General features: G+C 49.8%; 1 protein-coding gene across 2 annotated transcripts; it reads left to right on the top strand.

Annotated features, from left to right (window-relative positions):
* The first annotated feature begins 23,284 nt into the window (after positions 1 to 23,284).
* On the top strand, positions 23,285 to 127,842 carry NECTIN1 (nectin cell adhesion molecule 1). Of its 2 annotated transcripts, XM_050910968.1 has the most exons (10): positions 23,285 to 23,407; positions 70,908 to 71,258; positions 71,961 to 72,263; positions 72,699 to 72,816; positions 77,018 to 77,169; positions 110,568 to 110,715; positions 112,772 to 112,859; positions 113,364 to 113,474; positions 121,141 to 121,185; positions 126,828 to 127,842. In XM_050910968.1, the coding sequence occupies exons 1-10, from the start codon at positions 23,326 to 23,328 to the stop codon at positions 127,044 to 127,046; spliced, it is 1,617 nt and encodes a 538-aa protein (XP_050766925.1). In that variant the 5' UTR covers positions 23,285 to 23,325; the 3' UTR covers positions 127,047 to 127,842. The 2 variants fall into 2 exon arrangements, with proteins under 2 accessions (XP_050766925.1, XP_050766924.1); XM_050910967.1 differs by lacking the exons at positions 110,568 to 110,715; positions 112,772 to 112,859; positions 113,364 to 113,474; positions 121,141 to 121,185; positions 126,828 to 127,842 and adding an exon at positions 87,276 to 89,071.
* Positions 127,843 to 142,245: the final 14,403 nt, after the last annotated feature.

Here is a 142,245-nt window from a genome sequence, read left to right as displayed (position 1 = left end):
GCATGTGGTTTGTGATCATTCAGTTGGGGGTCACAGTACAACTAACTAATCTTCAGGCTTACAGAGCATTTTGCCATCAGCAATTCAGCACAGGGGAGGGGAACAAAATTGTTTCTTTTCTTCATCACTGGTTCTCACACTAATATCACAGTACTAAATGGGATCAATGAGAATGTGCTGCTACACTTCCTTAATGCTTTATTACAGGCACCAGGGTCCTGCTAAACAGCATAATAAAATATCAATAAATAGACTGTTTGCTGTAAAGACTCCTTCTGCTTCTGCAGTTTCTCCACCCCAAGCACAATTTCTGCAGCTCGGTATGTTTCAGCACAGCCAGAGGGTACGCTGGTATGTGGGGAGAGATGGGAACGGATAGATGGATGAATGGATGGATGGACTGGTAGCAGGCACAGGGGTGTCGGTTTTCAGAGGCTGGAAAGAAACAAGCACATCACCAGAGAAACACTGATGCCCACTAAAATTGTTCTGCTTTCAGCTTCCTACAACCAACAAAACCCAAAATTGTTCATGAAAAAGCAACACTGATTCCCCTCACTTAAGAACCATCCCAGAGAAAAAGAAACATAGCGATGTTTTTCTTCCAGTTTTTAAACCAAGATTTTGGGGACTGTTGGTATGAAGGGACATTTCATTGGAAAGGTAGTTAATACACGTACAGAAGTAGGGCAAAAAAAAATATAAAAAGGCCTACATGAATCATTGTGATTAAGCCCAGACAAAAATGGGTTTCAATGATTGATGAAAACCACCAGGATTTTAATCTTGGAAAAAAAGGCTTTGACCTTCCCCCAGAGCAGGAAATCCTCTATCCGTCCTGCTCTTCTAACCTACTTCATTTTCGATATAGTCTTTTCTTTAGTGCTTCTGCCTAGAATATCTCAGCAAAGCTCCTCTGCTGAGAGGCAGCTGGGTGTGTGATGCAGCGTGGTATAACACAGACCTCCTTTTTTATTAACAGCTAGTGGTCTACCCAAGCCTTTGGGTTAGCAAGGGCTCCATGCAGCCTGACTCTGAATCTCAGCCAGTCTGTGCCTGAAAAATCTCTGCTGACCAAGGTCTGTCCTACAGCTTCCCCCTGGGGGCTTTGGCAAAGTACCTGATAAAGATGTCTTCACTGTGTCTGACATCAAGCTATCATGCTGTTTACAAGAGATCTGTCACAGACAAGTGCCTTCTGTACAGAAGCCGTTTCCTCCTCAGGCAGAGAGCAGAGGACGTCCTAAATTAGCTCCCGAGGATGGAGTTATTCCAACGCACCCAGACACAAACTAAGCCATGCTTCAAGCTGCATGGAGCTGCGTCCTTTTATGAGTTTGGCTTATGACCTGTAAACTCTCTCTCATTTCTGATCCCCTTCCTTCTTTTTTTGGCTTACTGATCTTGCAGTTTATCCAGAAGTTCAGCTGGAGAGAGGGCAAAATTTGGAGGGGAGGGACAGGAGATGGCGAGGCTGAGAAATGCCTGCTGGGAATGCTTTGGAAATCACCCAAAAGTAGGAACACATCATTGTTAAGAGGACTGTTAATATGAAACAAAGCAGTCAGGAGCCCTGCCTCATGGGCTTCAACCCACTCCTCCTCTCAGACATGCATGCAAAACCCAGGAGCTCAGCTTACAAGACTGGCTGTAGTGCCAGCTTGCAGATCTATGGGCAGAGCCCAGGAACTTTGGGTGTCCAGGCCCCTGTTGAACCCTTTCCCTGATGCCTTCATTTCTGTCTGCAGCCAGAGGAGCAGATATCCTCCATGAACTAGGGTCTTCCATGGCCTCTCTTCCCCCTCTGTCACTGTACTGCAGAGCGGTGGAGCAGAGCAAGGCGCATGCGCGTGCGTGCATGTGTGTACAGAAGGGGGGGCAGCATGAAGTGGTGAAGGGTTCATTTCTCTAATCATAAAGTCAGCCTCCCGTAAATTCAATTCCATGATGCTGCGCCTGTGACGTCAGTAAATCACAGCCATAAAGAAGTGAAGGCAACAGCAGCATGCAAAGGGAATGTAAATGCATCCGGGAAGCCGGGGCCATCACTCACACCGGGTTGCTGCTGAGCTCAGCCAGGAGAGGCAGGGCTGGAAGCTGCACAGGCGGAGATGCCCATGCTGGCTCCTACCCTGCGAGAGTGGCAGCACCCTGCATTCCCATCAGCCGCTGGCTTCACCCAGCAAAGGCAGCATCTTGCAGACGGAGATGGAAAGCATCTTCCTGGAAGCTGACTCAGCTGAATGGACATTTGGGTTCAGCAGAGGATACCTTGCATCTCCAGCAGGCTTTTAGCAGCTGGGTCTCATCAGCTCTGTCTCTCTCTATAAAAGCTGATATTCCTCTTGTTTTACTGACCAAATTTTCCTCAGAGGAACCGCATTTACTGCACGTTTGACACCTGCTGTACAGAGCTGGGTGCGTAGCTGTACAAAAGATGGTGGATTGTTCGTGTTCATAACAGGTGAGTTTCTGCCTCTGGCAGCATCCTGACACTCCCACTGAAGGTGTTCCTGCCCCATATATTGCAACACACAAAATCCCTTCAGATCCTACTAAGTGGGATGGGACTGCAGATATTCTTGGGGGTGAAGAAGGAGGCATTTGTGGCCTGATATCTATGCAAGATCCCCAAAGACTCTGGAAGACACTGAGAGCTCTGCCTCCCCCTGTGCACTGAAAACATCCTGATCTGTTATCATGGCTGAATTCACCCTGCACGGCTCTGCCCAAACCACTTGCTTCTTCAAAAGAAGATCCCAACTGGCTTTCACATCCAGGTGACCTTCTTCAGGGATGCTTCCCCCTCACCACCCCGCTGCCTGGCCATCACATGTGTGGCTCTTGGCAGCCCAACGTGACACTGACCTGAGCTTCCCTCCCGCACAGGCTGCTGCTCCGCCAAGCAGAGGCCAATCCAACAGCAGCTTGCTGACGGCCCCCGCGGGTAATCATGATGAGCCAGGAGAGCCTGCCATGCCCTCTGTGCGTACAGCACTCCAACCTCCTCCACCCCCTTCCCAGTACCCCCTCTTTGAGTCCCCTGCTACACCAGCGCAACCTATTTGGGATTTGGCCCCCTCTGCTTTATCATGCTGCTCCCTTGCCTCCCCCCCCCAGGGTGGCTTTGTGAGCCCCTGAGCTGCCACAGCACGACTGCCGGCCGCCTCCCCCCACCGAAAGTGAAGCTAATGCTGTGTGACATCTTACTCCCAGCACATCACACACTGAAGACAAGACCAGCTAAGGCTGCTCCCTGCTTCCTGTCCTGGAAACTTCCAGCACCAGACACCTAAGTCTCCCTGCAAAGAGCTTTTCCAGGGTGATGGAGGAGTTTTTTAATGCATCTGAAATCAGCCTGTCACAGACTTTGCCGCCTCCTTTCTCCCCAGAGCAGGGTGACTAACTCAGCAGCAGCAGATTGGGTCACAGGCTGATTCCTACTCTGATCCAACCAAACCAGGAGAGGCAACATTAGAGGAGATTCAGAACTGCCAGGAGCAGGCAGTCTCAACAAGTTCTCCATGCTATAGGCTGGCTGTATCGCCCTTGGCTGTGCGTGGCAAAAGCCATCAATAAGGTCTGCTAGCAAGGAAGCTGGGTAAAAGTTTCTGTCCTCCCCTCCTGCTTCTGTAGAAAAAAATCATCTCAGCCCTGCAGGCTTCTTTTAGCTGCCTCCATCCCTCCTCTGTGGAGAGACTTTGCACAGGAGTCACAGACAGGCAGGGGCCATTTCTATTTGCAGCCATCCCAGTGCCTGCGCTTCATCCACTTGCTGATAAAATGCCCCTCACTACAGACACAAAGAGCAACTTCTAAAAAAATCTACTCACCCTCTACCTCCAAACCACGCTTCACTTCTGACTGACAGCTTGGGAAAGTTCCTAATTATGTCCTCTGGACACTTTGGAGGCGACCCACCCCAGAGCGTGATTTGATGGCTCAGCGAGTGGATAGCCTCATTTGTACTGATTTATATTACAGAGCCAGATCTAGCTTCATCAGCCTGGCTTGACCTAGTTTTTCTCTTGCATAGGTCAATAAAACCACAGCAAATAGAGCTAATCAGACACTGAGGATGCACAGTTAATTTGGGCTGGTCCAAACTTACAGAAACACTGCAAACTCTGCTGTCATGAGGAAGGAGAGAATAAATCTTTCCCTAAAAAGTCAAAGGGAATTGTGCAAAGCGCATGCCATTTCCAGGACAGATAATGCATGAGGCTGTTTGGTTTTTTTTTTCCTTGCTTCCCTTTTGGTCTGTCTGCATCTGGTGGATGCTGCATGATTCTCCTTCCCCTGAAAGCAGAGAGGATTGGTCCCTTCTCTGCACAGGGGTTATAAGCAATCACCAAAAGGGCATGAAGTCAGACAAAAAACAAACAAAAAAAAATGTGTGCAGCTGGCTCTAGAGTGTCCAAATAAATCCTGGGTAAATGCCAGGCTGCCTTAGTCACCAGCTCTAGTGGGAGAAGGACGACCTCCTTTAAACTGTCTGTGTAGTGAGAGGAACAGTAGCCACATTAGAGGGCTGGCTGCGTCGTGGCATTGTGCCATTGCTGTGGGCACACAGCCGGCGGGACCTCAGGCAGCGCTCGGCCGACAGCGAACGGACACACGGGAACACACATGCCGCAGAACGTGCCTTACAACACAAACCCGTGTTAGGCACATACAGCAGGGTAACCCACACACATAGTCAGGGACATCCTAACCAAATGCTTCGTTTTCGTGCAAACACTGGCTCACACGTGACATGTTAGAGATCTGCAGACAAACACGTCTGCCGACCAGGATGCAGAGAGATGTAATGCCTTACAGCCACACACATGCCATCCCTCCTCAGCCCATCACACCACGTGGACGTGACGTATGCATTCAGACATCGGCATAAATATGTCCAAGGCAGAATGCTTACATGTATCACCCACGCATGGAGGTGGTGTGCAGGGACCCAGCCATTTTCTGTGCTCGTACAGCCGTTGTGTCCCTCTCTGATCCCACGGCAAACGTAGCACAGAAAAGGTGTACTCTGTGCAAATGTATTTCCCGGTATAGTCACACTCGAGCATCAGTCACAGTACGTGCGCTGGCCTGTGTCACAGTAAGCATGCAACACAGCTGCATGAAAGAAAATAACAGGTGCGTGTTATACAGACCATATAGATGCATATAGTACAATACATGTGCACCCATCACACCGCTATCCCACAAAGACACAGTCTACAGCCCTCCTTAATGGCTCTCACTTAGCAACCTGCATGCTTCCAGCACCTCCACTAGCCCTTTTCCTCCCCAAAGCAGCCAAGATCTGCCAGCAGCCCTGACAGCAGCGCTAATGAAGGACCATACCTGTTAAGGTGCTCCAGCCCTTTGCCCTCCTGGAGTTGCATGCCAGCCTGTGCTTTCTTGCCCCTCCTTTCTCCTGGCTCTTTCCTCATGTGGAGATTTTCTTGCCTCAAGTGAACAAGCCCAGGCCTGAGCGATAGCCTAACAAGGGCATCTCACATCCCCCTGCTGATTATTGCCACACACAGTGGCTGGCAAGCGGAGCCCGCCAGAGTTCAGGGCTGGCTTGGTCTAGGGCTGAGGTCAAGAGTGTTCATTTCCCTAGGAAAATTAATAGTTGCTTTCTCCCATAGCAGACACGTGCAAGCCTGCTTTGCAAACGGGGCAGGAGCCGGTGCCTTTCCCAGGGAACACTCCCCCACAGGCAGTTGCGGGAGAGCCTGCCTCCCTGTCTGCAGCCGCTGCTGCCATTTCCACTCAGGGACTGCGGCTTTAGCGCTGCAGGCACTTGGAAGCAGCCTCATAAGGGCAGGCAAAGGGGCCAAGGTCACCCATACCGACGCTTGCACTCAAGTGAGAGCAGTCAGCGCGGCACTCCCATGAGAATAAAAGCTGGCACTGACATGCCAGGAGTGATGAGGTCTCCACTTCTGGACGGAGCTGCGATGCTCGAACTGGCCTCAAACCACCCTGGGAAAGAGCATCAATCCCTGCAGGCACTGAGCAGCTGAATCCCCAAAAAGGAAATGGCAGGGCTGTGTGCATGGGGGGAGAAGCGGGGAGAAAAGCAGGGCTAGTGTGGACAGAGGCTGAACTGGCCCACGAAGGACCGCAGGGCAGCGTGGCTGACTCCTCTGTTGAGCAAGTCGCAGAGGACTACAGGGCAGAGCAGAGAGGGAAGGAAGGCCTCCCAGCCCACTGCAGGGTATGCAAAGCCCACCTGCATGTTCCCCTGAGCCTGGACATGTGGGGACCAGGCTCCATTCACCGCCATGGGGAGAGGGTTTACCTGCCACCAGAACTGCACCAAATACCTTCACTGGAGAGAGGGGGAGAAGCAGCAGGCTCCAGTTCTGTCTGCCTGTGTGCCGGCTGCTCTCTCAAGAGATGCTCGCATGCTTGCAGTGAGGGAGAAACGGCAGCTGACAAAAGCTATTCCCAGGCAATTAGCCCCAAGAGGACGGTGAAGGCTGCAAGTTCTGTGCTACATTGCATCCATGTTTTACTGTACTGTTGTCAGGGCAGGGGGAAGGAGCAGAAGCTGAATGCACAAAAATATGCTTGTGTATGTGTGGGAGCTCCCACTGCTCTTGTTACAACGTGTGAGGATATTTCCGCATGGGGATCCAGGCCTCCTCCTGCTGCACAGGGAAACTGCAGCTCTGAGACCTGGCCCTTGGCTTCAGCTTTCTACGTCTTGGCCCACTCATTGCAGCAACTCAAAAGAGCTTGGTACTTTCAGAGACTCATTCTTTAGGGAGGGAGTTGTGCAATCCCAGATGCTTGCAGTGACACAGCCTAGCTTTCTCTAAAGAACTGTTTATTCAAAAGATTACAGCATTTAATGTTATCTTGGTAAGGGAAGGTCTATCAGCAACGTTAAGCTCCTAGGCCAACGTCCTCGCACTGACGCAAAAGCAAGTGGGATATGTCCATCCAGAAAAGAAAAAATAGACCAATGTTTAAGGACATCGGAGATATCTGGATTTTATTTCCCTCATTTTACCACAATACACCCTAGCTCTACTGTCCCTTGGAAAGCAGAGCAGGGCCAGGCACAGGAATGCAAGAGCCAAGTGGCACCACCAGCTGATGCTAGCACCCATGAGAGGCTTGCACTCCCCCCCTGCCTCCAGGAAAACCCTGCTTCAGTGTGCCATGCTGCCAGGACTCCAGCAAAGCGTCAGTATTTGTGGAGTAAACTCATCTTACTGCCTGCTGGCCCTCACCACATCCCACTCTGCAGCATTGTCCCTGTGTCTCTGGCACCGGAGCATCAGCGTAATGTGATGTGACACCTTCCCCCACACTTTGTTATAAATATCATGTTTCACTGTAACTGTGTCTGACACCCCCTTGGAGGCATTTTCTCACGCTCCCAGCCAAGATGTGGGCACGTGCAGATCCCCCCAGCGTGCACTGTCTCTGATGGCAGGGGGCTGCCCTCCATACCCTCTCCTTCCCCACCAACAGCAGCAGAGATAGTAGTGGCAGTGGGACGAGGTTGTGTAGGGTGAGCCATCTGCAGTGATTCCTTTGTGTTCAGTCTGACTCTCCAAGGAATAACACTGCTAGATCACAGATCTCTCCCTTTCTTCTTCCATAAGATGGATGCCAGTGCAAAGGATGGGGGCTTATATTTCCCTGCGACCGCAGTCTGTTATTTATTTGGAGAGCAGAACCGTCTCCTTACCACCATGCCCCACCACTGCCCCGGGCACCCCCTTCTTAGCCATATGTGCTTGTAGTTACAGTGAAATGCCACTAGATGTCTGTCAGGGTCCTACACATTGCCTGCTAGGGATAGCCCTGGTAAACAAGGGAGACAAGGCTGGGGTGCAAGCTGTGCAGGAAGCTGTGTCTGTTTCTCACTTCATTATCCCAGTCAGATTTTCTGATATTTTTGGACCTGTGGAAAAATCTCGATTTTCCATTTATTTCCTTCTAAGAAATGTAGGGAAGCTGAGTGTCATCTCTGTGTACCATAAGCTCTTCTGCGGTTTCATTGCAGCTGTTTTTAGACAAGTTTTGAAAAGTTTCCCTTCAGGACATGACCTCTAGGTAGGTACCTCCATTAGGGCTACTTAGAAAGGCCTTCACCTGTACCCTACCATGAGGACATGGACAACAAAAAGATGCTGTTCCAGTACCAGCCAAGAGCAAAATCAGCTGTGTAGTCATTGAATAAGCCCTTCCTTGTAGCAGGACTGGTCACCCAAAATTGATCCTACAAGGACAAAACATTTATGCAGCTTGAGTTCTTTTAAGAGCTGAGGATGCCTTGCAAAGGCTACATCACTTTTTTGTCATCCCACTCTCAAATGAATGTGTCCTGTCCTGAACTCATCAGGGCTTAGCTGACCTCCTGAAGACATCCCCGAGCTCATCTCTCTCTCGCCCCTCCAGTCTCCTTTTAACTCTGCACTTCTCGCTTTCCTCTTGCCCTGGCCTGTCCAGGCCTGGGGGACCTGTTCTGGTCCTGCTGGGAGCTGCGTCTCTCCATATAAATGGGAGAGATGAATCTGGCCTCACTCTGTTAATGCTGCTCCAGAACATGAACCACAGTGACAGGAGCCCTCAGTGGTTCCTTTGCCATTTGCCATACACCTAACCCTTGTTGCTCTGAGGCCTGGACACCCCTGGGAGGGATGGCAGGCTCAGGAAGGTGGCAGCCTTTCTGGAAAGAGGGGACAGCCACCTTCATGCAAACACGCATGCCTATTTATTCCCCAGTCTGATTCTCTTTCCTGCCTGTGGAAGGGTGGGAGCCTGGCAGCAGGCGAGCAGACCCTCCGCGCGTGGCAGGGAGGAGGGGGACTGCCGAGGCTGTGTCAGCCTAGGAGCGGGAGCTGCAAGGTGCCGCAGTCCCGGCCAGGATGGGGCAGTGACTGCAGCTGCATCTGCTCGTGGAGTCACCCTTGGTGCTGGGAGCAGAGGTTGAGTCATGGAGCTGCTGCCCAAGAACCATCGCTGAGGCTTCTTCCAGCAAAAGGGCAGCTGCAGCTTTATGATTTCACCTCTTGGGTAACTCTCTGTAGCAGATGCAATGCAATTACCGTCACTGATGTAAGCGCAATTACTGCTCGAGCTGCTTGAGAAATGCCGGTTATTTTTCAGAGGAAATTTGGGAAGGAAATCATCTCTTTTTGTGTTTTGGTGAATTTTAAATTTCCACTAGCTTCTTTTTCTCTCAAAAGAAAAGTACGAGAAACATGCTTTTCTTAATACTGTTGATGTAAAAACATATTAAGTAAACACAAGGAAAAAAAGAGAAATTTGTAAGAGGGAAGCTATTTTTGAGTGGAAAAGAGAGCATTTTACATATTTTGCTTTCTTTTTTGAAATCGGTAACCAAAAATTTTTATTTTTCTATTCCAAGGGTATTTATCTTTCTATGTAATAAAGTTAGTTTGAAAAAAATACTAACCAGCTTTACTTTCAGGTCTGTCCTGCAGAGGTCAGGATAGCATAGGAGCCTCAGGATAGCATTCAGAGCTGTCCCTCCCCATGGCTGCACGGCCCAACTCCAGGCCAAGGAGATTGTGACAGTCATGGAGAAGAAAGGCAAATTTCCTTCCCTTTTGCTTCGCAACTAACAGCCCAGGATGGGACCAAAGGGGACACCCTGTTAAAATCTCCCAGAAAGGCAGCTGGCTGAGTGCTGGCTGGGAGAAAAAGGCAAAAGGCAGTTAAAAAATGAAGGAGAAGACAGAAGAGAGAGACAGAGCTAGGTACTTGGCTCCCAAGATCTGGGGATGTAACGAGCACAAAGCATTTGGAAATGCTCAGAAGTTGTGTCTGAAAAGCTCCCCTGGCTGATGTGCCAAGGAGCTTCCAATCGCCTTTTCAAAGCTTCCCTTCTCTCTGCTGCCGCTTGCTCCCTTTGTAATGGGTGGCTGTTTCTAATTATCTGTAAATGTTAAGTGTTCCCTAATTCAATCAGAACAACTTGTTCACAGATGGCAAACCCTTCATCTGCTCAGCTTTCAGCAGAGTCTCTGACTCAAGAGCCATTGATCCCTTCCTTCCCAGAGAGGCTGGCTTGAGACATGCAAGGGGTGCGGAGAGGAAAGGAGTGTGTAGTGTACAGGAACAATTCCAGGTCTTTCCCTTTTCCCTTGACAGCTCTCACGCCATCCTCTGCTCCCATGTAACCCAGTACTCTCTCCTGGGCAGGACACTGCAGTCATGACACTGGCAGATGCATGGCTTGGGTTCAGTCTCTCCTCCTCTCGCCGCTGCCATATTAGTGCTCGTAGTCTCGTCTGAGCAAGCAGTCCTGTTCAGTGCCACCTCATCCCACCTTGCAATAGGTACACAGTGTGGTATCTTGGATCCTGATGCAGTTGTGTCACGGGCCTGTGGTTTATCTCACCCTGCATCCCAGCTCCTGTCACCACTACACTAGCTCATGTCAAGCCCATGCCCAGCTGATGCTGATCCCGTTGGACTCTGCATTTCTCATCTCATAGCCTGCTGGTGAATGGCACATGCCGACACTCCATGTCCTTTCTCATTCCCTGCTCCTAGCACATGCGCTCACTCACATCTATCCCCCTCAGCTGTAGCACTTTTTCCCTTGCTGCTGTCCAGACTTGTTGGTTAGGGCAGAAAACTACTGCCCAATGCCCAGGAATAGCTGTAACAGGGATCCTAAATCAGGTATCCCCATTCATGTCACTAAAATTTGCAGTTTACACTACACAAGCCAGGGGACATGGGGGACAAAGGAGGGGGGTGGTGAGGTTTTCTCGTTAAACCCAAGGGAAACTCTCTTTACTGCCAATTCCTAATGATTTATTGAAGCATCTAGTCTTCCGCTCAGACCTAGAAAAGGGTCTTGCCTTTGATCAACCAGTGACTCACCATCTGCAGGCGAGGTGATTTACAACAAATGCAAGCTATTTCTGCACATGGAACGGGAGAAAAATAGGCCTCATAATCACTGAGAGGGTGGGAAGGATGAAAAACAAGCCGCCCACAGGATAATGCTGGCTGGGCTGCTCCTCACAGCTTCGCTGCTCCCCCAGCACCTCAGCAGAGTGCCTGGCTCCCCATGGCAAAAAAGCTGCTGCAAAGGGTTGTGTGGGGGAGACTCTTACGTCTCAAACAAATGGCTCCACGCCAGGATAGGAATACAACATCTTAAATTATACTCTTCACATTGCGTCGTGGGGCTGGGTGCGGGTCTCCATCAGCCATACCGACAGAGCAGGGCTACAAGCACAGCCCACGGGGCAGAAAGCATCGACAGCCGCTGCTGAGCACATATCCTGATCATGCTTCCAGGTCTGAACCTGCTCTTTTCAATACCCATCTTTCCCTTTCTCATGGCGTAGCCAAAATCTAATCACTTCCAGATCAGGAAACTGTATTTCCTGGAAGCTTTTTTTTGCAAAAATCTCCAGCTAAATCCTGGCATAAAAATGAAATCCTTAAAGACCCCTAAACTCTTTCCATGACATGCCTAAAACCTGAAGTGTCACCTCCACTATCCCCCTACCCTTCACTTTCTGACTCTGCAAAAATTCCTTTAGCTAAAAGACTGTCCCCTGTTTAGAGAAGGAAAATGTTTCATCGTTCAGGACGTGAGCGGATTCACAGCTAACATCCAGCCACCCATGAGAGACTCCCGGCACAGCAAGCTTTGCAGAATCACTGCTCCATATCCTCCAACAACTGGCTAAGCAGAAGCAAAGTCATTAAAGTGTACATTATACTTGCTGGAACAATCCTTGGGCAGAAGCTTCATGCAGAGCCCCACTGGGCAAAGTGCTCCGCTGCTCAGGAGCAGTGATTAGGGAGAGTTTGTTAATGAAGCGGATTTTAGTGACTAAAGGCAAGTGGAGAGAGAAGAGAAGAGCAGACTCTTCACCAAATGGTATAATGTGGGCTTGCTGCAGCTGATCTTCAGTGGACACAAATCAGTTCAGTTATCCCAGCTTTTATCAGCTGAGGATCTGACCCATGGGATGTGCGAATCATTGAAGGACATAGCACCAATCACATCATAATAAAACTGCTCATCTTCGGCAACTGGCTGCTGCAGATCTCAAAGCATTTTGCAGATGTCCAAAGCTGCTTCAGAGCCATAAAGGTTTTGCTCACGTTTTCAAACTTGCCTTTTTCACACACTCCCTGAAGGTTCAGCTGCTTTAAATCAGGGCAATCCCCCCAAACCAGAGGAGGGGGTGTAAAGGGACCCTGAGTAAAAGCATAGTCAGCCCTGCTGTTCTGCTCTTGCTGGGCCATCCGCCTCTGTAATGAAAATCAGCATCTCCCTGTGGCTACCAGCAGAACATGACCAATTTACTCTGTCTGAGGCTCTGTTCCCAGCTCTATGGTACGTGTTTTGCCCTGCGTGAGAGATGAAAGGGCGGATCGGTGCTCTTAAAAGACCCAACACGGTTTTCCCAGTGCATAGATGGTATGTACAGGAGGATTGCACACACAACATCCCCAAATGCAGAAAAATATGCTTCCTGTTCCCTTCTTTCCTCTTCTAATTTGTCATCTTCCTCCCCACCTTCATACCTTCCCTCTCAAGCAGGAGCAGTGGGTCTCCACAGCCACACAGATAATTCCCATTTCCTGCAGCAGATTGCCAAAGAGCCAGGTATGATCTTCTGCCCTTTACATCCTTCCCTCAATGATGTAACTCTACCACTCCAAGTACCCTTGGAGTTGTGAGTCCCTGCTCATATACAAGTTCAGCACAAGGTGGGAAAACCTGTGTCCCTGTTGCAGTGCAGAAAGGCCATAGAGGAAAGGAATGAGCTGGAGGTGAAGGGGCTTAGCAAAGGGCAGAGAGGCAAGTGTCCCAAAGTCACTGGAAATGGAGTTCATGGGAATTTGCTAGCCCAAGTGAAGGCAAGATCAGGACAAGCCCTTCCCCAAAATAACTCCTGTTAGATGCAGAACAGATGTTCCAAACTGCTCCAGAGCACTTTCCAGAGGACCCAGGCACCTGGCGCATGGCTTTCCAATGGCTTTCTGGTAGTGCCAGCCTTTATCCTCTGTTATTATCCGTAGTGTGAGTGCTTCCAGGAGCTCTAGTCTCCCTCCCCGTGCTGAATTATTTGTGACAGGAGGAAATTAGGTTTGATGGGAGCAGGGATGGGTGGTTTTGGAGAGGCATCTCTCCTTCCCAGAGGGAAACTGGGAAGGAAGGGAAAGAAGACCCCCTGTGGTGCTAGGTGGTGTACAAGCATGGAAAAGAGAAGTAGAGAGATTGCAATCAGATCTTACACAGGCTTTCCACGTGTCCTTCAGGCACAAGTACCTCAGTTTGGCAAGCCCTTCTAAATCTCTGCAGTTAGCAGTAAAAATGAGGCATTTTCCCAGCCACCATCTGATCCTCTTCATCAGTCACTGCTCTGCACTGCCCACCCACTCACCCATCCCTACTCATCCTGAGGATAAAACACACTTAGCCAAGCCCCTTCCCATACAGCCCTTCATCACTATGGATCGATTTCCTATATTGACTGAGCAGGCCCCAGCCACTAATGAGTTCATTTTCCGTCACTTAGATGCAGATGGATTCCCTCAGAAGCCCCAGAGTCACCGAGTTTCATTAACAGACACTATAAAAGTATTTAAATACATTAAAAAAATCACTTGACAAATGGAGTGAGCCCATAGTCCTACTCCTCTCAGGTTATCTTAAAAGATAAAAGAAACCTTTGCTGCCTGCAGAAGGACAGAAAGCCCTTAACAGCTTCTCCCTGCTATTATCCATCTCACAACGTCACCTCTAAAGAGGTCTGATTTTCCATAATGCTTCAGATGGAAACTATCCATTTATCCAAGCTCTGGCTGAGCGTGTTCCAGCCACGAAGCACTTTTGGCCTCCAAACTTTCCTGTTAGCTATGACATGTTGTCTGGTGGTAAACTGAGGCATGAAATGGTGAAGACTCAGACCCAGACCTGGATGCTCAGATACACTAGCAGAATAGGTATCATAGACAGGCATTAGTAGCTCTGCTGCTGCAGCATTGCTGCAAAGTGAATTCTCATCCCAATTGTTTATATCAGGGCAAAAAAAAATAACTGAGCCCTATCTGGCCTTGAACAACACACAGATTACATGGGAAAATATGTGTCAGAAATACAGGCTGAACTCAGGAGTCTACTCCTGCTGCTAAAAGATTTCTGTGTTCTTGCCACAGATCTCTAGAAGACACGCTGAATTTTACTACCATGGAACTCCATGAAGATGCTGGCTTAGCTGTTGCTCCATGAAAGGGGAGTTTGGAACCCAGAAACATCACCAAATCTCCACCAAAAACATGGCCATGGAAAATTCAGCCCTGCATACACTTTCCACTGTGAGCTCATTTATGTTGAGAACTCAAGCTACACATTTGAAAAATTTGCAAACAAATATTTAATGTGACATTTTTCTCCCCGCTTGGCAAGAGATGACATTAAGTCAGTCTACAACTCTTACTGGGTGCCCAGGATAGCAGGGTCGCACAGCACTTTGAAGTATAGTCACATTATCCCCAAACACTAGGAGGTTGGGCAAATAAACCTGGCTCCCCCAAGTCCCAGGCCTGCGTGAATCCTTTCCCCTCATGGGAAGGCTGTAAAGTACCATAGATCTACCAAATTTTTCCTAGTATCTTTCTCCATCACAAAAAAAACCCAGCCAAACAGCTAGTAGGAATTAGCAGGCACAGCCTGGATCTTTGGCTGGTTGAGTGAAAGTTTGGGTAGTCTTGCCATGGGGACAAATGCTCGTCCTCAGTGCCAGGCCAGCAGCTCTCCCAGGAAGATGGGCAAAGCCTCCCTATCCAATGTCTTTGGAAAGGTCTCATGATCTCCTAGGAGCTCAGCATAAGGAAGGTGACCTCCTCCCTCCAGCATCTGCAGAAGAAAGCAGAAGCTTATGGATGGAGGAGAATGATTGCTCTCACAATTAGACAGGAGGAGGGAACTGGCCCATGAGGAGAGGTTTGTCCTCTGAGAGAGAACAGTAACGTCATTTCACTGGCCCCTCTGCAGCTACTCCAGGCTGACAGAAACATTTCCCTTGGAGTCCCTCCAAATTCACATCGCTAACTCCTCAGACTGCAGCAAAATTCCTCTGAATAGACACCAGCCAGGCCCAGTTGGCATTTACAAAACAGGCTGCAAGGGGGATTACTCTAGGTTCACAAACGCACTGTTTGGAGTAAAACCCCTTGCCTTCCCTGGTGGAGGAGCGTGCACGAGAGACCTCCACCGCATGCACAGCCCGGCAATAGCCTCCCCCTGCTCACCAACAGGAGATTCATTAATGCCGACAAGGTAAACTCAGCCTGTATTATTCATATCTGTATTTATCAAGTATTTATGCTGACAACCTAGAGGGCGATAAATCAGCATCACCGGGATGTGTTGATTCCTATGGCCGATTCTGATGCTGACGAGGCTGGTGCCTGCCTTGCCTGGCGGAGGGGGGCAGAGAGCCCTGCTCGCAGAGAAACAGCTCGTTTGTGACAGCCAGAAATTAACGGCCTGGCTGGAAGCAGGGGAGAGAGAGAGGACAGTCTTTGCTGGATGTATCCCAGAAGCAAATGGCAAGGATTGAATGGGGAAGCTGCTTGTGCAGCAGAAATGTTTCCCCACCTGGATGTGGATTTTAACAAAGGTCGCACTTGCGTAGCTGCGTGGGAACGGGTCTTGGGCTGCCTTCTGTGTCCAGGCACGCCAGCACGGACAGGGAGTGGGCTGCTGTGCTGCCCCACGTGTGGGGCTGCTCCATGTTCACAGCAGCAATTGTGCTCAACTCATTCCGGATTTACACCACAAATACCCATGTCTGGGCTGGGTTTGCTGCAGATTTGCTGAAGTTAATGCATTGAGTTGCTCCAGAGGTACACCTTGACAGGGAGGAGTTGATCTGGTCCAACTCCAGGGATTCCAGCAGGGTGACAGTGGAGTTAGTTACCCTGCTGATGGCAATGTGCCCCTCCAGACTCATTGTGGTGGCTGCAGGGGCATTGCTTCCCCTTCACAGCAGCAGCTCTGCTGCCATAGCATCAAATTTACACTCTCGTACTATTGACTTGACAGCCTGCAAATGAGACAGGCCTGCAAACCTCTTGACTTCTCGCCTTGTGATCCAGAGATCAGGTCTCAGAAGAGCTTATGCAAGAAAAGAAGCCTATTTGTCCAACTACTAAAAGCAAAGGGCTTATTTCCACTTGTAAATTTACAGCAAGTTCTGATCCTGATTCAAATCCAAAGCAGAGCGTGTCAGTGAATTTCCAGTTCAGAAGAAATCCTCTCTGTGGCTTTTCCCTCATGGATGACTGCACAGCAGCTTCTAAAACCCTCAGTCAGAAAGCTATTCTGGGTATTGGTTTGGGACTCTGTGTCCTGCCTTCCCTGCCATGCACGGGCACTGCCAAGGCGCTCAGGAAGGCAGGGCTACAGTGCTGTTCAATAATGCATGCTATTTTCTAATACAATAACCGCTGAGGCTTGTGCACGCTCTGAATGAGCTGTGCCAGTGCCCGAGAGCGTATCGGTTCAGATGTTGGAGCTGAGAGACAAGTCTTGAAGACAAGAGAGAGAATTCCCCTTGCCGGACCTCATTAGCAATGCCGGGAACACATGCCCTTTGAAATATTTCTGCTGATTTCATTTTATATTTCTCCTCTATATTTTCTTTCTCTATGCCATCGTATCTCTGTGAATGCTGTGACTAATCTTCTGCCTAGCACTGGCCCTCTATGCATGCATACGCACACACGCAATCCCAAGTGCAAGCCTGCGTGTTTGTGTGCATGTAAGACAGACCTTTTAATTCCTTCTTAGACGTCAGCTCTGTCACGAAAGACGATAGCTCCTTCTGTCAAGCATTTAAGCAGCTTTGCCGAAGCAATTGTTCTTTGCTGATGCGGAACACGCTCACATACACACAGCCCCACGGCGCAGCAGATAGCCGGGGTCCGGGAGCCAGCGCTCCCCGGCGCTCCCCCAGCCTGCCTGGGCCGGGGAAAGGCTGCGGCGCTGGGGCGGGGATGGCTCCATCAGGGCCCGGATCCGGAGCGGGCGTAAGGCAGCACCGGCCGCGGCCTGTCTGTCGCCGTGCCTTCATCTCCGCGGGACTGACGGCTGGGCCCGCTGGGCCCCTGCCTCCTGCCCGGGCTGCGGCTGCTCTTCGGGGCAGAGGCGGCGGAGCCGGCCCTGCCGACACTAGATGGTGCTCGGCAGTTGTGCTCGGTGCAGCGACGCCGGGGGCCGGCTCTCGGGCTCCCGTGGGGAATTGCACAGAGGCACCAGCCGGTTTCGCCTGCCTTTTTCCTTGCAAGGTGTTCGGCCCGTCTGCTCCACCAGAAATGCTCCTCCTGCCGTGCGACGGGCTTGCATCTGCCCCAATGGTCCCCGTCCCGGGAAGGGTGGGACCAGCCGCACCCCCTCCTGCCCCGGCTCTGCCTGCACGGGAGACGTGACCCCTGTTCCTGCGACTGTAAGCCAGCAGGCATCTCAAGAGCACTCAAAAAGTTTGGCGCCCTTTTCCTAACCTATCAACAGATCGAGCCTCCATCCCTTCCTCTGCCTAGCTCAGTAACTTTACTCTTGATGGCTGGAGTGGAAGGTGTGGGTTGGCACAGAAAGCCAAGAAGAAAAGAGTGGATGAAGAAGAAAAGTGCAGTGGCTTGAGCTAGACATGGATGCTGCTTGCAGCAGTCTTACCCATGCGAGAGCACTCCAGCCCAAATTCACCCCCAATTTGTGGCTGGTTGGATTGAAAGGCACTCAGATCAGCTGTTGCTGGGCATTTCCAAAACGGGGGTCCTCCCAAGCCCACCAGCCATGCACTTCCACCAGCCCTGCACTTCCACCAGCCCCTTTCGACTGAAAGCCCGTAGCAGAACTCATACTGCTTTCTGCAAGGCTGGGATTCCTAATCTCCCTGGGCTTCTTTTCTCGATGTATAATGAGGATTATGGTTTAATTCCTGCCTCACAAGGGGGTGCTGTGGGGATTGAGAAGGTTAAGGCACTCAGATAGCATTGCAGCAAGGCTATTACAAACCCTTCAACAGAGGGGGACAGAAAAACCCCACTGCTGTTTGCAGACTGCTTACAACTTGCATCAGCTTCCATTAACTGGGAGGCAATTTTCTCACCAGTTCAGATTTAATTTCTTCTCCAACTGCTGGCGCTATTCAGAGAACAGCAGGACAGGAGTGACTACCAGCACTGAATTGCCTTTTAAAAGGATGGTGCTTTCAGATCTGTAGGAGTGTCTGCTGTCTGTACAGTGTATATGTGTGCGTATGTATGTATGTTCATGTAAGCATGTAGGAGGCTGTATCAGGAGAGCTCAGAAGTGAAGCCAAGCAGAGAATCAGCTCAGGAAGCCCTTTGCACCTCTGATCCCTCATTGTTGACTGCACTGCAGACACATTATGTGTGTTTACAGATGAAAAAGCAAAAAACCCCTGATGCTGGCTTTAAAATTCTGTTCAGCACAGCCTTCTGCACTGATTCAAAATGTTTATAAACACAGAAGTTAATGTAATCAGCACTGCAGCAAATACACACCAGGTACACGGTGGAGACAGGAGTGTCAAATGTGCTCCCAGCTCAGAATGACAGGCCTCTGCTGTGGGCTCTTCAACAAACAAAAGCAGCTGAAAAAACCCACTGAGGAATGTTTTAAAGAGCAATTCCTGCCCCCTGCTTCCCTCCTTCCAATCCCCTCTGGTAATCGTAATTGTAAAAAATAAGATGTCCATTCCCACTGAGCCTTTCAAGTCGCAGGGCCTTGCCAGACCGTGTGTGTGCAGGCAGCCACTGGAAAGCGGCCACTGCTTGGGACGGGGAGCGGAGGCACAGCCCCAGACATCAGTGGAGGAACTGGAGTTCACCAGCGTGGGGGAATTCCTGGGAGACATTTCCTCCTCCGTGGCAGGGAGCAGCCCCGAGGATGGAAACGCAGTGGTCCCCTGAGGGCTATCCATCAGCCCAGCCCCATTGGTCCTGGGCATGTGCTGCCCTCATCCCAGAGCAGTTAGGAGCTGCATTACGAAGATTTGGACGAGCCATTTTGCCCTGACTCCAGCCCAGCAACTGTTCAGCCCCAGGGAAGGATGTGTATCAGCTTGCCAGGGAAGACCCCATCCAAAGGAGCTGTGTCATTGCAGAATCCTTACCAAACCCATCCCGTGTCCTCCTGCACATTGCCAAAAGACTGTGCTCAACCATGTTAGCCAGTGGGAAGGATTTTGGGAGGTGCGCGTGAAACATCCTATTACAGCAGGTTGCTGCAGAGACGTTACCTCACATGACAGCATCAGCAGAAAACTCTTGTGCTGGCTGAACAGCCAAAATGCTGGGCGGACAAAACAGTGCTCGACTACAAGCAAGCCTTTTTTTTTTTCTGGCCAAATGTTGTTTCATGCTTTAATTGCAATTTTCAAGAACTATATTAGCATGACAACTTATGTAAGTGTCGGCCAAGTTACTACACCGTTTCTAGTGTCTGTGCCTAAAACAGATTTCACAGGGGTGTAGAGGAAGGGGCTTGTGTATCTTTTGAATCTCTGTTCTGATGGCTAGCTGCCATCTAAAATGAGACTTCTACCATCCCTAAAAATCAAGAGGGGGTAAATATCACTTCTGTACAGTATAAGGAGTGATTTTCCTTGGGGAAGGGAGGATTCCTCACAGCCCAGTCCTTCAGACTATCTGAAACACCAAGTGGTTGGTTTTTTCGCTCTTTGTTTCTAGTGGAATATGTTTATAGATTTATGAAAGGGATTTCTGAGCCTCAGAGTGGTTCATGTGTTCCTACACTAGGAGTGGAAAGGATTGGCAACCTTTGAAGCCCCTGCCCTATTATTGCAGGCACCATGGTATATAAAGTAGTTAGGGCTCCTCCTCCACTTCTCTGGCTGGGATGTGCTTTAGAAACCTACTGCTGCAAGGGTTAGAAACAAGGAAAGAAACAGTCGGCTAAACCAGCTGATATAGCAAAGCAGAAGGCAGCCCCATCAGCCCCTCAGAGGATATGCACACAGAGACCTCCCCAAATCAAAAAAATAAGTATGATGCAATTAAATATGTTACATATTATGGTCTTCCTCCCCTAGAAATAACAAAAAGTGCCAAACCAAAGTATTCTACTCCTGCCTTTCCTGCTCATGCAGAAGGCCCCTTGGGCTTCACGGAAATTTTGGACTCACAAAAAGCTGCAGAACAGGGGCCCCATGGCACTGTGTAATAAATCTTAGAATTTAACAGCCAGAACTGTGCCAAATGTGATGGGTTTTGCTTTGCGCAGGATCATGAAAATAATACATTCTGGCTCAATAAGTTAGGCCTGATGCACCAGGGCTAATGGTCTACTGCTGCTGCTGCTGCTAATGGATTTACATTTTTGTCTCAGATGTTTGAGGTCTGTGATTTGGGAGGCCAAGGCACAAGGCTCTATCAAATCTCCCCATATTCTTGAAGGAAAATCTTAATCGTACCCCAGACATAGCACTGAAATGTCACCTTGCTTAGATCAAGCTATGATCAATCCCGAGTTTTTCTTTTTGCGATTGATTTCAGATTTGAGTTTGCAGCAAACCGGGGGGGAATTTCGTGTGTTTGCCATGTCTGTTCTGTGTCACCCGCAAGCCCTCAGGAACAGTGTTCCCCTTCCTAGCCCTCATAGTGAACAACTCAGGCAACTTCAGTGTTTGCCAAACTATCACTGCTCCCCGTGGCCAAGCAGTGCACCAAAGGGTTGCCCAGGGTGAGAACAGACCTGCCTGGTGTACTGCATAATCACAGCTTTGGCTATTCTCTTTCCTTTCACAGGGGAAAACCTCTAGCTGCTGGGCCTGTGAAGGAAACCCTGAACGTGTGAAGCAAGGGTAACCAACCCAAGATGTTTTTGCCTGGATTTGCAGAAAGCTTAAAACAATAATGCTGAGGTCTGGCCTGCCCCACACATCTCAGCAGAGGCTAGCTCAGGTGCCAGTGGCAATACATTAAAAGGGAGACGGGAGACTGTAACACTGGGAAAAATCTAAGTCAGAACATTGTGTAATGTGGGGGACTCGATCGCAACTTGGAGGGACCTGCCCAGGGGAGTAATGTCTCATCAGAGGTATCTCTTTAATGGAGTCAGGAAAAGAAATAATGAGATTTTATGGATTAAAGGTGAAACTAGCCAGATAAACACTCCAAGGACAGGAAAACCAACCACTGAAACAACTGTTGCAAGGATGCCGGGAGCTCTCCATAGCTTGCCTGTCCACAGGGAGAGGGGGTTGCGCTCCTAAGCTCTGGCCTGCAGCTTTACAGAAGAGGCAGGAGGCAGAAATCATCAGGGCAAGTTCAGCAGCCTCTGCTCCACAAGCAGAATGTCCAGAGGAATCCCAGTGGCCTTAAAGTCTGTGAATCTATTAACTAAACCTCATTACTATGTAATAACTTTTGTTATTTTGGAACAAACCTTGTATCTGGCTAATCCGCTTTGTTACAGAGCTGCCCATCCTTCCCTCGAACAGGAATTAACTTCTAAAGGAATTAAAAGGAGGAGGAGACTGCTGAAAGGGTCCTTAAAGGTATCTTTTTATAGCTGCTGGCTGCCCCCCCCCTTTCCTTTTCCACTCTGTGTGGTATCCTTCCCCACTGATTCTGTCCTTTTCTGCTTGCCAGGCATTGATTTGTTCCTGTGTTATTCTAATGGAGCTTGAAATCAACATGGCTTTGTTGTTGGTTGTTGTCATTGTTGTTCACATCTTTGTTTGGGGTTCAGCATCCTTGTGGAGGCCAGGGCAGCTCAGGAGCTGGCATTAGCAGGCTAAATACCTCCTTAGCAAAAGATCCACAAAGGCTGTGTCTGTGTCCATAGTAAGGGCTGTTATAAAGCACAGCAAACCAGTGCCTCCCTCCTCCACTGCATCAGCCCTTGTGCTGATTCTGAATCCCCTCGCTTATCAGCGCACACAGAGTGTGTCCAGAACAAGCTCCTTCTTTCAGCAGGCCCCGCGAAAACGCTGTATATTACTTAGGATCTACACCCAAAGCATTTATGAGTGTAAATCTAGATTCCATATGATAGCTATGTCTATTTCACGCGCAGCTTATGTAAGGTATTTCTGTACGTCGTACCAACGGCCAGATAGGATGCTGGCAGTGACAGCAGCCATGGCCTAGGCGTTCCACCATCCGTAAGGGAATTCAGAAAACAAGCCTCAAGTCCACAAAACCTGGGTGCTGAGGCAGAGCCGAAAAGCACCTTAGGAAGCCTACAGAGAGGCGGGCGCCCTGGGCTCCGAGATTATCCCCTGCAAGTACGCCGGACACTCGCGGAACAAAAGACAGCCGCCAACAGCAGCCAGCTGGAGGGGAGAAGAGGCGAGGGGCGAGGCCGGGGCGCCCCGACCACCCCCACCCCCTCCCGCAAGCCGAGGCGGGCAGACGCCGGAGCCAGGCGCAGCCCCGGGGAGCGGCGATCCCGCCGGCGGCGGGGCGGCTGCCGGAGAGCGGCCGGCGGCGGCGGTGCCGGGCTGCGGGGCAGGCAAAGAGTTAACGCTGCGCCCTCCTTCCGCTGTGCACTGACATCACGCAGGAGAGGGCGAGCGCCGCCGCCGCCCCGCCCGGGAGTGTGTGCGTGTGCGTGTGCGTGTGCGAGCGGGCGGCCGTGCCTTGCAGCCCGGGCAGCCCGCGCCCCCCGCCCCGCGGCCGGCCCGGCCCCGCGCCCCCCGCCCGGCCATGGAGCGCCGCAGCCGGCCCGCCGCCGCCGCCGCCGCCGCCGCCGCCTGAGCGCCGCCGGGCTCCCGGCGCCCCGCGCCCCGGGAAGCGGAGGGCGGGCAGCGGGCGGGGGCTGCCGAGCCCCGCCGCCGGAGCCACGGGACCGCCGCGCTGCGAGCGGCGGCAGCAGCCCGCGGAGGGCTCTCCCTCGCTTGTCTTTATTTCTTCCCCCCCCCCCCCCTTTTTTGGTTTTTTTTTTTTCCTTTTTCTTTTTATTTTTTTATTGCATTTTCCCCCTCCCCTTCGCACTCGCCCAGCTCTGCGGACGTGCTCGCTCCCGGAGGAAGGCACCCGCGCTGCCCCGGCACCCGCGGAGAGGGGCCCCGCGCCCCGCCGAGCCCCAGGGCCCCTGCGGATGTGCGAAGCTCTCGTCCGGCCGCCCGTCCTCCCGCCGGCTTGCCTGCTGGGCGCACCACCTCTTTGTCCTCCTGCGCCTACATTTTTTTAGTTTTTTGTTTTTTTTTTTTTTAAGCAGACCTGAACATCACCGTGGGTGGGGAGGGTGGGGGGCCCAGCGACGCTGCCAGACCGACCCCTGCCCATTTCTCCTACGGAACTCTCATGGCTTCACAGCTGCAGACAAGTTGCCGTGCATCTTGGTGGACTATCGGAGTTTGCATCCTGGCGGCCGCGCTCCTACCAGGTGAGCCGCTGCCGGCCGGTCCCCCACGGAGGCCGTGGGCTCTGCCGCGGCGCTGCGGGGCTCGGGGCAGCCCCGGAGGAGGGCTGCGGGGTGCCGGTGGGGGAGGGGGGTGCGGGAAGTGCTGCGGCGCGGCGGGGAAGGATGGGATCGGCTTTTTGGGGTGCGCGCCCGGGTCTGGAGCAGGTGTGGAAGCATCTGCGTGAGGGTGGGAGAGAGTCGGGGCCGATTTCGTCTCTGGCTTGGAGGTCGTGGAACAACACGATCGTTTGTTTTGGAAGCAGCTGCAGGCAGTGGGCTCTGGAGTCCTGGGAGCTGAGGCCGTTTGTTTGCTTTTTGGATCGAGCAACGTCTAGCGAGGCATAGATAGCAGACAGGCTTCCCGGGAAAGGGAGCCACAAGGCTGGGTAATGAGCACAGATGTTTCGGAAGGAGAGATGGAAGGTTTCAGCTGTCCAGCATCCCCGAAATCCCCGCTCCCCTCAACACACACACTTCCCACGGGCTCTTTTGCGGGGAGGCTGGACTGCTCCCAGGTTTCAGACCTTCCTTTCACTGCTTTTGCACTTGGGTGCCTGATGGCATCTGATCCATCCCTTTGGTTCTGAACCATCCCTGGAAATGAGGAGATGGGCAAAGATTTGGATCGACTTCTCCTCAGCTCATTCGACCTACCCTGGCGGTTGCAGAACAGCCCGTGTGTCCCCACCCCAGGGCTTGGTCCTGCCCTGGGCTCTAGCACAGCTCTTCGAAGCAGGAGAGTGACCCACTTTGCGAAGTGCCCTGGGGGGGACTCTTTTATTCTGCTCCAGTGCAGAATGGGTTAATGCCACCCTGGAGGGCTTTCCGGCTGTCGGAGACATGGAAGGGGGACCAGCAGTCTGGGTTTACAGTGCTTGTGAATGAACTAGGAAATGCAAATAGAACCGATGTTTGCCTTTTTGAGGCTAGGCTCCTGGTGGCTGGGTCTGGAGTGCATGGCAGCGGGCACATGTGCCACCCCCGGGTCGGTATCCAGCCTTCTGCAGGGGTAAGAGGCAGCCTGTGCCTGCAGAAGGAGTGAGATCTGCAGCTGGAGAGAAGTTACAGTGAAGGCAGGGTGGAATTGCCTCCGCTCCTCCTCTCATTGGGCTGGGGCAGTGTCCTAGAAGAGCAGCCAGGCAGGCTGGACTGTGGCTCTGAGATGTGGCTGCAGTTAGCAAGGTCTGGGCCAAAGGACTGGCCATCAGAGCAAATGCCAGGGCCCAGGGTTCCCTGGTGCTAGCAAAGACAGAGATGATAACATCCAAGGCATGGGAGATTAACAGAGCACAGTGACTGGATGGTCCAGCTAAAATGGATGAGGACAGAGGTGAAATGGGAGGGGGAGGTGGTCAAGAAACCAGGGAGACTGTGAGAGGGAAAAGTTGACAGAGTGATGAGAAACCAGGTCTGGGTATACCTCTGTATTCCTAGGACAAAGGGATCTACTGTGCATTGCAAAAAGAGGTGATGGAAGGGACAGCCTCGGGCTCCCTGCACTCCTCTGTGCTTCCAGGCAGGTGCCTGACTGAGCTCTGGCTCCTCACAAGGAGTCTCAGAACTTTCCATGCCATTCTTCACCTAGTCTTCCCTCCTTCTCATCCCTCCGCTGGGCAGCCCCGTGCAGGAAACCCTCCCCGCAACCCTTGGGAAAGGCACTGGAGGTGGAGTAATGCTGTGGTGACTGTGCTGGGTAAACCAAAAGGGGTTTATGCTCCCCCAGTCGCTCTAGGAATTGGTTTCACCAAGGAGGCACACAGACAGTGACTGTGGGGTAGCCTGGCATCTTACCTTGTCCTGCCGAGACTTTTTTCCCCCACTTATCCTATTTCTGGCTGTTCTCAAGGCTTTTCTGCCAGCAGTCAGGCAATCTCTTCTCCTGCCACTCTGCAGTAGCCTGGTAGTTTGTCTTGCACTGTCCCGCTGACAGCTCCGTCAGGATAAGCCAGTGGTGCATCTAGTGGTGCCTTGCCAAGCAAAGGGTACGGCCAGCTCTGCAATGCTCTGGGAAGATAATCCTTCCCGACCTCTGTCCGTGATCACCGAGTACCCTGCAGCCTGTGTGGGCGAGACTCTCAGCTGGACCAGTTTAGTGGTGGATGCACCACATTTGCAGGAATGACCGATCCTATATTACGTATTTATTCATTCATTTGTTTCATTCATTTGTGCGCTTATTTGTACTATGGATGCATCCCAGAGCTGCAGGGAAGGACCAGCACAATACTGTGCTAGGTGCTGCACAAAGCCACGGCAGACTGACAGTCCTTACTAAACCACAGGTCTGAATGCCATACTGAGGCAGGTAGTTCCCCAAATTGGCAATGCATTGTGCCAAAATCAGCTGAGAGTATATATATATAACAAGCCGTATGTAAGCTTTGAATGCAGACCAGGTTGCTTATCAAGGAGAACGGGAGAGGGGAACTTAGGATCCTCTATTATAAGTGAATTAGTAGCTGTGGACTTTGTTGGAAAATGTGGTTCGGTACCTAGCACCCAAGAAGGATGACAGGAAGGCAGGAGACACTACCTGCTTTCTGGAAAACCTTTCATGCTCATCTGATCAATGCCATTTCATTTTGTTCCCATCCACGTATACTACCTCCCCCTTCTGACAATGTTAGCTTTTTTTGTGATAAGGAAATAAAAGTTCCCTGCTGTAAAAGCTGTAAGGAGTCTCTTATAAAAATCTGCTTTACAAATTGTCTTTAATGTGATCGGCTCAATCGTCCAGAACGGATTCAATTCAGAGTTCCTGCAGCCTTCCATGCAAATCTGCCTGCCCGTCCATTTGGAACCATTAACCAGGTATCAACTCAGGCTACGGCATTAGGGTTTCAAGATATTGATATGAATAGGGCTTATTGAAAAGCCATGGGGTACTGGGGAGGAGAGATCCTGGGCGGCTGATCTTTAGAGGTTAGGAACACTTGTGGTTAAATTTATGCTTTACAAGTCTTAACAATCTGTCTGTTTATCCCCGCCATGAAACTCGGTACAGCTTGAGATGCAGCCACGCAGAGCAGAGGCATTCATCTTGTGCTTGGTCCTGCATCTGCAGATCTGGGCCTCTATTACCAAACGCTCCCCTCTGTCTGAGGACAAATTCCTGTCTGCTATCACTGGGCTACCTCTTGGGCTCCGAGAGGGGCCTGTGAGTCTTTCTTTGCAAAGTGCTTTGAGATCCTCAGCAGGGGATAGCTGGAGAGGTGTCTGAAGCTTTTACACAGGGTTTTTCCATCACGGCGCTTGAAAGCGGCATTGACTGAGCTGTGGTGACCTGGAGGCCTTAGGTCAAACTTGGCTGCAGCTGGAGGCAGGGTTCCTTTCTGGGGAGGTACGACAGCTCTCTGGAGTCCTGGGAATAGTCAAAGTGTGTTACTGCAGGATCTGGTCCACCTTGTAGTCTATAGAGCTGCTTTAATATCCCAAAGCAGCTTCCAAAAGGCAAAAAGTTGCCAGAGTTTTGTTCAGCCTTTGGTTTGAGTTCTTAGTTGTTATTTTTTCTTTCCCCCACCTATCTCCTCCCAAAACTCAGAAACAACAACATCAGGCTATTTCAGGAAGCAAAAGTGTGTCTTTTGCTGATATTTTCTCATTAAACCTCGCTTGTTGCGGTGGAACCGACCCATCGAGTTTTAACCTGGCATGAATTGATGAGCTCATGAATGTGTCAGTGTGGGTGAGGCGACAGGCTGTACTGAGAGCCAGCTCAGCCCACAAGCAGGAGGGTGTCTGCCCCATGGCCAGAGCCAAGGGACGACCGCGGTTAATGCTATTTGCTCTCTGAACCGGCATCGTTAATCAAGCAAGAGCTCCCGGCCCAGTGCACATGGATCCATTTGCAAAGAGACATACAGAAGCAGGCACATTACCACATCCAGCAACACATCTAGCGCGAGGCAAATGCTCGCAATTAACTGGTGGCTGACAAGATGCCGATGCTGGTGGAGCCTGGCACATCTCTCCTCGCATCGCCCCTCCTCTGGGCTGCAGCTGCACCAGCCACAAAGCCAAGTTTACAGGGAGGCACCAGAAGGATCCTTTGGGCACCGCTCATACCTCACCTGAATCACGAAGGGAACCAGAAGAGCCGGTTGTCGTGACCTGCTTCCCAGGCCTGCGTTTCCACTGGCACCCCTTGCCCTCTGCTAGCACCGCTAAGGCTGGGGACAGCAGGGACACCCCATCATAAGGCGGGAGGAGGGCAGCGAGTGGCCACCACTAGCCAGGGGAAGGCTCTTTCCCACCTCCAGCGCCCTGGGGAGTTACACAGCACCGCCGGTAGACAGGCATGTGGGTGAGATGGTGGGGCAGCGCCAGGGGAAAAAGATTTTTGGAAGAGCAGAAGTCAGGCTGCCTGTGAATGCTGCAGGGATGAGTTGGTAAGTCCTCAGATGGATGGCCACAATCCTCAGGGCCTCTGAGAAAAGGTTTGCATCTTGCAACATCATTGCTCGAGGCCGTGATGGCTCTTGCTCAGTCCTTTTCACAGGCCAGCAAGGCATATCGGTGCAAAAAGCAGAAACAAATGAGAGAGGGACAAAGGTACTCCAATCTGAGCAACCCCTAGAGATCTTCTTGCTTTTTCAAATACGTCAGATTAAATCAGGGCAGCTCTGATGCAGGGTGAGTTGGTGCCGCCAGCCACTGGAGCTGGGACCCAGTTTCCATTTGAGACACCTATTGTGTTAATTACCAGAGCACAGCCATCCCAGCACAGAGAATTCAGAGCTCTGCAGTGAGGGTTCCCTAACCCAGATCATTGTTTCAGGTGAAAATTTGTTTAACTAAGGAATGAAACCTCTCATGATACATCCCCTTGCTTTCCTCCTGGCTGCTGTTGAGCCACAGATATTCTCCTGGCGTTACAGTTTTCTTCGCTTCTGCCAGTGAAGGTTTAGTCCAGGCTAGACTGATAGATGTACCCTCCCAGCACACATGCACGTACCCTCCCAGCCTGGTTTTCAAGGGGAACCCCTCAGCTCCATAGCAGAAGAGAAACTCCTGCCCAAGCTGCTCAAATGCAGAAGTATCATCCACAGAAGGAAGGACAGTGTCCCCTCAGTCTGCAAGTGAGAGCCTGTGGCAGCCAGACATGCATCTCCCTGTCCTTCCACTGTGTCACCATGCTAGGTTTAAAGTCGTGCATTTACAATCTTGTCTGTGTCACACACAGAAGTGGGAAGCAAAATTTGCAGGTGCGAGGGCTACCCTTCCCAGCACTGTGTTATTTTATATGCCCCGTGCTGTCATTTCTGTGTGTCCCTGCCTCCATGGGCACCCGAGAAAGCGTGGGGAGTTTAACGCCTTGCTGTCCATGCACGTTTCTCCCCGTCTCTGGGGCTGATGCAGCCGTTCACGCAGGCTGGCATCATAAAAGCTGCGGCAGCTCTCGGTTCTGCAGCAATCCCAAGGCAGATGAACAGCAGCTACTGGGCATGAGATGGGGAGAGAGAGCTTCAGTCCCTTGCTGTTTGCCCAGCCCAGGAGGACAGGGGGTCCCAGGCTAGGGAGGCTGCTTGTGCCCTGCATGGCACAGGTCTGCAGTGGCTGGGGCCAAGGGGAATCTGGCCAGCGGTCTCTTGTCCCTTTGGCATCTCTGTGGGGTGCTGGGGATGGATAGGAGGAACTGACCCAACTTGATGAACCATCTCTTCTCCATTGCCCCACAATAAAGCTGTCCCTGCAGGAGGTTTATAATCCTCCTTTGACATTATTTGGTGTGATGCAGGAGGAAGCCTTTCTAAGCACTATCCACCCAACTCTGCCTCTCTCCCTCACTCTGCTCCAGGCCTGCCCACCCTGGCTCTGAGCCAGTCCAGTTGGAGACTGGTATACAGCACTGCTTTCCCTCTTCATTTGACCTACAGGTGGGCAGGGGAGGAGAGCTTAAGGAGAGGCAGAATCCGTGTGACTCTCCTCCCTGAAGGAGAAAACACAGGGATGGGGTTTTCTGTTCCCCATCCCAGCCTATTTGCCTTTCTAACTGCAGGAAATAGCAAAGTGCCTCCATCTGCTCCCGACCATGCAGGGATGCTACAGAAGGACCTGCAAATCACATCACTGCCTTGAAGCAGCGGCAGGTACCAGATGGACCACCTGGCTATGAGACAGCAGGTGCTCCCAAGCCTGGTTAGTCAAGAGGACTCTGCCTCCATCTCTCTTCTCAGCAGTTCTCTCTCTACCTGGGAAAACCCCATAATTAGACTGATTTTGAGTCTATTTTTCCTTTCCCATGGAGGATCCATTCCTCCCCCCGTGCTAGAGTGAGGCATCCGGAGGCATGGCCAGGAGTGACAGAGGGTCCATGCAGCTCGCAGCCAGTGGCTAACATCCAGCGTTTCTGCTCTGGTGACAGGCGAGAGCGGTTCCCAGCACAAAGGCCCATCTGTACGGGAGATGAGGGGGCTGGAGCAGAGTGCCGTGTGGCCACCTGAAAGCAAAACCAGCCTTGTTCTCTGTGTGAGGCTAAAGACATGGTATCAGAACAGGCTGCTGCAGAGGAGGGTCTGTAGCCACATCATGCGGATCCAGGGGGGGCACTGGATGTCAGCTGGCCTTATAGGTATCTACTTTTTGCACTGAGGATCCCACACTTGCCAAAATCAGGTTTCATTTCTTATCCCCTGTCAAGATACCCTCTGGACCGAGGAGGATAGTGCTTGAGAAGCTTTGCATTGACCATTTTCACTGTCCCTAGGAAAGACAGCCCAAGGGGGCAGTCTGGGGGCATAGTTCTGGCTATGGACTCAGGGTCTAATGCTAATGTGTAGAAGAGGCTGGTGGGACACAAGAGCTGAAGTAGAGGCCTATAATTAGAGACTGTTGTGCTGAGTGTTCTCGCAAAGCCAGGGGTTACAACTGGTCCATGACAGGCAGAAGTCATAGACGTAGGGGAGAGTTTAATATGATGAACAGGGTGTACTCAGAGGCACATACAGAAGTTCAGGAGAAAGGTCAGGGTTTCCATCACGGTCTTCTCCAGGTTTCTGTGTAGAGCAGCTTGATACACGATGGTTATGCTGGCCTGTGCAAGGCACTGTGGCACTCAGGGCAGGGGAAAGCAGCAAGGGAGGAATGAACCCTGCCCCGTCCTTGAACAGCCCAAACAAATGAGCTAGCTAGGCTCAGAGTCTGGGGCTGGGTGAGTTATTAGCTAACTCACCCCTCACCCAAACCCATGGCTGTGACGGAGGTTCCCCCTGCCTTGAAATATCTTCTCACCCTCCCACTGGGCCAGGACTAGAAACGAAGAGACTGTGCCGGTGTCTCAGTGTGCTACAGCCCAAGCTTTCCTAACTAACTGCTGGAGCTACAGCCGCTGTGCCAGAGACTGATGAGTGCTATATGCCCAGCAAAGTGAATGCTGGGGTGGGCAGGAGAAGGGTGCGCATTGCTGCCAGCACGTTAAACATCCATACAAAGCCTGCAGTCAGGAGTACACTGGTTTCACTGGAGAATTCAGCTGCACCAAGCTATGGCTACTTTTTTCTTAGGGAGAGGCATCTAATGGGCTTTACTCTTTGACTTTTCCTGGGCTGGATAATCAGCACTGAGACCCCTTGTAGGGAAGCCCAGAGTTACATTCCCACCAGAGTAGTTGTGGTGATGGCCTTCCTAGCCTGGGGGTGCCAAAACTAGAGGAAATGTTAAGGATGGATAATCAAAGTCGGTTTAGGGGCTGTAAGTATACACAAGAAAAAGATCACCCCTGTTCCGAAGAGATTGCAGCACACAGTATTTCCTTGCTGCTCTTGCCTATGTCACCTTACTCACTTAGCCAAGGCTTGTGCCATTTGAGAAGCAATGTTGTTTTAAGGGCTGAAACAGAAGGCAGCAGCTAGTGATTTGGTGGTGTACAGTGGAGACAACTGCACAAGCTGTTCATTACTGGGACTGTTCATGCTCTTCCCCTTGTCAGCTGCACCGGCACGGTGGCTAGGGACAGAGCTGCAGGAAGGGGTATCTTCTGGGTGCGGGGGAGAACCAAGGCTGTGCCCATTTATGGTCATTAAGGATCAGGGATGTGTTGCGTAGCAGCATCCTTGCCATGCTGTAATTTATATCAGCTGCCAGTTTCCATTGGATACAGGACCCCTCTTGGCTCTATAGGCAGTGCTGCTGGGTGCTGTTAGTCTGCGCATTGCACCCTACAGCTGGACACGCTGGAGCTCTGTGTATTTTACTCGGGAAGGATGAGTTCATTTTTGTGTACCAAGGGGCTGAGATCTAGGTAGTAGGTGCTGAAGAAAGGGCAGTCTCAGACCAGCCCAGGATCCAAATCTACAGGACACCTATCATCACGACTTCAAAGCTAAGTGCTGTGCTTGTTGTGTCACATTGGTAAAGCACATGGTGTCTTACGAAAGGCTTTAGAAAAGGCTTCTTGCTTTTCTCTTCAAGGCCATGGTTATGAAAGACACTCATGTGCACCAACATGTGTACCAGAGTGCCACTTCTGTCCTGGTGTTTGCCCCTGTGCAGGCACATCCACCTGCTGCCAGCACTCCCCTCTCCCTGGCCTTGCATTGGTTTTCTGCTGTCTCCTGGGGGGAAGCAGGGCGAGGAGGGCGGCGAGAGGAGGGGACCTGCTGCTATTGCTTGTGGCATCTGCAGCAGCCCCTCTTGCTGCCCAGCCCAGGTGGTACGCTCCAGCTGCAGGCGGGGATGTGAGACCCAGACCTTCAGGGCAGCAGCAATGCCCTCCGTACTGCAGGGCACGACGGCTGGGGCAGCCTCTGAGCATCTGCTGTGCGCTGAAATCGGGGAGAGGGCTTGCAGGGGAGCAGGGAGAGGCCAGGAGCTCTGTGTGTGCTTATGAAGAGACTTTTACTAGTGATGGGGCTGAGCTTGCCAAACGTATCTCATGTGCTTGCGTTCAGCAAGAACCCAGAGAAAGTGGGGGAGGGCTTATTGGGATCTCCTTGCAGAGGGAGTGATTACAGTGTGCTCTGATCTTTAGAGGCAGCTTGTTTGGGGATTTGCTTGATGCTCTGATGCCTAATGGGTGTGCTCATGTATCCCTTTGATACAAGCTGAATAGGATCCTTTTGGGAGGATGACAGCAGTCCTGGTAAGGGGTGGGAGGGATGGGAGGCAGAGAGGCTTGCACAGAGCACAGCTTGTAAAAGGGGAAATGTTCTCAGTGCCTGAGGACCCGGGAGGGAATTAGGAGCAGGACTGAGTTTGGCAGGAGGAAAGCTGCAGTGCTTGCAGAGGAAGGCAGTGCTCTGGCAGTTTATCTTTGGGTCCTCTAGGACCCCCCTGAGAGCAAGGCTGAGAACTCTTACGTTGTTATACCTCCTGTGGCAGACTGTTGCCATGCAGCGCCGTTCAACCTGTGATCAGTCTACCTGTAATCAGTCAGCCGTTGACAAGATTTCCTAGATGACTGCCAAAAAAGGAGCCCACCCCACTCCCCACCCTGCACAGGGAAGGAAACGCTAACCAACTGGAGGAACAACAAAGCATCAGAAAGGAAAACTGGCCTGGCGATCCTGCACAAGCCGATGCCTGGATTTCCCTGCCCCAAAGCTCAGGTGGCCTTGCCATGCAGAACGGCTGGGACACACTGCTCCAGCAGGCAAAACACCACGTGAGGCTCTGCCCTGGCTCTAACTCCAGGGCCGTGTCCTTCAGTTGACATCCACGAGCAGGTCCCTGTGCCCTGATGTCCCATCCCCGCTGTGTCTGGTTACATGCTCGGGCTCCTGGCCCAGCAAACCAGACTGCTGTTCCCGTGAGGGTGCTGCTGCGTAGAGCCATGTCATCTCATCTCCTATGGGACATTATCCCAGACACCAACTAAGCAGGGACAGTGCGGAAGTCACCCCTCAGGATGCAGAGGAGCTGATTTGCATTTGCTACTGATTCAGTTGGGGACTGAACTAGCAATTTGCCAGTGAAAGAACCTTTATCCCCTGACTGCCCCCAGTCCTTCTGGGAGTTTGATTTCTCAGTTTACAACAGAAGGACGGTGGTAGGAATGAATTCTCTGGGACTAATATGTCCAGCTATCACACTATAGAAAGAAAATTCTTTCTTTCTTTCTTGGCATGGCAGGAACAGACTTTCAAAAATGTACCCTGATTTTTAAATACCCTTTTCGCCTGTGGTATAAATACTAAAATGTGTTTTTTTCTCTCCCCTCTCTCCCGGAGTTTAAAAATATCGCTAGCCTGGGGAGGTGCATCTTTCAGTGAGATTTATAACGGCTGCTCTCAAGTGATGTGGAAAATGAGCCTCCCTCTGCCCCGTCCAGCCTGGCACCTTCCAAGAATTTATTTCCTTTATTTGCGTGAGCCTAAGAATACTTAGAGGCTGCATCTCCGCCCAAGCACTCTAATTATTTAAGTTTTGTTTATGGCCAGTCTCTGGGGAGGTGAGTAGGTCCAGGCTGCCGATTCTTCCCTCATCTGGGTAATTCAGCCCTGCATTACTGCCGTTTGATAATGATCAACAAATCACACATGCTCTATCTATTGCCCGCTATGCATCACCCCAGCTCCGCAAATTGGCCGAGCCTTCGGAGCTGGTGTGAGGAAGACGTGCGTGGCCTCTTGCTGGCAGGGCTGCTGCACATAGGCAGGGAGCAGTGAGCAAGATGTGGGCAGGGGTTTGTGAGTCAGCGTAGTGGGGAGCTTGCTGGGGCAGGGACTTTTGCACAGCACCTAGTGTGGCAGGGATCCTGACCTAGCTGAAGCCTTTAGATGCTATCTCAGCTTTGCTTGAACTAGGGCTAAGCAAGAAGTAGGCAGCTTCCTATGCGAGCACAAAGCTTTGGCTCATTCCTGTCCAGCCACCCGAGTCCTGGTCAGCGTCCCATGCCATGCCCATGCCAAGCTGCGGCATTGCTTATCCCGTGATCCCCTGCTCACTTTTGTCTCTGGCAGCTGGTGGGAACCCCCTGCCGTGGGGGTAGCTGAGCACTGCTGGGGAGGCAGGAGCCGGGGATGTCAGGAGGCAGCGAGGAGGAGGCACCCTCCCCGTGCCCCCGCGCTTGCTCAGCGCAGGCACCGCTTGGCTGAGGAGGGAGGCTCCTTCCTCTGCACAGCCAGGTGAGGGTTTGGGTTCTGCTGCTGGCCAGTGTCCAGCTCCACAATCAAGCTGTGGCTGCCTCTGGTCTTAGCCTGACTCTGCATCTCCTTCCCGCAGCACCTGCTCCACCAGCACCCCTCAGTCCCCATCTCTGTCTCCCTGCTGTGCCCAGCCAGGTCCCTGCCCAGCTGGGGGGCTGAGGCTGGCTCTCCCATTAACCTGCTTGGCCAAAGGCAGGCCGGACTGTTTCGGCAGCGAGGGGCTCTTTTCCCACCCCTGTGCCAAAGCTTCCCGGCCCCAGTCTGATCCACAGGAATCTGTAGTCTCTGGAGGCCGCGTGGTTGCCAGCACCTCTGCTCCCGTCAAGCTCCGTGATAAAGAGAGAGCGAGAGAGATTTTGATTACATTATGACAAGCAACAGAGAGATGGAGTGAAAGCTGCAGTCTGCCTATTGTAATTCCAATTAGCAGGGGTAATGTGGCCAAAGCCTGACAGCTGTATTGATCCAAACTTTGTACAGGGAGAACCTATAATGCAGTTTTCAAAGGTCCCTGGGGCATGGGGCCAAGCACATGTACAGCTGTGGGGCAGGAGAGGAGAAGAAAGGCCTGTTTATAATGGAGCACATGAACAGGCAACTGCATCTTGCCATCTGAAATGCCAGAGCCAGCCTGGTAGCTAAGCTCTCTCTAGGGCTGGATTTGCCTCAAAATCTGTGCTGCAAAATCCCCTTGAGCCCCTTAGGACTTCTTTTTACCCGCATGATGAAGCAGGTCTTCTTGGTGTGCACGTGGCATGAGTTTGTCAAGACTCAGTTTCTTCTCTAGACAGAATGTACCCAAGTAAAATAAACCAGCAGTGACCTCCCTGCTGGGGAACAAAAGCCCAGGGCTGCATGGGAAGGGGGGAGGAAGGAGGAAGGGGGAGTTTCCCTCTTGCACTTCAAGGCAACTCCTCAAGGTCAGAGCTGAGGCACGCTGGCAGAGACTGTGGGCAGGCTGTTTGTGCAGATGCTGTCTCAGCTGTACCCTTTCTGTGGCTAAGGGGAGGACTCCAATTTGCAGTTTTGCTGGTATTGATCTGAGACCTTTCACTAGCTCTAAACTCACTTTGGAAATAAAAGGCTAAAATCATTCTTTTTAGGTATATATATATTTTTTTTTGTATTCTTGACGTCCCAATTGCTGCCATGCCTGCGGAGTACCTTATGGTACCTCACTGGAAATGGGAATATCTGCTGCCTCACACTGACTTCTTCCAGGCGTGAATCAGCTTTTACTTAAAGGGAAAGAATGGCCTGGAGGTGATAGCAAAGGCAGGCTGAGCTCAGAAGGGCTGGCATCATTTCTTGGCTTTGCCACAAGCTCCCTGGAATATCCTTGGCTAGCTCACTTCACCTCTGTGTGCCTTTCCTTGTCAAAAGCTGCCTGTAGCAGTCCCTCTCTTCTCTGCTCATATTGCCCTGTGTCTGCAGAGCGCCTTGCACAACTGATCTTGCCGACGTTACTCTATACAAGCAGGAGACCATTTGCAAAGCACAGGGAAAGGTGACTCCCCTTTATTTTGTCATTTTTCATAGGAGCCAGGAGCCAACAGCTCCTTGCCCAGGGATTTTAGAAGACAAGAAATTGTTTTGCATAGATTGATGTAAAAATAGTCTGTCAGTGCAAACACTGGATCCAGTTTCTTCCTGCTCTGAGTGTGTGATGTGTGGGTTGACATCATGGAAGTGGGTGAACATGGTCCATTAGCTTCCCTGCCTGGTTTAATTCAAATGCCTCTTGATTTCTCGCTCCACTAGTTTTCCATTTGGGTCACTTCTGGTTTCCAGTCACTATTTGGGGGGTTGCAGGTAGGTGAGAGGTGTGGGCTGGACAGCCCTCCACACCCCTGCTGCCCTGCCAGCCTGGGGCAGCTCCCACCCACACGGGCTCTTTGCTGGACAATGCACCGGGCAGGACAGGTGACAGGGGTTTATGTTGTGCCCTGTCCTTGGTGGATTTGCTGTGAATGCTGAGGCAGGAAGGATGGCTGCATGCTGGGGACAGTAATGTAAGTCTTCAGATATCTGCAATGTGTTTTGCTTTTGCCACTAATTTCCTAGGTGGCTGTGAGCAAGTTTCATAACACCTGAGTTGCCCCATTGTAGGATGCAGATAACAGAAATACCCTGCCTGTTGCATGAACAAGCACTTCAAAAACTCTGCGGTCCTTCCATAAGAGGGGGCAGGTAGCAATGCAAACCCAGGCCTTATGAGCCATCCAACTTGTTTCACGTGTAAGCCATCACATGGTACTGATTATAGTTGCCTCAGACAGCAGATGGATTTAAACAAGTGTCTTTATGCTATAAAAGCTTTCCAGTCTATCTCCTGGGTTGATAACAATTTTAGCCATATGCAAGAGTTTGTAGTATTCCAAGGCTGGGGGAAACTTCCCTAGGAAGATGTGTACCACAACAAGCCATTTCTTTTTGTGGCCAAAGGAGCTGCAAGATACATTGAAGGAGGGAAGGGAGGTTCATATCCAAGATCCCTGGAAGTTTGGAGCTGCGACACTGCAGCTCAGTGTAAAAGCAAGGAAGCAGCAAGCTCAGCAACTGCCTCCTGCCTGCCCCAGAGTCTCTCTGCATCCCCCTCCTTAACCCTCCTGCCCCAGTGTGCCCCAGCAAACCAGGCTGGGAGTGTTTCAGACTGGATGAGTTATTACAAAATCCTGATCAGGACAGAGAGAGATGGAGGGTTTAAAGTTCGATAATTGTTAATTATTACCCAAGCTTCCCATGAGACTTTCTCGGAAAAAGACATGCCTCTCTTTTGCAAAGGTGTTTCGTGGAACATTAGTCTCTGTCCTGGCCATGCTGAGTCCTTTCTCTCTGCCTTCTTTCTGCCTCCAGTGGGATTAATAAAGAGCTGCTGGAGAGCTTCTTATCTAGCAGCTGAATAATGTTTGTAATACAGGGAGGGGAGGCAGCTTTGATCCGGGAAAGAGAGCCCAGGGAAAAAAAAAGATGGGCTATTGAGGCAGGGGGAGGGTGTGGGCCAGGCTGGGCTGTGCTGGCGCGTGGGAAGCGGGCATGGCTGCTCCTGCACCCAACCTGTTCTGCAGAGAAAAGATGTGGGTTTCCAGGGCTTGTCAGGCTAGGGAAGAAAGGGCTGAACCCAGACGCCAGCAGAAAAAAAATCTGGGAACCCCCTCTGAAGGAGAGGAAGCACAGAAAAGGGGTGCTGCGGACAACCCTGTCCACACCAGGAGGCTTTGCAGCCTCCCACGAGCTGCTGCCCTGGCACAGACCTCCCTGGCAGGGTGTTGCTGCCCGGCAGCTCCTGCTCCCCTTCTCTCACCAGCAAAAGTGGCCACATCCAAGCTGGCACCAGTGCTCCCGCCGGGCGGGAGCCCGGAGGCAAAGGGCCACACCTGAGAGGCAGGACGGGCTCTCGCTCTTCTCACGGGTGTGGGCTGGGAGCCGGTTGGGCCGGGCTGGGCCCCCGAGGCCAGCATCTCTGTGAGCGTGCCAGGGCCACGGGAAAGGGAGCAGCTTGGCGCAGGAACGGTTGGCGCAGGGAGAAGCGATTGCTGTTAGGCAGGAGGGGGTTTAGCTCCCCCCTCCCTGCAGCACTCCATGCAGCCTCCCAACACGCTCATCTCTCACCGTAGGACCGTCTGCTTTCCGTCCCCAGCCTCTTCTGGCCCTTGAGCCCTGAAAAACACTGCTTCCCAGGTGGGACGAAAGCTCCCCGGGACTCCGTGGGCAAGAAAAGCAGCTGTCTGCTCCCCGTGTATCTGGGGACAGGGCTGCAAAACTCAGCCATGATCCACAGAGACTGAACTTGTCTGGAGCTAAGGAAGTTGTGATAATGGTGGTAACAGCTCCAAAACTGGCGCTGGAGAGCAAGTGTTGCTTTGGGTTTTTCAGGAGAAAATGGGCCTGAGCAGTTGAGACAGCCTGTGCTAGGAGCTAAGGTTCCTAAAGGAAAAGCCACTTCTTGTTATTTTTTCTTTCTTGCAACAATGTTCCTTGGCATCTTTAGCCTACGTTTCCCCATAGAGAGTCCTTCCCCTTTGCAGGTCCAGACAGCTTTGTAGGCTTTGAAGTGTAGTTTCACACTTGCTGCTTTCCCCCAAAATGCAACCAGTTATGGGGCTGACCACACCAAGCTGTATCAGGTTTGCAGCTCACTCTGCAAACCCGATGAGGAGAGAAGAGGTCTGTGCCCCTGAGAAACACCCTCTTCGCTCTGGGTGCCTGGGGCACGCCTGGCTCCTTCTCTCAAATGCTCCAGAGGAGTCGTGGGTATCTCCCAGGAGGGTTTCGATGTTGTTTGTCTGCTCCAAAGCCCCACACCACGGCCCCATGTGGACAGGCTTGACAGTTAATCCACAGGGAGATTAGTGGCTGAGTTTTATCTTCACCCACCCCAGTCCTCATCCCTGGTCTGCTCAGATGAATCCGTCTGGGAGACCCGGCAAGGCTGTGCCAACTGAGCCCTGTGCCTGCTCACTTCACAGATGAAAAGGTGTGGCCCCCATGCCCACCGGCTGTGCAATCCCCCGTTTTAGGGGGTGAGTTTTGCTAAAGGTGGGCAGGGAGATGCTCCAGATCTCTGAGACAACATGGCTCTTCCCATAGCCAGGGAAGTCCAGGTCATGGGATGGTGGGTCTCAGAGGGTTCATGCCCCTTGGGAGGGGAGCATGCTTGTCCCTCCCTCCTGTGAGGCCACCCCGAGGTGGCACCAAGCCTACAAATGTCTTGCCATGGCCGGAGGACGAGGGAGAGGAGCACGAGGGGGGCGACCTCCCTGTCCCCCCAGGCGTGTGGCCAGGGCCCGCTCCTGCCCTGCCCCACGCCCCTGCGCCGCTCCCCCTCGAATTGGGATTTGGCTCGCCAGGACCATCTGTTCCTTTCGGCCCGTTGCCATGGAGACGGGGTGGCTTGAGATGGGGTTTCACCAGCAGTGGCTGGGGACACTGGGAAAAAAATCCAGGCAGGGAAAAGTCTTCCTTTTTTTTTTCTGGGCAGAAATGAGGGGAGAGGGAGGGATCCTCCCGGCGGAGGCTGCGTCCCTTCCTTCTTCCCCATGCCCCCCGCACGGCTGTCCTGTCCCCAGGCTCCTCCTGCTCACCCCCCTTTCCCTTCCTGTCTCTCCCTTTCTCTCCAGTTTGAGTCTCCCGTGCATGTATGCAGTAGCAGCGAGATGGGCTGTGGCTCTGCAGGTGTGTGCTGGGAGGTGTCCTGCCTCCCCCGGCACAGCGGCAGGCAGTGAGCCGCAGGGTGCTGCAAGGAGGGGCCGCGGTGCCTCCCCAAGCAGCCGCGCTGGGCTCTGCCTCTCCCCCAGCCCTGGTGCTGTTCCTGTCTAGCACCCATCACTGGCACGGGTGCCGCTGGAGCACGCTTACTGACTGAAGGGAGAAGCTGTCGTAGTCCCCCACAAGCTGTGGCTGTGTCTATGTCCACGTCCCACCACTTCCCCACTTTCTGTCTGGGCTGGTGGCTCTCAGTCCAGCAGTAGCTCAGGCTGAAGTCACCTGTGTGGTGTTGAGCACAGGGACGTTCAGGACGTCTGCTAGTGGGTGGCTTGGTTTGTGCTCGTGCTCAGCCCAGACAGTGGGAGCAAGATTTTGGGTTCCTGCTTGCTGGGCTGTGGTCGGGCCCCTCCTCTCCCGATGCAAAACTTGTGGTTGCATGGGAACATGTTGGCTGGTGGGCAAGTGTGGACTGGCAAATGGGCTGAGATCTGCTGCTGGCAGTGTAGACGCGACCTGGCCTCCTGCTCTGCCTCTGCGCCAGCTGAGCCCAGGCCGTGTGAGGAAGCTGGGCAGATCCCCTCGCCCTGCCCATGTATGCAACGAAGAGGAGACTGTGGCAGTTTGGCTGTTGGTTTTCATGCAGAGTCACTTATCAGACCAAGTTACTCCCAGTCTTTCTCACTAAATAAGCCTGGAATGGAGAGTAAGTCTGGTGAAAATGGTGCCCAGCTATTTGTGTATGTATGCCTGTGTCTGCGTGTGTCGGTATATTTCAAGTGGAAATGGCTTTAAAAAAGAAAAAAAAAGAGGAAACAATAAATAACTCTCCGCTTGTAGACAGTAAGATCTGGGCTAATGTGTGACAGATGAAAATGAAATGAATGCAAAGTGACAGATTGACAGAAAGACAGACATGTTTTTATGCTAGTTTAGCATCCTGATAGAAACAGAAGATAATTCAGGTTGCAAAGGACCTCAGGAGGTCATCTATCTACCTACCTACTGAAGCGGATGGGTGTGGTAAATGCCCTCTGTCAAGGACTCAATACCCCTTCACCTTGTGGCAGACACACTAGAAGGCCGCTCTCAGTGGCAGGGCTTTGCAGGGCCACGGCAGAGAGGAGCTGCGCGGCCAAGCCCAGGGCGGTTCCTGCACGCTGATTGCAAACTGAGGGTAATGGGGCTGTGAGCAGCGTGGGCCCTGAGAGAGGCAGGGGGTCGACAGGCAGCAAGTAAAACAGTAGCAAGCTGGGGGAAGCCTAAACACAGAGCTCCTTTTGGGTACGATACTTGCTGGAAGGGCAGTCTGGGGTTTTCGATGATGAGGCTTTTTGTTTGTTTCTACTAAATCTAGGGAAACGGGATTGATGAAGCGAGTTATCACTTATACCTTTGTATTGGAGTCCTGCTGTGCTGGCTGCAGTCCCAGCTGGGAGATTTTCCGATCTCTGGCTTTACCCCTGCACCGGACATGTCTCTGGACATGTCTGCTCCCAGGGCAGTAAGGCAATAGTAGGCATTTGGGGCCAGAGCCAAGTCTGCTGCCTTGAAGATAAGTCTTGGCTTCCCAGTGAGAGCTGTGGGAAATTGAGTATCAGACTTGAGGCTTCACTGACCTGTTCTGGGAGCTGAGAGGAGAAACCAGGGGCTTGTGTGGCCCTTGTGAGTGCAGAGCTGGCTTAAAGTCACCTTTTTCTTCCCCTTGTATCCCAGATCTGAGTGCAGCAGGACTGAATGTCACCTGTTCCCTTGTGACTAGCGATTTACAAGCGCTCATCCTACTTCTTGTTTGCAGAGCAAATGCCCTTTTCCTGTTGGCTCTGCCCTCCCTGCAGTGGGCAATCAGCATATTCTGGTCTTGAAGCTTCTCCCAGATTTATGAGCTTGCTCTTCACCTTGAAAGTAAGGCTCCCTTGCCCAGAGAAAGCTTTGAAACCCAAAACACCAATTGCTGACTTAAGCAAACACCATTGATCCTCCAGCAAGTAAAATTTCTTTCTTTTTCCTTTTTAGGACACAGGTTGTTGAGATTTTGTTGTTGTCCTCTCTGTATTTCTCTTTTTCTCTGGAGACATGAGTCCCAAACGGTTCTGAGCAAAATCAATGTGATTTGAAAAGAACTCATCGGTAACACTTATGGGGGATATTGCCTCCTTGCCAGAGACCAACAAAAACCCCACAAAAAACTCCTCTCGGTTTCCTCTCCCCTTGAAAAGCAAGGTTCTTTAATTGGCTTTTAATCTGGGGAAGATGAGAGCTGTTTGCATTGAATTGGTAATAGGGGATAATATCTTACCCTGAGTGATGGGTTATTTGATCTCTGTGCGTCAGAAACCTGAGCATATGTCTGTGAAATCAGGCGGGGGGCGGGATACCAGGGCTGGCTCAGGGCCCAAATAGGAGCACAGCTGCTTTTTTATTTCCAATAATAATTAGAAATAAGATGGGGAACAATAACCTTTTGTCCTGTTGCTCCAGGGCATCAAATGATACTAGGAAGCCTGGGGAAAAGCCTTCAAAGACATGCATGGGGCATACAAGGGGTGTTAACACTACCTAGCCACTTAATGGGACAAAGCCGAGCCAGTGCTGCAGGCTGCCCCACCTCAGCCGGGCTTTAGCGAGGCCTCGAGTCACTGAAGGCTGCAAATACCTGCCTGAGCAGATGCACAGCAAGGAGGGCAGCTCTGCTCCGTGCAGCCCTTCATCACTTGCTTAAGTCTAAGCACGTGAGGAGCCCCAAGGAGAGGCACCTGCATGAGTGCTTCACGTCATGGGACAGCGCCGGGCAGCTGCCAGGGGTACAGCGGTGAGCAGACCTGCACACCCACTGCCCACCAGCACACTGCTGGTTGGTGCATGCCAGACAGTTTGGAAACAACCCTCATGCCCGTGCTACGGCCCTTCTGCCTGGGAGCAGGAGGAGGAGGAGGAAAGGCAAAGGCTGTACCGTCCAGAGAAATGTGCGATCATTTTTTTAAAACAGACAAATCTCTGTCATGGTGTGATCAGGTGTTTAATAGGGCTGCAAGAAATGGGCAGTTTTGGCATGGGGACATTGTTTTGACCTTGGTTCCCACTGGTGTCCTACACTTGTGCCCTAGCTGTAACTGCACGGGGCCAAACATTGCAGCAACGGCAGCCTCATTGACCTCTGCGGCTGCAGGCTCGCGGTGCTGGCCGAGCACTGCTCAGAGCAGCAGTCCTGCCACGGGGTCTATGCCTCTTGCACACACTCACCTCCTTCTGTGTCTCTAAATGTCATTGTCGGGCCTCTGCTGGTCCCAAACTGGGCTTTGAAAAGGGGATGAAAGGGGGATAAATCAGGCAGTCACCAGTTTACCCTCCCAAAGTGATATTAGCTCTGCAGGCATCACAGAGGTTTTGTAGTGAGATCCAAAGTGAAGATCATTGACGTCATTAGCCTATGGATTGGGCCTGTAGTCGGTTCAGTCATGCGGTGCAGGGAGGAGCAGTAGGTGCTGGGAGGCATGTGGGCCTAGGAGAGCAATGCACCGACAGCGCCGGGTCCCTGAGCGCTGAGCCCAGTGAAACGTGCTCTTAAATGCCTCCTGGCTTCAAGCTGACTCAAGCACACATGGGAAACTTGTTGATGTGGATGACACCGTTCATTCCTGGCTGGTTTTGTTTGTTTTGTTTTGTTTCTTGCTGCAGCTGCCTTTGGAGCAATAAATAGCTGTGGATCTTGCTTGTGGTCTGTGCAAAGTAGTTAATATTTAATCAGAGGTCTGAAGCTGGATTTGTTTGGTTGGCAAAACATAAAAATTGCTTTTTCTGGTTTTAGAGCTAGGCAGATAGGGCCAGACTTTCAAAAAAGCTCAGGGTCAGCTTTTAATTAATCAGTTTTTTTAAGATTGTAGCACACTGGTCAGTGACAGGTTTTCTAAACACCTCAGCTCCCAGCAAACCACCCTGATAAATGTCAAAGCATCTGAAATCACTGGCACCCAGCATGCCCCTGGTGTGAAATATTATTTATAGAAAAAGTCCTGCTGACACATGCTAGCAAAGTGCTATCTGCATGCACTCCCCCTTCTCCTCTTCCTTCTTGGGGTTTTCCTCCAGGTCTGTTCACGTGGCTGGATTCTGCTCCCCAGGATACAGGTAGGAGGCGAGAGGGATATCCTTCCTGCAACAGGATCTAGCTTCCTTAGGAGGTCTTCCCTCTGGCTTTGTTGGTATTAGGGATCCAGGCGCTTTACAACTGTTAGTGTAGAAACCCTGCTGCAAACTCCTAAGGGAGAAAGGTTGAGCTTTGATTCCCCCATTAGCAATTCCTGCCACCTACAGAAATGTTACCAGCAGGTATCTACAGTAGGCCTCCATGGCCAGGCTATCTGGAGCATTGCTCCACTTTTCTTCTTCTGACTCCTTCAGATCAAGTTCAGAAAACAGAAGAGGCTCACAGGCTTTTGAGGGGGCTATTGCCAAACTGGAAGGTGGCGGCTGTAACATTTAGAGAGAAGCATCTAGGAATGCTCCTTGTCCCAAGCCCTGAACCTACTGGAGTACCAGAGGCAGGATACCGCTCACCAGCTGGTCTGCAGCATCCTGCCTCTCCTGGTCCCTGTGGAATTTTATTGCCCCTTTTGTCCTTTCATTTGGGAAAGACACTGGCACACCAGCCCTAGAAATTTGCTGTTCCCCCTCTTCACCTTAAAGTACACGGTCTCTTTCCAGGGAGATATGAGTGAACGCTGCCTGTACTCAGACCCCACAGCACTGTGTTAGCAGAGAGTTCAATCCCTGCTTGATGGATCCTGTCCCTCTGCAGGGCACAGCTCCCAGGTTGGATCCCATTTGCAACACTTCCATGTTGACTTTGGATTGCTGTAGAAATTTGGCAGTCCATGGGGTTCTCCAGTATATTTTGCAGTGCCAGGTCTCTGGATTATTATCCCTTGAGACTAAGCAGTGGGATGGCCAAGACTTAGCCAGCTGGTGTTTTCATTGTGTAGGAGGGCATGGTTTACTTGCGAGAAGGACCAAGCACCAGCATGTCAGCTCTGTTGCCTGATGATCAGAACATCATGCCTGCTAAAAACCAGCGATTGTATTAGGTCATGGAGTCCAGCAGTCCACCTCCAGGGGCCAGTGCCTTGTCAGGTCTTGTTTCTGAGGGTGCAGGGTTTTGTGTGCTGGCCTGTTGGTGGACAGTTACGCAAAGAACAGAGACCTTGGTTCTGACCCTGTTGATCAAAACACTCCCTGCTGGCGCTGTAGCACAGGGCTGACTGAAGTGTAGCTACCTGTGAGCTGCCTGTGGGACAGATCTTTTCCAATCTCACCTTGCACTGCCACATTTGTCAGTGTACAGGTGATGCTCAGTGCAGGATCCAGCCCGCAGCCCTTTCTGCACAAGCGCAGGGGATGCAAGGCTTGCAGGATGGGGTTAATGCTCTGCCAAGGCATCCTTTGTTCTGGGCAGGCTGCTGAGGTTTGGAAATGGAGTGCTAAGAAGTGAACACCACAAAATATATACGTCCACATTTTATGATGCTGCTTTGCAGTTTCAACAGCTGTTCCATTTGGAACGGATGAACATGTACTCCGGCTTAGTAGGAGTCAATTAAAAATAAACCGAGGGAGAAGGATTGGTGTTGGAGCCCAGCGACGCTCATCGGACATAAAAGTTGCATCCTTTCAAGCCTGGATTTCCACTCCAATTTGCCACAGGCGGCAGGATCTAACTCGGAGCTCTCATTAGCATAGAAATGCTGTTGGTTGCTCTGAATTCCTGGCCCCACCGCTTTGTTCCTGCTCACGGCAGGAGCAGTGATAAAACCGCCTCCCAGCTATCCGTCCCCTCCCCCTGCACACCCGGGGCCGGTGCAGAGCCGGGCCGGGAATGGCCGCCCCAGCCGCTCCGCTCCCCTTCCCCCGATGCTCTTTGTGCGAGGGGCCGGATCCAGGGGCGGGCGGCTGGGGGGGGCGGCGGATTGCCTTCGCCTCCTGCGGTGTGACACTGCTGACCGGAGCGGGGAGGGAGGCTTCGGTGCCTGGCTACCCGGGCGGATTAGCCAGCAGACAGCAGACATCTGCAGGGAGCGGGGATGGGGGCAGGGCAGGGCTGCTGTCTTTTGTTGTTGCTTTTTTACCTTAGGTGACCAGAGCGTGGCCATCGGTTGCGGCCATCCTCGGTTTTTTTTCCTTCTGCTTCCCCAAAGCGACGAGGAAAGAAAACTTTGGCTTAGCCCTGCATCTGCACAGGTGAACATCCTGCTGTCTCGGGTGTATAGGAGAGGAATGCTTTGAGCAGGAGAGTTTGACTATAGATAGGACTCCTGTAATGTCCCTGCTCTTACTCCTGGTCTGACCACGTAGGTTTTGGCAAGAAACTTTGCATCTTTCTGTCTGTGTTTTTGCCAGCAAGACATTGCAAGCAAGGTAGGGAAGCACAGGGTCATTCAGGGGATGTAGGATGCAGTGTGTGCCTTCCTAATGGAAAAGACCTGGTGGCCCACATTAGGATCGTAAGTTTCCTGCCCTTCCTGTTACTGCTAAATGGATGCTCCCCTTAAGCCCCTCTCTCTGCTGAGATGGGAAACATCGACAGGTCCTTGCAGCATCAGATTGTCAGTGCCTCCTCCCCTGCAACAAGTACATCCGGGTTACCACTGCCTCTGTCTCATAGACTGGCGGGAGGGCAGGAGGGGGTGGGAGACAGAAGAGGCCAAGCATCGTTTTACAAAGGCTGGATTGAGCATTGGGCCAAAATGCATCATCTTTAAGTAATGAGTCAGAAGTCTGATCCACAGGCAGTGTCAGTTTTCACAGAGGGGTAGCTTGCAAAGGGAGAAGAAAAGAGACAAGTGCTTTGCTTAGAAATTTGGGCAAGAACTAGTACTGCCAAGGAGGCTCTGGAGGAGGAGATAGGTTCAGCTGATGTTCCCCTTGTGGCTTGTGATTTGGGCTCCAGGTTAAGACCCGTTAAGGAGGCCAGCACTTCATAAGTCATTTCTGAAAAGAACAGGCTCTCATGAAATGGGGTCTCCAGCTAGGCAGCCCCTTTAGAAAATGTAGGCCAAGGTCTCCTGAAGAAGTGTTTTGAGCAGTTGTTGGGTAAGTCGCTGAATGAGCAGAGCCCTCTCTCTAGTCCAGGTCAGTGAGAAAGGCTTGATTTCACTGGGGATAGGTTCCTGCAAGACCCTGCTTTGACATCGAATGGGAATATGGAGCTAATCATCCAGACTCCTTCATGTCCAAGGAAATAAATAGGCACTTTCAGGCTAAGATTCATCCAGCCCAAGGTAGATTTCTTATGCACTGGGTGAATTATGCGGTAGAAATTTCTCTTCATTGACTGCGCAGTTAGTGCAGACAGCCAGCTAAGATGAAGATGTCTGCACTGTGCGGCATGAGCTGCGTTTTTCCACGAGGGGGGCTGCTTGTTGTGCAGGTAGAGTTTCTACTCCTCTCACCTTTCTGCCACTGCAACTTTAGGAGCCATTTCAGTAGCTTGGCATCATTTTCTGGAGATGCTAAACAGCTTTACAGAGTGGAAGATGGCCCCTTTCTTGGAGCCTCCTTCTCCCCTTCCCTGCTTCTCTCAATCACTCCTTGTGCCTTGCAATATTTTTAGTAGTGTGTTTGTATGACAGGAAGTGAAAACACAAGGATGGGAAATTAAATCTGGAGAATAAATGAGAAATTTATTAATTTATTAATATGACATAACTAATTACTGTCTCTCCAAGATTCATCTCCTTGCTTGGGTTCCCACACGCCAGTGACTCCGTCCCAAGAGTCGCATTACCGTGACAGCGAGGCTGAGAAGAGCCTCCTGAGGGGAATGAAGAGCAAAACACACAGTCTGGGCAGACAGGGCACAGTGGCATCCCGGCACGGTGGCATCCCAGTGCTCAGGCTGGGTGTGCACAGAAAGCTGAGGATAAAACAGAGCAGGAATGACTGGACAGGAGCTAAGCCATTGCCTCCGTTTCAGCTGCTTGTGCTCACTGGGGTAATTCCCAGTACAGTGCTTCCTCTGGGACAGAAGCAGTAGTTTTGCAGAGGACAACCCCAGTCAAGTGATCTGGCTGCAAACTGGTGTCCGCACTGCGGGAGTCACTCTCCATTCGTCTAAAGGAGGGGTTGACTCTGAAAGCTGAAGTCTCCTGAGCGCGTCTGGCAACAGCTTATGTGGTACTTTCAGCTGCTGGGAGGCCTTGCACTCCTGCTTGCACTTCTGCTCCTGTTAACGTGTTACTTAACACTAGTATGGGCAGAATCCTGCAGTCCCGCGGGATGCCAAAACATACTAATGAATCCACTGGCTTCAGCCCCTGGCATTATCAATGAAAAACCCACTTGTCCTCAATGTGTGCATTGAAAAATTCTTGGTTCATTTTATTCTTCATCACCTTCAGCGTATCAAGGCGTGGGACTCTATTTAAAATCTATTTGAACAACGGTTCAAAGGTTTCACAGTGTCTTGGTGAGGTTTCATAGGCTGTGTATTCAGTCAGTGACTTTTTTGCATCCCTCAAGATCTTTTGCTCTATTTCTACTTCTTTGTAAAAAACAAAGGTAGCGGATCAAGATTAGTTTTCAAACAAGCTCTCTGCATACTGCAAGGACCCTTGGGCCTGATCCTTCCTCAACAGGCAGTAGCAAACAAGGACAGTGTGGGCTTTTTGCTGAGTAGTGGCTAGAAACTACCGTCGTGGTGCTTCCAGTTGCTGGATGTCTTTGCATTCATGTTTATTAAGTGCAGATGTTTCAAGGCGGGGTCAGCAGGGAAAAGTGTCTGCAGTGAGATGGGGTCAAGTGAGCCTCCGCAGCTCTCCCCTTCCCACACACCCGGCTCCCTGTACGCCATTGCTGAGTTTTACTGCTCTAAATTTGTCAGGTTGCTCTTTCTGGCAGAGAAGGACAATGCTGTTGTGTGCAGAGGTGCCAGAAGGGCAGAGCAAAAGACAGCGTGGAGGGTGGGAGAAAAGGAAAAAAAAGAGATACAAAGTGTAAGTCAGTCAGGTGCATTTGTGTGCATTTGTGCGTGTTTTGGAGCCTGCCACTCTGCTTCCCCTTCCTCTCTGCTTCCCCTTCCTCCCGGGAAGGCAGAGCTGAGAGACGGAGGGGGAGCTTCGCAGCCAGCTCTTTGCCGGCTGCCCTTGACACGCGAGAGGGAAATCACCGTGCTGGCAGGGACGCCAAGGCAAGCAGTTCCAGCACAGCTTGCCTCCCCCGCACGCCATCCCCCAGGAGAAGGCACGGATACTGCCAGCAGGCCCTGGCACCACAGCTACGCTGAGCAGCTCCAAAGAGAGCCCCGGGCTTTCCTTGGTGCAATACAGTCCTGGCTGAGCATGCGCTGAAGCTCGGGACCCTGCCTCTGGAAGGCCAGCCCTGGCTCCCAGAAACAGCTGGAGGGGAGCTGCTTCTTGGTGCATCAGAGCTAAGCTGCAGCACAGGTTGAAGTTAGCAAACAGAGGAGCCCAGCACCTCCTCCTTTTGCATCAGGATCTCCCGGCTCTGCAGATGCTGATATTACCCAGCATCTCCTTCACTGCCTACATCTGTTTGCAGGAGGCAGTGGCCTGGTGACAACGGGACAATTTTAAATGCCTGTGTGTGATCACAGCTATGGTTTCAGTGGGGTTACTCACCAAGTCACCCTGCACGGCAGTCTGTGTCTCAACAGGATGGTGTGAGCTGTAGGAGCTTTTTGAAGTCTCTCCTTCATGGGATATAAAATAACCCAGTTGCTAGCAGGCAGCAGGATTTGAACCCCACTTCTGCAGATATTGGCTTTGGACCTAGGTCCTGCCTTTCAACCAAGAGAAAGTGGTTGGTATTAGCAGTAGGAAAGAATGGACAGTAAGTAACATGCCTTGAAGGGGCAGTTCCTCCCTGTCATGGCAAGCCATGATCAGCTTCTGCCCTGAAGCACAAGTGCTGAAAAGCTGTCTATGTTCTCCTCCTGAGCTGTGGCTAAGGGCCCCACGGGTGACCTGCCCTCAGCAACAGGAGGAGAGGGAGGGCACTCGTGGGAGGGCATCCTAGAAAGAGGCTGAGGCACAGTTGTTAGGGCAGAAGTCACTTCCAGCCTCACTCTTCCCTCCTTTGCCAGGCTGGGAAGCAGGAGGTCAGAGCAGGCTGTGGGAGCAGGACCCTAGGACCCACTGGAGGAGCACCCCTGGGGTGGGCAGCTCCTGGTTTTTGGGGGTGAGGGGATGAGCTGGACATGGCCAGTGGGAACAATGCGCTATTTGCATTCTGCCCAGAGCAAAAGGGGAAGCCTATCTGTGACTATAACATGCCTGTGATGATAACAGTGTTGGCCAGCTCCCCCTGAATCTGCCAAATCACCCCCTTGCTTGGTTGAGGGGCGCATCCTGTGGAGAGGGTCCTCTCTGCACGTGGTCTGCACCAGGGCATGGGTCCTGTGGGGCAAGACAGGCCCACCAGGCACCCCGGGGGCTTTGCTACCAGGGCAGTTGGTACAGATGAAGGTGCCGTGCCTCCTGCTGCGCTCCAGCCCAAGGCAGCTCCTGCACAAATGAGGTCAGGCCAGGAAGCACCAGCCCTGCTCTCCTCCTGCTCTGCCCAGCTGCTCCGTGCTGAGCTGTGTCTCTAGGAAGGTTTCTCATTTATGGGCTGGGTTTCTCTTTTGGCTGCTTTGTTTACAGGGGAATAAATGACACAATCAGGCGGACTGATCTTATGTGTTGGGAGGGAGGAGAGGATTGATCCAGATCTTCATTGCTGCTGCAATCAGCTTAGCCGTTCCCAGGATCAGGGTCTGTAGAGATCAGCCTTGGTAGGGAGACCGAGACCCTGCTCTGCCTGCAGGGAGGGGAGTTTTTGTGGGAGCACGACAGACCCCAGTGTCATGCTGCCACTGTAGCCAGATCGCTTTCCCAGTCTTCCAGCCCTCTCCTTTCTCCCCACCACGGTGGCATGCTTTTCAAGGCCGATCGCTGTGGGCAGACACAAGCCAGCCTGTAACTTCCTCCCCTCCTGTTCTCTGTGCATTTGTGCTGGCTTGCTCCTTGTCCCATGTTTCTGGGTGACACCCCTTCCTATGCAGCTCCTGGCGCTCTGCCTCTCCCCATATCTCACATCTAATGTTCCTATTTGCTCAGTTGTGCTATGGTTGGAGGGATAAAGTAGAGGGAACAGGCACACTGCCTGCCCACCTGCGCCTGCCAGCACCTGAACGCGCACAGCTGACAAGCTGTTGCGGTAGCCATAGCCGAATGTGGGACAGAGAAGGCGGGTAGGGAGCGAGCGTGGGAGAAAAGGGCCTGTGTATGAAATATTCCAAGTGGGGAGAACTGGCATGTTTGCTAATGCTATAAAGAAGGAGGCAGCCTTTTCTCAAGCCCTGGGGCAGATAGGTAGGCAATAAAGGAGAAAAAGCCACTAGAAATGAGATCTGCCAAGCTGATGGCCCAAGCAAGCTGAAACCTGCCTGGTGAGGAGGCTTGTTCCAGAGTGGGAAGGGGCAGATTCCCAGTCAGGATGGGCTCTGAGCAGTCCCTTTCTCATGGTAATGGAGCCCAAGGTTTCTAGGAAAACGGGGCTTTAAATATCTGGAGGGGAACTCTGCCCCCAACCCTTAACCCTGACTTCAGGCTGCTCCAAGCTTGAGGCAGCCTGTGAACCCAGTTTATGCCCAGTTTGAAAGGCAAGCCCAACCCAACAATTTCTCTCTGCAAGTCACAACTCACAGAGCTTATCTGGGTCCCATCTGAAGCCACGCTAGGGCTAATTTACAATGACAGTGTAAAAGCAAGCTCATTCTAGCACCACACCAGGACCTTTCACATGTGCTCAACCATGGGGAGCCCACCAGAATAGGAATGAGAGAGGAAACCTTTCTGGTGGATCCTGCTGTGACAGCTGGATTTTTCCTCTACAGAGGACTCATGCAGTCCCAAATATCACCCCACTACCAGGCTCCACTGGTCCTTCCCCTGGTTCATATGCAATATTTGCAACTGTCCTTGATTCTCGCACCAGAGCAACTGCATTTAGCCTGCCCACCCTTGTTGAGGCTGGAGGAGGGGTGGGCAATGTTTTTTCTCCACTAAAGCATCCCTTGTCATTAGGACTGGGAGCCAGAGTACATTCCTCAACAAGCCAGCACAGACACTCCCCCCCTCCTGACACGCACACCTCTCCCTGCTTTGCACATCCCTGTGTTTATGATGGCCCTTGTCTGATAGGTCCCAAGCGACGGGGACTGATTCCATGGCCCTTCTGCTTTCCCGCTGACGTTTCTAACTAAAGCTGCATTTCTGGGGCAAGTCAGAGCAGGCAGCCCAGTTTCTGGTTGGACAGGCTTTGTGCTCTGGGAGAAATGGAGAGGTTGGCTGCAGGCCTCAGCTGGGATGGGAGTTGCACGGTTGTGGCCTGGGAGAGAGGGGACGTGTTGCAACTTGCTGCCCATTGCTCCCCCTCTCCCTGGTTCCCTCTCAGGGTTTTGAACTTTGGAAATGTCTTCCTGCAAAAAGGGGTGTGAAATGATGCCAGAGGGAAGCGAAGAAGGAAAAAGGGGAACAGCAGAAGCAGGTGATTCTGTCTTAGGGGAGTAAACTTGCTGGAGTCTGAGCACTGAGTGCCTGTTGAGGCTGTACAGTTTGGAGGTGTAGGGAAGACCAGCCATCCCCCATAAGCTCATGCTCCAGGCTCTGGAATTAAATGGCTTGTAGTCTCCTGTCCCCTTGGGGAATGCCACCCCAGTGGCATACCACTCTGGTAGCTCAGGCAGGGCCATGTGGATCCAGGAAGGTCCTCTGAGTTCCCAGGGCCCCCACACAGCTGGATCTCTGCCTTTGGGGTCCAGGCTCCAGTGGTGGAAGCCAGCCTCCCCCTTGCCTTGTTGCTGTACCTGCTGAGAGCTCTGTGCAACTTCAGGCTATTTCAGATAGCTGGACATTTGATGGATAGCTTGCAAGAAAGGCAGAGGAGCATCATGGGGCACCTTGAACATGTGGCTGAGGGACCCGGTTTCCCTCCATCACATGAATCAGCCATGAGACAGGGCAGTGCTCACATATGATGAGAAGGAATAAGCATTGTTTCCCTTTCCCCACTTCCCTCTCTTCTATTCAGCTCCTTCTCCATTTTAATCCCCCCGCCCCCCCCCGCCTTTCTCTCTCCTTCCCTCTCCTCTCTCTACTATCCTTTTGTCTTTCTCTGTTTCAACCCCCTTTGTATGTGTCTGCAGAATGCCTCTGCCCAGACACAACAGATGCTGAAGGGCAAGACTGGAACTACTCTAGATGCAATCTCCGTTTTGCTCAAGGATCATTAATTACCTTGATGATTAAATACAATTAAAGATCCGTAAGACCTTTCTGATATCAGAGCCTTCAGCAAAGGCAGCTTTTAGGAACCTTCACCAACATTAAAACAAAAGGAGGAGATAGACCAGTAAATCAGGGAATCCCAATTAAAATCCATGCTTAGCTCATTAACCTAATTACACATTGTGTCGCGCTAGTCTCAGCTCCACTGAGGGGGAAGAGGCAGCAGTGGGGGCAGGCTAGTTACCCGTGTGCTAACCGTACTAGGTTGTTTATGTTAGATCTCTATTGTCTCTTTGGCTGAGAAAATGGCCTTTGTGAGGGATTTCTAGCTGGGCTGTGGAAGCTGAGAAGCATTTGTGCCAAGCCCTGAAAGGCGGCGTGCGTGCATGTAATACAGCATGTATTTCCTCTTCCCTGAAATGTCCTTTCTACACACACTTTGCTCTGCATCCCACTTGTCAGATGGCACCTCCAGTGCTGGGCAGGAACCTTCCCACACCCAATTCACCCTCATCCCTTGCCCTTGGAAAGGCACCAGCAGAGCTGGTGGAAGGAGGAAAGCACCTGAATGGGATGATAATGGAGATGAGGAGGAGAGGGGGTCTCTGAGAAGGGGGAAAAGGGAGGGGGCTGGTGCTGAGCATGGAGAATCCTTCAGCTGAGGCAGGCTCCTTTGCTGTGGAGTCGAGGCTGAAGCACGCCAGGCCTCTGTGACTTGCGGCTTCTTCTGCAGGGAGCTGCCTGCTCTAGTTATCTGCTGTGGCACCCGACATCCCTGTCCTTTCTCTCCTTCCCCTTTCTCACAGCAGGGACACCAGGTTGCACGAAGGCCTCCCCTTCGCCTGTCCTGAGGTCCGGATCTGAGATCCTGCTCCCAAAGCCCGGCACAGCCTAGCAGGCAGAAGTCTGTCCCCGCCAGGAGCTTATGCCAGTTATTGGGGAGGGATGAGGGAGGCATGGTGTCTTGGGAGCACGTCTGTCCCACCGAGAAAGGGAAGAGAACAGGAACATTTGCAGACCCTGTCTGCTGAATCCAGGTGACTCATAGATTTGTGGTTTTTCCACACGAAAGTCTGAGGGCTGAATCCTGTGGTGTACAGCTGCATTCAGCGTGCTTCGCTGCCTACGTGTCTGTGTTCAAAGGGACGGGGAGGAGGTGGCAGGCCCCAGCACGTCCTACCCACAACCAGTCGAATTTGGAAAAGCAAGTCAGAGCTCGAAGAGGTCAGGGTGCAGCTTCCCACATGGCAGGGCAAGGGAAGCTGGAGCATACTGGAGACCCCAAGTCCCGTGGGACCAAGCTGTGACTTTCCTAGTACCTGCAAACACAGAGAGAGAAGGGAAGGAGGCAGGGAGCCAAGAAGGCATGCTCCCCTCAGCAGAGCAGCTCCATGTGGGGTCTATGCATTGCCAGCTGGGAGGGGACAGGTTTACCCTGGGGAACATCACTGGATTCCCTGGATTGGCAGGGCTTGAACTGCCCTGCAGAGTGGGAAGGAGCAGAGAGGGGACTTAGGCATGTGCAGAAGTTTTGATGGAGGCACAGCACAGCTTGCCAAGCAATATGCTACGTATGGGCTATTTGAGCTCCTGATGGGGAACGCTGCCATAGCCTCAGGTGACTTCACACAGGGCCAGGGCGACCCAGCTGGCAGGCAAATGGCCATCCTTGCATTGGGAAGAGCTGCTGTTCAGCACTGGCTCCCATCTTAGTCTCTTGGGAAAGATCTGTTCCTTCCCTTCCCTCTGCCCACATATAAACACACCCAAACACCATTTTCTTTCACATGGGTATGCTGCAGGCATGTGAGGAAGATGGCAGGGATATGAGGGGACCAGAAACCATAGGGAACTATTGGGAGTTGGGTAGGGCTAGGTAGGTTGGGGACAGATGGACTCAGATAGGCAGATGGAGCCCAGAGGTGCAAGCAGCCTGCTGAGTGGGTGAGACAGGATCATGACAGAGCGAGTCCCCTTGCACAGCTCAGTCCCACGTTCCCGTTTAGTCCTAGGCTGAGCCATGGTGAGGGTGTTTGGCCTGGCACCAGTTTACTTGAGGACAGTGTGTATGAGAACAGCTGTTCAAAATCTTCCACAGCGGGTGCCAACCTGAACTGAGACTGCAGAGGCAGCCAGGAGGCATAAAGGTGATCAGAATCCTTTGAACTTCAAGAAAACAACAAATAGAAAACAGGTTGGGAAGTTCAGGATGCGGCTTTTTTTCCCCCCCTTTTTTCTGATTAATTTGTCCTTACTTTGGAAAGAAAAAAATCCGACTCTCTTAACAAGCTGTGTATCAGTTTTGTGGAGTTACTGTGCTAAACTCTAAGTCCACTGCCTCTAGCCCAGCAATGCCTGTTTCTGGGGATGACACATCCTGGAAGACAAACTGATCTCCTGAAGCTCTAGGGCTCTGAGAAAGTGCAATGTGCCTCTCTGCAATGATAGGAATGGAAAAGCAACAACTTCAAACCCTGCTGAAGTCACGGTTCCTGGGATTTTACAGGGCATGTTGTAATCCAGATGGGAGGTTTGCAGTTGCACTGCTCTGGGATCACAGGCATCGCCCCAAACCAAACAACGGACTCTAGGGTGCAGGAAAGAAGTTATCCCCATTGCCATAAAACTGTAGGCCAGCTCTCACAGAAGAATTTAATCTAGCAGAAGATCAGCAGGCAGCCTTCCTGAGACATCCCAGCCCCACTGGGACAGCAGGGCTTGCTTTACACATTGACCATTCTTTGGCTGGTGCTCTGCTTCCAGGTAATTAAAATGGCTTAACCCTGCAGCCCAAACAGCTGCCTGCAGATAACTTGTCTTTATGCCCAAGGGACCCTTACCTCATTGTCTGCTCCAGAGAACCCCTTAACTGCAAGGCATGTTTGGAGGATACAAGGATTTCATTACACAGTGAGAGAGTGAAGGCAGAAACTCAAATACCTTTTTCTGGGATCAGGGCAACGGAAAGAAAGAGGGCATGAGAGAAGAGAAAAAACAGATCCTAGGGATGTGAAAGAGCAGAGGATTTGTAGATCCTACAATGGGCGAATTTGGAGTCTATTTCTCAGTTATGCCAAGTATATCTGGAGTATTCCCAGAGCAAACAATGCAATTACTTTAGATTCACACTATGCCAGCGAGTTGTCAGGCCTGAGGTTCAGACTCCCAAAGGGTCCTGTGCAGACTTGCATATAAGCTGTTACGCTTTCCTAAGGGATATGGAAGTTCTGAGAGAAAAGGCCACATTCACTTTTCTGAGGACAACTGTAAACTGCCTCTTCCTCTTGGGCTTCCTGTTGCTTCCCTGTCTGAGTCCTTCGCTTGAGGAGATCCACAGCAAAAAGTCCGAGTCCTTTTCTTAGTGCTTGTTGAGCTTGTATAGCCCACAGGGTTGAAAATAGCCTTGGGGATAAGACTGGGCCGTCCTTTCAGGTTGCCTTCAGCCCTGCAGAGAGGCAGTTATTTTCCATTTCAGGGGTGTTATTTCTTTCTGATGGGATCTCTCCTGAGGAAGGTGTGTCTCTCCCCTAAAGGAAGTCTCTTCATTTCCCTTTGGGGCACATCATTCTTACCCTCTTGTGCTCTGTTTCCTCCATCTCACTGGCCGTGTGTTTTGCTGGGTCTGGGCACAGGGTGACTTCAGATGCAGAACCCATCACCTTTGCATTCTTGCATGGGTGATTCCAGTGTGGACTGATCTGCTTGGCACACTATTGATCTGTTGAGAGTTCAAGTCCAAAGACCTATCCCTATGACTGTCGTAGATTTGGTGCTGTGACAGCATCAGAAACAGGAGATTCTCAAGTCTAGTGCCTTTCCAGAACTAGGAAGAAACTTAGCTTTTGGTTTAATTAATGATTCTTTCATTTTATCCAACTTGTGGGTATACTGGCAAGGCACGAGTCTGTGTCTTGCAGCAGTATTCCCCTTGCTTAGATCAACCAGGCTGCTTAGCACAAGTAGAGTCCTTTACCAGAATGGCTATACCATTTTCCAGTGCCTGAACTTACTTTTAATGAGCAAGTTAATCTGTTTCTGCATGGCACTGTACTGTGCCAGGAGGACATGTCCTGCTCTGCTCTGTGTTCACACAAGGCGACAACATGCCTTAAAACTGGTGTTTCTTTCTGCCCACCTTTGCCTCCTCTCAGAGTTTCTACAGACAAGCCTCTGTTGCCAGATACAGCCCCTGAGACCTCTACCCTTAACTGAAGATTGACCCTTTGAACTCTCTAACCTCCACACTAATAGGAGTTAATGACATTTATATACATACTTATGTATCTTTTCCACTGCCTACTCCGTTACTCCCCACATTGAAGTGTCTGCGTACCTTACCGCCAGTAAAGGTTTGTGGCATTCAGGTGACATTAACTCTTCTTCCATGATGGGAGAATTACTGTTCAAACAAATTAAGAAGCTCCCTTTAATCTCTTTTCCCTGGTTTCTTTTTTCTTTTCTTTCCTTTTTTTTTTTTGCATTCATTTAATACCCATGTGGTTATTTCTGGAAGTCTTTCTCCACTACTATTCTGGTCTTTTTTTACAGAATTGGAGGTGGGACTTTTTGTCCTCTTTTCTCTTGCTGTTAGCTATTTATATCCTTCCATCCATCTTCTTAGGCAGTCAAGCATCCAGCTGTGTTGTATCTGTCACCTTGGTACCGAAGCAACAAGTAAAGATGTTCCTTAACAGCTGTTAGCTCAAGCAATGGCTGATCTAGCACAGGGGTGGCAAACAAGTGACACTCGAGCTGCTGTGCAGCTTGTGAGCAATTCAAGCCCAGCTGCCATGCCCAGAGGTGGTGAAGCACCAAGGGGAGCCCTGGCCCGGCTTGTCCCATCCTTCTGTGGAGCATCGGGACCCCAGGGGAGGTGTTCTTGTCTCCTAGGAGTTCATTCTGCACAGCTCCTCCTGCCCTTGCCCCCTTACTTGTGCGATGGTCCCCAGCTGTTCTGGGACCTGGCATGGTAGGTCAAGAAAGTCCATCACATCTGACCTACAAGTCTCCCTGCTTCTGCCTCCAGTGTTTTGGCTCCAGAGCCATTTCCCCCATCCTTGGGCACTTCCCTGATGGAGGACAGGGCTGCCTCTGCGGGAGCGCTGGTTGCATGGTGCTGTGGTATTGGGGACCGTCCGTCCTTGCTCCAGCCCTCAGGGGAGGCGGCAGACAAGGCCTGCTGCTGTGTGAAGTGGCAAGGCGCTGTCGCGAGGAAGGTCAGGGAGCTGGGATGCTGGCTGACATTGGGGCACCACTCTGCAGGAGCTCGCACTTGGCGAGCGAGAGGCTCTCGAAGAGCAGCTGCTGTGTGCAGTAGCCAAGCACTCGGCCTCCTGACTATGCAGCCAGGTGCTGAGAGATCTTGCCCGGTTGTTTTGAGCTTTCCAAGGGGAAAATATAAAAGTTTTGCTGGAAACCTGAAGGACCCTTTATTTTCCTCATTTTTCCTCCCACCAGGGGAGTTGGCTGACATTTTTTGGGTAAAGTTTGTCTTTAAAAATGTACAACGTTCTGCAGGAACTGTGTCCATATTGTCGTGTCTGCTAAAAAATGTAATAGTCTGGTTTGTGTTATCTCTCCTTCTTCTTTTTCTCCCAATCTGAAAAGAACATGAGTTCTTTTAAATAGCCTCCCATGTAGTTGTTAGCAAGTGGGAAGACACAAACAGCAGACGGAGGAGGAGGTGGGCACACCAGGCAGGTGGAGGGTGGGAGCAAATCCGTCTGTCGGGAAGGAGGAAGAGACACAGAGTCCAAAGGGACAAGCGCTGGAGCGGTCCCATCCTGGGCTACATCACACGGCTATGCGGGTTGGCCCGCGGCCCCAGACAACTCCTAACCCGGGGACGGAGTGGGATGAGACTCTTACAGAATGAATCCAGATGGACTGGAGCTCAGAGTGGGCTGTGGAAAATGAAGGTGGGGAGATTCACAGGCAGGCAGGAGGTGCTTTCACTTTGGGTGTGAGAGCTGTTGGAAAGGTCAGCTGTGGAGATGACTAAAATGCAGAATGGTCTTGCAAGTGGGGATGTTGGGCGTTTCAGAATGAGTTTTCCTTCTGCTTTGAAAGAAACTGGCATTTGAAAATTTCCACAGAAATGAAATTTCAAAAGAAAACTTTGGCCTGGCTTAATCCAAAATGTCCCATTGCATTACGACGAAAGCATTTCATTCTGATTGTAGTTCTGGTTAGTGTTTTACCATATACCATTTAAAAGAAATGAGAGTCCAAAAGGAGAAGTTGTTCTACAATAAATTTAATAAGATTTAAAATGAGAAAATCCTTTTTTTAAAATGGGAAAAACTAAAATCACAAAAAAAGGAAACATTCAGTTCCAAGGTTATCACAGACCATTTCAACCTTATCAAAAGGCTTTTTTTTTTTTTTATTGAATTTTGTCAAAATCGGCATGTTCCAGTGGATAGTTTTGGCTTGGACTAAATGGTACTTTCCATCAGAAAAATATGCCGTGTTGGAAAATTTTCCACTAGCTCTAGGGGTTTTTTGACATGCTTTCCATTTTTGTGGCAACTTCGTCAGTCCCCGTTTTCAGCTAGGATGAAGCACACAGAAGTCCCGAGAGAGCAGTTGACCTCCTGGTCTTTGAAGACCGGGATGACTCACTGGAGCTCTCCCCAGTGGCACAGAGGAAAATACGTCTGCCCCACTGAGCAGCCTGCTGTTCCCGTCCACATAGCCAGCCTTTTGAACATGGCTTACTACTATGTAAGAAGGAAACAGAGAGCCTAGTGCTGATGCAGTTTCAACAAGAGTCAATGAAATAACTATGAAAGTCAATGAAATATGTCAATTAAGGCCAACTGAGCTATTTAACCCTCAGTCTCTGGGCCTAGTTTCTCCAGCATTAGGCTGGAAATGGGATGTTGACTGTTGGCTTGCTCCGTCCTGTTGACTGTTAATAGATCTTTATGGAGAACTGATTGCTTTTTGGTTCTGGCTTGTCTCTCATGAATCCAGACTTTGGGAACAGTTAGGTTTAGAGCAAATATGTGATTCAAGCCTGCCATAGGCATTCAGGCCTTGTAGCTACCCACAGCTCCTGTCACAGCTGTTGGTATGCCAGCCTTCCTGCTCAGGCATCCCCAGATCGGAGAAAAAAGTGAAACATGCTGAGAGAGGCCCCCAAAACCAGCACAAACAGCAGCAAGCCAGTGTAGATGCTAGCTGATGCATCCATCAGACTCTGGGTGATGCATAGCTGAAATGCCTCCTGGGATGTGTATGAAGGGACATCTTTGTACCTGGGCATAAGAGGCCCAATGAGTCACTCAGCACAGCGTGTCATTCCACCTCCTGAGTGACATTTGTCATCAAATTCCCCTGAGTGTTATATCACAACCCAGCTCCTCCCTGGGGCTACCTGGAAGCACAAAGCCATCTTGTTTGAGGAGAGGGTAATAAGGCATGGAGAAGCCCTTAGTTTCTCTTCCTGGAAGTTTGCTTGCCTCCCCCATTGCACTACAATAACTAAGTATATACAACTCGTAAATCTAAGTCCCCAGTTACCCCTGTTTGCCCCACCAGAAAGAGCAAGCCTTGCTCCCATTGAGAGGTGTCCAAAGGGAAATGTGATGTGGTCCTTATTTTGTAAACTCCTCTCTGCAGGACAAATCATCTTCTTTCTGCAGAAGTCCCTTTGAACTCCTGCTCCTCCTGACTTGCCTTCTACTCTGGGCCAAACACTATCTGTCTTTACAGTGCAGTGAGCCCTTGCTGACTCCCCTCACCTTTCTGGGCAGGTAAGAATGGATATAACCATGTTGGTCTCCCTTACCATCCCCAGAAAAGGAAAGCCACCGCCCCATGCATCCCAGAGCTGTGTACCAGGCAGGATGTGGCAGGGAGTGTGACCCCCTGTGGGAGGCCTCCCCGCTGGGCTCTGACCCTCACTCATTGCCTTCCTCCCATCCCCCAGGTGCTCATGATTGGGGCCGGCACAGGCTGCCTTTAATGGGTGGTCTTGTCGCTTGTTTACAGTTCTGAGTCTTAGAAGCTCAGCAGGCTCCTCTAAGCCCCCACCTGTGCAGCTGTTTTGAAGCTCAGCAATCATTCCCGAGACAGCCTGGATGGAGGCTGTGACCTTAACAGATAGGAGAGCTGCATCTCCATCCAGCATGGAGTCAATCTCTCTGCCAGCCGCCCTCTGCTCACCCCACCAGCTGCTGTGAGGTCTGGAGTGAAAGGGACTCCCATGCACCCAAATCTGCCTTGTTCAGATCTCTCTCCTTGCTGAGGTGGCATTCCTGCTGAGCTGTAGCGGGCCTTGCCAGATCTAAACCTGGGCTAAAAGGATCACAGCAGCCACTGATCTGGCAAGCGAGAGAGATGTGGCAAACCTGGAGGGCATGTCAGCTCCTCAGGGCAGTGGGGACTGGAGTTGTGGAGCTGGCTTTGCTCAGAGGTTGAATGGGACACTCACTGTCAGCCTCAATGTGTCTCATCATTTCTGGCATGTTCTTAACACAAAATGTCATAGATTTGGTTGCAGCCAGTTTGCTAATTGTTGAGAAAAACACGAGCCACATTTTGGGAACCTTTAGTCTAGTTGTTGACATGGATAATGTTTAGGTTTGCTTCCAGGCTCTGTCAATAGAATAGGTTTTCCACTTCATCTCCCTGTGCCTCCATTTCCTCAGCCATAAAAATGAGGGTGACCTTTTCTGTTTGCATGAGTGGTGGGTGGGGCTGTGAGGCCTTACCACAAATGCATCCATACCTGCTTCCTTAGGTGAGAATTGTCACCATAATATGCAGATACCCACATCTAAACCAAGCCATTCAAGTGAGATTGCCAATGATTGCCTGGGTGGCCTTGGGCACATCTCTTTGTCATTCAGCACCTCTGATTTCCCCATGCCTGAAAGCAGGGGTAATAATACTTTCCTGCCTCTCAGGGTGTTGGAGGATTAATTAGTTACTGTTTGAAAAACCTTTTGAAGATGCAAAGCTTTCCATAAATATGCAGACTTATTCCTACAGATGGGGCCCAGGTAGGACTGAAGCGTGGTGTCTGTCACTCTGCACTGTGGAAATCATAAATCCGGCAAGAGGTGAAATTTGTAAAATTAGTTCCCTGCACAGGGACTTGATGATAAAAAAGCTGAGCAGCAGCAGGCTGGAAATCAGGCAGGGCACTGAGTTTTGGTTTATATGTGCACACTGTTATTTACGGCCTGTTGTTCATGGGCAGGAATCCTTAAACAACCCAGACAAAGTTGGGAGGTCTGAGTCTCTTCCACTTTCCTGCAGAAATATCTCTAGGGCAAGATAAAACACGAGAGAAATCACAGGCAATCAGCCGGCGAAGAGTGTCTGTCCATTGCGTCTGTTGGGTGCCATGTTTGCATTTATGTTGTTTGCAAAGATTTTTCCTAGTTGTCAGCTCTGATGGGTCATGAGCCGCCAGAACATATATCACATTTTTCTCATAAAAAAAAAAAATTGTTTCTATCTTCGAACAAATTATAGTAGAACAGAGCATGGCATTCCCACTTGCAATAGTAGAAAACATTTTCTTTAACTTAAGGAGATAGTGAAATAACAGCAATGTGTTATATACTAAAAGGATAACGGGATGAAAGACAAGAGGAAAGCAAGACCACAGTCAGAAAGCTGTGACTGGTTAGCATGCATTTAAACTATAGGAAAGTAGGAGTTTTGATCTTTTTCACAAAAATTGCAGGCCTGGCCAATACCAGCATGGTTTGGCAGGGGTGCACTTTTCACCAGGTCTTGGACAGAAGACCAGAGAGTTTGTATCCTTTGGTAATTTCCCATGACCTGGCATCTACCCCTCTGATAAAAAAGGCTTAATTTGAGTCAGGACAGGGAGAATCAGGGGGTTGTGAGCCTGGTGGGGGCAGTCAGATTAGGGCTGCCAGCTATTAACCAGGCGCTGAAGTCACGCCTGAGTCAGCAGAGTTTCGGCTTTGTCGCGTTCCCATTGTGGAGGCGAGTGAGTCATCACTGGGCTGAGCCCTGAGAGCTCCCCTGTTTCCTGCTCCAGCTCTGAGCTGTCAGCCCAGGGAGGGAAGTAAGGATCTGATATTCTCTCTTTCTGTGCCATCAAGTTTATTTTTGTTTTTATTGCATCTCTTCAGTCTCAAGTTCCTTCATTTCGGAAATGAGACTCTCTATGGGTTACTATCTTGATCCCCTCTTCACAGCTCTTCATTAAATCCCTCCTCCTTAGCACCTGGAGAGCTCTAATAGTGAGAATATTTAGCCCTGGACCAGAGCTCCTTGAACAACATCCAAGGCAATGCGGAAGTCCAAGAAAGAGGCAGGGCAGAGAAAATACTCATGTACATTTGGGGACTCAGCCCATCAAGATAAGGTCTCAGGACAGTCTCAGCTTAATTAGCTTCCCCCTGCTGAATGCTTCAGCTTCTTTCCCCTCCTCCACACTTGATTTTCCAGCTGTACTGTTCTTTTCTGCCCTCACCCAACCACCAAATAAGCATTGGCTCTGAATGTGGTCCTCTTTCTCAGTCTTCCCTCTTGTTTACAGGTCAGAGTTGGTAAGCAAGAAGACCCTGGCTTTTTCCTTGCTGGCAGGCAACAAGATGACTCTTGAAAGAAGGGTCTTCGATTTTTTGTTCTTTGTCCACCCTTGTCTTTGCCTGGCCAGCTGCCTGCTTTTCCTAGTGCAGAATTATGATCCTGGCCATATTCACTGGTGCTCCTCCAGAGGAACTAGGGGCTAGGGATGAGAAGAGGCAAGTGAGTGGCCTGGGGTGTGGTAATGATGTTGGAGAGACACAAGAGGGCTGGGAAAATTTGTAAGGCTAAAATGGAGGGAGGGCAAGTCAAAGCAACAAGCATTGTAGACCAGGTTGAGAGGCAATCCTCTCCTCGCTTATGGAGACAGGTAGCGGGGGCAGAAGGGAGATAGGACTTGCTGTAATAAGTTGCATAAGGCCGCAGGGGAAAGGAGATGAGAGTCTTCTGAACCCAGGCGCTGGACAGGTATGAGTAAGAGCGCACAGTGGGAAAAGAGCTGAGGAAGGAGCTGGAGTAAAGTCCAGTCCAAACGGCCTGGAGGGACAGGCTGCACAGACAGGAAAGTGGGCCAAGTACTGAGCACTGGTGCACGTCAAGTAGAGGCAAGGGGCAGTCTGGTTTGCTCCTCAGGTGTGTGGGAACTGGCAGCCCTTGCCGAAGGATTAGCTGACATGCTTGTGGGGCGGGGCCGGCAACGGGAGCTGGCTCCTCCGCGGTGACTGAGGAGCCTTTGTGCTTTGTTGCTGAGCATGGGGTTTCACAGCTTTATTGCAGGAAGGCCTTTCCCAGTGCTGTGTCAGCTCTTTCAGCAGGAGCCCGGCTCTGCCAGCCTTCCTGCTTTTGCCATGGGGCATGTTCCCCTCCCCTTGACTTGGGGGGTGAAGCAAAGTAGCTGTGTGAAAGCCAGGAAAGGTACAGCAAAGAGCGAAAGCTGGGAGCAAAGGCAGGCATGGTTGTTCCGTTCCCACTGCTCTGGTTTGCAGCCCTTTTCCTAGAGAACTAGAAGGCTGGCCACAACTGAGGCTGTTTGCAAGGCTGAAGCACAGACAGCAAGAACTAGTGGTCTAGTCTGGTGTTCATCTCTGCTTTTCGCTGCCTGTTTGATCTGTGGCCAGTCTCACCCTGGCGTCTGCTTTTCTTTCATCTATTTCTATGAAGAACACCTAGGACAAACATGGCCTTGGTCTTGTTTAGGGCCTTTGTGTGAATCCCAGTGGTGGCTCAATGAATAGACTTCCCAAACCTTAACAGAGAACAAGTGGATCATCAATGGATCAGGCCCTTTGGGAACGATCTTTCATTCAAGTGGATCCTGAGGCTGTTTGTGCTCTATTTATCTAAAGAGAAAATACTGCATAGGCAGGAGAGGGCAACCCTGCTTTATCCCAAAGGCTCCACTGTCCTGTCCCAGCAGACAGCCAATGAAGGGCTGGCTAGAGACCTCATTCAATACAAGTCATTGACCAGTCCTCAGATAGTAACATCTCTGCTGTTGCTACTATGTTCTAGTTCTGGATATGAACCAGTGACCTAGAGTAAAAGGCCCTGTGTTTCCCATTTGCAAGCCAAAGCCAAGCCCGTTCTTTCTTTTTTGAGAGGGATTTGGATGAGAGCCAGATGGGCCATTGTACACGCTGCCATTTCCCATCAGCTCCCATAAAGCTCCCAGCTCTCAGCTGGGGGAAGGGATGCTTGGGCTTGCAGTTTCTCTTGGTGTGCCCCAACCCGATCACAATGTTATCTCAGGCCTTTCCCTTTCATGTGCAGCCATGTCACCTGGAGCTATAATCTTGCCACATCTCTTACTCTCATATTCTTTCTGAGGCCCCCTCCCCTTGTGTTGGAAACTCAGTCTTCCTGTTCTAATCCCTTTGGTGTTCAAGCTCCACACTTAAGTGGGGCAGAACTGAATCAGTGCATGACAGAGGGACCTCCAGTGAAAGTCTGCTGCTGCAGGAAGTGCATGTTGGTGAGTCACTGGAGACCACTCCTTCATTGCAGTCAGCTGCAAGCCATTGACTAAGCGGGGTGAGGCAGGTGCTGTGCTCTTTTGGAAGAGCAGCAGAGTACTGATTTGAATGCCTGGCAATCAATACAAAGTCTCTCTGGCAAGAGGAAAGGTATTAACCCCAACATCTTGGCCAAGCGCCAGCTCAAACCTTTGCTTCTTGCCACCTGAAATTCCCCTGCTGGGATTTAGGATCTTCTTTCCCGTTTCCCACCCTGCCTAACACACCTGTGGCGTTCCTTTGGGCTGTTGGAGGCTGGTTGTGTTCTGCCCCGCAAGGGCTGCATTTCAGACCTTGATTTCCACTTAAAAATAGGGAAGACTTGAAAGATTAATTCAGAAATACCAGGAGAAAAATTTGTGAGTGCCACCAGCTGGAAAGTTTTGAGCTCCTGTTCCATCCCATTTTTCCCCTCATGGAAAGTTCTTGGAGATCTGTTTGAAGTGTCTGTGAGGCATACGGGACCATGTACAGGACATCATTGCCCATAGCCAAGGTGCAGTGCAAGGGGCTGTCTCAAAATCAGGTGCTTTGTGTAGGGTCTTTTGTAGGTTGAAGTGTGATACATTGTTTTGTCCTTTTGTAAGGTCTGGCTACTGTGACCCTTCAGTTTAGTTCTAAGTGATGAAAAGACTATTAGGACTGATTCCTCTGACATTTGCATCAGCCATGATATTGCCACACCGAAGGGTGGCTCATCATACTTCTGCCAAGGGCAGTTTCAATGCCCTTGGGGTGAGATGAGTATCAGGGAACAGGAGGGAGAGAAATTGGTGAGAGGCTCAGCAGAGGCAAGGTTGTGCAAAGCAGTGTGGAGTTCACATGGTTCTTAACAAAGAGGCATTGATTGGAGGCTCACTGTTGTGACAGAGCTCACTAGTGCCTGGAGATCATTTCCAGAGCTTTCTATATGGGGGAGCAAGAACCAGATTTGCAAGTGTGGGGAGCCTCAATGTAACAGCACCTCCCAGGCTTTTAGGAGAAAGGGTTTTCAGGTTCAAGAGCCACCAGCTGCCACTTAGTCTGCTCCCTCCCCAGTGCCCCTCACACCCAGGGAGTCCAGACCTTCCTTCCCAGCCCACTGCCTGTGCCGCAGGGCACTGTGAGTTCTGCACAGTGCCCCCAAGGCCTTGCATGACCTAGTAAATATCTGGGTTTGGGATCGTGGGGAAAGGCATCAACACAAACCACTTCAGAGGCCAAGGTGGAGGAGTAGGATCTCAGAGGTCTCCACTAATGAGGTCTTGGCACCAACATGTCTTTGGCACTCAGCTGGGCCTTTTTTACTGCTTTTGGTCCTTAACAAAAAATAACACCAAAAAACTAATGAGTAAAACACAACTCGGCAAGCTTCAACCTATACAGCTAATCCTTCCTCGTGTGCTGGCTGCCCCCTGGGAGGTGTCAGAGTGGATTGGTGGGCACTGGGAGATCTGGCATAGGAACTGCAAATGGCAGGATGTATCCCAAGCCTTTTCTCTGCCATACCGACCACACACATCATTCAGCAAAGAAAAAGCAAGGCGAACCCCTGCACTGCACGTGCATGCACACATCCTGCTTAATATGTTCAAGTCTCTCCAGAGGCTGATTAGTGATTTTATTTTCTCCTCCTCTCCTGGCCTTGCATGCTCATTGCCATCAATTATCTATGCATTTGCCCTGATGAATTATTGAGCGTGTAACGGGGCGAGAGAAGACCCACCATCCCAGCTCAGTCACCTTGCAAACAAACGCTCCCCAGAGCATGATGGAAGCTAGTTTGCCCTCTGGCTTCTGATTTAGGATTGGGAGTATGGGAAGCTGATCCAGCAACTGGCAAAACCCCTTTACTCCATCTGTTCCCCTTTCTCATCATTGCTGTTGAGGTGTGAGTGTTATTGCCATGGTACGGAGCAGAGCAATGGGTGCGTTATTTCCCTGATGAGAGGCTTGGAGGAGCGGAACATAAAGAGTTTACCCTGTCTTGCAAAAGAGCCATGAGTTATTCAGTCACCTGGAAAGGAAACACGATTTCCGCAGAGTGTTTGGGGTTTTTTGGGGTATTTTTTGTTTGTTTTGTTTTGTTATTTCTTCTGCTGTTTTTTTTTCCCCTTTTCCCCTGAAGCCTCTAGAAAGTTTGGAATGTGTTTTTGTTAAAGCTGCTACATGTAGTGGCCTGAATCCCAGCTTTGGCAGCATTTTGTTGTTGGCAAACAGTCCTCAACTGGCACCGGCTTTTTCCCTAGCTGAAAGTCTTGACTCTTTACACCTGGGCAGAGGAGGGTTCTGCAGGACCGTTCTGGGGTCTGATTCAGGGTCAGGTTCATCAGCACCAGAGTCTGCTTTTTCTCCAATTTGTGTCCAAGTACAGTCTGCACTGATGCATGGATCCCATGGCAGGGGCAGGGTAGAAGGGGGAGAGTAGAACTGGGAATTGTTACTACCACTCAAGGTCAAGAAAAATCACTTGATTTTTAAAAGGGTCATGCATTAATTTGCAGAGAAATCATAGTATAAAGAAAGGGCATAGTAATGATGAAGTGAGGGATTGGATTGATCTCTCTCTTGTGATATGTCACATTCTCTGCCAGGTTGGCTGACTATCTTTATTTAAGGGGCACATCTTAGTTGCCCATCCTTGGGCAGTGGTGGCCTTCAGCCTGGCATAGTCTTCTGCATGCTGTGCTCCTCGTCTGCACGCCACGCTAGGGAGAGACTGGGGCTGTCCTCCCAGCTGCCCTGCAAGGGCGACTCCGAGGAGAGGTCGGTGGCTTTCCGTCCTCTCCTCTCTGGGGTTTGGCTCATCTCTCGCTTCTCTGGCACTGCGAGGAGGCGCTGGGCCACGACTTCCTGCTGTCGCGAACGGGGCCTCTTTTATTGGGATGTCGAAAGCCTGGTTCAAAGGGAACCGCTGAGGCCTGTGGGGGGTCAGGGAGCTTGTGTGGGAGCGGAGCCAGCTGTGCCATCGCCCCAGCCCTGGGCAGGCTCTGCTCGGGGGCATGGGCCCTTCATGAAAGAGGTGGGGACCGCTGCTGATGAATCCGCTCTCCTCCAGCCTTGGGAGAAAGAGGGAGTGCTGAGCACACCTACAGCCAGGCAGCCGTGAGATGGGCGGCAGGTTGTTCCCAGGGCCTTTGCTACGTGATTGCTTTTGCTCTCCGGCAAGCTCCCACACGCTTCGTGAGGCTCTAAAGACTTCAGAGGCAGACTGCTTGGCAAAGCTGTTGCTCACCTCCGCGGGTGTGGGCAATTCTGCAAGAGGCTCTCTCACCTCCAGGGTAGAAGGAGCAGCATATGCTGCAAAGCATGTTGGAGACATCTCACGTTCTTTCCCCAGATCCCAGCATAGCATTATCTAAAAGCAGCTCTGCTCTGCACCCGGTGCCGTCATTTCAACAGGAAGGCTGTTGTGGGCCACGGGGTCCCACAGGGCACAGGCCGGACTGGTGTCAGAAAATTCTTTCACTGTGTCTTATTGCCTGGACATCCTTCTCAAGTAGGCCAGTGCCTCCGGTTGGCATGGAGAAACATGGTCCAGCTGTGACTTTATCAGAGCAGGAACATCCCTTCCCTCTGGTTTCTGGAGGGACATGCACGGCAAAAGTGGCGCTGGCTACACTGGGAGGAGGAATGTGCAACCCTGCCAGCTCAGCTGACAGCCTCTAAGGACTCGATGGCTTCATGCATGCAGGCACATGAGGGCACCAGTGCTTTGCTGTGGCTGTAAGCAGTGCTGAAAAACATTCCTCGGCACCCAGCTGCAATGCTAGGGTGTGGGGCAAACCAGTGCTTGACTCAGGGAAGGGGGCAAGTTCACACAAAGCTCTAGAGACTGAGTTTCAGTCTTAACTGCTGATGACTGTGGTCAGCTGATGGCGTCTCATGGCCGGCCTGGATTGTTGAGGCTTGTCCTCAGGGTCACAGGCTTGGCATGGAGGAAGGGAGAAGGCGAGAAAGAAGAGGCTGAGATGAGATGTGGGGACTGAGATCAGGCTGAGTACAGCAGGCGTGGAGTGAGGGGGCAACATGGGAGCGTGCTAGGAGGACGGTTAAGGCGGTGTTTGTGGGTGAGAAGACTTTGGTATGCCTGCACTTGTGTGTGTGTGTGAAACTGCAGGAGGGAGACTCTTGCTCAGGTTCACATGTACAAGTTGCAGAGCACATCTGCCAGGGGTCTGTGGGGGCTAAGACTGAGGAGTTCATTTTGGCCTTGCACAGGGAGCCCGTTCGTCCCCTGGAAGAACAGGGTGAGGGTGACATTTCAGAAATGCTCTGTCCCCTCAGTTAGAAGATGCTGTCCTGTTTCTCTTGCTATGCATTTTTTTCTTTCCCCAGCCTCTCTCTTTCATTACCCTTTCATGTTCCTCACTCTTTGTACATCTTTCTTTTTTTATTACCCCTTTCTTTCCTTTACTCTCAGTCTCCCAGAATACATCCAATTTCAGATTCTGCCAGAAGCAGTGAGCAAAACCCGCTCTTCTTGTTCTTACCACCTTGCTTCTCTATTGTATTTATCATATAAATACTGGCTGTATAATTACCAGAGCATTATCTCTAAACATACAGATCAGGGAAAGACACAGTGTTAGCCAAAGATGAATTTCAGGGTCAGTCTGGTGGGAGACATTTCTCTCCAGCTGTCAGGGGAGGAGTCAACTGAAACAGAATAACAGTCATGAACACCAGCCACCACTTTTCCCAGGCACCTTTCATCTTTACTCCACAGAATCAAGATGGAAGGTTCCTAAGTGCAGCCACTTCTGGGGTTAAAAAAAGGCCACAGAAATGATCTAGATCATGGAGGTAGATTGTGCAAGGTGTATAGGCACTGCCGTAAATCTATTCTTATATGGGAACTATTGCTACTCTGAAATCAGGGCTGAGTCTTTGCAGCTCGTTTAATTACTGATGCATTTCCAATAGGATTAAATGGATGTCTGACTGTGTGTTTGCATATCTTAGGATATGCTGTGCTGATAAATATCAATGCTTTCATATGCCTCCAGATACGCATGCTCTGTATATTTACAATAACTGATTTAGTGTCATCCAAAGTTGAAGACAAAAGGAAGGAAAGTATTATTGATCCAACCTTGTGCCTTTTGGTGATCATGAGCCCTAGGTTGGCTGCAGAGCATTAGGGCTGGTCGAAGTGAAATGTGAACATCAGCTGTGTTCACAGAAATGAAGCTGCAGGAGCTGCAGGTGGATGCAGGTAGTTGCAGGAGGTACTGAGTACCTGTAGCCATAGACTGTTCTTGTATCAGCAATGCCAAGAAGAAGCAAATGGAATAAATAAAGGAGTTCATGGGCCTGATGTCCAAGAACCATTCTTTTTCTCTCTTTCTCTGTCTGAGAAGTACACATATATTCATGTCTTTCCATTTTATTGCAGGGCTGCAAGCTCAGATTGTCTTGGTCAATGACACAGTCTCGGGGTTTATCGGGACAGATGTGGTCCTGCACTGCAGCTTCACCAATCCGCTCCCCAATGTGAAGATCACGCAGGTCACGTGGCAGAAAGCCACCAACGGCTCCAAGCAGAATGTGGCCATCTACAACCCTGCCATGGGGGTCTCCATCCTTTCTCCCTACAAAGAGCGGGTAACTTTCCGGAATCCTTCCTTCAAAGATGGCACCATTCAGCTCTCTCGGCTAGAGCTGGAGGATGAGGGAGTTTACATCTGTGAGTTTGCTACCTTCCCAACCGGCAACCGGGAAAGTCAACTGAACCTCACTGTGCTGGGTAAGATACTGGACAAGCTTTGTAGTGTGAACCGTTGCCTCCAGTTAAACAGATCTGGAGGAACCTGAGACTCATGTCCTGGGAGCTCAGGGCAAAGGTGAATCTTGGGTGTAAATTTTACCTATGATGATCTTTCAAGTTGACTGTAAAGAGGTGAAGAGCAGGGAACCCAGGGTAGGTGCTTCACTGAGCTATCACAGGAACACCTCTTCCTCTTTCCAGGCCTCAGTTCCCCCTATCTCTTAATGCAGGTGCAATAACAGTGACCTGTTCCTTAAGGGAGTGGTGAGTTTTAATGAGCTGGTGGCTGTCAAGTGAACGGAGAGAAAAGACAACAGAGAGATCCTAAGCACAAGTAGAGCTTGTCCGTGGAGCTTAGGGTTGTGAGTGAATAGACCTCATCCAAGGTCTACATGATTCATTTGCTCTCCAATTTTGTTTTCTCATTCTAACATAGGGCTGAAAACCTATGGCAGGAAAGGATTGACTTTCCATCATGTATCTGTGCATCTGGGGCACTTCCACCAGTCTTTCCCCAGAGTAGGTTGCTGGCAATTTGCAGCAGCTCTGGATTCACCACAAGGTCTGTCACAGGCTCAGTGGTGCTAGGTGTCTCTTGGGTTGTAGTAGAGAGGGTAGTATTGGTTTTCTAACCATCCCTTTGTACCCTTTTCTTCTCCTCCTTTTTGCACTTCCTTGCAGCCAAGCCCACAAATCGGATGGAGGGCACCAAGCGGCCACTTATTGCTAAGTCTGGCAGGACAGAAAAGATCTTGGTAGCTACCTGCACCTCCTCTAATGGGAAGCCCCCCAGCACTGTCACCTGGGACACCAAGCTCAAAGGGGAAGCAGAGTTTCAGGAGATCCGGAATAGCAATGGCACCATCACAGTGATCAGCCGGTACCGGCTAGTGCCGAGCCGGGAGGCCCACCGGCAGCAGCTGATGTGCGTGGTCAATTACCAGCTGGACCGCTTCACCGACAGCATGACCCTCAACGTGCAGTGTAAGTGAGCATGGGCAGGGCTGGAGAGCAATGCTCCGTGGTCAGTCCCTGGGGTGGCTGATAAAGTCTGGCAAAAGAGGATTTTTCTGAAGGGAAGGTGTTGGTCTGGTGGAGGGGCTGAAGTAGGGAGCTGCTCTCTTTTTCTGGAGAGTGAAAACTGAAGTGATCCCTTGGAATAATCATATGCTTTCTCTTTTTTGCACCTTCTTTCTCTCTCTGCCTCTGCCATGTCCCTTTGTTCCTCCCTTTCTCTCTCTCCTTCATTCACCCTCTCTCACATTCCTTGTCCCATCATCTTTCCCACCTTGCAATCTCTCTCCTTCTCCCACCCCTGCCCCCTCATCTCTTCCTATTTAATTTTCTCCCCCTTCCTTTTCCATAACTCTTTCCTCTCCCTTTCCATCCTGCTTTTCTATCTTTTTTGTCCCCCTGCAGATGAGCCAGAAGTAACTATTGAGGGCTTTGATGGCAACTGGTTTCTCAACCGGAAGGATGTGAAGCTGATATGCAAATCTGATGCCAACCCCCCAGCTCACACCTATGAATGGAAGCTGTAAGTGCCTACAATGCTTCTGCTCTCAGCAGCACATACGATCTTTGAACAGGGCCAAGGAGTCTCTGTAGAAACCTCAGTCACCCTCTGGTCGATTAGGGCCCAGTCCCATTACTGTCAGTGGTGTCACTCCAAGGTAAAACCTGTGCATGTGAGGGGAGAGTTGGACACTTGTAGTTGCTGGAGCTGTGCTCCTGCGGAATGCTTGGAGCTGATTTTGGTTCCCTGGCACTGCTCTGCCAGGAGGCCTTCATTGCAGACTGGAACTGGAACTAATTTCTTTATTTGCAAACCAGGGAAGCTGCTGTCTTCAGCCTTGGCCTTTCTGGCTCACCTCCTGCTGTGCTGGCCATCCTCTGAAGCTGTGCTTGTCAGATCCAAAACAAGGCTTGCTGCCCTGCTAGCCCTGTCTAGAGGGCAGCCTGTGCTTTTGAGGCAGGCAGTGCAGTGTTTGAAGCGACTAGGGCAAGGGACTTGTTTTGGGTGGATGGGCTTTATCAGAAGTTTCACGTGGCCTGTGGCCCCAGCTGACAGAGCTGGGACTAGCAGTTTAGTTGAGCCACACACAACTCACCTTGCTGTGTTCACCTTGCAATGGACAGAGGTTATCCCCTGTCTTTCAGCTGGGTCTTCCCCCAGCATCTTCCAGTTCATACTCAGGAGAGAAGGGCAGTAGGTAAGTATCATACACACCCCCTCTCCACTGCACTGGGATGGAGCTTGCTATCAGCGCAGTGCAGCCTCAATACCCAGGATAACTTCCTATTGTCACTTCACTGGAATAATATTCTGCCCTGGTGACGTGAAGCAACTGAGGTATGACAAGGTGAATAATTTGCCCAGCACCACTAAGTGCTTCAGTAGCAGAGCTGGAAAAGAACCCAGGATTTCCATTCCTTAAAGGGGCACAAATAGCACAAAATTTCTCTGCGTGTGAAAAAACCTTTCCCTGGACTCCGCCCCAGCTGTAAGCAGGAGCTCCTCTTTGGAGCACTCATCCCCATGCAACTGACATTAAACAGAAGCAATTCCTTGTCCTCCAGGGTTTCAGCTTTTGGCTGAACACACTAAAGGGACTGAAAAGTAAGCAAGGGGTGTCTGGGGAGTCAGATGGGAATTGATGCAACCTGATGTGGTTCTCTGTCCCTCTCTTTCTTTTCTATAAGCACTCATGTAGCTTTAAAAAAGAAAGATCAAATGGATCCTTTCTTCTTTTCAGCTGCCATTTGTCATCAGGAAAGAGGCTTTCAAAATGGCTTTGCAAGGAGCTAGGCATATTCTCTCTCATTTTGTTTCCCAGATCAAACCGTTCACAGTGAAAGTCTGAAGAGGATTGTTTTTCTTGCCTTTTTTCTAGTTCTCGTCCCCAGCTCTCGCCCTCTGTTGGTTCTGCCAGTTCAACTTAAACTCCGAGGGGGCTCTCTGGGTTCCTCACAACATTGCCAGGAAAGTGTTAGAGGCAAAGATGCCCCTTGTGGCACCCAAGGCAGAAGAGATCCCAGTTCAGGCTAGCTCTGGGTAGCAGGGCTGGCGAATTGAGCTGAAGCAAGCCTTGTGAGATGGAGCTGGGGACATGAGGCAGGTTTTCTCTCTGCTTTTGGGCAAGTCATTTCATCCCTTTGTTCTGCTCTTGTTTACATGCGGGGCTGGAGGCTGAGCGCTTGCTGAGCTGGGCATCAGGCTCTCCATGGCAGGAGTTCTGTCGCTGTGTACAGACACAGCCAGCAGCACAAGCGGCCCCTGATCTCTGTTGGGGCAGTCTGCTCCTGCTGTGACAGTGTTGCTGAAGGCAGGCTGAGAGCTGAAGCACGGGGTAGCCAGGTGCCAGACATCTCAGCCAGGTGATGTTTCTGTAGCCCAGGGCAGGAAAGAGGGTTAGTTACCAACTAGGCTCAAACACAACAGGGGATGCAGGTGTCAGGGCTGAGCATGGCGCTGCATGACTGAGTCTGAGTAGGACGTGTCATTTGCACACCTGGTTTACACACTGCGCTGGTCATAAATTCAGCTCTGGCAGAAACGATTCTTGGGAACAGCACATCTTTGAGCCAGGCATTGAGTTAGTCCCTATGTGCTTGTAAGATTGATTATTTTCTTTTTTAACACTGGAAAGAGTTGTTTTCCTGTGGATTCTCTGTGAGCTATGTGTATGTCCATTTGTCTGTCTTTAGCCTGCAAGGGTTTCTTGCCTTACAGCTAAGGCTGGGAGCATCAATACTTTGCTTTGAGAAGGAAATGTGGGGAGAAAAATGGAGAGAGAGAAAGCACGGAATTAAAGAGTACAGGTTTCTAAGCCCGATAGCGCTTCAGTCCGATTCCCCAGCTTCTCCCTCTTTGCACACTTGGTGGGTCAGTTAGGACTGCGTATAGGATTATTGACCTGAGAGGATGGAAAGGAAAGATGGAGTGCAGCTGAAGGTAAGGGGAATGGAGGCGGAAGAAGAGGACAGTAGAGAGAGAGAGAGGGCAAGTGAGACTGGGGGAAATAGAGGTGGAAAGGGAGGAGGAAGGAAAAGCTGGGGCACAGAGTAGCCTCCTGGCTCTTTCAGCCCAGACTCCTGCTCTCCTATTCTTGGCCCCAGGCTGCCTGTGAGCAGGGCCCTGCGAGGAAGAGGCAGACCAAGCAGATGGGATGAAAGCCTGATAAATAACTGTACTGCAGCCAACCACCTAGACATGTGGCGCGTGTCTGTGTAGGGAGGTAAGGAATGGGAATAAGATCCATGGCCATCCCCTTCCTTCACACAGTGCCACTCTGGTAATATCAAACTGATTCCTCATTTCTTTGGCTGGGCAGCCAGAGAAATAGCTACCAGTATCTTTGGTTTATCCACATGCTCATATGTGCCTCTTCCCCTTCCTGGAGGTCAGGAAGCAATTACTGCTGCTGATGTTTTGCTCCTGCCTGGAATGTAAAAACCAGCCATGCTTTCCTCTCCTCTCATTTGGATCATGATGAGCAACAGTCAGGGGAGCTGTTAGAGGAAGAAATAGCCTTCTTTAGCATCCCACACCACAGTTTTTAGATGTGCCCTTGTCTTTGTAGATTCAGGGCCCTATAGGCAGAGGACCAACCTTAGGCTATTCTATTCTTCCATCAGCTTTGGGATCATTGGCTTGATGTAGCTAGGAAAGACTAATGTGTTTGCTATACATATGTGCCTATGTGTATATGTAGACATGCAAAATATGTGCATGTGCATTTAGGCACTTCTTTACAAACCTAATTATACCCCCATTATTCTTTTTTGTTTCTTACAAATTGCTGACAATATGTGCACATTTTTGTTGGGAGGAGGGGAAAGAATTACTTGAGTAATTTTTAGTTGCCTAAGAGAAGTAATTACTTTACTTTGCTTCAGTAATTAAGAATAACCAGGCCATGTGTGTCTTTTCCTAACACACAGGGGTTTTTTTATTTTTTATCTGCCTTTGTTCATTTATTCTGTGTATCTCTAGACTTAGTTTTGCATTATTCCAGTTTCACACTTATCTGACTGTTCTGACATGGGCAGGTCATAGATGGCAGGGCTCTAAATCAGCACCGCTTTACTCGAGCTTGAGTCACAATTAACACTGGCTGATCAGCTGCGCAGGAGAGTTACATGGGCAGGAAATTGGATTAAAGCAGGGTCAGGTTGGTGTCCCATTCCTGTTCTTTCCATCAAATGGAAAGCCAAGGATGGAGGAACACCCTGAAGATGAGCCTGCTAGAGGTGAGCCACCCGAAACAACAGAGTGCCCTGGCCATGTTACCCTAAGCTTGTACCTACTCAATCCTGTGCTGGAAAATGAACTGCTTTAAGGCTCTGAGTCTGTTTTCTGGATAGGAGAGAACATAGACTGAAAGTGCTCCACATCCCGTTAGCCAAATCCAAGGGGCTGTATGTGACCCAAATATGTCCAATCTCCCTTGTAATCACAGAGAAGGGAAAGAAAAACCCAATCCACGTAAAGAACCTGATTCTCATCATGCAATGGATTTACCCTGGAGACACTCTACTGACTCTTTCCTGTAATGCTGCTGTCTGAGGGTTTGGTTTCAAGGCTGGCTATATTAATGGGTATTTTCCAGCCAGCACCACCAGGTTCTGGACATGCCCAAGAGCAAGCGCAGAACCAGCATATCAGTGTCACCTCTGCAATACTGCTTGACCCTAGTGTCATCTCTGGGGTCAACCATGATCTTTGTTTCCACTAGGCCAAATGGGACTCTGCCAGGGAGCGTGGAAATCCAGAACAACACCATCTACTTTAAAGGGCCTGTTTCCTACAGCGTGGCTGGCACCTACATCTGTGAGGCCTCCAACGCCATCGGTACACGGTCGGGCTTGGTGGAAGTCAATGTCACAGGTAGGAAAACACTCAGTGTGCTTTGAAAGACAGAAGAGGAGGAGGTGGTGGGGAGAGGAGAGTGTGAGCAGCTGACAACTACCAGTCAGTTACATCTCCTTAACGTCTGTCTTAATCACCAGTGTCTCCTTCTAGGAGTGGGGAGTTTCATGATGCAAAGGGAGCAGTGAAGTTCTTCGCTTTGCACTGGTTTTGCACTGGTTTGGCTTGGATTTTTTCTCCTTTCCTCTTGTTGTCTTTTCCTTTCTTACACCAAGATACATTCGTTTCCCCTTTGTCTTCTGGTTTGGATTCAGAGAGATCATTGGACGTGTTAAAAGTGAAGACATGTCAGGGAGGTATTTGTTAGAAGGTAGAAGAAGGAGTAGGATGAGGATATAGACTGCCACTGGGGCAGTAAAGCATGAGGTGGATGAGTCATTTGTTCAGGATGATGTTTGGTGTTTCTGATGTCAGGCAGTGCTCATGATTTTTCATTTGTGCTCCTTCCAGTGCCGTTCTGGTCTGTGCACTTGCTCACCTGGCTGCCACAGATTACCAAGAGGCTGTGAGCACTTGAGTAGCTTTGTCTGGGCTCCAGAAAGGAGTAACATCACAGGATGCAGACAATGGGAAGTGATGTTATGTGATGTCGTATGAGACAGAAGGAATTTGACGACTTGCAGATCAGTGTAGCCACAGGAGTGAGGAAAAGACGTGGATATGCTTAGGTAGTGTCAGGGAGAGAAAGTGATGTCAAGAAATAGGTTAAAGAGAAGAAATAACATATGGCAATAGCCTGATTTCAGAGAGACAAAGGGATATTCCAAGGCATCACCAAAGGGGGAAAGTAGCTGTTGGTGCTTTGAGAGCAGGGAGGGGAAGTTTACCCCATTCCTTTGGGGTAAAAGGAGTGATTGGTTTTATCAGTGGCTTAATGACAGGCACTGACCAGCAGCTGTGGGTCTCACAAGAGAGATGGAAGTACCTCTTGCAGTAGTGAGTTGGAGCACTGCCACACTGCAATGAGCTCCGGGCTCTCGGGGGACAGAGGAGGGAGTGACCATCTGATGAAGCAGCGCTGCCTGCCTGGGAGACATGCCTGGCAGCTGGGGCGACTTGCTGAGGGTCTCCTCTGGCCCCCCAGCTGGCCAGCAGCGCTGTGGGGGCTCAGCGCTGGTCTCCTTCAAGTGCTCCCCCTACACCCCAGCATGGGACCATTGCCAGGTGGGCAGGAAGCACAAACCACGGCACACAGCCACTTTTCCAGCTAGGCTCATAGCAGGGACCGTGGGGTGTTGTAGCTCCAGACCTGCTCTCTCTGGGGAGAGCAGCGGGACTGTGACTGCAGCTGGGTGAGCTAGAGAGCAGCCGGCTGCCCACATCCTGCAGATACCACAGACAGCACAGGTGCCTGTGAGCTGGATGGGCAATGAGGCGCGCTGGGGGCTCCCAAGGCATGGGAAATACAGGACAGGTTCCCAGGGTTGTTAGCCCTTCCTGCTGTCCAGCTGGAGGCACATCAGAGCGCCTGCTGTTCTGATAGCAAGCCACCTCTCTGTGCCGTCCCAGTCCTCGAAGAGTTGTCTAACCTGAGAGTGATGAAATGGGCTTCTCAGAGGGGCTGAGCTCTAGCCCCGTCCACCCGCTCTCTGCAGTGGTAAGTGCTGAGCAAGCGTAAAGACGAGGCCCAGGCAGCTGAATTCCTGAAATCAGCAATAACACTGTGTTTGGCACCCTCACCACCTCAGTTCCCCTCTTCTGTAACATGGGTAAACCAGGCTAATCTTCCTCTATCCGAGTGCTTGGAGGTCAATGGATGGGATGTGCTAATTAGATGCTAATTACCAAGTATTTATTTATGATCATTATCACTGTAGCAGGCCTTTAATTCACACCTCCTGTCCTGGATCCTTGCCTGCTGAGTTGTTCCTGGTATAGGCTTTTCTCTGGGGGATTTTTCATTTGCCAGTGAAAGGCACCACAATAACAAAGCTCTTTGTTCAGGACAGACATGGAGCAGCACCCGCCCTGCCCAACCGCCTAAAGCCGAGGGAAGGTCATGGCCAAAATCCGTTCAGCCGCTGGGCATTTCATGGGAGTTGCCACCAAAGGCACTGTGTTTCTGGGACAGTGCAGGCAACTGCCTGGTACAAACTGAGCAGACTCACTTCCCATTGGCACTAGAAAACCATCCCATGCAGTAACTAGCACCTTGGGCCACATTTGAAACAGCAGTCGGAGGGAAAAAGCCTCCACGCTCAGTCCCCAGTCGCAGAGAAGGAGGTGGGATAGGTATTGCAGAAGACTTAGAGAGGAACAGGCTCTCTTCACCATGTCTCATTTTCCATTTCTGCATAGCCTGTGTGTCCATTTCTTGCTGTCGTTCTGCCTGTCCAACCACCCCATATCTCTTGCGGTGTCAGGACACATGTTCCCAAACACGAGATACAGCCCTCTCTTGCTATTTTCTGATGCCACCTGCCAGCGTTTTAACTGTCTCAGCGCCACAATAGCATTGCAGCCCAGGTGGGCTGCACCGACTCGCCTGCATTGGCACGGGCTCCTCTAGGGATGAGGGTCTGTGGGTTCCCCCTCCGGGCTTCGGTAAATGTCTCCCTTCCTGATGGTTTTTCAGGGGACTAGTAGAGCATCATTCTCATGCTTGATCAGTGCAGTGCCGGCAAGGGAAGCAGGGACTGGCAGGATTTCTGGGGAATTACTTTGGGTTGATGTCTGCCTGCCTGTAATCTCAATTTATTCCCAAATATCCAAATTGTGGGGTGAAGTTAAATGAGAGGGAAGGAAGGGCACACCCGCAGCTGCCCCACTAGGAGGGATTAGCAGCCAACCCGTTAGGCCAGGCCTCCACCACATAAAAAACCCACTTTTAATAATTCATGGGATCTGAATATGTTTATCCAGCTCTCCCTAAGGACCGATTAGGCCAGTTCTGGGGAGGGCTCAGCCGTCCTTGCTCAGCTATTACAGGTACATTTGTTTGGGTCTTGCAGGCAATTTAGGGATTGTCAGTGGACCACGAAACCTCTTTCAAGAGCTGCATGCAATAAATGGAGTTCAATCTAGTGAGCAGCCAGCCTTGGGAGAAAAAAAACAGAAGGCTGATGCAGAGAAAACCCTGCAGCAGCTTTTCCCCCTCCTGTCTCCCCGGGTACAGACCTCCCCCCTCCTGCCACCCAGCATCCTTCCTGCCAGCCCTGGCCCCAGAGAGGAGGAGTGCAGGGCTAGTTCAGCCCCCTCATGGGGAGGGCGATTTGTTCAGAGGGAGAAGGCTGAACGCTTCTATTAGAGTTGTAGCACATTAAAGAGATTGATAAGTGGAAATTTAATATTTTATTCCAGCAATCTGTTCCTATAATAGCTTCTCCTGCCTTGCAGGACCTTTGTCAGGTGCAGCCAAGCCATGTAGTGTGACACGTAACTATTTATTACAGGCAGTTGGGTGACATAATAAAAGGCTGTGGTTATAGACTGCATGCGTGTCCCTGCGTGCCTGCACACGAGTGTGGTGGTCCTGCACAGAGAGCTGGTCACGTACATATACACATATGTGTGACCCCAATCTGCATCCTGGCATGCAAATGGGCCTCCCAAACCTGCATGCCTGCACAGGGATGCCTTGCCGCACAGTCACATGTGCATGCAGATCGCAGGAGCATCAGTGCATTGGCATGTGTGAATATGCATGTATTTATGAACATGTGCTTGGCTGTATGGGCTTGTGTGCAGCAGTGCGTATACATACCCTGGCCCTTGTGCATGTGTGTACATATACATTTGTGTGTGTATGCAGGGGGACATTCATGCACTTGTGTACTGGCTTCAGCCAGAGGAAGCACAAGGAATAAGATGTTAAAACATCTCTTCTCCCCATGGGCCTTCAAGCACCAGGCAAACATCAAAACCGAAGGAGAATCACAGTGCTAGAGCTGGGGGAGCAGGGAGAGCAGAGCCTGTGCTGAGGCAGTGACCGCTATCCGCCTCTCTGCTGCAGGGCTCCTGCCTGTTTCCCGAGCCAGGAAGGGGTCTTTTCCTCCAGGATACTGCAGGCTCCCCCGGTTGCTTGCTTGGTAAGCCCCACCTCTGCACGCCCCAGATTTCCAGGAGACAGGACAAGATGTGCAGGTGCCCCAGGGAGGGGCTGTGAGGACAGGAGGCTCTGTGCCGTTCCCTGCCCGGGGCCGTGCCAGCCCATGCGCAGGCAGCTTTGCAGCCCTGGCTTTGGATGTGCTACAGGCTGTGGGGGGGAGAAAAGGCTGGCAGGGGCTGACGGTCCCCCTGTTTGCTTGGCTTGCAGCAGGGAGTTATTTACACACCCCCAGTGATCTCATCCCAGCAAGGCCGCTGCAAACAGCCCGTGGGGCTCACTGGAGCCCTCTGCCATGTGGCAGCAGGCCTTTGCTACGGGCTCAGAGTGCCAGAGAAAGCCCTTTCCGGGAAGCATTAAATCCTGAGCCCAGAGCAGGTGCACCCAAAGCCCAGCCGCCGGCCAGGGTCGTGCCACACTGCACCAGCAAGTGCTTGTGGCTGCTTTAGGTGGGAGGACATAGGGCTGGGGGCTAAAGAGGAGCAAGCCTGGGGGGTCCTTCTGATGCTAATCTTCCGGATGGCGGGTAGGAGTGTCTGCTGCATCCTGTCTGATGGCATCTGTGCCAACGGCCCCTGCGGGAGCAGCGCTTGATTGACAAGCGATAGGTGACCTGACAGAGAGATTAAAACCTAAGGCAAGTTTGGCATCTGGCCTAAAAGCCGTCACACTCTGAAATGCCAGTGGCAGCTGCTAAACTTCTGGATTAGTTGCCAGTGGTTTTTCTACCCCCACCACCTCTTCTCCCCACCACCCTACTCCGCACGAGGAGAGCAGAAATCCCTGGTAGGGAGAGGAAAGGCAGGATCCCTTGATGCCAGAGGTGGGCATGCATAGGCACAAGGGCTGTTGTGAAGGAAAAGGACAGCAGTGCTACAGGCTTCTCAAATTGCAGCCCTGTCTGGGCTGAGGCAGGTCCAGCCATATCTTCCTATCTTCACTCATGTACACGTCTGTAACACAGTGGGTCAAAGTCCTGGGATAATTTGGCGTGGACTGTACTGGCAGGGAAAGTTTGCCATCAGCAATCTGTCTCTTAAAAAACCCCACATGATCACCACTGTATTTGCTGAGGCCATCTGGGAACTGGGAAGCTCCATGAACACATTGGAATTAAGGTTCCTGCTCCTCCCCGGAGCTGCTGCTTGCCTTGGCTAGAGCCAGCTAAAGGCCCCCCTGCTTCCCATTGCAGCGGGTGTTTGATTTTGCAAGGGAGAAGGAAATCCAGGGCCTTCCTCTGGAGGAGCTTCATGCAAGGAGCAGCTTGGGCTGACACATGTCCAGAAGGTAATTTCTCATGGAGTTTGACATTTTCCTCAATGCCCACGGCTACAGTGAGAATCTCAGCTGGTGCTGGGCTTTTCCTTGGCCCTTATGATTGAAGGGAAAAGGATGGAAATGTGACTTCAAGAAAAAATGTGTCCATAGGAAGTAGTATCTTTTAAAATACCTAAGCAGTGTGATGAGCAGAAGGGCTTTTGAAAGCTGGTTTCCCGTGGATCTGCATATCATAGAAAAATTACTTGGTGTCTAAAAATACGCTTTTTCTGATCTGGGCCCTTCCTGCCCTTGGGAGCAGCCTCTTGTCCCTGTAGGTTCTCTGATGTCTAATGAGATTTAGCTCCCACCTCTGCCAGGGATCCCACTCCAGCTCCCTCCAAGAGCTTTATGATAGGGATAATTTTGGCTCATTCTTCTTCTGTCAGACAGCACTGAAATTGGCCAGCAGGTTCAAAAAGCATTAGATAAGGGATTGATGGACAGGCAGGATGATTTGCATATGTCTCATTTTTATTGAAACCAGCCATTAAAAGAAAGATGTAATGTTTAAAACGTGTATTTTTGAAGCCCCTGTTGTGATGGGGAAGGCCTGGTTTGTCTCTGCAGTGGCAGCACTGCTATGCCCCTGGGTGCTGCAGGGAGAAGGCAGGAGCTGGGGCAGGGAGATGCTCAGAGCCCACTGCCTTGCATGGAGGGATCAAAGAGAACCTGTGGGCTCGGCCGGGTGCCAGAGTGAAGCCCAGGGCGACCCCCCGTCTCCCTGTGCTCCCAGCTGCCACCCCAGAGGTCTCGCTCCTGGCACAGGGACAGGAAGCTGGGCTGAATGCAACAGCTGGCAGAGCCGGGCAGCGGACAGATAGTGTTGCTGCTTTAATTCCTATTCATACAGCACTCCCTCTTTTTATGAGGGCTGGGGGGTAACAGGAGGGGGGGAGGCTTTTTGTGCTGGCATTAAAGCCTAGCTTGTTCCCCCTCCCTCCACTCTGCTGTCTCCTGTTTCTCCAGTCCGCTTTTCACAGTGGCTTTAATTCTCTCCAGACTCTTCCTAATGGATTTTTCACATGGGGCCCCCAGCACGCTTAGGCACTGCACCAGTTTCCAGAAATTTCACGCACCCCTTGAACACAAAAAGGGGATCCTTTTCCCACACTCTCCCCTCTCTCCCTAGGCCCCAGTTCTGCTCTTTTTTGCACCCCAGACACGAAACTTGGTGGGCAGAGGGGTCAATCCCCCTTTGTGGGGCTGACAGCAGTGGATGCGTGCGGAGCGACACCCGCTGAGAACCGGACCTGTCCCGGGTCATTAATGAACCTGGCCGTTGAACGCGGGGGCACCATGGCAGGAGGCTGCAGGCACGCCAGGCTGTGCCCCACAGCTGCGGGGCACGGGGATCCCCGCCGGGGCCTGGCTCTGGGGCAGGGCTGGAGGAGGCGGGAAGCAAAGGGAGCCAGCTGCGGAGGGAGCCGGGCTGGGGCGCAGGGTGGGACGCTGCTCCCTGCCCACCACCTGGCCCTGCGAAGGTGACCTTGTAGCAAGGCAAGAGGCACGCCAGGGCAGAGCCCAGGCCGGGGACCCCTCTCCCTTCCCGGCTCAGCCCGGGCTCGCTGCTCGCTGCAGCCCAGCGGCCACGGAGAGGGGCTCCGGCAGTGCCCACCCCTGCTCCGGAGCCAGCGGCGGTCTGTACCGCCATCCAGCGGCGGTGTCAGGCGTGTGCCCTCCCCGGCTCCGGAGCAGCCTGTCCCCGTCCTGTCTGGGTCACTCACGCCTCGTTTCTGCCCGTCCCCCCCGAACTGGGGCTTAGCCACCCTCCCCCGCCGCATCCCCAGAGCCGCTCGCTTTTCCAGGCTCCGGGGGAGCGCGGTGGGTGGACGAGGGGGGAGGAAACTATGTGGGTAAGGAGGGGATGATTTCGGCTGCTGGCTTGCGATCTTCCCATCTTTCTTCTCCTTCTCTTCCCACAGTTTGGTTTTGTTTTCTCTGGCATGGGAACTGGGCCACTGCGAGGAGGATGGGGATCTAAGCAGAAAATAGTTCCTTCCCTGAACGACGTGTGAAATCCAGCACAGTGGCGTGTTAGTTTTCGTGTCCATGGCGTTGGCAGTGGCAGGGGGGTGGCATGTAGGCGAGTGCTATCTCAGGGGCGGGCGGCACAAAGGGCAGGAAAAAAAAAAATATCGATGAGAAAGGTAGAAAAACATTCCCCCTTTCGCTTCATGCGTCCAACCTGGGCTGTTAATGAGGCTTTTAATAGAAAAGTGGGCCAAGCTACTTCTGAAATTGTGCACAGACTTCCCCACTCAGATCTGTCTGTTTTCCAGAGCTGGGAGGCAGAGGGGATCAGTATGGCTCTCGGGACCCTGCCCCCAGCACGCACACCATATCTGGGTCTTTTCAGGGTGCGGTGTTGGGACCCACGGTCCCATGCACAAAATCAGCCTTGCTGTGGGGAAAAGCAAGGTAGGAAGAGGCTTCAGATCAGAGCTGTGGGGTGGGGGAAAATAAAAGATATAGCCCCTGGGGTCTGAGCCAGCTTGCTGGTCTTTCCCTGCACCCACTTAAGCTCCAGGTGGACCGCTGCTTTATGCACAGTTTTGGGAATTGGGCACCACGGGGTTGCAGAGGCTGTGATGGCAAGGAGCAGGCCTGGGGAGGTGGCATGGGCAGGGGTAGAAAGAGCTGTGTGGACGCTTGTGCGGTTGAAGCTGAGCCCTCAGCAGCCAGGATTACCAGGGGATGGACGTGACATTTCTTGCTGTCCCTGCAGAGAGGTTTTGCATTAACCAGCTGGCTATGACAAGCCTTCTGTTGATGCAACATGTGGTTTTGGCTTTCCAGAACCCAATCCCAGCTCCCTATGCTGAAATACATGCCCTCGCTCCTGCTCTGAAGGCTGTCTTTGGAAAGAGATGCTGGCTCCTGCCGGCACAGCATCTTGCTCCTCGTTCTGGCTGCAGCAGGGAGCCCCTCCGTCTGCCTGTCCCCCAGCCCGTTCTGCCCAGTGTGCTGCTCTGTGTGTGGTTTCAGGCTCGTGAGACTTTGCTCAAGACAAGTCAGCACTGCAGAAACCAAGATGCTGTTGTTGGGATGATGTCTCAGGAAAGGCAGGAATGAAACAGCTCTCAGGCACAAGCGAAACATTTATGCTGCAAGGATCAGGCCAGCAATTGCTCTAATTCAGTACCCTTGTCCAAAATCTGCAGCTGTTTCAGGAACTGCCTCTACCCGGAGGAAGCTCTTTTCTTCCCTCTTCCTTAGGGGCTGGACTAAGCTGTGCTGCAGGGAAACCCGCTCCCTGCCCAGCTCCTGCTTGTGCAGGGCTTCCTGCCCTAATGCACAAACGTGGCTGCCAGCAGCAGGCAGTCCCGCAGGCACCTGAAGAGGGGGCAGGAAGCAGACTCTGCCTCATATCCCTTTTGAATTTGCTGCCTTTGAGGCCCTCCTTCACCATCGCCCCATCCTGGCTGCTCTTCTGGGAGGGCGTGCTGAGATTGCTAGTCGGTCTGCACCTCTCCTTGGCTGCCAGGGTAAAAAGTGAGGGCCAGGAGGCTCCAGAGCAGCAATAAAGGCTTGCAGCTATAAGCAGGGCTGGCAGACAGGCCTTGGGGGTGGAAAAAGCGGTGCGAGCGGTCTGAGCATGGTGTGCGAGGGCAAGGCTGCCAGGGGGCATTAACCAGGCGCCTGCTGTCTAAATTCAGAGGCAGGTGAAGGATTGAGGCAGCCATGTGGTGCTTAATGCCTCATGGACACGGATGCTCAACAGGCAGTGTGTGAAAGCTGAGTTTGGCCAGGGGCTGTAACCGTGCCCAGGGAGTGTTAGGAAGGTTGATTTAAGTCCAGGATCAAACTTCATCTGTGCCGAAGTGTAGGTGCTGAACTGCATGAAAGAGAAGAGAGCTTCTTTCTCATCTCTTTACTTTTTTTCTCTTTTGAGTTATTTATTTTTTTTTTAAATAGGTCAGGGTAACTGTAGGAACAAGATTAGCATGAGTAGTGGCACTATACTGGCCACAGTAATAACAGAAGAAAAAGAAACAGTGGGAGGTCTGTGTCCCTGTGCTGCAGAGCACAGCCGGGTCAGCAAGTGGGTTCAGGAGCCAGCCGTGACCCTGAGCAGCACTGTGCAGCCGCAGATCACTTGTGGGGTGGGTGGGAGGGGGATCACAAGGTGCCGCTGCCCTCTGGCCTGACCTAGACTGGTTGGGGTCAGGCTGGGCTGGGATGCCGAGGAGGGGGATGCAAAGCTGGTGGGTCTAGCATGGCATCTACGGGAGCAGTCGTGGCAGCTCGGTGCCCACCGTTGGATGGGGTTTGGGTCTTGCTCCCCCGCAGGAGCACCCTGGGGCTGTCAGTATGCTCTGGTAAACTGGACCTGAAATGTCACCGAATAAAACGGAAAGCATCTGGACTCAAGGCACTGGGCTTGTGGGATCTGAGCCCGTCTGGAGAAACCAGGTGGGGTGGGGAGGGAAACACTGCTTCCAGCCTGCTGGGCTCCTGCATGAGGCTTGGCGAGCTTGGCACGGCACGCTGCGTTCCCCTTGCTGAGGCAGAGCTCCTGTGCGCTGACCCCTGTGAGGATGCACCCTTTTCCCCTTTCCCTAGTTTTTCCCTTCCCTGTTCCTTACCCTCATCTTCCCACCCCCCCACCCCCCAAAAATGGCAATGAAAGCATGGAGGGAGGGCGCGTTTCCGCATGGTTTGACACTGTTCCCCCTTCCATCTGTCTTTTCCTACCCAGAATTTCCCTACACCCCGTCTCCAATCGATGATCGCAAATCCATGGTGCAGCCGAATATCCCCACACCGGTGATTGGGGGCATAGTGGGAGGAGTCTCGCTGGTCCTGGTGGTGGCTGTGGTGCTCTTTGTGGTACTCCGGCGCCGGCGTCACACCTTCAAGGGTGACTACAGCACAAAGAAGCACGTGTACGGCAATGGCTACAGCAAGGCCGGCATCCCACAGCATCACCCCCCCATGGCCCAAAACCTCCAGTACCCCGACGACTCGGATGACGAGAAGAAGCCGGGCCCGCTGGGCGGCAGCACCTACGAAGATGAGGATGAGGATGCGGGAGGCGAGCGCAAGCTGGGTGGCCCCAACAAATACGAGGAGGATGCTAAGCGGCCTTACTTCACGGTAGACGAGGGGGAGGCGCACCCCGAACCTTACGACGAAAGGACACTCGGCTTCCAGTACGACCCCGAGCAGCTCGACATAGCGGAGAACATGGTCTCACAGAATGACGGATCTTTTATTTCCAAAAAGGAGTGGTACGTGTAGCTCGGCACCCCATTGCTACACACACACACACACACACACACGAGTGATGCCCTCCCACTCCCCCTGCTTCCCTGCCAAGCGGAGCCGAGCAGAGCCGAGCGTGCCGCGGCCGCTTGCACACACACTGCACGCACACTCACCCCCCGCACACACACGCACGCCCCGGCCAGCCCCAGGCGCTCAGCAGAGACTTTGGACGCTTCCAGCACTGGCAGGAAGGGCAGGCTGGGGCGAGCAGGGAGGGAGGGCAGCTTTGCTTACAGATCATTTTTGGGGCGTACGGGAGGTGGGAGGTTGGGTAATTATTTTCTCGGTTTTGGTTTTGCTTTTTGATTTCTCTTGACGACTTTCGTCCCCTTCTGTGGTGTTTGTATTGGTCGGTGGCTTAGGTGTTACTATTTGCTTTAACGACTGTTGCCCAGCCTGTATATTACACTCTGTTTGTGTCTTCATGTCTCAGAGTGCCCTTCGGCCCCACTTCCCTCCCTGAGGTTCCTCCTCCCACTTTGGCACCCCTGAAACACTGGAATTTGTTTGTATGTTGTCTTCTTTGTATTTTTTTAACCTTGGGAGGGGGTCAAGTGGGCTGTCCATAGAAGGACAGAGGCCAGGAAAGCTTATGGCAATGGAAACGTAGGTGCCATTATCAGGTGAACTGATTTTTTTTTCCTAATCACTTTCTTTTCAGTGGGGTCTGGGTAGCATTCCCATTGCCCACTGCACGCCTGGGGAGATCCACTCCCAGTTTTTAATGACTCGATAAAAGGAAAATGAGGAGAAGGGGGGAGAAAAAGCCCTAGAACAAACGCCAGGTGCATGGGCTGATAGCAGGGCAGGGAAACAGAGCTGCCATTTTCCTCCTGCAATTTGTTATTTCCTGGCTTTTCATTTTCTGTCTTTGAGTGCTAGAAAAGGAGTATTTATTGCTGACATTTTTTCCCCTGTGATGGCTCAGAGAAATGCTGGCTCTTTTTGTTCTTGTTGCTGTTGTTGTTGCTAGTACCAGCCACAGAGCAGTTAACTCTGGCACAACGGTTGTGCACGGTGTGTCGTGCACAGGCCTTGCTGCCATTGCCTGGGGAAGGGGACCAACCGATACCACTTCACTTCTCCCACAAACTCACTGCCTTCAGCTCTGGTCTGCAGACCCTGGCAGGGCAGATCTCCCAGGGTACCATCCAGTGTCTTTGAGGGCTTCAGTACAGGATCAGGCCCCTAAGTTTTATTGTACCACGAAGACTTAATTGTCATGTGTTTACGCTTTGGGGGGGGGGGGGGGGCAGGTCAGAGCATGGGGGTGCTTCTCTAACTCTCCTAGCAACAACCCCAGCCCTTAGATATATTGCTTAGTCTGCATTGATTGCCACTTTTTCAATATCACATCCCTGTTCTAAGCAAAGGCTTGGTAGACAGGGCAGGAGTGAGTGAGCCTGGGGTATTGATCTCGTCCTCCTTCCCTTGAGCCACTGCGTTGTGATGGGGAGGCTTGGATTGCTGCTATCTCTGCTCTGTGGATAAATGGGATTCCAGACTTCAGGGCCCTCTGTCTGACACTGACCGTATCCAAATTAGATTCACTGGGTTGGGGGGGTTGGGGCTTATTTTTCTTCTTGTGGGTTGGTTTTTTTTTGGTTTTTTTTTTTTTTAAATTTGATGTATAAATAAATCTTTTGTTTGAAAAGAAATCCCCAGTTTTCTGAGCTGTATTATCATGGACATCTAAAAATAGCAGGACTAATTCTCCTCCTGCCTTACCCGCTGGGTTTTGTTCCATAGCATCCAGCGGTTATCCTGCTACAAAAGAGAGGGTGGCGAGTCAGACCCACACAAATGAGTCAAGGTCAGATCTCTGATCCAGGCAGCCTCCAATGCTTGCCTTTAGCGTGTGGTGCTTGGTCCAGACAATGTGAAGCTGAGCCTGAGCCATCCACAGTTGGTAGCTTGCTCTTACTGCATTAGTGGTGTTGGGGAGTGGGAAATCTGATTGTTACACTGTAATCTTTCTGCTGTTCCTGCCAGCCCTCCAGGCTTCCTGGCTTCTGGCAGAACAGCTAAATGCCACAGGAAGGCTGCTTTATGTCCACTGGAAGCAGGGCAGAGATTCCCTCGGGATCTCTCGGGCTGAACCTTCAAAAATATGGCTAAACCTTCCCATGTCCGTCCACTGCCACCAGGAGCACCCTGCTACCAAGCAACCCCCCAATAAAGGAAATCTCTAACATCTCTCCGTATCTCTGATTACTAGTAGGCGCTGATTATTAGGGGCAGTTGTAAACCTGCAGAGGGAATGACTTCCATCCAGTGCCTTGGGATAACAGCATACACAGGGCTTTAATTCCCCAAAGTGTGAACCCTGTAATCTGGATTAGGACAGAGCAGCATTGCTGAGCACTGTACCTTAGCCACAGCTTACTTTAATGTCACATGGAGTATGCTGCAGAGCTTGCACGGTTTGTGGTTCAGAGATAATTCTCAGCAAAGTCCATCTCTCAAGTGAATAATCCTTTAGATCTGAATTTCACAACTAGGCTCTGAAAAGGGTTGTGACAACATCTCCAACACCAAACTCTGGGTGGTCCATGGCCAAGTGCAGAATGGAAATCGGTGGCAGAGACCCTCCTCTGCAAATTTCGCCCAGCACAGATACATACTGCGAGGAGATGGATTTGGAAGAAAACAACCTTTTATAAAATCGGCAGGGTCCAGCAGCAATTCTTTCATGTTCTGCATTAGTCACAGAAAGGGGTCACTGATCTGATCTGGCAAATTCACATTGAACTGACTCCACGGCACTGCAGGGCCCTAGCCCACAGTGAAGTTGTGTCCCAAAGACCAAAGGTACAAAGCCTTGCAAATGGAGCAGAAGGGCCTGGGAGAGAACGGGACAGTATGACTGTTCCTGAGTTAAGGTATGGCTTGCAGGAAATATGAACAAGGAGTTCTAAGAAATATGCTGTGGTAGTTAGTAGCCTTGCACTTAGAGGTGTCATTTTTTGAGATGTAGCTTCCTTGGCTTATTCCTTGCCCGTTCACACACTGTCCACATAGTTAGCTGAATGGGAGCTCAAAAAAAGTGGGACTCAGAGAGATAGCAGAGCAATATGGTATTTCCAAGCTAGAGCCTATATACAGTTCCCTTTCTGCTGCATCACGCTTTTTGCTCCCCAGTACTGCGCCAGCACAAGTCTAGGAAAGAGCTCAGCCACTTAGCTCATCAGAGTGGTTCAGAAGAGGGGTGAAATGATTATTTTTCATCCAGAACCTCGGCAAGCCTGGAGTGGAAGATCCTTAGACAGTATTGCCTGGCACAGCAGTGAGGCACCCTGGAAGTTCAAGGTTCAGTAGTGCATTCCTCTCATCCTTGGGCCCTTCAGCATTACTCCATTGGTGCAATTATCCCCACAGCCATAGAGAAATGCCACCTCTGTGCAGTGATTTGCTTCTTGCTGTCCCTTGCAAGGTCAGCTAATTGGCCAGGAGACTCTTGGGGTGGTAATTAGCCAAGTGATTAGCCATTAATCCATAGCAAGGTAGAAGAAAAAAGAAGTGTGGGGAAAAAAAAATCAGATTGATGTTTCATCTGAGAGCCATTTTGATCCAGTAATAGCATCACTCCCTTCTCTGGGTTAAATTGCTCTGAGGGGGCCCTTGAAGGTAATTAGATCAGGTTTTCCACCAGCATCAGGAAGAAAGTGGTACCTGTAGAGATGCCAAATTGAAGACCATGTGCATCCTGCTTCCTGGGAGGTTCTGCAGGGGAGTGAAGGTGCTGGAGACCATGCAGTATTCACCCTGCAGGGGCAGTCTGCCTGGTGGCCCCAAGGGCCTCCTGGTGCCTGGGCTGCGAGGGGAGGCAGAGAGGCAATCTGATATTTCCTCCAGGGATGGTGTCACTTGTCCCTTTGTGCCTCAGTTTCTCACAATGGGCCAGATTCTGGCAGGCTGGAGTCAAGCTGCTGATTTTAAGTGGTGACGCAGTTTTCACATCTGCGCACATGAGCTCACAGGCTGGGCCGGGTGGGCCACCTCTCCGAGGGACCCTCAGGCTGCCTCAAGTGAAAAATCCCCTGCTTCTCTGCCCCCCTTTCATCAGAGGTGCTAAGGAGGTTGTTGTGGTTTAACCCCAGTCAGAAGCCAAGCACCACACAGAAGAGAGTTAACTCTGTCCCAGCCGAAACCAGGACAGAGGTGTAAAACGTCCCTATGGGACCCAGCAAAGAGCAAGCGGAAGCTTCCAGTTGGGAGATCGAAGCTGTTTGTTATGGCATCCCTGCTTCACAGCCAGCAGCAGAGGATGGGGTGGGGACCCCCGGGCTACTCCTCTGGTCAGGGTGGAGCACGTCTCAGTTCCCAGCACCTGCTGTGGCCGCAGCATTGGCCGCCTCTCCACCTAGCTGCTAGGGAGCTGCTGCTCTCCAGGAAATGCCCCGTTTTATGCTGGACCTGAACTGGCATGTCGCATGAGTTATATGCAAGTTGGCTTTCTGCTCAGGAAGCACCATGGCGCTGGGTGTCGGCAAAGTGCCTCGGAGGCACGGCCGGTTGCTGTACCTCCATTTGAAGGGATCATTGTCCAGATCCCTTTGCTGGGTTCTTGCCAGTGAAGAGACATATCAGCGTGGTGCTTTTCCCTTCCCAAGCCCTGATCCTGGATGGCAACTTGAGGCAAAACTTGTGGTACCTCAAGATTAAGATGGGCAGATGGGAAAGCTGAACAGGCAGATGAGAGGGAGGTCAATCTGAGCCCTGTGGTACACCACTCTGGGTCTCACCACCATCTCAGCAAAGAAAATGCAGGTGAATTTGGGCTGAGCGCCCAGCTCCTTCCTTGTGTGCATTCAGGGAGCCGTACTGAAGCAGACGCGTCTGTGTCACAACCCAAAACGAGCCTGTAGTTTATGTACAAAGACACCCCAGCTGTTTTCCTGCTGGGGCTTATCTCTAGGATTATTCATTGCAATTCACCCTAGTGATGTTATTTTCCCTTATTTAATTACCAGATTTCTTTTTTCCTGTTGTTAAATCATTTTCATTCAGCCAGGGGAAAAAAAATTAAAAAAAAACCCTGAAGATTTCTTAGTAAAAAAAATCAAACAAACTGAAATGGTAGCACCAAATTGATTGCAAAGACGTAAGGGACAAAGGGAGCTATTTTCCTGATGTTGAGTCAAAAAAGAAACACAACAACTGTTCAGCAGAAATCACTGAGGGTTAGAGAGAGAGAGAGATTCAAAAGATTGATCTTCAAGCAATTAGAGAAGGGAATGCAATTAGAACGGGGTCTGCTGCTCTCTTTTGCTGTTTTTCTTTCCCATACACAAGCACACAAGCGCACACACACACACAGATTTTCGGAGTTTCAGGCACTGGTCGTTGTGCTCAAAGAGTGGAGGGGAAAACCCCATTGCCCAGCTCAGTGCGGGAGACAGGCGAATGCGTCATGTCTGCAGGCTGCACAAAGCTCAGAGGTTTCATACTGTGGAAATGGGGGGTATCCCAGGCCCATTTTGTTCTAAGAGGAGAAGCAGTGGGGCAGGTTGTAGCCTTTTGCCAGCAGGTCGAAATTCACTGTAAGGTTCCCACATTCACAACCACTCCTGTTGTAGCACCGAAGTTTTTGGGTCTGTTTGCTCTTCTGGGCTGTGGGCAGTGGGCCCCTGTGGGGAGAGGAGATGCTGCCAGCATCGTGTGCACTGACGCCTGTTCTTTATTCTGCGGGGCTTACGATAGCACTTTACCCTCCCCTAGCCTGCAGTTTCACCCCCCCTTTCCCTCCCCTTTGTATTTGATGCAATTTGCTGTCAATTTGAGCAACTCCTTGAGAGAGGCAGGGGAAGCCTTGGGGCAGGGGAGGGTTCGAAGGTCTCAGGTCCAACCGCTGCCTCACCATCGCTCCTAAAACTCGCCGGCCTCTCCCCAGGGGCTGCGGGTCCACAGCACGGGGTGGGGAGGGCCAAGGGCTGGACCTGGCAGAGGGGCCGGGGCAGAGCACAGCCAGGACTGAGGTGCTGGAGCGGGAGGTGCTGCCTTCTGCAACGGGGCGAAGGGGCGGATTCAGTCCACCAGCAAGGGAAGGAAACCCAAGCCTTAGAGAGGGAGGTGAGTTTGTACTTCGGACCAGTGTGACTTCCCATATGTAATTTACCTGGGGGTGAATGTAACAAGCATATGGAGTCAGATCCTCCGCTAGCATAAACTGGTATTGGTGGAGGTACTCTCGCCGAGGATCTGGTTTTTCTTTTCTTTTGCCTTTCTTTTTTTTAAAGATGATTCCTGAACTCCAGTGATTTTATCTCTCTTTTTCTTCTTCCTCTTGCTGTAATTATCATTGTGGAACAAAGACTACAGACAGACAAACAAACAACCCCAACCCCACTTTTTTTTTTTTTGTAATCTGTGTTGTAAGTGCTTTTGTAAAAAATAAAAAATAAAAATAATAATAATGTAATGGACTTTTATGATTTTTGTTTGGTTTTTTGTTTTCCATTCTTTGTAATTTGTTTGTTTGGGGTCCGGGGGGGCATTTTCATGGTTATAATTTGTGTGGGCGGGGTGTTGCATCACCCTTCCTTTTACTTGTATAAAAACCAATAGTGGCTCAGCTGTGGAAAAAAATGTACTTTTTTATAAATAAAGAATTTTAAAAAAAGAGACATTCTCCTTTTTTTTGTGCATCTATGACTGCGTCGTTCTGCAACCTGTGACTGGTAGCTGTAGGGAGAGTCACAGCAGCAGAAATGGCATCTGCTTTCCAACGACCTAGGTCTGTTCCCAGGATATGCAGTATTTTGTAATGGGAGTTGCTTGCAGATGAAGGCTGAAGGCTGAGGGTTAAAAGACCTCCAAAACAGCAAGTGGCCTGGAGAAGGTGGACAGGGAATGACTGCTTTTGCCATTGACATGGGTGGTATTGTGTGAAATTCTTGGACAGCAGATTCAAGATAGACAAAAGGAGATGGGAGTGTTTCCCCTTATCAATGTAAACAGTGACATTCCTTGTCAAAGGATGCTGCTGATGCCAAAAGTTGACCTGAGATAAAAAGTGGCTAGAAAAACCTAGGGAAGAAAAATCCATCAAAAAGCTATTAAAAATTGTGACACTGTCTCTAGCTTAGGAAGTCCTTAAGTTGCTGTTAGCTATAGCAGATGGGACAGGCTATCGGAAAAATGTCAATACACACTTGCTCTCTTCTTACATTTTCTCTAGGCATGTGTAATTAGCTGTGGTCAGGGCCAGGATACTGGGCTAGGCCAACCTTTGATTTGACACAGTAGGATGTTCCTATACTGCAACACTGACAATCGTGCATCAAGAACATCTAAATGCTATAGGGATGCTAAGGGTCTATTAGGAGGCAAGATCAGTCAAACTGCATCCCTGCATCTCCGTTACTGATCTCTGCATTGGGAAGAACAGTTCGCCTTTCCCCTTTCCTCCAGCTTCCTGACTGTGAATATATGCTACAAAGAAAGCCTTGTTCCCAAAGATCAAGGCAGACAACTCTGCAAGACCCAGACTTTCGCAAGGGAGGGAGAGTCAAAGCAAGCAAGAGATCAGAGAAAATGTGCATGCTGTTCCTTGCACTGATATCAGCAGGCATTTTGCCATGCCTCTGGCCTAGAGAGCAAAATACTCCCTGGGAAGGGAGTTTTGCACCCAACCAGCACGTGGATGATCTGCTGGAGATCTGAACCAAAACCCAGCACTCCCCATCACAAAGAGAGAGGAAGAGGGATCCCAATGCAAATCTGAACTTGAACTGGTCTCCATTGTGAAGAGATGAGCTGGACAGAGAGAGAAGTGTTCAGGATTGGGCTGGAAAGGAGTGGTTTGGTGCAGACTGTTCATTCCCTGTCAGCAGCAAAGCAGGCGTGGAGCATGCGTCAGAGCAGCAGGAGGCTCTCTGATACCAGGCTCAATGATCAATGCATTGTGTGCTGCTTGGCAGACAGGCTCCCTCCAAACCCCATGCCACTAATGGAGCCAGTTCTCAGTCATTTTTCTGAAAAAGGAGTGTGCTCGGCACCTCACTTTGGAAGGGGTTCAAGATAGCCTTGGGGAGGCTTTCCTCAGATGCAAAGGGAGGAAAAGCCAGGAACACTCTTGCTATCAGGCTTCAATGTGGCCAAGGGAGTTGTGACCACTATCCAGGCTGTAGCTATATGTCCGCATATTTTACTCCTCTCATTTTCCCCTATCTGCCTTTTAGTAATGACAGATGTTGGAAGTGTAGCTTTGCTTCAGCTGCAGCCGTTCGGGTCAGTAGCCCTAGAGGCGACCATGACAACGATGCAGAGGGCCAGCATCCTACAGAACTGGATCCCCAGCAGCTGGCTCAGCCACATCAGCCAAGTTTGGGGGTGGGGAGAAAGGGGAGAAAGAAAAGGAGCACCGGGGAGCTGGGATGGGGGTCTAAGATGGAAAGAAGGATAGGAGGGGCTATCTTTGCCCATGGTCCTGCTGGGATGAGCCCCTGGGAAATGCTGTGCTGATTTCCCAGGCCATGTCTTACAGTTAGGCGATGATGGATAAAACCCATTGCATGGGGCCTCTTCTCAGCAGCTCAGGTTGCAGAGAGCTGAACACAGCGGGAACTGACTCCCATGCAGTGCCCCTAAGTATTGTGTTTCTCTGGAACAAAACAGAAACACGTTGGGGGCGGGAATGCCAGCAATGCATGTAGCCCATGGAAAAATGGCAGCGTGGCTTGGATCTCTTCTCAAAGCCACATCTCTGCAGGCGAGCACTGCTGGCCCCAAAAGCAACTTCAGAGCCCTGAAGATCAGCAGAGGTGCCAGCAGAGAGTCAGGGGAGGAGCAGGATCAGGTCAGGAGGAGATGAACAAGAGGCTCGTGTTTGCTCTTAGGCTGTATGCCCACTGCTGAGCATGGTCCAGCAGCAGAGAGCCAGTCTAGACCAGAGCAAACACCATGAGATTTACCTCCCTGGAACTGGGGGAGATGTATGCAGAGTTCAGGGCTGAAATGTCCATGATGAAGATACAGAGCCAGGTTCCCAGTTGGTGCAAGCCCATCCAGCTTTTCTGACTACAGTGGAGTTACGCTTATTTCCACCCATACAAATGAACGGGGCCTAAGTAGGATTTGTAGTGAGTGAGAGTGAGATATAGTCCAGTATAATCAGGGGATTACCAGGCAACCTGCCCGATATCCCTGGGCACAGGCACCTGGGAAGGAGATGTGCCTCCCATGCTGGGATTAATGCCTTGCACAACACTCAAAACCAGATGGATCTCCCAGGGATCCACATTAATGGCAGACTCAGAACTGGAAGTGCAAGAGTCAAAGGGCTCCAACAGACAGAGAAAAAGGCAGTGTAACTGGGAGACGTTAAACCAGGCTGGCTATGAAGGGGTGGAAGCTCGAGGGGCACTGGAGACAGGTCAGGTCACAGAGCATCAGTTCAGAAATATGTGACCTTCAATCCAAAATTCATTGTGAGGTAAGAGGCAATCCGTGCTTGAGTTCAGGTTGGAGCACTCAAGGTCACACATACCATTAAGTTGCTAGAGCTAGTGCTGGAAAAATTGAACTGAGAGAAACTTGCTGGTTTAGAACAGTGCTGGGTGATTTACTTGTAGTAACAAATATGTTTGATTAGGTTTTTTTCACGGTTTCAGATTATTTGCAATCTTGAGTTTGATTTGTATGAACACATTTGTTAGATGAAATTGCTTTATGCAAATGTATTCCAGCTGGGGAACCTGTGACACCGAGAAGTGCTGTTGAGCCTCAAATGCCCTCAGTGGTGCCTGGCAGAAGGCGAGGGGGGCTGGTTCACTCCTCCTCCAAACAAGGCATTTCACAGCCTTCCCAGACGTGTTTAGATGCAGGCTCTCTCTTATACAGTATTTCCAGAACAAGGATCAGCCTGTAAAAAAAACCCTGGATGTGTGTTGCACTCCTAAAATCTTACATACTAGCTAGCAGAAATCAGAGAGTCAGGCATGGCTGTGCAGGCAAAGCAGGGGCACAGCAAGATAAATGTGTACATGATTAAAATGTAGGTTAAAAATGTTGTATCACCCCCCAGGGGCTGAGTTATCGAAAGGTAGTAATTTATGGATACCAGCCATTGGAGTTGCTCCCTTAGCCTCAGCAGTTGAGGTAAATGGGGAGGCCTCATCTGACTAAGCCCAGTGCAAGGTGAGTTAGGGACACTCCCTCCTCCGTAGATTTCACAACTGCTGAACCAAACCCAGATCCTCATAGGAAACAGGCAGAGGTTTTTTTCTGAACTGTGTGGAATTTGGAGAAGAAAATGGTTTGCATGCAAAGAGGCAGTAAATGCTTTTTCTGCCTCTTTGCAGAAAACACTGTCCTGTAGTTTGCCGGTGAGCTCAGGAGGAGCAGTTCAGTGCTGGCTAAATCCCAGGAGATGAATATGGATCAAATCTTAAGAGATCAAAGGGAGCACCCTTTGAGGAGCTGTGAGAGGAAGGGGTTTCTCTTTTTCATTAGTGCCTGGTTGTCAAGCCTTTTTCTAGCTTCGCACCTGAGTCCCTCGTATATCTGGGGCTTTGAAAGTGAACGCTTTCCTCCATCCATCTGCCTGTGAGCCACTGCTAGCCCCATGAAGAGAGGGTACCTGAATGTTTCCATTCCTCCCTTATCTCTCTGTTCCTCTCAAACTCCTGCCAGCCTGTTTATCTCACAGTTTTGAAAAGAAAATTGCCAACTTCACACCTGTCAGGTTTAACTGATTGCCTGTTGCTTGGAGGGAGGGAGTCCATCCGTTTGGTCCTGGCTGCACAGGCTCTGCTCGCCAAGGGAAATGTCTCCATCCCTCGAGGAACAAAACGCTTCATTTCCCATCTCCCGGCCTCATCTCATTGTCCTGCTGTAGCTCCCAGCCCTTTCAATTACCGCTTTACAATAATAATGAACAGTAGCTTTCTGCTGGCACACAGTTTTGTCCATGCAAGGAGCTGATCCCATCATGAAGCACTCATCCCCTGAGGTCCATAATTTCCCTGCTGAGCAAAAGAGTGCCCTTCCCCCGGGGGAGTGATACAGAGAAGTGAAATGACTTGAGCAAAGGTGTGCAGGGAACCAGGGAGAAGGCTCAGAGGTGGACTCACGAGATCTAAATCCTTATCTTGCTCATCGGAGCACACTTCTGCCTATGGGATATACACAAACACATGCTCACTGTTGCCATCCCCAGCAGGTGCCTTTCCACAGGTCCAGTGCATACCCCTTCCTCTACCCACCCTGAATCTGCAGAATCTGGAGGAGACTTAATTCTGGCTCTGCCCTTCCTAGTACCTTAGCCAAGGAGGAGGTAGGAGAAGGAGCAACAAGTAGGAGGGGCATGCAGTCCAGCTGCTGCCAGCTGTGCGAGGTCCACGGCTGTTGATATGAATGCTGCAGCTGTCTGGTATTATGAATGGATACCAGAGTGGGAATGCCGAGTCTGAATGGCTCGAGTAAACACTGCAGAGCAGTCCAGAAATAATGGCATGGGGGCTTTATAATAGGAAGGAATCATAATTAAATAGAAATTAGTTACTTAAATGGTCACTTCCTGGGGTTTCGCTGATGTCCGATTAACTTAACTTTTAATTTGCATAAGCAATAAATGTTTAATTATGTTATTAATATATTTGAGTTGAGGAGCTTATGGGGTTTTATAATTGGCATTTAACTAGATAGTTCCAGCATATTAACTGATGTTTTATAGCTCCATGCGAGGTTTCCCAATTATAACTGACCTAAAAATTTGCTTGGAGGACCTGCCTTGAAAGTGTTACCTGAGCAACAGAATAGGGGGGAGCTGAAGAGGAGGATGCGTGGAGCCCATCCCTGCACAGAGGAATGGGCACAGGCAGCTCTGCACCCTCCGCAGAGGCTTTAAGACCCCTCTCCCCTCCCTGGGAAGCTCTTTCCTTAAGGCCCACAACCTTCCCTGTGTCAGAGAGGGCCCCCTCCCACCCCCCAGCATTCAGCTGACTGCTGAGCCAAAAAGGCTGACACACAGCAGGGGATTAGAGTGGGGAGAAAGGGATTTAGAGATGGGGAAGGCTTGTCCGTGGGTTACAGCATGACCTTGTGACTGATCAATTCTGGCAGCCTCTGGGACTCTGTTCAACTCCCAGCCCTTGCCTGTTCCCCTGTTCCTCTGCTGCAGATTGGCACCAGTTTCTTTCTCACCAGGGAGGTGTTAAGGAACATCCTTTAAGGTCCAGTTTCAATAGACTTACTGAAAAGCTATACTCAGGCATCTTCTGCATTCTTCCCTTCTGGGTCCTCTTCCTTTTAAAAATACGGGTCCTTCAGCAGGGATACAGAGTATTGCAATGGCTGAATTAAAATGTCCTGAGTCTATTAATGGGCTTCTTTACAAATCCACTGACCTCTGTCTCATCTAGGGATTGCTAAGGCACTGAGGTGGTCATGTTTCCACACGCCCTATGAAAGCATCAAGTAGCATCAGGTCCACCACCCCTACTTGCGGACTCTGTAGAAATGTGCCCACTGATAGTGATTCCCACTTGAAAACTCCTTCTGAGATCTGTCAGTTAGCCATACTTAATCTATTTTCTATTACATCTCTACACTTACTTTGATGAGATGACTGGTTTAGTAGGCAAAAAATGACATTATGTTTGACTGACAAGACCCATTTCCCACGAACCATGTAGACTGGCATCGATTGTATTCCTGCCTTTTAATTCTTTATTAACTGGAACCTGTGTTAGCTTTTTCTTTGGTGCCAGCAAATCACCCTATAGTATTCAAGTAATTCTCTGTGTCCTTTTCCAGTCAGCTAGAATTTAACCTTCTAGAATTTAACTATTTTAGCAAATAGTAAAAACTAATAGCAGTGAGTGAGGGATCTCCTCAGCTAAGTCTTTCAACCTATCTGTTTGCTTATAATAAGTGGAGTATCCAAGGAGATGGTGTCCAGCAAGCTCCTCAGTCTTGTCATCCTCAAACATGCAGAAATTGTTTTGTCATCTCAGAAGCCACAAACAAATGTCTGTTGGTCTCCAGAGACAGATCATGAATAGTTATTCAAGTCTTCTGCCTTTTCTGAATCATTACTGCCCTCTTGACCATATCCATCTGGTAAAGTGCCTATAGAGCATTGCAGAGATTTTGTTTATTCCTGTTGTATTCCCCAGGGTAACCCTAGCATTTGTATCAATCTCCTGTCCTTCACAGCTTCTCTTTCATACTGACTGATTGCCTCTTTCCAGCTTTTCCATTTGATCCATATTGGAGACGGGGGAAGCTCCCCTTGTGCAAGCTAACAAATACCCAGCTGAATAAGGTTACATGGCTCAATATTGGTGGTTACATGCTAAGACAGAGACTGTCCCGCAGAGCTTGCAAGACATTTGAGAAGTTAGGAGGGAAGGTGTGTTAGGAGTCTTTCATTGCCATTAACAGGAGGGAAAAATCAGGAAAAGGGTCAGGAACATAAAGTCTGAGTTGCCTTCTGCATCATTGTCCCTCTCCTGGAGCAGGATTGAATGGGGACAGCTGAGGACGTGCTGCAGCTGCTTTCACTAAGTCAGTGCAGGCACAGTGACCATCCTGGCTTGGGAGAAGTGGATCTCACCCTCAGCGCTGTTGGTCAGGAAGATGTGTTTGATGAGCAGGAGAGGAGGTAGCAGCACTAGAGTCCAGGTCAGAGCCACATGAGCATCCAACAGCTTCATTCTCGCACATGCAGAATGGCTGGCAGCTCCCTCCCTGCTCCAGGAGGCTGAAGAGTCATTCTTTTGTCTGGACTGCAGCAGGTCTCCAGGGTATTTGGGAAGCTGTGGGAGAGGAGAGAAGGGAAGGGGGGTGTGAAGAGGCACAACAGCCTCGAGCCCTCCTTGCTGCTGCAGCTAGCAGGGGAGATAAGAGAACTGTAGCCCTGTCCACCTGTCCATTTGCACAACTGTTCATGCACTTTTGGCCAGATGACAGAGAAGCAGAGCAGTTCCTCCTCGCCCTGCCGCACATACCCTGTGTCTGCACCTAACTCCCAGCAGTCTCTGCGTAGATGCAAACAGGGAGCTGATCTCATCCTTTAGGGACATCCAAGATACAGCTGCCCCATGCTGTAAGCACCCTGGAGGCAACAGGAGACAAATACGGCCCAGGGCACATGGCCAAGCAGAGCGAGACGTTCCCAGGAGTGCTGCTGAAGATTGTTGAGCAAATTAACTCTATTAACGCAAATGATGAGAGTCTGAGCTGCAGTCCCTGTACCTTCTATCTGACAGAATTCATCTGGTGGCTGCTTGTAATAGCATGACCTTAATGGACTCATCAAGGGAGCAAGGCTGTATCTCTGGCTACACATGGATTTGGGACCGTGCTGTGCTCTGGACTGCTATAGCAGGCTGCTAAGATCAAGAGAGACACACTCTGGTGTAATGGGGTTCAGGATCTGGCCCCTTCTTCCCTCCAGGAGAGGCAATTTCAAGTGTCATCACCTCCTCGAAACTGTACAGCAGAAGAAATAAATTACTAAAGGGATTTGATTGTTCATTACTCTGCTGAGCTGCAAGGAAATGAAGCAGAACTAAAATTAAGGGCTGGGAGGCAGAGGAAACGTCAGATAACATTTCCCATCTTCTCCAGGGCCCATCTTCTCCCCCAAAACAGGCTGGGGCACTCTCCATACTGCTGCACTGAGCTGTGAAGCCCCTGGTTCTGGGAAGGCAGGGAAGTCTGTGGAGTTGGCCAAGCGGGGTGGAGAGAGGGCAGGGTGAGGTTTGTGTCAGATTTGGATAGATGGGTTAGAGACAACAAGGTCATGTCTTGCCTCTCTTTGCTAGAACTACTGAGTGGCACAGAGAGACAGGGACATCCCAGAATCTGGAGTTAATGCAGACATTTCTTGGCTGAGTGGAAAGTGCGGGGATGTAGCATGTGTGTGCACATACAGAAACTGAGGGGCTCAGTTTCTATGGGTGGACACTGCTGCAAATGACTGCTTGCTGTTGTACCCTCTGAACAACTGGCTCTTTCTGTTGCACAGTAATGACTCTGCTGAGCTCTGTCCTTTCACACAGAGAAAAGGCTTCCTTCCTAAGCTCCCAAACCATATTTCCAGGTTCTGTCTAACAACTGCTACATTTTGCTCCAGGAGTGGAAGACAAACCAGCCCAGGGGAGCTCCCACTACAACAGCTACTCTGCAGAAGTCAGTCCTCATCTCTGCTGGATCCCATGGGTTAACACACTGCTCCTGTTGCTGCTATCCAAACCCCATCCTTGTTAGCGGCCACTGGGAAGCATTGCAAAGGAAGGTCACCAGGGGTTAAAGCCGCATTCCGGACATGCTTTTGCAGCCAGCAGCTACTTAACCAGATGCTACTTAACCAAGGATGACTTTGCTGCTTCCCCCGCAGGAGAGGAAAGCTGGTCATTACTGGAGAGAGCAGAGATGCCTCCACCCTTGGTGAATGGCAAAGCAATTGCCTTTGTTGCAATGTGTGTGAAATCTCCACTAATACCAAGCACATCCATGGGTCCACTTGCAGTTGGGCATGCTCTTCAAAGCAGGCACCCCAGGGAGGGCTGGATCCGCACACCACACTGCCAAGCTCTCCCAAAATGTCGAGACAGGCAAGTGGTTTGCAAAGTCTTTAAGTGCCAGTTGGGCTAGTAAAAATTACAGAGGAAAGCAAAGTGGGCAGGGATCTTAAAGGGATGTTGTGATTAGTACCTAGACAGTGGGATACCCATGCTCCAAATGCACTCAGGACCCAGGGGATACCCGGTCATCTGGTCTTCAGCAGAGAGGAATTAGAGAGGGGATATATCGGGTCACTCATAGAGGGGCTTGGCAGTTGTGAGGGTTTCCCACTTGCAGGAGGGAGAGGAAGGACAATACAGAGAGCGGTCAGGAGCATTTGTTTGTTTAACCACCCTTGGCAACACTGGCTTTTGGCTCCACTCAAAATACACAATATAACCGAGGCCCTCCCAGCACCCGTTTGCTCAGACCAGATGCAGGGAGATGCAGCAGCAAGCGGAGCAGCCCCGTGTGGGAGGCGAGCTCCCCCGCCTCACTGGGGCCCTGCGGACCCAGCCTGTGCAGTGGGGGATTTCCAGGGGAATGAGGCTGAAGCCCTGCGCGGCGGCAGTGTCAGGACTGCAGCCGTGGCTTGGCACTCGCATGTGTGGTGGCTAATTGCGTAAATGAGAGTTACATCAACAAACACCCTGGCGGGAGAGGCCGTGACGGCTTTTAAAATTCCTTCTGACTTATATCAGGGCATAGAGGCAGAAAAGCAGCTCTGCCTTCATTTTGATGTTTAACCTTTGTTTGGCTGGCTGCATCTCCAGCTCCCGAGGTGACACAAAATCAGAAGCACCTTCTCTTGCTAGCAAGAGAGGTCCTGAGCTCTTTCTGTAGCTGGAGTCATCTCTGGGAGGCAGGGATGGGGAGGGCTGCTGGATCAGCTCTGCTCTTGCTATGCTTTTGTCACCAAGTGAAGCCCAGACACTCCTCCTGCTCAGAAAACCCTGCCAGCCACCTTTGCTAACCAAATTGCTCCTCTTCCCCATGCTGAGGTCTAACTCCTCCTCTTTCTCCCACCATATGTCACCAGCTGACCAGCACTTGTAACAGAGCTGGTTCTGGATACTGCAGGGGTTAAGTGGTGCTGCGAACCGCAAACTGACCATCGAACATTGATTTGTGTTTGCACAGGGACAGATTCTCCTCACTGTGAATTGCTTTCACAAGTGTTTCTTGCAGCCTGATTACCTCCACCTGCAGTTAGGCAAGGACCTGAGCTGGAGCAAGGTCTGAGCAGGGCTTAGGTGGGAGGAGACTGAGATGTTGTGTTCCCCTTCTCCTCTCCACTTCAGGCCAGGGCAAAAGGAAGGGGCATGAAGATTTCAGACCCAGCTCTGATGGATGAAGGAAATGCTGCTGCTGAGGGGGCAGGATGGCACTTCAACCTTACACACTAACGGTCCAGTGCCACTGGCTCAGCTTTCCAAGCAGTGTCTTTCCCTTCTTAATTCCTTTTATCCTCTGGATGCTTAGCTGTCCCTGCAAGGGATTAACTTAATAACACAGTGAAGGGAACCGCCCCCAGAGAAACCTACCCCACCTCTCCTCCCTCAGACTTAAGATCCCTTTAAAATCTCCAGTGACTTGCAAGCCCTGCTGGTTATCCTACCCTTTGGCCCATCACTCTATCAGCTTGTGTCTTTGGCTCTCCTGAGAACAGCATTTCATTAACCCTTTGCAAACACAAGGCGTCATGAGGCTCTGAACCAGCTTGTGCCTGGGGGTGTGTATGCTATTGGAGCGTGTCTTAAATTAGCCAATCCTGCTCTTGTCTTTAAAACCAAACTGGAGATGTATTTGTTCTGCCAAGCTTTTCAACTCAGTTTAATTTAGCTCTGTGAACTTGCCGTGTCTCAGGCTCCCTGGAATGTGTCAGGTGGGGTGTATTATAAATACACATCATCTGATCTCATTGTCTTGCTCAAAGGTTCAGCAGGCAGAAAGAGTCCAGCAAGTGCTAACTCCTTCCACTGAATCAGGGTGACAATCCAGGTCACAAACAGGCTTACTTTGAGCTGGCACTGTACCGGGACAGGCTGCTTTAGACATGCAGGCTGTATATGCCTGTGAACAGGGATGCAATTGAGCACCAAGGTAACATTAACTCTAGCAAGGCTGGCAGCTAGAAGAGCCTCAAAGCTGCCAGCATAAAGAAAGGACAAGAATCACGATTCCTGCCCATTGATTTGCAATGTGTCTGTGAGCAAGGCAGCACATTGCTGAGTGCCTTGGCTAGCCAGCCATGAAATAGATGGGGATTTGTTTTGTGTGGGGAGGTGACAAATGGAAAGGGAACCCTACTTTGCAATTGGTTACAGATGCAGGCAGATCTTTCACCAAATGGCTTATCAGAGGTGTTGTATGTTGTTATGCTGGTTTTCTGTGAAGAACTGAGGGATCAGGTTGAAGTCAGGAGAAGGCAAAGACAGGAGAAGAGTGTGCAGCTCTCTGAGCAAACTAGCTTCACTCAGAGCTGCAGTAAACTGGGCCCAGAGACTGACTCAGCTTCCAGATTTACCTGGGAGATGCAGGTTAGTGCATCAGCAATTGGATGGGGCTCAGGCTCTCCCTGGGGCAGCTGAATACATGGCAGACAGTCAGGATAGAAAGAAGAGAGTACTGGTGTGATACCCAGCCCTCTCATCCAAATGAAGTCTTCCTGCCTACCAGCACCTCTGTCCCACCCAACAGCTGTATGTGCAATTCATGCAGGACTCCATTTCACAGATCTGCTCCTCCCCACCTGCTCAGGCTGGAAGTCACTGTGCATATACTGCAGCAAGTGCAGAATTATCTGGCTGATCCTAGCTTTACATAAAAAGTCAATCCCAGACAGGCACAGACCCTTGGTGGGGATGTAACATATCCTGCTTTTAAGTCTTGATCCCAAGAACAGCCAGGCTTCTTCATGATGCAAATGTCCCAGCCACACAAGTAGCTTTAAGGGAAGAGACCTTACTTCCAAAAGTGTGACAGACGCTGTCTCTTCTTTCCTTTCCTTTTGCAAATTCCTCCACATCACTGCCCCCATACCAAGAGCAAGTGAGTCATTTCCTCTGCTCTGGCATACCCTTCTCTGGAAGCTTTCCAGTTTATCCGTCTTTGCCTCACTTCAAGTTCCCTTTGGGAACATCTCTCTTGCTCTCCTGCAAGCTGGTTCTCCAAAGCCTTCATTGTTCCTCTATTATTATTTACTATTGCGCTCTGCAGCTGCACTATTTCACCCCGTGGGCACGACGTGTGTGGACAGCTCCGTCCGTTTGTCTCTGTGCTTTGAAACGCTACCATGGCTGTTTGCAGTAAATCTGAGCCACGGCTCTGTCCATACAAACGGCGTCATCAGCCCTGCGGCTGTTTGGACAAGGGTTTCTTCATAGCCAGTGCTATGAAATTATGCGTCAGTTGTGCACTGTGATTGCGCCTGATGCATCTCTCCGGGATGGACATTCTTGTCTAGTGGACATTCTTCACTTGTTTGGGAGATGTGAACAACTGACAGCATTGGACTGCTGGATGTGGTTTAACTGAGCATTGGGACTGGTGAATTACAGTATCAGCATCTCACAAAATGTCTCAATTGATGTGGTTTGTAGAAAGATCTTCGTCTGTTACTGGTTACTTTTGGAAACCCAGACACACACACCATCAGGTGACTGGGAAGGATGCTTTATGGATAGATAACCACTTTTCTTCCTTTCCTGTGTCTGCTTCCATCTCCAGAAGAGCCGTGGGAGACCAAAGGAATGAACAACACTGCTCTGAAAGAGGGTGGGGTGTCCTTCTTTTCTCCTCAATTGTAATATTGTGAATTAATTCTGTTTCCAGCAGGAACGAGGAGTTCCCAGCAGCCCTTAGACATCCAGATAAGGCCGAGCTGTTTGTTCAGCCCCTTTGGATTCTCTGGTACCTGCCTCACTGCCAACTGCTTCACACAAACTTTTTGGAGAGTCTTAAATTATTCGAGTGTGACACAGAGCAAGGGGTTTTGCATTCTTAATTGGCAAAGCCTTTTCCCACTCCAGTCTGGAGACCCCTGAGCTGTCCTGCCAATTTATTCTGATCCCGATTCACAAGCCTTGCAAACATCTTCCCAGGGCTGCCCAAAAGCCCTGTCAATGTAACTGAATCCTCATCTGCCAGTTCTTATCATCTTCTCCTGAGGCTTTCCCGGTGTCCTCATGTTTGACTTACAACACCCCTTCTTGCAGCCACCCTGCCCTCCAGAAAAGCCCTGTTGGTGCCTCTGACTTTACCTCTTAAAGAGGCAGTGCACCCAGAGGAGGGAAGGAAATAGGCTGGGTTGCAGGTGAGCCCTCCAAACTGTACTAGCCACAGCTCTTTCCAGGAAGGGGAGACTGAGGAAATAAACAGCTGGGGAGACAGATGAAAGAAAATTTTAAAAAGAAAAAAAAAAAGGGAAAAAGAAAGGGGGAAGAGCCAGCAGAAAAGAAGGTCTCTCTCTACATCCTCCCATTTTCTTCTCCTCCCCTCTGCACTTTCTTGCTCTCTCGGGACCTTCATGTCTCATTTATCTTCCTTGCCTCCTGGTGTTTTCTCTTATTGCCAGCAATTATCCCTGTCACCTTTCACAGCTTCCTAGCCGGACTCCTGCAAAGATGTGACCAACGCTTTTGCAGGATGCGTCAGCCTGTCCTCAGGAAAGAGACCTGCACATGTAGGGGCAGGGCTTGTTGTCATAGGATTGTGTCATTGTTTGGTACTTGCCATTCTGTGGAAGCACTGCATCGCCACACAGCCCATCTTAGGCAGCTGGGATGGGTACCAAAGCTGGGATGTTCATACCATAGTCTTGAGAGCGTGGCAAGAAGGAAGTACTCTGATAGACACCCCAAAACATCTGCATTTCTCCTTGTGCTCCTTCGTTCTTTCCCTTCCCTCATCCCCTTACTGTCTTTACCCAGTGCCCTGTATTTATCTTTCTCTCTTCTGCAAACTGATGGCTGCATTTTCCCCTCTTTAAATTTTCCTGGCCCCTTTCTGCTATTACACAGCCCTGTTCAAGTTCCTGGAGAGTCATTTTAGCTTCATTTATTTATTTCCTTTTCCCTCTTTCTCCTTCCGCCCGCTTCCCCCACACACATATACACACTTACTGATTTACAGCAGTAGCAGGAGGCTGATGTTCTCTGCTCACTACCTGCCATCCAGAGAGCCATTAGGGGCCAATTCATCACAGAAATGCCCCAGCCACAGTGACTGGAAGATTCTTTACAGTCGCTGTCCCTGCCACAATCTCTAATGCTGTCCGGGGGTTTGGATTGCAACGTGTCAGCTGTCTGCCTGAGCACGGCTGTAAGTGAGATGTCTCAAGGCAGAAATATTATTTACAAGATAATATGGCTTATGGAGAAGGGAAGAGAAAGAAAAGTGACTGCCACTGCCGAGGACAGTGGGGAGCAGAACCTCACATTCTGATGACTACAGCATCCTGCCACTCAAAGACACAGAACTCTGAGCTCTTAATTAAGGAACAGGGGAAGGTGGGGTGTGGGATGCTGACCGATGGAGGCTCTGGGGTGTCCTTGCAAGGCAAGAGAAAACCAGGCTTGCATGGAAAGGTGCGGGGGATCAGTGTCAAGACAATTCCCAGGGCAGATTCTTCATTGGTAGCAATGTCTCAGCATCATGCTGGGAGTTCAAGTGTTTTGTACTGTTACAGTAAACATGCCAGTTCTCTGCTGTGCAATTTGTTGGTATTGACCAGAGAGGGGATTTCCCTGGGAAATGTTTATACACCTCGGTTCACTCCTGGATGACAGCAGCAAATCTGAAAGGTGAAGAAGACTGGCTGTGAGGTGAGATCTAGGAATAGGCTGTTGGCAACAATTCAGCAGAGTCAGTTCTGCAATTGCACCTGGTACGTGGGATTTCAGGGAGCCCAGCCTTCGAGCTAAGCAACTGCTGAATCCATGGATGTGAGGTGGGAGTAAGTGGCAGATTTTCACCCTGAAAAGTCCTGTATAAGTAGTCCTATGTGGTTTGGGAATGTGTGCAGACATTTTATAACCATGCACACATGTTAAGTGGGTATAATTTTGAGGCCTTGGGGATGGGTAGTTTAGTGGAGATACTGGCTACCACTATGATACCCAAAGCCATAATTATTGCAGAATAAGGTCCATATAGTCCCGTGTCTAGTCTCTAAGAGCAGCCAGTAGCCAGGACATTAAGAAAAGTACAAAAATTAGGTGTGACAGACAAGTTCTACAAAGCACCTTGTTCCCTCATCCCTGTCTCGCTCCCCTCCCCTGAATTTCTTTTCCTTCTCCTCCTCCTCCTTCTTCATCCATTCCAATTATCTCCTTCTTTCATCACTGCCGGAGCTGTAAGTACAAAGTACCAATTAGCTAGTTTTCAAGTTTAATTAGGTTGGAAGGTAGAGTAAATTAAATCCTTTTATCGTACTTTTCAAAGCGCTTTCCCATCAGGCCCATGGGATAGGTTTCCTTTGAATGAGGTCCATGTTAGTCACAGAGGAGCTGGCCCAGGTCACAGAGCTCTCCAGCCATGGGGCAAACAGGAGATGAAATGCAAGATACAATATATCTCCCCCTTGCCCCTAAATCCTACACTCAGGACATGTTTTTTGTAAGGTTTAGGGGTGCATGTACCTCTGCTCCACCTCAATAAATTGAGCATTGGTCCTTAGCTCTTCTAAGATCTACATTAATAGCAAAGCTCTCCTTTCAACAGCGCCAGGAATTCAGTGAAGATACTGTGACAAAGCTCTGCAGAAGGCTTTCAAGACAGTTAAATAATGTCAAGTAGCAGGTCCACATGAGTTCCTCTGCACCACATGGAGTGACTGCTTGGAAGCACCTTTATTCCCTAAACCCTTCTTTCTTCGAGGACAGAACAAAGGCAGAAAAATGGATCCAGGAATAATCACCTGATTTAAGGGGAAATTGCAGAATAGATTAAGGAAGTGGTTAGCTCTTGGAGACACAGTGGGCTGCAATTGTAGCCACAGATTTCTGTTCCTCTTGAGCTCTGACTACTACATTTCAGGATGACCTGTGTCCCTCCATGAAGCTGCCTGCACATGGCTACCTGAAACAGTTTCAGAGTGCGTTGGCATCTTTGCTCCTGGAGTCCCTTGTTCTACAGGCCTTTCGCCTTACCACTTGTGTTGTCTGATGCTCTAACCCTCTCTCCTGTGCTTCCCTGTGTGTTGCAGATAAGCCACTACCTCAGGGTGCCCCAGGAGGCATTATTGGGATCGTGGGAGGCGTCATCGCAGCAGCTCTTATCATCGGTGTGGCTGTCACTGTAATTATTGTCTACAGACGGCAACAAAAGAACCGCACCGAAACGGACAATGACCTGTAAGTAGCCCCATGCTCATAGAAGTACGGCACACTGATGGTACAGGTGCTATTGGATGGGGCAGCAGACAGAGAGGACCGCTAGCTCTTCTGCTACCTGCACACAAGAAAAGCTTGGCAGCAAACCATTTTTCCTGATGTTTCTTCCTGTCTGCCACCCTCCGGCTCATTCCTCTGACTCTCTTCCCTTCCTTGGGGCCCCCTGGTGCTTTCCATCCTGCTCTCTCCTATTTTTGAACTCTTATCGCAAGCCTTAAGTGGAAACTGAAGCATAACGATGTTCACCCAGATGCTGCTTTTGCTGTAGCATATCCTTGGACATGGCGCAGCTGCTCAGAGCCACTCTCACCTCCAGCGGTAGGAGAGGATCCTATTCTTCCTTTTTCAGAGAAATGGCTTCAGGGTCCTGAATTAGACTGAATCACATTCTGTCATCAGAGAGGGGTCTCTGGTAGACCCTGAGCACCTCTGAATGTATCCCAAGGAGACCAGAAAGAATTCACATCCACTCAGCATTCCAGTTTTGTACATATGGTGCCAGCCTGAAGACATGACCTCTGGCAATACGAGAGTAGGGAGAGGGGACACCCCAGGGACTTCTCTTTGACAGGTACTTGCTTTGCTCTGCCCTACACTGTGCAGCACAGATCCCAGGCAGGGAATTTGGTGGAGTTCAGCCCATGCAGCATGAACAGAGCCCTCTTCAAAAATGTTTACCCTGGCCCCTTCCTGAAAAGCTCTATCTTGTCACTGCCTTTTCACAAAAGCACTCCTCTGCTTCCTTCCCACGTCACAGGGGAGGCACGGAAAGCCCAAAGGCTAGAAGTTGCTTTTATCTTCCACAACCGCCCCTCGCCCCCCCCCCTCGCCCCTTGGTTGTTACATCTTGGCCACATTTTGTGCTCCATTTAATCCCATTTGAGAGAGGGCATTGGAGGATAGCAGGAGAGGGAGGGAAGAGAACGAGGGAAAGCAGGAGAAGAGATAGAAAGGCACACAAACAAAAAAATAGCACCACAAGGTGAAATTGCATCAACAGCATCGGCCCTATGATAGAAATGCATTCAGACAACCCACTTCCTACAATGGCCCTCCACGCAGGCACAGGGAAGAGCCACTTTAGCTGAGAATAGAAACGCAATGGTGCCCTGGTCTGCAGAGATGCTGCCTCTATTGTGGAGTCCACTCCAAAGCCTCCAAAAGTTAATAGGTTTTCTTCAGAGCCATAAAGTCAATGTTTTGCAGAGCCTCGGGGACCCATTTTACTCTCCCCTCCCCTGTACACTCTGGTCCCACACTGGAATCCATTGGGTTGCCAAGGAAAGTCGCCCATCTCTATCAGAAGATCTGGCAAAGTTTGTATAGAGGGAAGGGAGGGGGAGCCAGTTAATTAGTGGATCAGAGTTTTAATAAGTTTTGTAAAAGGATTAGACACATCTGTGCATATGAACAGAATGTGCAGAGACAGTCTCTAGGCTGGGATTATAATGGCTGCCAATCCTTATGCTCTGGGGCAAAAACTGATCCCCTGACTGGGGGTCAGGGATAAATGTCCCTGCATGGCATAGCATGTCTATGAGGAAGATTCAAATTCCTACTGGGAAGCCTGTGGCAGGGGCTACCGTTCCAGATAAGCTCCCGAATTGGGGCTGATATTACCTTGTTGATTTGCAGTGACCACTGCCAGACACTTTCTGGTACCCTACAGCCATAAAATAAGCCACCTCCCATGGGATGATTTGGAGCCATTCCAAAACAGTGCCGGGAGACAGGTATCCTAGCTGCACCCTCAGGATCTGCAATCCAACATGGGCATTTGCTTGGAATTAGGAACAGAATGCTAGGAGGGAGTTTATTTCTATTAACAATTCTAATTGGGGTGAGAAAGAGGGCACGGGGGGAGTTACTGAGAATAATCTATATGATTATATTGGCAGTTTGGTGACAAAAACAATCAAATCTTTGGCGCACGCAGGATCCGGCTTGTTACAGCACATCAAATCAAGCAGACCCCTTTCTCTTGCTCTCTAATCAGCAACTACTTCTTTATCTGCAGAATTGACTTGCCTCCATCCCACAAACCTGCCCCTCCACCAAAGAGGAAACAGGAGATGAAAAGCCACCTGACTGCAGAAGACATCCAGGTATGCCTCCCCAGCCCAGCTGCAAGTTCCTTCCTCTGGCAAGGAAAACTGATTCCAAGCAGTGTCTGCAGTGCCTAAATTTAGGAAAACCGGGTTTGTAAGAGCAAAGAAGTCCATGGCCTAAGTTTGAGGGGCAGAAAATAAGGACTTGTCTGCCCAGAATTCCCCAAGATTGGCACTAATTGAAAGCTATAGTTTGGATCCTACTTACTCCCTTTTGTGGGGATTGAATTCTGAATGAGATGGTGTTCAGATGGGCTCTAAGGTGTGAGGAATTGTGAGCATCCCCACCATTTTGAATGTCATGAGTGGTAGTGAGGGGTGTGAGAATGAAAGAAAGAGAACAGGAGGCAAATAATATGGTAGGAGCAAGGGAGAAGATAAGACGCACTGCCCTTCATGGTGTTATCTTGTGGTGGTGTCAGCTGAAGCAGATGTTGCCCCAAGCTGTGACGAAGGATCGTACTTGCTCTTCTCATCCCTCTTCTCTCTCTTCTATTACAGGTTGTTCGCTTAGACAACATGAAACACGAGGAGGAAATCCAGAAACTCCCTTTGCAGACTCCATACTATGACATGGCAGCGACCGAGCCCTCTCCCTACACTGACAAACCGGTAAGGAGATCAGGGTGCTAATAGTGCTGCCTGACCTCATCCTCACCCCCAGCCTCACCGCCTTTCACGTAGGTTCTCTCACCCTATGAAATAAAAGACCCTCACCATCCAGTGGGAGTGAGCAAGCAGCCTTCACAGTCCAGGAGCATCCTCTCCTGGAGGAAGGCAACCTCCACGCTCTGATCTCAGCCCACCTCTCAAATACCACTGACCCTAATTCAGCACTTGCCCCTTTTGCCCTTCGTTTCCATAGGTCCTAGAGCTGTGCCTTTATGGGTCATTCTTCAGTAAAACACCCTGCTTATTCCAAATCTTTATCAGAGGACTGTCACAACCTGAGGTAGTCTCATCTTTACCTACATGTGACAGCTAAGCCTACAAGCCAGCCACCCCAGTCACTCTTCACCTCCTGCAGTTGAGCCCCTGTTAGAGTTTGCAGCTGAACAAAGCAGCTCTCAAAGAGCACTGTGCACTACAGTGAGAGCTTCACAAAGCAATTATCTGCAGGGCAGAGCGTGCTGGTGTTTGACTCTCAATTGACAACAAGGTCTTTAAACTCCCTTTTTTTGTGTGGATTTGTTCAGCCTCAGATAGGGAGATGCTAACATGAGGCAGCAGCAGCAGAGAGATTAAGGGTCAGAGAGAGATGTTAACAGCCATGCGGGAAAGGCTGGTTTTCAAGGACTGAGGCTGAAGGAGGAAATTCACAGGGCAAAGGCATAGGAAACAGAGAACAGGTAGGATTATAGTCCTCCCTTGACAAGAAAACAGAAAACCTTCCTCCTCCCAGGCCTTGGAAAATATCCTTTCCCTCCCTCATCCTGTGGCACAGGGCTGCTCCCCCCACCCTCCATGGGAGACACAGGATCTCCGTGTAAATTCTGCAGGTCTCTCTCAAACCTCTTCCTCCACGAGGGGTGGTTCAGAGCACTACACACCAAGCCTGGTGCTTCTAGATCTCGGCAGTGTGAACCCATTTGTTTGAGAAAGCAGTATAAATATCAGCCCATACTAGAGTAATATTTTATGAACATAACTAATTATAACCCTCTCTCCAGTTCATCCTGGTATGACCCTTTAATGCGTATTCCTGTGCAGATAATAGAGGGACAGGGCCCAGTGACCTTTAGCTAGCAGAAGTCTACAGTGAGACAGATGCCGAGGGCATTGGAAGTAAAAAGACACAGTTCTTTGCTGAGCTGTGTTGGTGTGATCCTATTTACTTCATCCTAGCTGAATGTGGCTGATGTCCCTAAAGAAAAACTTCCCTTTGGAGCCCTCCCTCAGTCCTGGGGCTTGTCTCCAGCTCTTTCTAACCCTTGCTGAGTGGTAGGTGAATTTTAAACGAAACACAGGATGCTAGAGCCAGATGGGCTGCTCTGTGGAGGGCATCTGAGAGCCGAATTTCAGGCAAGCAGGAGGATGGAGGAGATCATTTTGGGAAATAACGAGCAGTCTGTTAATTAAGTGGCAGAGTTAGTGATGTGAGATGGGGCCTGATGGGTAGCTGCTCTGTAACTATGGGAACTGAGTTTACTGCTCTCAATCCTGGTCTGAGAAGACGCATTTCTATGTCCCATGCCTGGCACTCGCTGCTCCTTACCCATGGTTTTAGCCAAGAGGTGATGGGCTGTGGAGCCCTCATTTCATCTGGCCATGAAGAAACTCCCTTTGCAGTAGGGATGCGGTGTCTGGGTGACTCAACCACTGCTGCCACAGCTCTGCCTGCTCTTGGCACAAGTCTAGGACAGCTGTGAATTGGACCTGTCCTCTGGTCAGCTTGGCTGGCAGTCCCTGTAAATGGTATCAGGCTCCCCCATCATGCACACACGACAGGCTTTGGCTTTTTGCCCCAGGAACGAGATGAGGCTTGTTCCCATTTCTTGCTAAATCGCTTTATCCTTTGGGCAGGCAGCAGGCTATTCAAGTTTGTGATTGGCAAGGGGAAGGAGGGTATCACTTTGCTGCCAAGGAGTGCTGGTTTTGCTGGATTCTTCCCAGATAACATAGGCAGTATGTGCTGCTGCCACAGCCAGGGCCAGGTGTGCATCACGTTGCCCAGCCACGCTTTGCAAAGGAACCAGCTCTTGCCCTCCTTCCCGCAGGACCACTCACAGCCATCACTTTTTTCACCCCTAAAGCATTGCAGAGGCCTCCTGTTCATGTCGCACACATGCGCTTCCCTGGAGAGGGGATGTTGAGGATAGCTGGGATATAGGGATATTCCTGCACAGGGGATGCTGAGGGTGCTGGGTCTGGCTGGGATAGCACTCACATGGAAACCTCCAGGGAATCGCAGCAGGGATAGTGATGGTTACCAAAACCAGCACACTCAGCTCAGGCCCAGTAACCACGCTCCAACAGCATGCTAAGGGACTGACCAAGGCAAGCTAGACCTGCACAGTCCTTTGCCTAAGAGATGGGTCAGTTGGAGGATGAGGAGGGAAGCATATTCCCTTCAGCTTCACTGGGTCTCTGCCAACCTCACTTTGATACAGCCCCCCTCCCACTGTGTTCAGATGCAGATGTAGGCAGCTTCTTTTAGAGGGGAAGGCACAAAAGAAAGGCAGGATATTCTTGTCCTGCTTGTACTTCATCTGGAGATTTGACTTGGGAGTGTAGTGAAGAAGATGAGAGTTGAAGGGAACGGATTCTGCAGGAAAATGGGGCGGGTGCATTCAGCTTTAAATGAATAGTGCAAAACCTCGTAATTTGGGATAAACTAGATTCATCACAAGGCAGCATGAAAGCCACTGCCTGGGGTTGACAATTTCACAGCACTAGAAAGGGAGTCAGAAAGCGATTAGAGATGGCAAAGAGCGAGGGAGGGGGAAATGGGAGAGGTGCCAGGAGAAAATAAAAGAGGCAGGTGGAGGAGGAATCCACAAAGAGGGTGTGCAGGTATGTATGTGTGGACATGTGCAGATGCGTGCTGGCAGGGGACCAGGTGAAGGGGAGAGGCTGGGGCATGTCTGCAGGGACAAGATACCTGCAGAAGGGAGCAGGGATGGGCCCTGTGTCAGAGGCTACGAATGAATATGTATGTTTATGTGTTGCAAACTGTGGGAAAGATAACATGAAGCCGACAGCACAGAGATATGCAAGGACAGTGTAATGGACAGTTAAGGGTACAGAAGTGGGCATAAGGGTGATGGGGTTGCCCGCAGCATTTGTCTCTGAGCTCTTGTGAGGTAAAAGCTTTGGTTTATGTGACGATATCTACGCAGCAGTGAATGGGATGGAAAGGTGAGCATGTGTTTCAGATAACACTTACAAAGACTATGCATGTCTGAGAGTGCCAGTACCCATGCATGTCAGTGCGCAGGGTAACGTGTGTGGGTAAAAGCAGAGGTGTGCTCTGTGTGCACATGGCAGTGCCTATGTGTCATGTAGATGCTCTGTGTGTGTGTGTGTGTGAGAGGGAGCATGAGCGAGAGAGGTGGAGGTACAAATGCATGTAGGAGCTGAAGTATGATTAGTGTACATGTCAGCAATACCCATTTGCACAGGTAGAAGGGAAAGTTTCATTGCTGCAGACAGCAAAATAATTCCTTTCAGTTTACAGGGCAATTACCAGGGTGCCGATGCTGATGATTTACAGAGAGCGCTTGCATGTGCCAGTGCTAGACCTTGTATACAAGTCACATTATTGATATTGTAATAAATTTTGCTCCAAACAAGCAGCAGGGAGTAGAAGCAAGCCCAAGAGTGGCAGAAAGTAGAGGAACTACATGGAGAAAACACCTCCAGTGGGAAGGAAGCACTATTTTGGAGAGGAGTGAGGCAAAGTAGACAGGATAGGAATGAGGAGGTAAAGACTTAGCCTGCCTTTCTCTGGGACTAGAGGAGGTACCGAGATACAAAGTTTGAGACTGGAGCTGGCATTACTAATTTTCTTAAATGTCCATAGACACTCAGTCTGGGTCCAGACACGAAGCAGAGAGGCCATAGGATACACGGCTTTCACGCCAACAACTTGCCACTGCCATCTGGTCACCTCCCCAAGGGCAGGGCAGAAGGCGACCTCAAGCCTCCTGGTCCTCTAGCGTCCAGCTTTGCTGAGCACCACAGGGGAACTGGACACTGGAAATGCTGCTGCAGCCATGTTCCCCATTCCCCTCATCCCTGCGGCTGAGAGGCACCATCAGGGAGCCAAACCCTGCCACAGAACAGTGCAGCAGTCAGAGATAATCACTCACTGAATAACCCCTTCCAGCAACAGGCACTAAAACAGCTCATTACAGGGCTATAAACTTCTGAAATGGCTCTGCCACAGCTGGTAGGTGGCTGAGGACACTTCCAAACAAAGAGAAGAGAAACATTTTCAAATTAAACACCTTTTGCATAATTGCCATGTGATGCAGCCATTTTGGAAAGGGGATAGAGAAATTGGAAAGCTATTTCATTAGGAAGAGACAACTTTCTCCTCTCAGAGAGGCTTAGCAGATGCTTGGCTAATGCTGGCACAGAAACCAGGCCCAAAAGTGAGTATTAAAGAAACTCGACAGGGCAAGTAGCCAGGGTACCCCCTCATACCTTGGCTACTGACACCAGGGCTCCTCTTGGTGACTCATTTTCCCCACTGAGCAGTGAGGTTTCCAGGCCATCCTGCCTTCCAGGGTTCTCTGACCATTATTATTTGCAAAGCACGGAAGATGTCTGGGTAAGAATGATCAGACAAATTGGATAATATTCCATTCATGCAGTTCTTGCTGATAAGCCCACTTAGTAAGGGAATACCCATAAATATTTTCATGCCAAAGAAGGATGCTTTTAGCATCTTTTAGACATTATTACAATGACAAAATCGTGCTGCACAGTTAATCTGCAGTAGCATACTGTGCAGTCAAGCCTCGTGTTAAAATGTAGTACTTAAGAACTCTGCAGCCCCCACACTAGGGCAGAACAACGGTATTGGCTGAGCAGTGTCATTTCCCAGTGGCAACATGTCTGCTGCAAACCTGCCGCTGGAGCTATGGCTTTGAAGCCATTCCCTCCAGGTATCTCCTTCCCGACACCCAAAATTCAAGGCTTCCCCATGATTTTCACTCATGCCCCCAACTCTGCATTTGCCTCCAGTGTGCTGCAATGAACCCCAAATTCTTGGGTCAAAACTGACAGCTCAGGTATCCGATAAGGTTTGAATTCACTGAACTACCCCTGGCTAAGGAAAATGCTGATCCCAGAGGGGTTGACAGGAAGATCAGAGCAGCAAGATGCTGCTGGGAGCAGCCTTAGTAAAAGGGGCAGATGGGGCAGTTGCTGGGAGTGCTGCCAACCTGGGCTGAGTCACTCAGCTCAGTGGTGGATTTGGGGAGCAGTGCCATTGGGACCTTTGCTTTGATTTGGGATTTTACCTGATTGATTGTTCGTTACCTCCCTACCTCCCTCTTTTTAACTGTTTTTTCTTCCTCCCCCCTCTCACCCTTTTCTTCTTTCTCCCTCCACCCTTCACACACTCCCTCTCCTGTCTCATTCACTTGCTCCCCACCTTCTGCACGGTTCCTGTGTTCCCACTCCCCCACCTCCCCACTTCAACCCCAATTCCTCCCTCCTGTGTCCCCACCGCCTTGCTGCTCTCTTCTCTCCAGAACTCTGGCAACAAGGACTGTGATGTCCACTATGCAGAGCTGGACACTTCCGCTCTGGCCTCGTCACCCAGTCCTCGGACCTCCATCCATGCTGGCGGAGACCTAGTCGAGTATGCAACCATCCAGCCCAACTTACGCTAGCGCATGTCACTCTAGGCCCTTTCCCCTCAGATTCTGGCCTCAAGGTACATGATCACACTCTGCCTTCCTCACTGCACCCCTCTGAAGTCAGTGCTCCCCCCTTGCGTCTCCTCCCCTTCCTGTGGAGTGGCCCCTATGCATCCAATCTGTCCCCCTCCCCACTCCCTCCACCTCCTGCACGCTGCCCATGATGGCTGCTCTCTTTGCTACCCTTATTTCTGGGGGTGCTGACAGGAATGCCTCTGCCTTGTCTTGCCTTCTGCGCATGCTTTTTGCAGTGTTTTCCTTTGCTTTCTACAGTGAGGTGAGACATGTGGGAGGTGGGAAAGGGTTAACGGCTTTGTTTCAGAACAAGGGTCTGCCCCTTCTGCAGTCAGTGTGGCTGGACACAGGGAGAAATGAGGTGGGTTTGAAGGGTACACCTCTTGGTGTGGGATTTGGTTTGGGGAATTTTTGTAAGGCTCAGCAGCATGAAGCAGAGCAGCAATACTAGGATGTGCAGCAGCTGAAACCAAAAACCTCATGGAGATGTTAAGAGGGCCTTTCCAAGCTAGTCAGTACAAGAAGGGGAGGGAAAGAAAAGGGCACTGACTGAAAGAAAAAAAAAAGAAAAGTTTGTGTGCATGGAAGCAACTATAGATAAGATGGAGCATATGTGCATGTGTGAAAGAACAAGGTGGGAGAGTATGTGAGAGAATATGGGAACACATAAAGGTTCCTGCATCTGAAAGAGTCAGTGAATAAGAGACAGTCAGAGAGGGACCGTGTATGCGAAAATAAAAGAGCTTGCGTTGCGTGAGGTTGGTGCAGACAGCATGTTTGGATGTTTGAGAAAGGGAGAAAGATTATTTTCTTTGGTGCTCTCCTTCTCAAAATTAGAGACCAGACCTGACTGTTTCCCTGTTCTCATGTTTTTCTGACCACTTTAAGTGTCACCAAGCTGCTTCAATCTCAGGGCCTGTGGCAGGGACTGATTAGGACTCAGCTTGCATTTAAACCTACAAGTGGTTGTTCTGGACCATCTCTAGCTACCAGTGACCCTTTGAAACAGAATGGTGTTTGCAGTGGAAAGAGGTGTCTTCAGCTCTTCTTACATTCCTTTACCATATAATCATACCCTTTTCTCATGTATTGAAGCCACCAGGTCCCTATCTGAAAGGGAGGCAACTCTCCTTTCCCACTCCATGGGAGATTTGCTGGGAAATGCCAAGAGTTGTCAGCCAAGGAAATGCTATTGGCAGCCCCCTCCTTGCCTGTGATTCTACCTTGCTCCTGTGTATTCCCCGAGTTGTGGTGACTGCAGCTTCTGCCTTGCTCCTTCCCCTTTATTTTGCTGCCTTTTAAATGGGAGGAAGGGGCTGTGGGTTTAATGGGGCTACAGCCCCCCAGGGGTACTCAATGAAGAGGTGCAGAGAAGGGTGGGGAGACAAGGAAGAAAGCAAAGGGAGAGGTGAGGTGCTTTGCAGCTCACTGAATCCCTCCTAGGTCACCCAGGGTAGATCAGAGGAGGCACACAGAGAAGCAGTAGCTTGGGGATGAAGAAGGGTGGTTTGGAGAAGAAGATAAAGGGCAAGGGAATTGGATCCTTGGGAAGGAGGGGAATAGCTCCGTGCAGGAGGATAAGCAGGAGAAAAATGGCATTTTTAAAAAGTCCCACTGGATAGTCCTGTTGATTAGTGCCTCCTTGCAGACTAGGAACATCTGTGCTAACAGGTGGTTGAAGGTGGAGTGGAAACACCTGGGTGGAAGGTGTGCAATGGGTTAGTTCAGTCTGCCTTTATCCCTGTGGTCCCTGGTTTTCCTGTGTTGGAAGCAGCCCTGTAGTTCCCTTGCTGTAGCAAAAGCCTTTCTAGGTAAGTGTCTGCAGCAGGCCTGGCCTGGACCAGAACGGTAACCTCTCTCTCTTGCGGTGTCTCACTCACCCCTGCTCCCAGAATGAGGATCAAGGTCTTCGTAGACGTAACAAGCGAGAGTGGACAGTAAGTTTTGGATTGGTTTGGTTTTTCTTTTCTCCGTTTGGTTGTGGGGTCTGTTTGTTGCTGGAGAGACGTGCTGATCAGCTCCCAGGCACCTGCCTGCCTGTCACCAACAGGCAGCAGCACTGCCAGCCTCTTGCACACAGAGAGAGGATGAAAATGCTAGCCCAGGGGAAGATGTGGTTGAAAGCAGCCACCCTCCCTTACGTCTTCACCTCCAATTCCCAAGAGTTTCTTGGGCTGCACTGGAGGACCGCTCCCACTGTTACAAACAAGGCAAGCGCTCCCTAATCCATCTTGGGAGGTCTTGCCTTGTCCTCCCTGGGGTGGGGGAATTTATTGTCAGCAAAAGGACAGTAATCCTCCAAATCCAAATTTGGAAATCCTCCCAGTTTCTCTGAAGTAAAAATAAAGCCAGTCATATGGTGCTTTGAAGGTGTAATCTCACTGCCACGAAATCTCCCTGCTAAGACACACCACAGATCAGGGTGATTTTTTTTTTAATGCTTTTAAAAATTATTTCCTCCCCCTTCACCTCCCCACACTCCTGCTCTCAGTTTTGTTTGGGAATTTCTTGTCCCTGTTACAGCAAGAATAGCTCAAAACCATGAGACTTGCACCAAGGTCCCAGCAAATTAGTGACCAGCATTCAGATTCCCAGCTCTGCTTTCTGAATGTCGCTATAAAACTATTAAACCTGCACCAGTTACAGATTTGGTGCAGACTGAGCTGGAGATATTGGAGAACCATCAAATGTAGCAGCCTTGACTCAGTTCCCAGCTGCCACATTTTCTTTCTATCAACACCAAGGTTGCCTGTATACCCCCCCAGGTCAATAGCCCCATTTCTGATTTTCAGGAGAAATAAAGCAAAGAACTAAGGTGGCTCCTTATTAGTTTCCTATTTGTAAATGAGGATAACAGCTCTGCTCTGACTCAAAGGGTAGAGAGGACTCGGGAGAGAAACAGCAAGGAGGGAAATGTTTAAGATTATTGATGGTCTAAGATGGTATAGAAATGCAGAACAGGTACGTACTATAGACAGCAAGAGAAAGAGTTAAAATCATGCTGTAAGAAGGAATGCAACTTTATGAGCAAGTTTTCTGCATAAGCAATACTTGCATGTGTCTGTGGGTGCATCCCTCATCATAGGTGCCTTGCCCTATATTTTGGGAATTTCAGCCTTCCTTTTTTTATATTTTCCTTTTTTATATTTTGGGGAATTTCAGTTCAACCTTTTCCTTTTCCGAACCCAGGCATGAGCCCCTCTGTCCCACTTGCCCGCAGTTTTGTTCTCACAAAAGTCCACCGCTCCTAAGAGCAAGCTCAGGGACACTGGTTCCTGCTCATCCCTGGTATGTTAATGTTTGTTCTTTACTCAGGACAGTGATTATTCCAGGAGCTCCCTCATAGATAAGGTGTCAAACAGAGAGCAGGAGCATGCCAGGAGATACCTAAAGTTGCAGCCATAATTGGAAGATGAAAAGCAGCTTGAAAATGCTGAGTAGGGAGTTTAGAAACAGAGAGGAGAGGATGTGAGGCTCCCAACACCATGATGAAATGCTTCTTATTTTTGGTTCCCGTTATATTTTCTATCTTCCAACACCTACATCCTCTCCACTGACTGGTCCACGGTATGACAACAGTCTTCTATTGCTGTCACTCAACAAAACTCATTCTTTCTGTCCATCAGCCTGTGCTGCATCCCAAAATTCAAAACCAACTGATGGAGAGGGTCAGGGTAGTGGCAGCCCAAAGTTGGAATAGTTTTGAACAGCAGGGACTTTTCCCAGCCAGGGAGCAGGCTAACACATCCGATAAGTGCATGAATGTGCACTGTGTTTGCCTTGAGTTTGGCCAAGCAGGGAAAACCAGCCTACTTCTGTTTGTGAGCCATGCTGCAAGACTAAAGACAAGTTTAAACTGTATGAGAGGTTATTAATTGGCTCTTGGGCTTTTGAGCAACAGCAGAAACCACAGTCCTCTGTAGCGGTATCTGTCCAACTCTCATATGTAGTAGTGTCTTCAGATTTTCCAGAGACTATAGCAGAGAAATCCTCAGGATCCTGAGAAGGAGTTTTTCACTTTTAGACCAGTTAAGAGCTCATTGTTTCAGGATTATTAAAAGTCCAGGATATGGTCAGATCGGAGGGAAAGCTGTCTGCAGCACACCTAGTTTTACCAAAGAGATGATCTGCAAATAGAAGAAAAGCTGGAGACAGGTGTATAGGGGATGGAGAAGGGTTGAGAGTAAGTCATGGCACAAATGAAAGCTCTGTAATTCAATCAAATAAAGACTGTTTAAAGGTAATCTGCCAGGCTGTCTGAAACAGACAGATTGTTGACATCCCCTTTAATCAAGCTCTAGAAAATAAGACTGAGAGGGGAGGATGTAACCCAGATAATGAAGAATTGTATGGAGTCACGCTGGAAACAAAGGCAAATGGGAGAAGTCAGGTGGGGGAAGGTGGCAGAATCGTGTGCCACTTCAATTTAATTAGTTCATTATCCCTAATTTAATTTCAAACTTTGTTAAAGATAAATTAGATTTGGGAAAAGTCACAGTGGGACTGGGGAAGGAAGTCAAAGGGCACCGGCTGCTAAATATGTTAAAAAACATCAGGCTGATTTTGTTCTCTTCCCTTTTGCTACTTAGAAATGAGATCAGGGAACAAAGCCAGAGCAATGTGACTCCTGGCTTCACATGCTGAAGAAAGGTGAAAGGGGACAGGGAAGTCTCTTTCTTTGACCCCGATGCTGGCATTCTCTAGCTGCCCTGCTCTGGCCCCACTCCCACCTGTGAAAAGTGAGCACAAAACACTGGCCAGAAAAAAAAACTTGTTCATACTAACCTGGCCAAATAGAAATGCTGACAAAATTGCACCTATTTTCTCTAGCCCTACTTCATGGGTGCTTGTTTCATGCCCACATTAACTGATAGATAAACAGAAAGAAATATGCTTTGCTGACCCAGTATACTGTCAATAGGTGGCCCATAAAACGGTATCTCATGACCCCTTCTGCTTCTTACAGTGTTAGATGCTAAACCCCAGCTCAATTTACATAAGATGTCTACTTAGGTTAACTGAGAATCTCTTTCCTATTAGACCTTTCTGTCTATTAGACCTTTTGAGTGCACATATTAGTATGAAGTCCTATGCTTTTCTGTTGCATGCTCAAAAAGCATAGAAACCTATCCTCCCATTTAATTGATAATAGATTGCTAGCCTTGCTAAGAGACCCCCTTGCCTGCCATGTCTTACTAAATTTCAATCATTGAGACAACTTGCCTGTCAGGTTAGCTTTATCCAGAAAGTTGAGTTATCAGTTAGTGACTTATCTCTATAAAGCAGGAAGAGAGCATGGCTAATACTTTTTCCCCCTTGCAGGTATGGGAAGGAGTTCTGTTGTGTTTGAGATTTCTTGAGAGTAGATTATACAGGGAGAGGACCTTTACACATCCTGTGCTGGCTAACACTCTCCCTAGCTGTTAGCCCTTCTTTATCTCTTTTTATCATCTGGTGTAATCAGAAGAATAGCAAACAGTTGTTCTTTGTTCCCTGCTCCCCTTATGGTATGGATCCCTGTTTATGCTATAGAATTTGTATGAATATAACTGTCTCCAGGTTGAAGTATGTGTTGCCACAGCCTGCCTGGTTTTCCAGCCACAGGGTTGTGTGTGGTACAGTGTAAATCTGAGCCTTGAATTCTATAGAGGCCTAAACTTTCTGTGTAAGTATAGCTCCCACCTGGGAATGGGAGAGCTGTGAGTCAGGGCTGCCTAAAGCAGCTAGGAAGAGATTGTAGGGGTTAAGGTAGAGTTAGTGAAGCTTCCTCATGTCCCCGGGCTTGGGTTCCTCCAGTTAAACAGTTATAATGCTGCACAGCACCCCTCCACCTTTTCACTTTGCACTTAAAAGCCTGAAGCGGACAAAAACCTCATGAGGTAGCTGTGGGAATGGCCCACCCAAATTTCAGATACCAATGCAGCAATTCTAAATAGAAGGGGCCTAGAGCCTATCATTCTTGCCTATCTGGCCAGGTCCAGATCACTGACTTTTAAAAGCTTAAGCAGTGGGATATACTGTTTTGCTAAGGAAAGGGAAATGAAAATCAGATTGACCTTAGCATTGCTGCTCTTTTGCTGGTGCTCAGACAAACTTTCCATCCTCTGGCAGCCTTCATTGCTCTTAGTGAGGCTGTTCCTGAAATTGCCTTAAGACTGTGCAGCCCTCCAACTTGCTTGTTGCCTCTTCTAGCAGTCTGAACCATCAATAAATTATTGTCGACACTTTGGTTTCTATATGATTTTTTTAAGCGTCCTGTTGAAATATTTATCCAGAAACTGGCAGCAGATGAGCAGAGTAGATTGTTCTGTTCCTTCAGGCGTTTTCTCCTGAGGGTCAAATCCTTGTCCTTTCCACTAAACCGACTGTTTCTGGTATTTTGAAAGAGAACAAGGAAGGACTCAAGGGCAAGTTACTTGCTTCAGCCAGCCCCAGTTCAAACCACAGGCATAAAAGATGATTACCAGTGCATTTGCTCTCTCTTAGAGAAGAGATTAGCCCTTGGTAAGAGCCCATGAACGTGGGTTGATTTTAAAGACCAAAAGCACGGTCCTCACTAGATATCCCTCCTGCTTGGGTCATCTTGCAGGGCTTCAAACCGGAGGAAAGGGTCTGCGAGCAGGGAGGAATCCCTCCCATCTGCTGCCACCCTCTGGGGAGCCGGAGCCCTGGGCTGGGGGAAAGCTCCGCACGCCTCGGAGCTTACGCAGGCGGGCACAGCAGGGGAGCAGGGGGTCTCTGTCTTCCTGTTGCTGCTGTTTGCATGGAGCTTTGTGGGAGAAAAAGGGTCCCTGCGATTTTTGCACTCGAACAAGCAGTGCTTCTTCAGTATTGCTTGCCACACCTCTGCAAAATTATCTCAATAGAAATCAAAGCACTTCGGACTCTGAGGGGTTTTCATTTCATTCAGCACTTAAAGAGGAAGAATCAGATTTTGCAAAGCATCCATAAGAATACACTCCATCAGAAGGAAGATCGTGGGACCACAGAGCAGTCTCGATCTTGCGAGTGCTTTACATTCTCTGTAGTTGATTTGACTTACAAAACTTGCCCCAAGGCTTTCAATGGAACTGCTCACACAGGTAAAGCTTAGCACATGCACTCCTATCTACTAGGTAAACATTAGACACAATAACCTATTTTGCCTCCAAAGTCTCTGGTCAGACACATGTGCCCTTTAAATAAAAGAACATGAGCCTGGATTAGATTAATGGTGCATACAAGCACTGCTTTTTCAAAACTCAGGTGTGGAAGAGTTAGGAAGATTGAAAATAAACTGTCCTTTCTTGGCCAACTGCTTATTTTATCCAGAGAGGTAGAGCACCTACAGACAAGGGGCAAACCATGCAAAATCTATACATATTCATCAGCAATATGGATATTTTGGGAAATGAGACAAAAATTTTGAAATGTGAGGATTTATCACCTGGGTTTCTATTTTTCTGAAGCAGTAAGCAGAACTATTTAATTTTCCATCCTACTTGGTATATGTGTATCTCAGCAAGGAACTGAAAACTTGTATGTTTTATGGCCAATGATCCCAGAGTTTTCACCCATTGACTTTTGTCTCTACTTACAGAACTTTGGAAAGTGTCACTCAGAGATATCGAATGCGAGTGATTACCTGACCCGCTGTTACTCACATGAAGATCGATATCTGGAGAAGATCCCTCATGTCTATACCCCCTTGTCAGATCTCCCACAAGATCTTTATCCTCGTCATTCTGACATCTCCTCCTGCTGCCCACCTCCCGGTTCCCGGGCTCCTTACATCTGTCCTAAGGAACAGTATGTTTAAAGTGTCAACACAGCAAAATGAAGAAGCTAATGTTTTTCACTTCTCCTGACCCTGTCGCTCAACAACCAAGGCCTTTTAGATCCCCTCTGCCATTGCTTATTTTATTTATTGATTTTTAAATTTTGGTGCAATTGTAATCGACATGATTAGGTTAAGTATCTGCCTGGCTTGCTAATGCTCAAGGGAACACTCTGCCTTTGCCCACGTCTCATTCAGTACTTGCATCTTTCTTTTCTCATCCTGGCCCTCCTGTATCAAGCTGGCTATGTGTGTGCATGTGTATGTGGGTGACAGCTGCCCTGTGTTGGATGGGATGTGCCCAACCTGATTAAATGTCCATAGGTTCCCTTGTGTCAATCTCTACACTGTTTGCACCAGAGTAGCCGGGTGTGGATTCTTCACAGCCCTTGTTCCAGCTTGTGTGAAGCTTTACAGTGCAGCCAGTGCTCAAATCTGAGACTGTAGCATTTTTTTTTTCCTCCTTTGGAGAAATTTGTTTCCCCCTTGGCAGTAGGGATAGGAAATCCCTGTTGTGAAGAGCTAAACAGCCAAGATTGCTGAACCAAATAATAAGATGCTTATAATGAAAGATGCTCAAAACCAACTCAAGAATAGAGAAAAGGGTTTGGTTTAGGGGTTTTGTTTCTGTCCTTTTTCCCTCCTGCTCCCAGTCCCAGTCTCTTGGATTGACTCTTTTAAACCCAGATGGCATGGGGACATATTTTGAAGCCAACACATTTGGAGAAAGCATCCTTTAAATAACCGTCTTATAACCTGAAACCCAAAGGGGAAAAAAAATTAGAAAGGAAAACATACTCTCTAATTTTCCTTTTCAAAGCCTAACGTGACCCCCCACTAGCTTTTCCCCCTCTCTTCCTTGCATCTGTTGATTGGAATTTTAAAATGAACTCAGGCAGAATATAAAGAATAAATAATTATTTCAGGTAATCTTCTTGCTCTTAATGAAGGATAAAAGCCAACAGAGGAATCTGGTCTTTTAACTTTTTAAAAAGCATCTTAGTTTTGGGACTACAAATTTTTTGATATTGGAATGTGTGTGGGTGTGTAAATCCAAACGTATATATTCCTGTGACCACAAAGTGTTTTAGAGAAGAGAATTTATCTCCACATCACATTTGTTTTCACTTGCATTAGAAGAAAAATAAATATAGATATACACTTAAATGTATATAAAAGCAAAGAAGAGGAAGAGGAGAAAAAGGAATGAACATCCTGTATAAGAGCTTGGTTTCAAGGATAACTCTCATCTGTTTCACCCAGGTATGGCATAGAAAAGATGACGGCTGGGACAGTTCTGAACAAGGGGATATGCCTTCTTGGCGAATCGGCATTTACTTTCCTTTGTCTCAGGTTGGGTATTTGGCATTCTGCAGACATTGCACACTTAACATCACTCTGGAAACCATGAGGATGTTTGAGCAAAGTGCAAGTGGGAGGGAGAGATGGGGACCATACCATTATCCTGCTGCCCAGACACCAAACAACATTTCAGTGTGACTTGTACAAATGAGAAGTGAAACTACCATCAAGATGAAAGCCTCCCCGTAAGAGGAGGTATGAATACCGTGTTGGATGCTACCAGCCCAGCTCCTGCCATGCCACACAGACTGAGGCACCATTTTATTTTTCTATATCTGAATCTAAACAGCTATAGTTGTTCTATGCACTTTCTGTGTTCCCATCACCTAGAGTAGCCTCAAGACTCACCCTGCTTGTCCCTCTTCCTCCACAGAGAAGCACATCTGTGTTCACACTACCTCGTGGATTCCCTGCAGGCTAATAAATAGATCTGTATATAAGAGAGAAGTTTATACTTCAGTTAGTTAGGCAATATAGCACTGTGTGAGGATGACGCCACACGCATGGATCCCCTGGGCCCTTGCACGGCATACAACACACCCTTGGAGAAACGACTCTTCCCACGCCTCTTCCCCTGCTTCCGCAGTGCCGGTTGCCACTTCGTGCTATGTGGAGACAGCATGGTAGCTGGTCACAAGGACGAGATTTCGTCTCTATGGTGGGAAATCGCTGCACAATGCAGGGAGGTGGTTTCCTGCTGGGAGGTGGTTTCCCACTAGATTGACAGGTTGTTATATCAGCTATGTGACCTGGCTCTGCTTGGCTGGGTGAGGTGTGGATGAAAGGGCACCGATGCATTTCTTGGCCAAGCTGAAATGGCCAGTACCTCTAACAGACATGGCAGCTTTCATATGTGCTAGTGCATGGAGTGCTCTCATTCCCAGAGGATCAGGGGACTATACAGACATAGCCTTAGAGCATTAAACACAACTTTTCCAATACCATCCTTTTGGTCTTGACTGATGGAACCCTTTTTGGAGTCATTTGGATTCACATTTCCTCTGCCAGTCTCCAGAGAATTCAGCCAGTCATTTTCTTACACCAACGGACTCAAGTGCTATGTGTCTTGATTCAGATAATCTATTTCTCTCTCTTGTTTTCTTCTCAACATACCTTGGGGTACTTTCTGGTTACCACAGAGCTGGAAATTGGGCATGCTCTGAACTGAAGCCACAGCCAACACATTCACCCCAGCAAGAGAACCATGCTTTGGAGTCTGCCAAATCTGCCTTTGGTCACTCTGTTTGGAAAGGTGGTCAGGTGCTGTAAAACCCAGGGGTCTCTGACATCCTGGAATCAACCCGGAATCACTGACCATGGAGAAAAAGCAAGCAAAAGTCCATTCCACACTTCCCTGTTCGCATGCCTGTAATAGCAGGATGCTGCCTGCACAGTGGCAATTAAAGTAGATTTGATTGGGAGCCTTCACCTGATGCAGTTTCAGACAGATCTAAGAATTTAAATGAGAAGTGGAATATGGTCAGGTCTTCAGATACATAAGGAAACAAGGTAGACAAAATGGTTGTTTGCCAGAGGAGGCAGAGAACATGTTGCAGCTGGTTTTCTCTGCTGCCTGTGGCTGGAGGGATGATGCTTTGATGAGGAAGGGGAAGGCAGAGATATAGACTGCAGCGTTACAGAGAAACTCTAGTTGCCTTGTGCAGCTTTGCATTTGTGCTGCCCACAGAAGACTGCCACAAAGGGTTTTACTGTGCTTTTCAGCAAAGCAAAAGGATTTCAATCCTCCTTAGAAAGGGAAAAAGCAAGAAAAGCCTAAATTCAAAGCAGTAGTTTGACTTATGCCAGCACATATATTAAGCTTAGGAATGTCTTGGTTCTCTTTGCCTCTTAACATTCTCTCTTCTCCTGAAGAACTTGTTTGGTCTCAAAAAAATGGCAAAAGAGAGTCTCCACACATCACCAAATTCCTTCATACCCTAGAAAAAGGAGGAAAACCCCTGAAGAAAAACCCTGAAAAAAGAGATAGTGAGGTCCAAGTCCATTGTTTCAATTTTACAAAGCTGCATTTAGAAATGGTTCTGATTCAGGGCTCTTACTCCTCGCTCCCTTTCTGCACAGTTGCACAATGTTTGCCTAATGGCTATTTCCAAACTTTGCTGCACCTGTTGCCACTGGTTTAACACTAGCTTTGCTCGATGGTAAGGCTACACACGTTTGCGGTGACCTTGCAGGCGCAGAAATCCTGCTGCAGCAATGCTAATGAGAGGTGTTCCCCTCCTGCCACGGTGCAAAATGATTTTAAAAGATCCCCTCTCTGGGAACAGAGCCATCCAGTAACATTGTTGGGGGTAGATTGCTGAACAAGTTGAACAGGAAACTGGTGGAGTGTGATCGTGCATCCAGTGGGCTAGCAGTGTATGGGAGGAACTGGTGTTTTATTTCTCTGTCTTACTGGTGTGAGACATGAAGCCATTCTTCCTGTTACTGGGGTGAAATGTCATAGTTTCTGTTCCATATGTTGGTGGCACTGACACAAGAGCTCTTGCAGATAGAAAAGACTGATCATAGAACTTAAATAAAAGTGAACTGAAGAGTTATAACAACTTCTCTCATAGCTCTGAAACTTGTGTGAGGTGCTTGATCTCTTCCTTTCTCCCAGCGCTGACTTCTTCCTGAGCTGTTCACTACATCTATCACCCCTTGCACATTCACGCCCCAAAATGTTAAACCACGACACACGTGCACACGCGCTCCTGCGTTCGCACTGGGCCCCAGGAGTTACTGGCTGAGTTCTGCCTGTTCGCAAAGGCTGTCCTCAGGACTAGATTAACCCGCCTTTCATGTTGCATCCTTCACTGTCTGCAGCACTGGCGGGGACATGAGACTTAAAGATAAACAGAGGAGCAGTGTTCAGGTGACCTGCAAGGCAATGCCTGGAGCGCTTTACTACTACAGCTCTGCCCTCAGAGCAATACAGACATAATTATGATGCCCAAGAGCTCTATGAGAGATGCCTCTTTCAGTTCATTCATTTTACCTGTTACCTTTTGGGGAAGCCTCCTCCCAGCTTTCCCGTGCAAGTGGGTGGAATAGATTCAGAGCCACAAACAGCCAGTTCTCTGGGCCAGAAGCTATTTAGGGAAGGTATAGGTGAAGTCATCCCCGGGGGCCCCTCCTCTCTAGCTCACTTCTCTTGCAAGTGCCCTGATTTCCTTCTGCAAGCAAGCAGCACTTCTGGTTCCATATGCAGGTATACATTGAATGTTTTAAGACAACAAATGCATTGCACCTGCTTTTGCTGCAAGGGACTGCTTGACAGCCCCTGCTGCACTCTGGTGCGCTGCACGGGAACTGTCAGAGAGGGACGGGGAGCCCAGAGGCCCCTCCTCTGTCCCATCCATAACGTGGGGGGGAAGAGGCTACTCCATCTCTGCTCCTCCTTAATTACACACTCCACTAGCACCAGTAAATCATGGTGCAGTGAGCAGGCAAACGTTGGTGTCACGGATATTTCCTCTCTAGCAGCACATGACCATCAAACGTACCTCAGTCAGGGGCAAAACCGGGCCCTGCACCAGCTGGCGGGAAGCGCTCCCTGGTTAATCTGGGATTAGCAATAGCTGGATTCGTACAAGAAACAGGCAACAGAATAAAAACCTGTCTTTAAACGGGGTCCTCTGGTTAAAAAAGAGTGAAGCAAGCTGTCCGGTGAGAGGGCGGGGGGCGAGCAGGGGAAAGTGCTCCTGCCTGGGGGGATTTCCTCCATGGCCCCACGACTGTGAGCAGCGCCAGGGGACAGGTGACCACGGTACTGGCAGCACAGCCCCAGCCCTGCTGTGCACCTCTGTAGCCCCAGCAGCCCGGGAGGCAGCAGGATCAGGGCTTCCTGGCCAGACTCCTGCCTTTCCCCCTTCTGGGCACTGCTCACTTTAAGAGGAGGCCACATAGGCTGCATAGGGTGTTAAGTGCCAGCCCGGCAATCCTGCTCCTGTGGCTAGGGTTTGCCTTGCTGAACCAGCAGACCCCTGCCGTCTGCCTGCCTGCCCTGGTGAGCACGCTGCCATCCCACGGGAGGCGGAGGAGCTCTATACAGCCAGCCAGCCACATTGGCCTATGCGTGTGTGAGCACGCATGCACTCATGGGGGAACACGGCGTCAGTCCAGTCCAGCTGAACATGAAGCTCGCGCTTACTTAGGAGGTGCCCTATCAGACAGATTTGATCAATACACCATTAGAGAATTTTTAGCACAAGCCACTAACTCTGAGAATGAAAAATCCCCAGGATATTTTTTAATAAAAAAGCTCCACTGCACAAGGATAGAGCCTCTGCATCTGGATAAAGACCTTTTGGAACAATTTAGCCACAGATCTGGGCTAGCAAATGGCAGAGGGCTGAGTGGGGGGTCATGAAGGGAGGGTAAAAGGGTCTCTGTCTTGCAGTCAGTGGGTTGAATACAGCCTGTGTTAGCAGCAGCCAAAGCTGGTTATTACCGGGTAGGCGTTTATTGGATTGCATGAGATAAGCTGTCATGACCACGGCACATTTTGCTGACAACTCCAACATTTTTCTTAGTTGTTTCTCAGAATGGTTCAAGGAGAGCCACAGCTTCTCGTCAGGGACAATGTGGCCCAGGATAGCATGGAGATCCCAAGCACTAGCGCAGGATGGTGAAAGCAGACTGCTGGCAATGCTATCCTCGCTTTGCACAAAGACAGACAAGTTTATCCTGTATTTCTGGAATCTGGCATCTCCCCCCAGGACTGTATTTACTTTCTGAACACGGGAAAGGAATCTGGATTTACCTGCTGCATGGTAGTTTATCACACAGGTGCCATTTGCACAGAGATTCCTACCAATGCCCAGCTACAGCTTTGCTCATCTGAGTTGAAAAGGCACACAAATACCCATAGTATTAGAGACACTTTGCACAGATAAGGTGGAAAAGATGCCTGCTCAAACAGAGGTGCTGGGAAACACATCCATTCCCACTTTTTTTTATTTCCCCACCACTATCAGATGTGCAAGCAGGGTCAGCACTTAAGATGAGTTTTGAGGTCTGTTTCTCCAGTGCTGAATGTAGTATGATCAGTGCCTCACTCAGAACAGAGTACCTCCTGCTGGATTACTTTATGTGTATATAGAAATTTATGTATCAATCCATAAGTATAAAACTAAAATATCGGTATTACTGCCTCTTGGACTGCACTAAAAATATAAAACATATCAAAATACTTATAAAAGTAAAGAGCTGTTGTTTTATCCTTGGAGCTAGTCACCTTTATAAAGAGCTTTTCATATAGAAGCAAAAAATAGACACCGCGGAGGGCAGAGAGTATACTGCAAGTATGGAGTGGAGTGGGGGAGCTGCAAATTAAAGGACAGCATAGGAAAGAGCTGCATTAAAGATTCCACATCTCTGCTGCAAACAGGGATGGCTGATCTCTTTTTTGCTATACTGTCATGCTCTATTTTCTTTCCCTTTATGGTGGATGGGAGGTGAGGTTTTAAAGACTGCCAAGAACGCATCCAGCCCTGTTCCTCTGAGTGAACAGCACCATAGACAGAATGAAGTTTCTCCAAGCTTCCTCCCACCCCCAGATCCTCTCCTCCCCCTTGTAATCCAGGCTTGAGTACCATCATTTTCATATCAGTGCTAATTACATTAATTATTCTCCTCAGTATAAAACTCATTAAGCTGGAATTTATGGTTCATTAACTCAGAGCCAGAGTTCTTGCTCGGTGCAGTGGTGTGGGGCCGGGATTATTTCTGTCCTGGCTGGGGGCAGGTTCTAATCCGTGTCCCTTGGCCACGCTCAGCATCGCCTATTGAAGTGTGAACAAAGTCACGTGTGCTCGTACAGGGGTATCACACCAGGCAGGGATGCTGTTTCTGAACCACAGGAGGACTGGAAAGGTCAACACCCCTGGTGCAGGCCCAGTGTGAAATGCATTTTGTTACAGTTCAGGGAAGATCAGGTGTGACTAGCAGAGTGAGAGCAGCCAAGGGAATACTTGCAGGCGGGCTGCGTGCCAGGGTGGATCAGGACTGAAAAGGACACATTCGGTGGTGTGGGAAAAGGTTTGTACTAGTGCTTGGGAGATCCAGCTCCAAGTCTGGTACAGAGCTGCTGTGAGCCTGCGGAAGCCACTCACAGCACAGGACAGAGAGGATTTATGCTGCCTGACCTAAGGCAACCTGATTAGGTGGCTGGACATAGTCAGGAGTAAGATGCTTCTCTGGAAAGACATCACACCTACTTTGAGGGCAAGCTCTAATCACTCCCTTAACATGCCATGGACTGGAAAGGCCATCCTGGCTTATGCATTTGGGGTGAGAGTAATGGTATGCCAGTGTTCTCTCCTCCGTGTCAGTTCTCCATATACCTTTTCTCGGGGCAGAGGGCTAAGCCAGCTGTAGAGTCCCACCTAGACTCCCTGTGACTCAGTGGTAAAGCTATGATGAGCACTTCCACTCTCACGGGAGGTGACAGTAAGAGAAGCCCTCACTGTCACCATCTCTCCCCCGGACACCTCTCTAACTAACAAACACTGTCCTTGTCGTCTTCCAAAGAGTAGCCACAAGTGGTCTTTCACTGGGCCTGGTCTTGGAGCGTAAAAGCAGTCCTGGGAATGGCAGGGAAGGAAGAAAGATGAGAAGCTGCACGTCCCCTGCCTAGGACACGGGGTGCAGCCCAGCATGTTTCAGACAGACCTCCCAAGCTCACAGACTTGAGCACAGGCTGCCACAGGAGATGGAAGAGACAGGCAGGCTGACCTCCTAATGGACCCGACTGACAGAGAATCCATTTCCTGAGTGCAGTGCCTCCTTCACACTGCGCAGGTTTCTTTTGCGCTCCCCAATTACTGTAATTAAGCAGTCATGCTGAGTGATGTTAGACAGAGGGTTCAGAGTCATTACAGGCCTGTAGAAGATTAAACCAGCCCCGGCTTCAGTGTCTGAGCTCTTCTTCGTGATGGTTATGATGAAGATTAGAGTAGGAGATAGAGCTTTATGACATGGGGTCATGTCATTTGTCATGGCTCTTGGGTCTGCCCTTGTCAAATATGGCCAGCACAGGAGGGGACACAGCACTGGTATCCTGTCCATTCCCAGGGACCTCTGCATCCCTCTGTCTCCCGGAGGTGGATGACTGTCCTGAATGGTAGTTTTGAAGCTCTGGAAGGGAAAGGTCGTTGCGACTGGCACAGAGATGATAGTGATGCTCAATGCCTACATGCCTATTTTGCCATTTGTCAAGCATGAGAATAAATACGCAGTTGGATTTGTGCAAGTGAAAAGTCCTGTGGAGCAGAGGGGCGTCCAGTTTCACATTATTCACTTGGTATCCACCGTTTTCTCTCTCTTCTGGTCCCCTTTAGCTAGAACGTCTGAGGTTAGTCTGTAACCATGTACGTCAACACCATGGTGATCACGGAGCTTAAATCTGTTTCCCTATGGTTTTATACAGCAGCCTGATTAGTTGAGAAATGGCCTTCCCTAAGGTGCTTGCTGACAATAGCAGAGGACAACTGGAGACAACCTTTTTAATCCCACAGCTGTACTCCTTCCCTCCTCAGCCTTTTTTTCCCTTGAAGGCACCCAGTGTTTTGCAGACCTACTTCTATTCACACAGGTGGTGAGACATGCTGTGTGCAAGAGACAACGGCTCAGTTCATATACAATTGGCACCTAATTCATTTCTTTGTGAATGTGAAAATCAATACTGTTTATAGAATCCACAAAGGCTCTTCAATCAGTCAGTGTCCTTGTTAAGTTCATTTCTGGCTGCCAAAAGATCCTTTCAGGAGGTGATTCTATAAGCTGAAGAAGGAAAATAATGATCCCCATTTCTCTAATGAACCCTGAGAAGTCTCTAGGCTTCTCCCCCTGCCCCCAGTAGAGGGAAAGTGTTTCTTGGTAATCAGCTTTATGGGATGGACTGGCTTTTCTTGGAATTTTGCCTGGCTAGTCAAATTCTGGTGCTTGGTTTTGCTCCAATTAAGGTCAAAGTGTCTTCTTACACTTTGTGTGTACATGCAAGAACATGTATTTCTTCAGCAGATGTTAAATGATTTCAGCTCTACTTGTGCTTGCAAATTTTGTGGGCATAACAATAAAAGCCAAGTTTGGTCTGTCCCAGAGCATCAGAGCTCCACAGTTTTTTGCAGTTTCCTACGCCTCTAATTTTATCTCTAGCAAGTATCTTCAAAACAGTGTTATATGTCTGCATCCTGCTCATTCTGCCTGTGCTAGGAACACTTCCAGCCCTGTGGTCAGCTGGTCCAGTGATAGCTTCTTTCCATCTGCGGATGTTCCAGGGGCTTGTACAGCTGTTGACTGCTTTCCCATTTCCATCTGTTTATCTACTCAATGAGTCATCAGTTCAGTCCACAATTTCCAGTATGGCTCTCGTGATGTAGTTACATGGCAACACCACCTGGAGCTGTTGAACAAGTGAGTTTAGCAGACCAGGAAATCCAGGCTGAGGTCTCCAATTTACAACTGCTCTTTTTTCAGTGTTCACCTTCTAAAACCTACAGAATTGTTACTAATATTCTATCCTTGCTTATTGATGATAAACCAGCTGGAGTGTGATTGCTTGTTACATCTCAGGGTCTACTGATAAACGTTGCAGTTAAGCTGGCCATTTTCCAGTTGTGAGGGCCTCAGTACCAGAAAACCTTTATTTTATTTTTCCTTAAAAAAAAAAAAAAAAAAAAAGAAAAGAAAAGAACTTAAGACTTTAAAATTAAGATTACTTTTACCTTTTCCTCTCTTTCCTCTGCAGTCTAAATAGATGGGTTTTGGCTAGGGCAAATACAAGCCACACTTTTTACAACTCTTTCTGTTGCTGTTTGTTTTCTACCCCACGGCTTAAACTGATGTATAGTGCATTCCTCTGGATTTACACCCATTCCGAATTGGCTCATTATGTTCTGGGAGGGCATTCAGTTACACAAAAAGAGCTCAACTGCACCTTGCTGGGCATTTCAGGGCTTTTCTGAATACTTTCAGCTCTTCCATAGCTGTATGGAAAAGAAATGCTTCCTGGTCATAAAGCCACTGCATCCCTCTCTCAGAGGGTAACAGCCTCCCGGATTAGGCATAGCCCCGGGGCAAGGAGCCCAAGCCCGGCTTCACATTCCCTCTTCAGGAGTAGTAGGTGAAAAGAGGCAGCTGATCCTCCTCTGTGCTAGTTTGAAAGACCTGACTTGTCTTTTCATCACCAGCAATGACAGAGCCCCAGGACCACTCACTTTTCACCTGCTGATCCCCAGGGAAAAGCAGGGCAGTCAGCATAACATGTAAGCATTGCTCTGAGTCAAGCCCAAGGGTAGGACAAACCAAAAGGAACAGGACTCTATCTGTGGCATTCACATCTGAGTATCTCATGGGGAAGAATTTATTTCTCTGCAGGGTATAAAAGACAGCAAAGAAACTTCATGGTAAATCCAGAGTTCAAATTAATTCTTTTTCTGTTTGGGGTTTTTTCCTCCCTTTTTGGAAAGCAATTTTCTTTTTTTTACAAAATGCTACGAATGCAGTCACAGAACTCCACAGAATTTTTAGGGTTTTTTTTTGAGCACTGGATTCTTCTGTTCCTATTCGCTCTGCTAATTACCCTTTTAGCTTGCTTTTGCTCTATTTTCACAGACCTCTTGGTTTATTTATATCTACCTATCTATAATGATTTCAGAACCATTACTCACAGCACCACCAGGAAACATTACATTTCCCAATTTACAATTGCAATTATGATATCCGTCAGAAACAAATGCAGCTGCCTTTAATTTTAAGCAATATTTTGATCATCATAATTAAAAAAAGAACTTATAGCATTGCACACATTAGAGAAATTAATATAATTTCCTGGCTGCCTTAAAAGGCATGCAAAGTAGTGGTCGCTGGATGAGAGATTTAGGGGGGGAATTAACCCTTTTGGTTGCTTTTACCACTCTTCAAGGCACATTGAAAGCCTTAATGATATTGTTTTTAAGAGTTAACTTCACTGTAGAATTTAATATGCGAGTTCTTTGTCCTTCAACTTTTTTTCTCCTACTTTTCTCTTTCTGAAATTGCTAGTTATTAAAGTATTTGTGTGCAAACAAGAACATTTTCCTGTCACTGTTCATTTCAGCTTGCATGTTTGAATGTGCAGGGACAGATGAAATCCAGTTGGTGATATTATAATCATTCCCACAATTGCATATTACAAACTCAATAATAAACTCTGGCAGATCCTGGGTCTTGTGTGTCTCATTGTGCTTTACAAGAAAGAGTATATGCAGTGCAAGTATGGATTAATGACACAAAAGCATCTTTGAGGGAAGCAAGGATTCAGATGAACAGCCATAGAACATCCTTTTCATGAAAGTTGGGGCTCATTCAATTAATTTTAATGTGCTGTCTTAGTCATGAAAGGTGGAATTTTGAATTGTCTTAGCAGCAGGAGATTCATCTATGCATGACTTTTCTTGTATTATTTGCCTGCTACTTTGAACTCCCCTCTCAGGACTCATCTTGGGTAACCGCTCAGCCCAATGCAGTGACATGCCATAGACCCCTGAACCTTTAAAAAATCCTGGTCAACTTGACTTCTTGCCTTGGAGTATTGACCAGCAGACTAACACCAGAGGCTCAAGATCTATCAATATCAGGATGGGCAGAGTAAAGGGCAGATTCAGGCAGCTTCCCTCCTTCCATCGCCCACAGCCCACACCTCAGCCTGTCCTACCGCTCACAGCCGCCTTCGTCTCTGCCAGGCGGTAAAGCCGCACAGTTTGACCTCACCATTACACAGGCTGAGACATTGTCTCCCCTCCAGCCCCTGCAGAAGTACTGCACTGGAGCACACAGTCAAGCTGCAGCCCAGCACTCTGTCTCAAAGCCATTGGCACTGAATACACTGAGTCTAACTCTCTGTTTGCTCCTGCTCATTGGCTTCTAGGGAATGACTCTAGATTTACATTTACACTGAAGGAAGATGCAGCCAGGCTTCACTCTTTCTCCACAAGACACAGGCTGATGCACGTGACATATCACATAGGGTGCAAACTTCTAGACAAGGATGAAATCTGAGCTTCCCTCTTCACTGACTACCCCTGCTCTGGAGACCTCCTGGTACTAGTGCTTGTGTCTCATTCTGTCGAGCTGTGCCCCCACCATGCTCCTTTAATGACTGGATGCCTTTCTCAGCTGGGAGCTTATTCTCCAGGAGTGAAATGTTAATAATAGGCACGTAGGAATTGCCAAATTTGATCAAGTCTAGGGTTCATCCACCTTACTATCCTTTCTGAGACTATGCCTATGTCATGCCAAAAAAAAAAGAATAGTTGGCCTTAAGGTACAAAGTTGCAGTTAAAGCCTCATATTAACTGCAAATCTAGCCTGACGCTGAATAGATTGACCCATTGCATTGGGCCCAAGCGGTGGAGGAGAGGAGGGGAGATGTGCCCACAGCTCTGTTGTTAGTGGACAGAATTTAGTTGTTGCATATTATCATTGTTTGTACTGTGATAGTCTCTGCAGGTCCTGTCCGGCTGGGTGCTGTACCAGGTAGGAAGTGTCCCTGTTCTGAAACTCATATGGCCTAACTAGACAAAATTTTGGGAGAAGGGAAGAGTTTTGAGCCTGGCAAAATGGGCTCATTGACAATCCCATGTCATCACATTGTAGTGCCATGGAACAGAACCTGCCTTTGCATCTCCCCTGTTCCAGCCTAAACCTCCAGTGCCAGAGCATTTGATCATGGTGTCTTTTGTGAGTCTGAAAAGCATGAATGTGCTCGTAAGCACCAGCGGTACAGTCAGAGCAAAACAAAGCGAAGAGCACGAAGTAGTGTCCAGGGAAATGGAGCTAATGACCAGAGGGGTATAACAGAGCAGATGGCATTGAGCAGATGTCCATTAGTGTCTGCTGAGGTTTATATCCTCTCCGAAGGACCTATGCGGCTGAGCAAGACTGGCCAGAAGGACGAGCCCTCCTTACACATTCCCGGCCAGTGGACATAGCGCTAACAGGCCTTGTGCCTTGCCTGCAAATCCATCCCCTGGCATGCCCCTCTGCTCCCAAATCACTCATAGCAGCCTGCCTTTTGTTCTGTGTGAACAACTCCTCTCCTGCATTGGCAAAACAAACATACACAAACTGCGACTGCACAGGAGATGATGGGTGCTTGAGTATCGCGTCAGATAAGCTGGGGGAGAGCAGACTGATACTAAACTAAACGATCTCATCATAATTCCCTCCACTGCTTCCTATTTCTGCCAGGGTCTGAAATCTGATAACTCATCTGACCACAGATTTCCATCAGGTGCAAGATGAGTTTGAGATAATTTGATATCTGTCAGTAATATGTCAGGAAGACAAGAGCCTTTTTTTTTTTCCTTTAGGCACAAGCACATATAGCTGCAATGTGGAAAGAGGCAATCCCATTTCAAACAGAAAACTTAAGCATGAGAGAGGAAGGACTGACTTCTTTTATCAATTTTCCTTCAGGTCGGCACCTCGTCTTACCAGCCAGTGTGGTCACATTCTTAATTTCAACCTCAAAAGGTCAGTTCAGTTAAAGAAAATCAAGCTGTAGTCAGTTGTCTGCACACCAGTGCTTGGAGCACGGAGCAGTAATCACTCCCTGATCAGAACTTGTTTGCCATTATCTGCCTGGTGTTGGTCTATGATATATGAAGCAATTTTGGCTGCGACAGTTCTGTTCTGTGTGCATGCAGCTCCTTCCTGGTAAAAACTATATAGGATTGGGGTTTTTTTTCTTTGTGTTTTCTTTTTTCCTTACCAAGGAGCAATATTTTAAACTAAAAGGAGTTTTCAAACTGTAGTCACCACCATTCATCTTTACAGTCTCAGGGTACGAACAATCTCTTCATTAGACACTGAATTTTGCTCCATTACAGCACTATCTGAATGCATTTATTCGGTCATTTATTAGAAGTCACTTGATGGGGTGCAGGGAAGGAGAGAACTAAATTAAAGCAAAAGGGTCGTGTGTGTATGCACACATGTATATTGTAAGTGGAGAAGTCTATAAAAATATCCAAACTTAATAACAACCATAACTCTGTAACTAACTCAGACAAATACGCAGTGGAAACATTCCACTTGCTGCAACGATAGGGAGGGAGGTAAAGGGAAAACAGGGGGCTGTCATTGAACCTCCTCTGCCAGTGGTGGGAGTCAGTCGACTGGAGCTAGGGCTAGGGAAGAGTGATTTCTCTTTAAATGTTGCAATCAGCATCAAATGCTTTGTTCGCAGATAGCACGGCGGCTGCTTTGTCTGTCTAAGGACATGATTGTCTTGTTGGCTGTGCTTTGTTTTGAAAGGTCTGCAGGAAGACAGGATTGAAGTATAACAGGGACAGACGGGTTTGATCATGCCGAGCCTGTGCTTTTAGGATTCCCTAGGCCTGTCCTGTGCTTTATGTTTTAGTAATGCCTGAGGGCCATCTGATCAGAGGCTGATTGTATAAATTCAGCACCCATTCACAGCACACACCAAGATCATATGCATATGTAATGGGCAGCCTGGACACCTCAGCTGGCCTTTCACCAAGTAATCACGCACATGCAGGTTAAATCCCCTCCTGAATCTAAGGAAGCAGAAGTGGCTCACTAATGCAAGAAAATAAAACACAGGAGATCCTGCACGGCAATGTGAGGCACTGTCAAGTTAATGTTGGGAATTTCAGACTGGTCCTTTACGGAGAGGTCTTGTTTTTTTCTTTTTTCAGAAGCCAGCAGTAGAGGAATCCTCTTGGCTGGGTGAGCTCGCTTTACAAATCAGAATGTGGTGAAGATGGAAAACAAGATCTTGTTCTCTCACAGCACAGGCACATGCAAT

Source organism: Gymnogyps californianus, chromosome 25 (assembly GCF_018139145.2).
Source record: "Gymnogyps californianus isolate 813 chromosome 25, ASM1813914v2, whole genome shotgun sequence".
NCBI lineage: Eukaryota > Metazoa > Chordata > Aves > Accipitriformes > Cathartidae > Gymnogyps > Gymnogyps californianus.
This window is presented reverse-complemented; position numbering and strand designations above follow the sequence as displayed.

What these genes read in the sequence shown, in the direction of transcription:
- NECTIN1 (XM_050910968.1), top strand. Translation starts at nt 23,326, where the DNA reads ATGGCTTCACAGCTGCAGACAAGTTGCCGTGCATCTTGGTGGACTATC. An exon ending in ACTGAACCTCACTGTGCTGG is followed by an intron (nt 71,259 to 71,960) that starts GTAAGATACTGG and finishes ACTTCCTTGCAG; the next exon opens with CCAAGCCCACAAATCGGATG. An exon ending in CACACCTATGAATGGAAGCT is followed by an intron (nt 72,817 to 77,017) that starts GTAAGTGCCTAC and finishes TGTTTCCACTAG; the next exon opens with GCCAAATGGGACTCTGCCAG.